The following is a 144179-nucleotide window of genomic DNA, read 5'->3' as shown; positions in this document are numbered from 1 at the left end:
ATGGCAAAAAGCAGTGTCAGCAGCGACCACAGGGAAAACGCCGGTAAGCCCTCGGCGTGTGAGTGTCCCAGGCAATACAGTCATCTCGTTACAATTCTAAAAAACATAAAAATATATACAAATTCATAAAAGCATTTGATTCGCTACAGTTTTTCCTACTATGTAAACAGTATTGGCAGATGGCCTTAGTGCCGAGACAGTACCTCACAACATATAAACTGCTCGTGTATGTTTCCACAGCTTCTAGACATTTGTAATTTTCCTCACTCTCAAAACACTTTTCAGGAAACCCATCATCGTTGCAATGCAATAGTAACTATCCAGCATCTGTAGATACAGTAGAGCTGGACGACATTGTCTCCAGCCAGCCTTTTTTAATAAGGGTTTAATCCATCTATGTCTTTTGTTTGCATAGAATTTGCAGAATAGGATTACATGGATCGTAGTTTGTGAAGAAATGTTGTCACATGGACACAGGCCTAGATCCCTTGACCAGTTGTTCTTGTCAGGGTAACTGACAAGCCGGTGAAAAGACCCAAAGCGTGTTAACACCTATCTATCATAGCCCCCATACAGCACAATAGATACGGTTGAATAGTACATGTTATTGTAATTATTAAGTGTTGGACTACCGTGGGTTTGTTCATTTCCAGGGCTAACTTGTTGTCCTCCAAGACATTCATGCATTTACATTTTCAAGAGCAACTTTATGGGCATAGTGACTGACCATAGTGATCATGTCATCAACAAACTTGTGAGCAATACACTATACAATTGTTATATCTATACGTTGCTGAATAGCCTCTAGCATGTCTAGAATGTATGATCCATTATGGGAGGAGGTTGTCAAGAAGTACCTTTGTGACCCTAACTCCCTAAAATCATGTACCACTCCAAATCCATATTGGCTGTCTGGATAGATTTGTTATCACTATGGAGATCAAGAGATATTGAAATCAGTTGTACTCGGTGTGATGGAATTACATTTTTCTTCTCTCACTAGGGCTTCTATTACCTTCAGTGATGCCTCTTGTGGTATACTTGTGTATGAGGCCTCTACTTTGAGTGTAATGAAAATGTCAGTTCATTCATTGAATCTAATGTCATGGAGTAATATCAAAATGTTTTTAGTGTCCTTCCAGTAAAAGGGCATCTTTTGTACCAATGGTCTTAGGAAATGGTCTTAGAATTTCGATTAGGGTTCCAGGATGGATCCGATACCCAAGACAATTGGTGTACCCTGTGGTTGGTTTATGTTCTTATGTATCTTCGTGAGAATATAGAAATAAGGTGTACGTGGATTCTCCTCTTTCAGAAAATCCACTTCCTGTACTGTAATCCTGTCTCTCTCCTTTGCTACATATACCAAGGTTCAAATATCTTTTGTAATATTTTTTGTGGGGTCCCTCTTTAAAACTTTGTTATAACAGGGATCAGTGAGGAGTTCTTACATTCACTGCAGTACATCTCCAGCGGCATAACCATTGTGGCTTCCCCTTTATCTGTTGGTTTTATTATGTTTTTCATGTTGTCAATCTCTTGGGTTGCCTTGTGTTCTCCTCGTGTAAGGTTGTTGAATCTATGTCTGCTGTCATCCCTCAGCTTGTCAACCTCCAGGGTCACAGCCTTCTTGAATGCTTATAAGGCTGGTGATATTGTGTGGGTCAGTGGGTTAAAGTTTATTTTCTCTTCAAGCTGTGTTCTTTTCTACCTCGTCTTTGGGCATTGTACTCTTGTCTGTAAAGAAGATGGATAGCCAAAGTCTTCTTAAGAACTCCGCTATTTCAATCCTCAAGTTTTTCAAGATTCTGATTGTGAGTGACACCGTATGAAGGTGGTTTGAAGCAAGCTCACTCACTACATAGATCCCTTACTCAACACCTGGAACTCCAAGTATCTGGACCTAGAGTATATATATTTTTCACGTAATAACAAAGGAATCCACAATTCTATAACATTAGATATGTAGCCATATCCAAAATTACTGCACTTTCACCGGGGAGCACTAAAAGAAAATGTTGAGTTTGCAATTGTAACAGAAAGGAAAGTGATTGTCAGATTGGAAGTTTAGTGACTACTGTTCCTTGTAAGTCCAATAAGACGGTGCCTCATTAGAGATGATTTGAGACACAAGAATAAAGTCAATATGGATGATGACTTGAGAGTCACCTCTTTTTTTTGTTTCATGACCCTTCTGTCTTACAGAAAATGCTCTGAAGCTAAAATCAAGACAGGTGAGAGCACTAGGCCTCACGAGTGTGCATGATGTGCTTGTACAAGAAAGAGCAGGGATACATAATACACAACCCTGAGGAAGGCCCCAGACTCGATTGAGCTCCTAGAGAGGGACGAAACATTTTGGCACAGACAAAAAGGGTACAATTGGACAATTAGATTCAATAAAACCCAATAAACTCACAATTGTATCCGTACCCCAGGTACCCTACTAATAAATAAAACTCTTTGGGTATGCCTCGAGGTGTTTTCAAACAATCACTCTTTGGATCCCTGCTTATCCAGTTTGGTTTTATCTAAGAGCTCCCATTCCATCTATGGTTGAGTCCGCCCAGGTAGTACCTCCTCACCAGGGTGTGGATATACGCCGATGATGAAGCATGTGAATAAGGTGTCTATTCGAATAGCTTTGGATAACCTTTGTTTTTTGGGGATACAGCAGAGGCAAAATCAGACATCCTGATCCTGACACAATAGGGAATCTTATGTTTCCCTGTTGAAATCCATGACTAATCAGTTGCTCGTGTGTGTGAACGTCTGTATAGATTGTCACACTCAAATCTTTGTGCACAGCTCAACCAGCTGTTAACATGCTCTGATTGCTACTTCTCTGGGCAACTGTATTGCCTCTTCCCACTTCTCTTCTTCAAGTTCCAAAATGTCTGCCTCTAAGGCCACTTTCAGCTTTAATATAGGGTTGGGGGCATTATTTGTAACCGTGGGCGGCCAGCTACGCTCCGTCTGCGGAGTGTGCGTAGTTCCGCCTACTCCGCATTTTGCGGAGCTGGCGGAGCCAGGCGGCACTACGCACGCTCCGCAGACGGAGCGTAGCTGGCCGCCACCCGCCTCCCTCCCGCCCTCCCTGAATACTTTAAAATAAAAGAACGCAATAATTTTAAAAGCACTTACCTTGCCGCCGCTGGCCGCCGCGTTCCCCGGGGCTCCTTCTCTTCCGTCTTCCGTATTTTGCAGTAATGCGCATGCGCGGACGGCCGCGCATGCGCATTTTCACGAGAAAATGCGCATGCGCGGCCGCCCGCGCATGCGCATTACTGCAAAATACGGAAGACGGAAGAGAACGAGCCCCGGGGAACGCGGCGGCCAGCGGCGGCAAGGTAAGTGCTTTTAAAATTATTGCGTTCTTTTATTTTAAAGTATTCAGGGAGGGCGGGAGGGAGGCGGGTTGCGGGGCTGCCGGCCAGTAGTTTTGCGGAGTGGGGCTACGCGGAGTGCGGAGGTGGGCGTAGTTTCTCGCCCACTTCGCGTAGCTCCGCGAAGCCCCACTCCGCGAACTCCGCCCAGGCCTAATTATTTGTCAGTTTTCAGTATGTGAGTCAGATTGCTTGTTTGTGCAATGGCTCTGACAGTACTCTGTCCTGTAGTGGTGAGGAGTCCTCCAGCTGCTTGGCCCTCTCCACATGTACCAAGAGGGTGTGACGCAGCTTGTGGTATCGAAAGAATTCCTTGGGTGCCATCTCATATTCCTCCAGCACCGCCTCCCAGGACACCGGATCGTACTCACGGTATTTCTTGATAGTGTTTCAAACAAGAACCATCCACAAACACAGTCAAATAATTTTCTCTTTATTGGTGAGTGCAGACTTCACTTGAAGAATCATATCAATACTACCCAACACTAAGCTTCATAATGAGCTAGAGATCCAACATTTAGTGCAAAGGATAACTGGTACAACTCATTCTGCTGGTCATAACTGGAATTTATTGTTTTCCTGTATAGACGTCGTTAGAATAAATCCAGTGGACCCGATTATTTGGTCTGACAATTTTCTTATAAAATTGTCTACAACACTGACTAATTGCCGCCCTGTCAGCCTCATGGCATCTTCTGCCATATTTAGCTCCTGAAAGGATATCAATGTGAGTAATTTTGGTAACATACTTTGGCCTGCCAGATTTGGGTGAGGCAGCCACAAATTCTTCTCTCATTACATTCAAGGGCATAAGTGTCTGTGCTCCATTGAAAATAGTAATTTCTTTAAGATGGTCAGCCTCAGCCAAATGTTAATGCCTGCACTTCAGAGAATGTAAAAGGAAGTGCAAGCAGTTGGAGTAACAGTGGTGCTCCTCTAAAATGAAGGATGGCAGAAATATATTCAAAGGGAGTCTTAAGTATTATCATACAAATGAAGCTGGTTAGATAGCAGTCTTTTGTAAGGAGAACTGAGGAAATAGACTGCTCTTCTAGGGAACTATTCAAAATTGTTAAAGAACTTGCACACTCAGCTGTGGTGGATCTGGCAATATCTTTTAATGATATAATTAAAAAATATACACAGGGTTCACACTAGGCCCTGTGCTGTGTGGATTTATCCTAATGTTGAAATCCCTCATTCGTTATAAATGGGCAGTTGGGGTTCAATTGATCCATTGTCCACTTTGGTGGCTGTAGAGAAAATGGCACATCGTAAATCTGGGTCACATCAGGCTACTGCCAGTATCCCCCCAAAAAAAGGTGCTAATCCAGCAAACATGGCAAACTATCATCCTATCTCCTTTGTCCCCTACCATGCCAATATTTTTTAAAAATTGGTCAATCTCCAGCTTTACTCATTATTAGAAGGGTATTAACTTGAGAAACCTCTACCAAACAGGATTTGGAGCAATCAACTGTACTGGGTCAACACTGTTGGCAGCGTTGGATAATATCAGGCAAAGAGTGGATGTGGGTGAATCATTGAACTAATCCTCTTAGACCATCCTCTGCCTTTGATACAGTTTCCCACTGCTTATTGTTGCAGAGACTATATGAGATTGGACTGCATTCTACCACCCTTGAATGAATTTGCTCTTTCCTGAGTAATCACTCTCACATACCAGTCAGTTAAGCTGCCACCTTTTAAATTGAAGCATGGAGTAGTCAACTGTGGTGTTAACCAGGGTTTGTCCCTGTGTCCTACCAACTTAAATATCTACATGCCTCCTTTTCCTGGCATTGTGAGAGTATGGGAATTGGATATCATTTCACATGCAAATGAAACTCAATTGATGTTTTCATTGAAGAGAACTGTGACACTATTAAGGTTGCCCAATGAAGTATCACATTGGATGCAGTCTAATTGTCTAAAGCTTAATGAGGTAAAAACTGAGATTGTACTATTTGTAAAGGCTAGCAGTATTTGGGATACCTTTCAGTGGCACGTTGTCTTGGACCCTGTTACTAAGCACAAAAAGCAGTGACAAATCTGAACTTTGTGATTGATGACTCCATTTCCATCAAATCCTGGGTTAATGCTGTGTGTGTAATTATTTAGGTATTTGACATCTTCTTATTCTAATTTTTTATTGGAATCTGATTCACTAGTGTTAAACTATAGTCAAGGAACTCATCACAAGTCGGCTTGACTCCAGTAATGCTCTATATGTAGGGATGTCCAATTATCTTGACTGAATGAGGGGAAAACGCAATTAGGGCATTAAAAATTGTTTTTATCATTGGTAGAGGAGTACACCCTGTCCCAGCCGGAACCACATTCCTAGTTAGGGTAAGTCGCAAAACACTCTAAATTATCCAGTGGTCACCCTCTGGTAGCTTGGCACAGAGCAGTCAGACTTAACTTAAAAGACAATTAGTATTTGTGAAACATTTCAAACAGTAAAACAGTGGGAACATCAGAAAAAGACGCAATACCAGGTTAGAATATTAGAGCTTACTATTATAATTAAAATAAGTCTAAAACTTCAAAAATTGAAAAAGTTAATCCTGAGATATGAATTTTTAAAGCATAAACTGTAAAACAGTGGCAATGTGTCAGTTCTGAAGGTGATGCCTCGGTTCCGAACTGCTCTAATTTCGAAGGGAATGGTGCTGGATTTCTCCACTAGTAGAGGTGATGTGAGAATCTTCATGTAATGGTGGTGATGCAGGTATTTACACAGAATATCGAATTGAAAATATCGTTTTATATAAATATATAAATATCGTGTTTTAAATATAGTTTTTTTTCAAAATATTGTGGAAAGTAATATCAAAGGCAAGTATATCAAATGTAGGTGTTTTATTAAATATCAATGTTAAAAATATCGATGTAGAAAATGTCGCTGTTAAAAATATTGTTTTTAATGTAATATACTTTCATTTGCTTAGTTTTATTATTCTTGTATATTAATTTTTTTAGGAGTGGGATGTTGGTTTATAGGGGATAAGGATGGGAGTATTTTTAAATATGTGTATAAAAATTTGAAAAATGCTAAAATGTAAAAAAAAATATAATACTTTTTTATGAGTGGGTTGTTGGGTTCATAGGGGATACGGGTGGGAAGTGTTTTAAAATATGTATATAAAAAGGTAGAAAAAATGTTTTAAAAATATATTTTTAGGAGCAGGATGTTGTCTTTATAGGGGATAAGGGTGGGGAGTATTTTAAAATATGTATATAAAAATGTGAACATTTTCAAAATTATAAAAAAAGGTTTGTAAATTCTTTTTAGGAATGGGATGTTGGGTTTATAGAGGATAAGCATGGAGAGTTTCTTTAAAAATAGGAATACAAATTTGAAAAATTAAAAATAAAAAAAGTTGAATTTTTTTATTTTTTATTAGGGATGTTGTGTTTATAAGGTATAATGGTGGGAGTGTTGTAGAACATTTTAGGATAAAAATGAGAAATTATTATTTAATAAACATTTGTATTTTTACCAAATTGTGTTTTTTAAGGTATAATGTTTGTTGTGTACTTTTTTTAAGTTATGGGAATATTTAGGTATATAAAATTTTTTTTGAAGAAAACATAAAAAAAAGTTTACTAACTTTTTGGGTAATAAAAATATTTTAGTATTGTTATTTTTATATTATTACATTAAAAAGATTTTATAGTATAGTTTTTGTTGTAATTGTTTAAAAAACATATATGTGACATGTTTATTAACTTTTTGAAATTGTTATATATGCTGTAATTATTATTTAAATTTGTTTTAATATATTAGTGCATTGGGGTCCAGCACCTTCACTTATTTAATGTAGTTTTAGAGTGGGAATAGTAAATTAAATATGTTTAGTGTCCAGCACCTTCAATCGGTTAATGTAGTTTGGAGTGGGAATATTAAATTATATATGTTTAGTGTCCAGTACCTTCCCTTAATCAATGCAGTTTGGAGTAGGAATAGTACATTACATATGTTAAGTGTCTATCACCTTCCCTGAGTTAATGTAGTTTGAAGTGAGAATATTATATTTAGGGCTCCCGGTTTTATCATATTTATTTTCCGGACATTTCCGTCTGTATTTATCCATTTTTTTTTTACAAACTTTATCAGTATAAGACAAATGAAGCAAAAAGAGTACATTTCCACATTTATTTAAACAATAGATGAAAACTCTTATCTGAATGTATGCCCGATTTCAATAATATGAAGTCCAAAAGAAGATACATCAATGCACATATATGAAAATATGAACATTTTAGTATCAACCTTTTGCATATTTACTCTAGTTAAAGCCTCATAACAATATTTTCTTTATTTTTAACAGCTTACCTGTAAATCTACACAGCGTATGGCCTGACAAACATGACTTCCAGAATTTAGAATCACTTTAAAAAGAGTCAAATTTCCATTTTTATACATATTTACATATAAATACATACAGGAAAATAAAAGGTTTTCCTCTGCATTTATCTGTAAAAGTCTAAAAACTGAAAAGTGGGAGCCCTAATTATATTATATATGCTTAGGGGGGACATTAGGATGGCGAGTGGACTTTGTCCGTCCCCACCCTATCGGGAAACAGGACCACCCGTCATAAGGGTGGGGGTCCCTTGGTGGCCAATAGGATGCGCCAGCCACAGGTGGGTGTATCCTGCATTCCTGTCATTGTGGTGGGCTTTGCACTCAGCACCGCCCGCCACAATGCCAGGAAGTCATGTTGTGCACTTCCATGCACAACATGGAAGGCACCGCGCAGTGCCTGCCATGTTGTGCATGGAACTGCAGGGGGGTACCATAGGTACCCTGCATGTGCACCCCCCACCCTTCAGAGTACATGGGGGCCCGCAACAGGCTCCCGCAGTCTATTCCCGCATGCCCTTCTGTGGCGGCAATGCCACCACGGAAAGGCATCTTTCGCATCCATGTTAATATGGCTGGTGTGTCTAACAGACACCGCCACCATATTAAACTCTTTCCGTTCGCCGCGGTCCCCCCTGCCATAGTAATATGGTGGAGGGGAAATGGGTGGCGGGCGGGGTCGGATCGCCACCACCCGTGATCCTAATGGGCCCCCTAGTGTACAGCACCTTCCCTATGTGAATGTAGTTTGGAGTGGGAATAGTAAATTGGATCAGTTTAGTGTCCAGAACCTTCCCTGAGTGGGAATAGCAAATCATATATGTTTAGAGTCCAGTACCTTCCCTGAGTTAATGTGGTTTGAAGTGAGAATATTACCTTATTTATGTTTAAAGTCCAGAACCTTTCCTGAGTTAGTTTGGTTTGGAGTGGGAATATACAATTATATGTTTAGCGGCCAGCACCTTCCCTTAGTTAATGTGGTTTGGAGTGGGAATAACAAATTTTATATGTTTAATGTCCAGTCCCTTCCCTGAGTTAATGTGGTTTTGAGTGGGATTAGTAAATTATATTTGTTTAGTGTCCAGCACCTTCCCTGAGTTAATGTTGTTTGGAGTGGTAATAGTAAATTATATATCTTTCGTGTCCAGCACCTTTCCTGACTTTAGGGTCGATTATGATGCCTTCGGAAGGGCTATGAATTGGATTTGGGTTTCCCGAATTCGATTCAGGACCCTTGTTTCCAATCAAATAGTACATAGTTCCCAATGACCGACTATGATGCGCGTAAACCATCAGGGCGGTCGGAATCGGTTCTGAAAGGCAATCAGACAGGTTCAGTCTTTCGGAGCCTTTCGGAGCCAAATCTTACAGCTCTATGGACTCAGTTTCTGAACAAGCGATTACGATGACTGATTTGGACAGATGTTCTGAATCGATTTCTCCAGAATGAATCGGCTAACGAAATCTGACTTTGGCTCTGGGGGTACCCAAGGGACCCCTCTTTCCAATAATGCACAGTGTGGCAGGCACCATCGGGTGCCCGTTATAGAGTGGACGATTTTCCCAAGCTACCCCTTACTTCAATGGGAGCTTGTGTTCTCGTTTGGAACACAGGCTTCCATTGAAGTCAATGGCAGTTCAACCGAATCGTATCCGGAAGCATCCGCATACATCCAAATCGCTAGGTCAAACTCCCCCGATTTGAGTCGTTCAGAAAGCATTCCGTGACCGATTCGTAGGAATGCTTTCCGGGCGAGATTTTAATAAGCCCCTAATGAAGTTTGGAATGGGTATAGTAAATTATATATGTTTAGTGTCCAACACTTTCCCTGAGTTAATGCAGTTTGGAGTGGGAATAGTAAATTACATATGTTTAGTGTCCCGCACTTTCCCCTCTATCCCCTCTTTTTACCTTGCCCCTCCTTTACCTATACTCTGCGTTGGCAACAACCTATTTTGTGACAAAATGTACCGTTTGCCTATTATAAAATGGCAACTACATACGAGTAGATTGTACTCTCTCTCTTTCGATACTCCGCCCTGGATTGGGTGTTTACGGTCCTGCACACATGCCATGCTTTTGGCTGTGCTAAAATACGTGATTTTTTTTATGAAATCATTGGAGCACTACTAACTCCCACGACTCCGATACACTGGTGTCAAATGAATACTATTCGTAAAAATGAATGTGAAAGAGAATTATCGTTTATGAAAACGACTATTGTATCTTACAAAGTTACGTCAGCCCCGGAACACCATTTAATACTAACCCAATATACGCACAAATAAGCTCTCATTTTCCTAGAATAATAGAATGAGCCCTTAATGCTGGCCGGCCTGATATAGGGACATATTAGAACTAATGCCTATTAGAAGATGGCGACCACATAGGAACAGGTTACACTATCCGATTCACGACGTTCCGCATACCGCTACGGGTGTGTATTACCTAAGTCTTCGATTGGCTATAATATCAGGCTGATTCTTGATTGGCGGTGCTTCTTAAGGAAGCGAAAAATCTGCGTTTTTATGCATTTGGACCGTAGACACCAAACTCTACCGCTACGCCGCGATTGAATTGTAAGTTGGGGAAACGATGGGTTGGGCTCTTGTTAATATTGCAAATTGGATTTCTAGCTAGAAGGACTAACTTCGGGTGCATGGTCCCCAGGCACATATACGGGGAAGTGTGCTTGTGGTAGTACTTTTCTGGTATAAGCTTTTCTCTATGGAAGTTATTTTCCCCATGGCGGTCGATTCAATGTTTTGAAAGATGCAACGATAAACCTGTATCCAGTCTCAAACACATGCCCCATTCCCCTGGTATATTTTACCTCATGGGGTCCAGGGGGATTTCTTATATATGCTAAGATTGATGGCGATATAGTTCACAATATGGGAAGACATTTTGAAGCTCAGTCCCTCTTGTTTTATTTATGGGATTTCGCTTTTCCATCAAAGTCCGTATCGAGATAGGGACAATTGGTTACTCTATGCTACCATACTAGCAGTGTAGCACACATGGTATGCTGTTGGGTAGTTATACTTGTATTCTCTTTCTTTTGTAAACAGCTACTTTGTAATGAAGTTTATCTATATTTATGCAGGTCCGGATCCAGGGACAACGCCTGATTTTACACAGAAGAACCTACTTTAGTTCTTCTTTACCATGACAAGGCTGTGTGGTGTGACACTTCCATTGATGATTTAATTGAGAATTATTTTTTAAAAAAAGGTATGGGACCCTTTGAGATTGTACGCCATGACTTAAAACCCTTACTCGTGTACAAGTAGGTTTGGTTGGACGTTTGTCTATACCAACCCTATGTTAGCGATGTCTCATCAAACGCAATGAGAGGGTCATTTTGATCTGCTTTGTATTATTACATAGATCCTACGCATGAGAACCTACTTTAATTCTTCTTTACCATGACAAGGCTATGCGGTGTGAACCTCCGTTGATGATCTAATTGACAATAGTATTAAAAAAGGTATGGGACCCCTTGAGAATGTACGCTACGACTTACAACCCCTACGAACGATGTTTCATCAAATGCAATGAGAGGCTAATTTGGATCTGCTTTGTATTATTACTTAGGTCCTATGCCTTATTATCTATATACAACTACCTTTGGACGATTACTCTTACGGACTCCAACCACCTATTTGAGATTGTCTACAAATATAATTATAGCCATCGGATACACATAGGAGGTTGGTGTCATAGTACAATTTGATTTACCCACACAAGCTTCATGTCCCACTGAGTCAAATGATAAGCAGAGATGCTTCCTACCATTCCTTCTTGCATTGCACTGATGGGCCAGACAAAAAAAGTCCCAATATATTTGGAAACTGTTAAACACGGTGTTCTGAATACTTGTGCCAGCTAAAATATTACAATCGCTTTGTCTCCTTAGCCGACTAATCAAGGTGACAGTGGTCCTTAAATACAATTGCCACTACGCTACTTACAGAGATATTACGGAACCATAATTGGAGACCATCAAAACTATCTGGTAAGCTTGAATATCAATTGAGTTCCGCTAGACCTTGGGGTCCTCGATTGGAGAGAACTACTTCAAATTGTAGGAATATTCGGCAATTCAATAGAATAGACCGCCGTGAGATAGGTGGACTCGAAGATGGATGATGAACACTTTATCCTTCTGAGTAGTCCTACCCCTCTGTACTTATACCTTTTCCATTCCTGTCTTTCTGTTCTCTTTCTTATCTATTTGGGCTGATTTGCCCTTCTTTTTCCCCTTGTTTCCTTGTCAATTCTTGAATATACTATAAAAACTACAGTTGGCCTCCCCCGCTGTGTTGTAACACCCTCTCTCCCCCCTTTTTTTCTCTTTGCCAAATAAAACTGGTCTCTCTTTTTCTATTGATCTGATCACGCTAGCCAGGGAGGGTTGTGGGTTACTTCCTTCATCTACAGGATTCTACCAATAATCAATTGGGTTTTATACATACTATGCTGCTCTTCCTGAGTCTCATTGTAAGTGATGTGGGATTTGAACGTTGGTCTATAGAAATGTTACCACTTATGCCCTAAGCCTAAACAATATGTCCTACATACACATGCACTTTTTATGCTTGTATATATTTTTCGGTGTTCTCTTTTGACAATTTTGTCATGATGATTTTTCTTACCCCCTTCCCTTCTTTTTTCTTCCCCTGTGTAGTATAGTACTAATCTTGTGCCTTTAGTTAAAAATATGATTTATGTAAAATCTGAGTATGTTTTTTAATTGTAAATATTGATATGTGTGCCCATATGCTTGTTTTTTTCAGCCCTGAGGAAGCTCCAGATGTGGGAGAAAAACGCGTTGGCTGATTCTTGTATACCGAAATCTGACTTTGGCTCTGGGGGTACCCAAGGGACCCCTCTTTCCAACAATGCACAGTGTGGCAGGCACCATCGGTTGCCCGTTACAGAGTGGACGATTTTCCCAAGCCACCCCTTACTTTAATGGGAGCCTGTGTTCTCGTTTGGAACACAGGCTTCCATGAAAGTCAATGGCAGTTCAACCGAATCGTATCCGGAAGCATCCACATACATCCAAATCGCTAGGTCAGACTCCCCCGATTTGAGCCATTCAGAAAGCATTCCGTGACCGATTTGTAGGAATGCTTTCCGGGCGAGATTGTAATAAGCCCCTTAATGAAGTTTGGAATGGGTATACTAAATTATATATGTTTAGTGTTCAGCACTTTCCCTGAGTTGATGCAGTTTGGAGTGGGAATAGTAAGTTATATATGTTTAGTGTCCAGCACCTTCCCTGATTTAGGGGCCGATTACGATCTTGCTAGGAAAGCCTTCTGTATGACTCTGATCTGGAGGGTTTTTCTAACGAATTGCGCAGTGCGAGTCTGACCGAACGAGTACAATGCAGCTGTATGCTGATGAACTCGGTTTGCTCAGGACATTCCATTGAACTTCATGGGAGTCTATGTACCGAAGGGTACACAGGCTCCCATAGCAAAAAAAGGGGTGGGTGGGGAAAAGCTTACACCCTGTGGTCGGCCCCCCATGTTGCCCGCCAAACTGTGCATTCTTGGATCGGGGAAATCAGGCCCACCCACTGTGATTGATTTGGAGGGCCCCGGGAGACGGGGGGCCTGCTTCAGCCACCCAAAGTCTGATTCCCATAGTTTTTTCCTCTTGTTAAAACCGAGACGGTACGGCTGTCAGAATCGGGCATCATACTTGTTGTTCAGGAAGCTGGCCCCATTGAGCTGAACGAATAGCTCCGAACGAGTCGGACTGACTGAATCATGTTCAGAACTGATTCGTTTGGCGCAGATGGCTTTTTAACATCGTACTTGGTCATTTGGAACGGGGGATAATTGGTAGGAAACATATGCTCCGAATCAGATTTGCTTCTTCTGAATCCAGTTTGCAGCTCTTCTGAACGACATTGGAATAGACCTCTATGTATGTTGTAATGTTTATTACTATATTTAGTAATTTTTTTAACATGTAATAACAAATATTTTCATCATTTGTTACATTAATATATATTTTCGATACATTTTTTTATCTAAGATTTTTATTTTACATTGAGTTTACTAAGGAATAGGTTTTTTTAAATTTCAATTGGGCGGCCATTTATGTTTTCAGTAACTCATATTTTTTAGTCTATCAATGTTGTTTTTTAGTCATTTCTGAAGGGAGAAGCTCGTGGTTGGTAGCTGTGTTGCATTGGTTAAGGTAAGTTTATTTTAATTACTTTTTAAAGCTAATTTAAGAGTACCGGTAAAGATAGGTACTGTTTGGGGTTTGTACATTGTGTTTTTGGCTGTTGTTGTGTGGTGAACATAGGTAGATTGTTTTATTTCAGGTATGGTTAGTGTGTTGTAAGTTTAGTGTTATGGTTTGTTTTAGAGTGTTACTTATATGTGTAGTAGTATGTGTTAAGTAGATGTAAGTATGTTTTTGTTTGTTTTATACTATTATTATTATTGTATGTTTGTGTGGGAGGGATTTGTGTTATTTTTTGTTCCAGACCTGGCATTGGAAAAATATCTTTTTTTAAGGAAATGTCTATGAGTTTTGAGTAAACTAATCATTATTTTACATGTCCTTTATTTTTCAGGCTTTCATGGTGCGCTTCTTTTTTATAATCTATTTTTCAGGATTTTTATGGTTCTATGTAACGGATATTGTGTCAGAGGATTTAGTTTTGAACTGTTGAATTTTCCATTATTTTGGGTACTTTTTAATGAATTATGGATTTTCGACAACTTTGGATTTTTTCCTTTCTTTGTGGATAGGATTCTTCAGTTACAAAATCGTAAGTAGTTTTAATTTATTTATAGTGGGTAGAAAATGTTAGTTGTACATTTGTCATTGTTAATTATTTATTGAAGTTTTATTTGTTTTCTATTTAGGTAGGATTGTTATATATTTTGCTGTTAGTTGTGCTTTTATATTATATCTATATTTTTAGATTTTTTTCTATAAAATACTATTATGTCAAAATAGAACATATTATTTGACATTGCATTTAGATTTTATATCTTAAAAATAATTTGAGGTTTTGTTAGAAATTTAATTGAGAAATTGGCGGTTTTTATGTAGGTGTGGAAGTTTGGAGTTTGCAATGGTTTCTATATATTCTAGTCCTTTAGTGTTTGGGTAGAGCTTTACTTTAAATTGTAAATGCTCATAAATTGTTCTATTTTTTTGTTAATTTGTGACATAGTTGTGTTACAGATTGCTCTAGTTTTAATTGCTGGAAGCTTTGTTCTTTTTAGATCAATTCTAGCAATTTATGTAGGATGGGTTGGTTTCTTCCCATTGTTGGTTGGAAGGCATTATGCCATACTTTCAATGCATTATGCATTTTTGCTTCTTGGATTAGTGTACTGTTGTACACATTCCACCATGGAATGTGGAATTTTGGCTGTCTTCTATGTCCAGGTCTATGTAGTCTTCCCATCCAAATATGCTCAAAAAAGTCTAGTTGGGGACTTTTTTTGTTCATTAGTTTGGTAATGGGGGCTTTCAATTAATAAACTGCAGTGTTCAGCAATTTCTGTCATTGGGACCTGGGCTAGTGCAATTCCTTTTCTTATTTTATATGCAAAGTTGATGTTAGTTGCATATTCTACACTAAGGGTAGATTTTTGTAGGTGTCTCCATATGTTTTAATTAAAATGGTATTAGCAGCCTTGTATTGCTGTATGAGGGTAATTTTTCAGGATGACTTGTGTCATTGACTGTTCGAAGTCTATGATCATTTTTTGTGGGAAGTAGTTATTAGCTTTTTGCTTTATTTTTGTTGGTAGTTCAACATAGGTAGTGTTTGTTTGTTAGGTAATAGTGCATAAATGAAGGGGATGTTGCTATTGTCCATTGATTGTGCATAATTGGAAAAATGGTTTGGGACATATTTTAAATGTACCCTCCATCATCCATGTTTTGGTCGTTTGAAGTTTTTGTAGGTTTGTGGGAGTTGCAAATATTAAAATTCTTTTGTCATTTGATTTGTTATGAAGAAGGAATTGTTCTCCAATATGAATTAGAGTAAGTTCAGGAGGTTTTTCAACTTCCCTGAATGTTTTTGGGGACAGGTTGGGTGTGAGTAGAAGATTCTTTAGTTCTAGGAATTAACCTTTTTTAAGTTGAATGGACGGTAATAGTGCAGTTACATTTTCAGGAACTCGGGGTATGATTTCCTTTAGTATTTTTGTTGTGGGTTTCTGAGAGCTAGTGCTAGCTTCTTTTAGAGCTTCTAAAACATCTCTTATGTCTATTTCTGCTATGTTAAGGGGTGGCTCTGCTCTTTGACATTTATTACAGTAGGTTCCTTTATTGTTACCCTCCCATAATCAACATTGCTATAGTATTTGGTGCATTTCCAATAATCTTGTAGGCTGTTTGTTTCTCCTGGGTGTAGACATATCCCATATAGCACAGTAAAGGTTTTCCTTTTTGCGGAGTTATGCATTTTCCACCTTCAGTCATTTTGTTATTTGAACTGTCATGAGAAATATATTTAGGAAATGTTAAATATGTTATACATGTTTTCATTGTATTAAAAATAGTTAAAGTTGAAAATATACTTACATGTTTGGTTTTGTAGAAATTGTTGGTTTTTGTGATGATTTCTGTTGGTCTTTGATTTATTTCTTTACCAATGTTGTTTGTATTTTGGGGAGTGGGTACTTAGTGGGGTTTTCCGGTTGGTACTTTTAGTGATTGGGTTACTATTTTTTAAATTTATAGTTACTTTGTTTTGAGTAGTTTTTTGGGATGTTGTTTGTTTGTGGTTAGTTTAGTGTAGTTGCGATATTCTGTAGAGGAGAAATCATTTATAATAGCATTAGGTTATTTGTTCTGTGTTTTGGTTTAGTTTAGTTTTCTTTTGTTACATTGTTAAGTAATTTTCATATTTTACTTACTTTGTGAAGTTGAATTTGAAGTCTTAGGTGTGGCAGTGTGACGATGTAGAAGAAATGCGGCAGAGATGTTGTTTCCTCTCGTATTTTTCTGGTGTAATACGGATTTATGTTGATTTTTCATTGGTTTACATAGTGTTCATTTAATTGTACATATATATATATATCAATCTTTATTTCGGCCGATTTGACCATCAAAGATATACAATAAGAACACATTACAACCATTATAAAATCATCAAGAGTAAACAACAAATACATATTGTACAATGTAAAATCGTTCCATTCTAAGAATTAAGTACTACTAGAGTTAGCACAGATAAAAGACCGTACGGTTAGAATTTGTTAAACTTAAAATTAAGTGGGAGCCTGCGACTTTAGAATACGGGTGCGAGTATGCCAGACATTGGTAAGAAATTTTGCTAGTGCAAACACAATTGGACTCGAAACATCTGTTTTTAAAATTCTATACATCGGGAGATACTCCCTACAACCACGGTTTCTAATAAGTGGGAGGAGCCAGTATTTCCTAGCTGCCTTGTAAGTTGGGCAAAACAAGACCACATGTAACTCGCTTTCCTCAGCACCAGTGCATGCCGGGCATTGCTTGGTAGAGGGCGGTGTTGACCAGGAGCTAGTATAGGATCGCAGAGGCAGTGTGCCGTATCTCCATTGGAGAAATAGCTTCCTGGCCATCACGGGGGACATAGCGTCCAGGACCCTCTCCAGCCTGTATGAGTCCTTGCTTTGCGCAAATACAGATGTTAATGACCCCTCACCCTGACAGTCCAAGGCCATGGCTAGTTTCTGCTCATGGTAAATATTGACCAGAGCTCTCCGTGGGATCTTTAGTGAGGCATTAGCTGGATCGGACCAGAGGTCGGGGAACCCCAGTCTCACACAGGATTTTTGTATATATTTTATCGAGGGGATCTGTAAAGCTTTGGGATGGGTTAAAAACTCCCTCAGTTCCGCCCTATAAGTAGAGAGTTCTTCGCTACTCCATAGCCTTTGCCAGAAGACTTTGGGTCTGAGACCTAGTTCGTCAGCTATTGGTCTCAGTCCCAGATCCATCCTCAGGGGAAGGAGCAAGGTGCTAGGCGGAAGTGCAACTATCTGTCTGATAAAGTTGTTCTCAGATATAGACAGACTGCGGGAAGATATGTGACCCCACAGTTCCGCCCCATACATAATGGCACCCCTAGCCTTTGCCTTATAGATCTGGATGAGCGGCCCCAACGGACGGTATGTGGAGCTTTTCATCATCCGAGCAATGCCCCCAGTGGTCTGTACTAATGTAAGATTAGCCCTAGTCTGATGTGATCCCCAGGACATGGTTTCGTTCAAAGTTACACCAAGATATTCAAAGGTGGAGACTCTCTCTAGCCGTGAGGATCCCAATAGGGGATTCGGGCGCGATTTTTGGGTTGGGTTCAGGACCATAAACTTAGTTTTTGCAGCATTGATTTCTAAGCCCCTATCTGTGCAAAAGTCCACAAATGAGTCAAGGATCCTCTGTATCCCCTTGGGGGTTTTGGACAGCAGCAGGGTGTCATCTGCAAACATGATTGCAGGCACCCTGCTGCCGTTCAACCTTGGGGCGTCATTGTATTCAGTGCCATTTAGGTGAGCGATTACCCCGTTGGCAAAGAGGCAGAACAGGGTCGGTGCCAATACACAACCCTGTCTAACCCCCCTGTCAACGGGGAATCTGTCCGTCAGTTCCCCAAATTTCCCGCACCTGACCCGGGCATAGTTGTTATGGTGCAGTCTCTGTAAAATTATCAGGATATCCGGGGGGACGCCCATCTCGGCCAAAACACTCCAAAGTTTCCCTCTGGGCACCAGGTTGAAGGCGGCCCTCAGATCCACAAATATTGTGTATAAGCTGCCACCTTCGAATATCGCTGCCCTCCAGTAAATAATATTCAAGCGAAAAACCTGATCCACTGTAGAGACTCCCTTTCTGAAGCCCGCCTGATACGGACTAAGGGCACCCGTCTCTTCTGCCCAGTCCTGAAGCCGGTTCAACAGTATCCTACCAAACAGCTTCTGTGACACATCAATTAAACTGATTGGTCTGTAATTGGCAGGTAGCAGGGGCGAGCCCTTTTTAAATATGGGAACCACCTCTGCCCCCAGCCAAGTACTCAGGATTTCCATGCCGCGCAGAACTCCATTAAACAGAACGGCAAGGTAGGGGGCCCAGACGTCGGGCTCCTGCTTAAACAGGTCCCCGGGTAGGCCTTCCAATCCTGGCGCCTTTCCCGATGTCAGTCCTGCTATTGCTGCCTTGACCTCCCCCACTGTTATCAGATCCCCGTTGTACTCAGCCAGTCGATTACCGATGTCATTCATGGTTTCTCCCAGCTCAGAGCTATAAAGAGACTGGAAGTGTGCCTGCCACACCCCTGCTGCAATATTAGGCTCTATTGCCAAGTGGAGACTCCCCGACCCCCGTTAACTACTCTCCAGAACATTCGGAGGTCTCTTATTGCGAGGGAATTAGTTAGCTCCTCCCATTGGTTCTCCTCCCATTCAGTTTTAGCGTGGGCAACTAGTTTTTTGTATGCCCGTCTACTTTCTCTTAGCTTCTCTCCACCTAGGCCCTCCTTGATGCTTCTGAGAAGTTCTCCCTTTGCCTTCCTGCAGGCTGTATTATACCATGAGGATTTGTGTTGCTGCCCCCTCCTCGGATTCTGTACCTTACTAAAGAGTTCGGGGGCCGCTCCCTTTATGAGGTCCTCGTGGGCCTGGTATAATTTATCATGGGAATCTTTGTTGCCCACGCCATTAGCTAAATCTCCCACTCTTTCCAAAATAGGCATTAGCCCGGCGTAGAGCCTCGGGAGTTTCACTTGGCTCGTGGCTAGTTTTTCCCACCTGATTCTTCTCCTGTTGTTACCCAGTAGGAGTTCAGGTTTGTTCTCCTCCTCGGTTGTTATAGAGGCTTGAAGGCCGGGGTGGATGAGATCAAGTTCAAGGGCGTTGTGATCACTATCTAGTCTTTCAGTGACCCTAAAGTCCAGAATAGATGGCCAATTCACTATCTGTACCAAGGCGTAATCCAAGCGAGATTATCTTCCCGCTCTGTTATAGGTGGTTTTGCTTGGTACATCAGACTTAATACGCCCACTACAGGCTCTGATTCCATATTTTAGGGTGAGGGCTGTGATCTGCAGTGCTACAGGAGTCCATGCCTTCGGGGGAGGAGCTACTACCGAAGGTACTGACCACCTGGCCTCTTCTTCCATGCGGAATCCCTCTAGGAGGCCAGGCAGCGGCTCGAAATGGGAATTTAATACCCCTCCCACTACATAGGGTAAATCTCTTGGCATTTCAGCTAAGTAAACTGAAAGCTCATCTATGGTGGAAGATTCCCTAGAAGCTCCCACTGGCCTGGAGTAGATGTTTATCAGGGCAAGTTTTGCTTGGTTCGGCCAGGACAATAGAACCACTAGGATATCATGAGATGGCACCGGTAAACGTGAAGCCTGGCAGCCTAGGTGAGATGCCACCCAGGTTGTGAGTCAACCTGAGGGGCGACCCTTGCCCTCCCACCTAGCCGGGATGGAAAATGACAGGTAGCCCTGGTGCCTATGTTCTTCCCTTGCCCAGGTCTCCTGGAACATGCAAACATCCCCGGAATCAATATAAGTTACCCAGTCTTGAGTGACCAGCTTATTAGCTAGGCCGGCCACATTCCACCAGATTAGTCTCAGGTGCCCAGTAGCAGCAGCAGGGGGGGTTGCAGGGTTGGAAGTGTGGGGGGAGCTAGTGCCAGATGCTACACCAATAACTACGTCAGGAACATTGTCAACGGTAAATCCAGTTGGATCAGAAAGTTCACTGGGACCGTTGTCCGAAGGTCACAAGATTGGGGTCAAGGTTTAGGGACAGTAAATCAACCCCATCCAGTCCTCTCAAACAATTAAAACGATTGTAGTGCAAAAAGGGTGTCTCCGGGGGTCGGTAAACTGGACGTGCAGCATATCCCCTATATCTGGGTCTCCGTTCTACCCTTGTCCAGTTGCCTTGTTGCAGGTCATAGTGCATGCGGATGGGGGGAAAGAAAAAGGAGACTGGCAGAGTCTGTATGGTGGAATCCAGTGATCTGTTTGACCCAGCGCAGATATGTAATACTGTCGCAGGATCTCGGAAAGACACCATAATGCAGTCCTCTATTATTGTTTTCCTCGTCTTCCCCAACCATGGTACCCTTCTCACTATAATGATCTCTTTGTTGAGATGGGCTGATAAGGGTCTGTTCCAATTCAGCCATTTGATGACTTTCCTCTTGAGTGATTGGAAGTTCTCGCTTTCGCCCATTTCGAGAGGGGGGCCACCCGCCAGAACCACCATAAGGCTATTAGCTTCCGGTGGCAAGTCGGGTCTCTGTGGTCTGGGAGCGGGCTTGCCAGGTAGTGGGGGAGAAATACTAGCATTCGGTGGAACCCCAGGGTTTGTACCAGGAGCTAAGCTGTGGGATGCTGGGACTATTATCTGTGGAGGTAAGGTGTTAGAGTTGTTGGGTGGGATTGGAGCTGGGTTGGCCATGAGTGGCTGCAAAGGAGGGGCAGCAACAGCACCCAGAGGGGGTCCCACATTGGTGGGAGGGTTTTGTATAATGGGGAAGGTTCCTATAGGTGGGTTGGGCTTGGTGGTTCTGGTCTGTTTACTGGCCGAGGTTTTCAGGCTGGTTAGGGTTGCCTCTAAGATGGTAAGCCTGATCTCTACTTTCTTCAGACTTTCGCTAATGGGCAACAAGAGTGATCTGAGTAGGAATTCTATGTTCCCCAAAGATGTGATGGGGGGTACTATGTTGAGCGGGTTAGCCCCTTGGTCGCTGGTGGGAACAGCGGTAGTAGTGTTGGTACCCTTAGGGGGAGTAGCATTATGCTCATTTTCTATAGACCTGTCTGAGGTGGGTACAGACTTATGATTTTTTCCAAAATCAGAATGGGATATCTTGGTCTTCCCCTGCCCACCCCTTGTCTTCCTTCTGCGCTTGTTAGGCGGAGGGCCGTGCACCTCTGCTGCAACAATTTGCTTGGGCTTGTTTTTCCTGGTTTTAACTGCGGGGGGCGTTTGGGTGACTAAATCAACTGCCATACTACTAGAAATTGGGGGTGGGATAACCTCCATAGTCTGCTCGGGGAATGGGCCGGGGTTGGGGATGCTATCCCGTAATAGTAGGGGGACGCCTTCTTGGGATGATAGATCCTGACTACCATTAAGGGGGCTTTCCTCTTGGGAGATAGGATAGGGGATTATCTCGCTGAGAGGCCTGTTTTTCATGTGTTCAATAGAGCAGTGACGCTCTGCCCTGCGCTTCTCCAAAGAGCTTTCCTTTCCCCCGTCACCCTTAGCCGATTTAAAGTAATTGTCCAGAGTCCCGGTGTTGCCTCCCCCCGCCCTTACTGGAGTTCCGCCTAGGGCCGGTGAGGGCATGTCCGTAGCCTGTACTGTGGTCCAACTGAAATCTAGGAAGTGCAGGCGAAAGAGAGTGGGCCCAGCCCGGCCTCCTTCGGCCCCTGACGGCCACAGACGGTCCCGCCCTTGTCCCGGGCTTCTTCCGGCGCGCTCCCGCGAAGCGGTGGCACTGGTCACCTTTAAACTCAAATACGGCGGGCTATTGGGCTGCGGGGGGAGGGGTGTGGCCAGCGGGGAGAGCAGCCCAGGTGTGGTAGATTGGGCGCGCAGGGGCTCCTGGACACTGGAGTCCCTGCCTGTGTGCTCGCAGCCCCGCCGGCGCTGTCGCCTGCCCGCTCCTCTCCTACAAACACTCCCACACGACCAGCCGCCTCTGGAAGGCAAGACGCTGCGGGACCCGCGGAGCGGGTCCGGTGAAGTGGTGACAGCTTCCCTCGACGGCTGCCTTGCATGCAGGAATTTGCTGGGCAAAGGTGAGAATCCAGGGGTCAGTTCAGCGCAATGTGGTCCCAAGGAACAGGGGAGAGAGCCGGTATTTCAGACCGTTGGCGGGGGGGCGTGGCCAGCGGGGAGAGCAGCCCAGGTGTGGTGAATTGGGTGCGCAGGGGCTCCTGGACACTGGAGTCCCTGCCTGTGTGCTCGCAGCCCCGCCGGCGCTGTCGCCTGCCCGCTCCTCTCCTACAAACACTCCCACACGACCAGCCGCCTCTGGAAGGCAAGGTGCTGCGGGACCTGCGGAGTGGGTCCGGCGAGGTGGTGACAGCTTCCCTCGACGGCTGCCTTGTATGCAGGAATTTGCTGGGCAAAGGTGAGAATCCAGGGGTCAGTTCAGCGCAATGTGGTCCCAAGGAACAGGGGAGAGAGCCGGTATTTCAGACCGTTGGCGGGGGCGTGGCCAGCGGGGAGAGCAGCCCAGGTGTGGTGGATTGGGCGCGCAGGGGCTCCTGGACACTGGAGTCCCTGCCTGTGTGCTCGCAGCCCCGCCGGCGCTGTCGCCTGCCCGCTCCTCTCCTACAAACACTCCCACACGACCAGCCACCTCTGGAAGGCAAGGCGCTGCGGGACCCACGGAGCGGGTCCGGCGAGGTGGTGACAGCTTCCCTCGACGGCTGCCTTGTATGCAGGAATTTGTTGGGCAAAGGTGAGAATCCAGGGGTCAGTTCAGCGCAATGTGGTCCCAAGGAACAGGGGAGAGAGCCGGTATTTCAGACCGTTGGCGGGGGGGCGTGGCCAGCGGGGAGAGCAGCCCAGGTGTGGTGAATTGGGTGCGCAGGGGCTCCTGGACACTGGAGTCCCTGCCTGTGTGCTCGCAGCCCCGCCGGCGCTGTCGCCTGCCCGCTCCTCTCCTACAAACACTCCCACACGACCAGCCGCCTCTGGAAGGCAAGGTGCTGCGGGACCTGCGGAGTGGGTCCGGCGAGGTGGTGACAGCTTCCCTCGACGGCTGCCTTGTATGCAGGAATTTGCTGGGCAAAGGTGAGAATCCAGGGGTCAGTTCAGCGCAATGTGGTCCCAAGGAACAGGGGAGAGAGCCGGTATTTCAGACCGTTGGCTGGGGCGTGGCCAGCGGGGAGAGCAGCCCAGGTGTGGTGGATTGGGCGCGCAGGGGCTCCTGGACACTGGAGTCCCTGCCTGTGTGCTCGCAGCCCCGCCGGCGCTGTCGCCTGCCCGCTCCTCTCCTACAAACACTCCCACACGACCAGCCACCTCTGGAAGGCAAGGCGCTGCGGGACCCGCGGAGCGGGTCCGGCGAGGTGGTGACAGCTTCCCTCGACGGCTGCCTTGTATGCAGGAATTTGTTGGGCAAAGGTGAGAATCCAGGGGTCAGTTCAGCGCAATGTGGTCCCAAGGAACATTTATTTGTTTTGTAGATGTTTTTCATTGATTTTAGAAGCATGGGTTTAAATTGTTTTGACAGTTGTTTACTTTTTGGTAAACGCTAATTAATGTTAAATTATGATTTTTTAATATTATGTGTATATTTAATTTTATGTTAGTATTTATTTTGTAAAGTCATAATGTAGTAAATATATAAATTATTGTTTTTTAGTTAATTTCTTTGTAAAAATGATTTATTTGATGATGTTAGATTTGTGAAGTATTTTGTAGTGGTGTTTTATTGATATTATTTAACTGTCAATTTGAACCTCTCACTGACCCGAGCAATACCATCCCTAGCAAAGAAGATTCTTATTGGCATCTCCCCGACCAACAAATTCGATCTATTAAAGCTTGGTCGCCACTAGCACTAGAGATTAGCTCAATTACACTAGCCCACTCACTAAGAGCATGTAATGGCAGAACTACATCAGATATTCCGGGGCAGCTAACTTTTAATAGGGCAGGCCAAGAGTCTCTGTTGGACTATATACTGGACGAAACTAGACTGTGGCAAAAGGTCCATGACTTTGGTGTCATAATGAGGCAGGATAGTGATCATAATGCCCTAGCTTTAGAACTTAAGATGCTCTAATACCTATTCTGTGACCATACCTAGGGACAATGGGCTATTAATAACTAATAATAGAAGGAGAGTTAGGTGGCCACACATTAAACAAACACCTGATAAGATGGCCATTGTCTATCAGATGGTAACGCCAATACTTGCAAGAATGGGGGAACTTGAAGGTGGAAAAGGCTTTTCACTAGCCAATGAGAAAGTTGTAAAACTGCACCTAGAATTAACAACAAAACTGGAAGATATATTCCACCCAGTGGCTCCAAGGAGGGCCAAAGCCCACCATAAATGCAAATGGTATAACACTAAATATCGCAATGCAAAATGGGCCATATTGGATTCTGTTAAAGCAAAGGACAGTAACGGGATGAAATTAAAATGAGCATTGTATAAAAAAAATCCAATTGGTAAAAAAGAACCGGGAACTGGAAAGGTGGGAAAACGTTAAAACTGCACGAATTAATAAAGACCTGAAGTCCTTTTGGGCAATAGTCAGTTCAGGTGACAATCAAGGGAGGTTAGCTATTGAACCAAACACAGTATCTGAAGCTTGGGAGAATCACTTCCGCTCTTGGTACAATAGCATGGCACCCACAACCATAAGTGATGACCCATACCACCATCTGTCCGAAGGTATAAATGCCATTAACCAGCTCCTTACTAATAAAGCCCCGGGCCTTGACAACATATCAGGGGATTTTTTTTGGCAGGCACCAAAAGTATGGGGACTGTATCTATGGTCTCGATTTAATGCAATGTTGAATGGGATAGATCCCCCTGACACCTGGCGAGGAGCAAAAATTGTCCTGATATTTAAGAAAGGCTGTCCCCTCCTACCTATTAACTATTGGCCTATTAGCCTAATTGACATATCCTAGAAACATTTTTCCCAAGGGCTTCTTGACCACCTATAGGTGTGGATAGAAGAAGAGATCCTGAGTCCATACCAAGCAGGCTCAAGAAAGAACACTTCCTCCGTTGACCAGCTTTTCAGGCTACAACTCCTGTACTGGAAAACTGTGGCTATAGAGGGTGGCAGCCTCTATTTAATATTTGTAGATCTGAAGTCGGCATTTGTTCTCGTTCCCAGGAGCAAACTCTGGGATGTACTTAGAGACCTGAGGATTCCACCTTACCTCCTTAGTGTCTTCGTAAGGCTTCATGAAGACAATTTTGCCCAAGTAAGGTTTGGGAAACAAAACTAATTGACACCCTGCTTCCCTGTTGGTAAGGGAGTCCGGGAAGGCTGCTTGCTCGCTCCTACCCTGTTCTGCCTTTTCATTAGCAGACTCATCGAGCAGCTCAGGGAGGTGAAGGATAATGATGCCCCTAGGCTAGCTTCAGGCAGGGTCCCTGTGATGATGTTTGCCGATGATACCCTCCTAATTTCAAAGTCACCTATGGGACTACAGCGCATCCTCAACAGCTTTGATGCTTTCTGTAAGATCCGTCCATTGGAGATTAATACATCAACAACCAAATACATGGTCTTTAACCCTGCCAATAAGTCTTGTGCAAACCCACATTTACAAGGTACTCCACTAGAAAGAGTGTCAGTCTTTGACTACCTGTGAGTTACTCTCACAGAGCATCTGAATTGGGGGTCTCAGGTGATTAAAACATCCCGTAAGCTAGTGCAGACAGTGGGAGGGCTTATGAAACGACAGAATCTCCACATTTAAACCTGCAGGGTCAGTGGTTGAAATTTATAAAACACAGGCTAGGGGTGCCAAAATGTATGGGACGGAATTGTGGGGTCATTGCTCTGCACCCAGCTTGAATACAATCGAAAATAACTTCATGAGACAACTGTTTGGTCCCCTAACATGTTGGAGAAGGCTACGGGTGACCCCAGAGCTGGCCACATATTGAGCTGAGCTCAAAGAGATACTGAGCTATCCAGGCTCTGCAGAGTTACCCTGGTTCAAATACATTAAGGTTCTCTGTAGTAACCTGGGTAAAGCAGATCTTTGGACATCACCAGAAGAATCATGCCCTTCAACTACACGATTGGAACTGATAAGATCGTACAGAATGAACAAACCATCAGTCATCCAAAGTTAGCCCTGTGGCCGTTGGACGGCCGACTTTCTCCAAATTAAAGATGACTATCTAATGGAGCCGCTTCTAGATGACATCCAACCTAGCTAGGCTAGAAAACTGTATATGCAGTGCAGAATGGGGATTGTGCTGCCCCGCGGTTTCACAAGTAAATGGTACAAATTAGAGTCTGATGCATGCCCTGCCTGCAGTCACAAGGAGGAGACCAATTTACATGTGCTTTTCTTTTGCCCCGCTTATAGAACAATACATCAGTGCTGGCTTGCTCAATTATACAAGAATGTAGGTTTTACACAATGTACTGTGGCATGCAGAGCCCTAAAATGTGACAATCACCCCCCAGATTGTCTTTGCTGTTTCCTGCTTTTTTAATTCCATGTGGCACGCTTGGCGTACCTTTTAAAATTAGCAATCATGTTGATAATATTTTGTATATACATATTTTTATTTTTTTAACTTGTGATAGCCGCCCAGTTTTATTGGTTTTAATTGCTAATAGAATGTTTTCTTCTGCATTTGCACTTTAATACCGAACAATAATATTGCATGTATTCTACATTACGCTCATTTGTGTTTAAATGTACAGGTTTATTTTTATTATAGTATATTAATCATGAGTTAAATGTATATACCAACTTTTTCTTACAGTGCTATGCACTGTACTTTTATGGTCTTTGAGACCGAAATAAAGTTATTGAATGAATGAATGATAACATTTTTAGCTATTTAGTTTTATTGTGTGTGTTTGTACTTTTAATTATATTATTAATGTTATGTTTTGTGTTATTTTTAACATTTTTGAGCCGCTGATATTTGTGTGTTTACGATAATAATGTGGTCTATATTTTTGGTTCTAATATTTTTGTGATTTGTATGTTTATTTATTGGTTACGATATTATTTTTTACGATATTTCTGTTTTCGAAATTAGATTTATCTATGTTTCTACTGGTGATATTTTTATTTCAATATTAGTGTATTTTATTAAATAAAAAGTAGGATGTCAATATTTTTGTGGTCGTTATTAGTGTGTTGATAATTTTTTTGGTTGATATTAGTAGTGTTGATAATATGTCAGTAATCTGGTGATGCATTGGTTCTGCAGCAGCAGTTCCAAAGGCCATGTGCTGGTTCACGAAGTAATGTATAAGCCCAGGCGTAGCAGGCGGAGTTGATCTACGCAGAGCTCTACGGAGTTGGCCAAAAGCTCCCTAGAGCTCGGCTACGCAGTTCCCACCCTCCCACAATAAATATTTTCTAAATACAATTTACAATTCAAGTAAAATAAAACTGCACTTACCTTATTGCAGCCTCCCTGGCTGCCCTCCTTCTCCTCGCCGTAATCCTATACGTCATGGTAGGACTACGGTTGGGTGCGCAAGCGCAGTCCTACCGTGACGTATGTCTAACATCAGGGATTACGGTGAGGAGGAGGAGAGCCGCCCGGGATGCCGTGATGAGGTAAGTTTGGTTTTATTTTACTTTAATTGTAAATTGTATTTAGAAAATATTTATTGTGGGGCTGAACTCCGGTCCGCTGCGAAGTCAGAAGTTTAGCAGGAACCCTGAGAGTGGAGTATGCAAAATTCCGCAAACTCCGCCAACGGAGCAGAGTTCAGAGCCCAGGGTTAGTAATGTACCAGTCCTGTTCACCACAACACCGGTGCTCGTGCAGCAGAGAAAGGGTCAGTTCCACTGGTGTATAAACCTTAGACCCTGTTCCCAGGGTCCACGACTGAGTTGACACCATGTGACAGGGCAGACTCACAGATTGCAGAGTCCAGGTGTAGAAGTAGTATTGATGGAAGTATGTTATTTTCCTGAGACTTCAAATCAGGATGCAAGCCAACAAGCCCTTGAAGTCACTATGGGTTCAAGTGATGCAGGTCCAGTCCAGTTGCCCAGGCAGGGGAACAGCAGGCATCAGGGAACCACAGCAGAGCAAAGGTACAGCAAAGCAGCTGTTCAACAGGGAAGCAGCCCTTCAGCAGCACATCAGTCCTTCTTCTGTGGAGAGCCTTCACAGGTCCAGAAGTGTAATGAAGTCATGGTATCAGAGGTTCAGGACTTATACTGAGTTGTGCCTTTGAAGTGGGGAGGCTTCAAAGACGTTTCTTTGGAGTACACAGAGGTCCTCCCTTCCTTCCATGACTTCAGACTAATTACAGATGGTTATGAAGATCTTTGTGTGTGGATAGTACACAGCCTATTCAAGTGTAAATGTGAGGCTGTGCCCAGCTCCTCCCTCTGATCTCCCAGGATGGCCTATCAAGTGACGCCTAAGTTCCCTTTGTATGTTGCTGTCTAGAGGGAATACCCAAAGCTCAGCTGTCACCCGACCAAGACTGAAGAGAGACAGGAAGGAAACATCAAATGGCCAAAGTAAAAGATTCCATTTTTCTAAAAGTGGCATTTTCAGAATTTTAGTTTAAAATCCGACTCCACCATCAGTTGTGATTTTAAATTGTGATTCCAGAGACACCAGACGTGGGGGTTTTATCTCTTCCTAAATGGAAATGACACTTATAAAAGGTAATATGGTAATCTCAATGTTATTTTATGGAAGAGATAAATAAATGTTAGCGCATTTCACTACCAGGATATATAAAACTTAAAGGTTTGTGTCCTACTTTATCAATACACTGCACCCTGCCCTTAGGGGTAACATATAGTGTATTAAAAAGGGAGGTTTAGGCCTGGAAAGAGGTTTAACCTTCCAGATTGACTTCCCAGTGGAAAAGTGCCCACACAGGCCCTGCAGAGGCACGCCTGAAACATGGTGAAGGGGATACCTATGTGGGTGGCATAATCAGTGCTGCAGGCTCATTAGTAGTATTTAAGTTACAAGGCCTGTGCACATGTAGTGCACTTTACTAATGACTTTGACTTATAAGCAAAGAAATATGCCAATGGGTATGAGCCAATGTTACTGTGTTTAGAGGAGAGAGCACATGAACTTTAGCACTGGTTAGCAGTGATAAAGTACTCAAAGTCCTAAAGCCAACAAAAACGAAGTCAGAAACAGAGGAGCAGGAAGGCATAGGTTTTGGGTGACCCTTCAGAGAGAGCTATTTTCCAGCAGAGGGTATGACCCATAACAATTCTCTCAGATTGTTCAGTGCAAAGCAAACACCTTTAACCGATTTCAAACAACTAGGAAGAGCTATGGTTACTGGATCTAATGTAGGACAGAAGTAAGCGACAGGATGTTTTACTTAACCATTTTTATTAACACATGCAGCACTATCCCCTTCTTTTTCATAACAAAGGATGTAGAACTCTTTATTGTAATCAGTGATTCCGAGAACAGGTGCGCTACAAAGAATTTTTCCAAGTTTTCAAAGCAGTTGTTGTCAAATGGCATCAGATCTTTTATGTCACTACAAGTAAACCTCAGTAAAGATGTTGTAATCAGGGAAAACTTTGGAATACACTGGCAACAGTAGACAATTATTCTAAAAAATATCCACATTTCCCTTTGAGTAGTCAGAAGATGTATCTTCAGGACTGCAAAAATGCGCTCTTTGGACACTTTCATTGACCACTTCTCAATATCATGAAGAAGATAAATCACTTCTCTTTTACAGAACTGCATATTTGTAGGTGAAACCCTATGGCAATTATCAGCAGGAAAGCTCAGGAGAGTAATTGTATCTAATTTGCAGTCTTCCTTTGTCTTTGATACCACTAACAAATCAGGAAGAATTGCACCAGCGTTGATTTATAGGGCAGCCACAGACTGTGGAAATCTTTTTTTAGAATCTGACTGAAGAGTGAGAGACTTTCTGTATATCCTTACAGGACTCAACACCAAATGAGGACTTTATTGAGGAATCGGAATGGAAAAAGATATTCACTGTACTAATGGAGAGGAATGGAAAAGAACGCTTGTCACAAGTCAATGACTGTGCACCACTTTGCATCTACAATGAAACAAAATAACAGCAGTATTTGGTACCACTGAACAACATGGGACAGCAATTATATTATTTTTTTAAAATTTTTAGCCATCCTTCATTTTCCACTCAGGTTTTAATGCCCATCACGGGGGAGTTGGAATGACTACCAAGCACCTCTCGTAGAATACGTTGCTCTAAAATCTTCTCAATAATGAGCATGATTTCCTCTTCATATTCTCGTGAAAATTTGTATTGTTGAAGTCTATGATCAACAGCATTGTACTTAAATGGTATCCTAACTGGTTTGCAATTCTGATTAATCTAATTTATTTCCATGTAAGCTCCCACAAGTCTTTTTTCCATTGTGTGTTGTAAATCAAGAGGCAGGTCATCTTTTATAAGAAATGGTAACAGATGAACTCTCACCTCTTGAGATTTTATTTTAAAAACGGAATCGTCATCTTGGATTTCAATTGCAACTCCATCTAGTGTGCAAAACATCATAAACATTGTTCTGTAAAGAAAGCCTCTGACAAGTAAATTAACAGGGCTTCAATCACACTATATGATTTGATGACTATTTGCCACTGATCCTGCTTTAACTGGGGCATTGCAAACACAAGGAGATGATGGACAATGTGCTGACACTCACCCCCAGTCACAGATCTGGGTTAAATCCATCATCCTTCTTTAGCTTACTTCGCCACCTCAGTTCAAACCCAGCTATATGCAAATCAGTCTTGACCCAGTGCCTCAAGGGAAAAGTACAGCCTGAACTTACAAGTCAGGTCTTACCTGAACCCGAAACAAGTATCCTGGTACCGGTTTCAGGGTAACACCCCTCATCAGCAAGGCTAGCTTGAATCCAATGGCAAAATGAGCAAGGGACCCATGTCTGGGCATAACCCTGCCAACTTAGGGTGAACAAAGCAAACATAAGGAGGTGAAGTATGGAGTGCTGAAACTTTTCAGACACTCACCTCCAGCCACAGATCTGGGTTGAATCCATCATCGTTCTTTAGCTCACAGGGTATGTGACAAATGAATGACTCCGGAGAGAATAGCAAGTCTGGTTCTTTAAGGAGACATTTGAGGTTTTTTATAATACAAATTCTAGTTTTTTTAAATATATAAATTCTAGGTGTTCAATGTGTTGTGTCAAATCTTCTCTGGAATACAAAATTGAAAAAAATCAAAAAGGCAGAAACTTCCTGAGGGACAGATTAGAATGGCATTTTTCTGTTTTCTTTCCACTTAAAAGCAATGTCCCTCTCTTTATAGAGTGGGGCCTCCTATACCTGAGTTGTGACCGGGTGAGGTGGGGTTTTATCCTTGTACAAAACAGGTGAGCACACCAGCTGAACGAAAGTTGTCTCTGGCAAACATATAGAACTTATAGATATATGTGTCTGTGTGCGAACCCAGAGGTTGCACGGTATGGATGAGAAATTGTCGGAGGGGTTTAGGATCTTTTTTACAGTTTCATTCTGGGTACAAGGTGCTCTATTGTTACAATGTGTTTTTCTGTTACAGGGGTCCGCCTGTACAGAGGAACGATGTCTTATAAGGTTGTATTTATTCTAACTTCATAAAAAGGATTTTTTCACGTATTCACTTAATTATTAATGCAGTAGCAATACAGTTTTCTGTTAGGATCCTGAAGAAAGCCTACGATCAACAGTCAATAAGGCTGAAACATGTTGACCGTATTGTGAGGCAGCCTATTTGTTCAAAGCTGCTTTTTGCACTATTTTTAATCAGAATTAGTAGAGATATTTAGATTAAAAGTGTTTTTCTCTTATAGCTCCTTTTTAAATTCACCTACACGCACTGCACAATATATTCCATCACCAAAAAATTCCATCACTTGGTAATTATGTCCACTACTATGTGATAATTGGTCTCTTCTTTTCTTCCTCCCCTTATGACCTTCATGAGCTGGTTAAAACCTGAACCACATGGTTATCCTCTGTGATATAGAGGTACAGTGAAGGCTACGAAGGATATCCAGATGATGACACTAGCCACCCTGGTAATTGATAGAAATCCTACTTTTCTCAAGGGTCTTTTCTTCTTGCTTTTGGGTTTCTTGTAATACTCTTTTTGTCACTTGGTAATTTAGTCCTGTTTCCCAGTTGTAGACCACCGGACTCTGTTGTTTGTAATAGCGGTGTACAGGGGTATATTTCAGGTTTGATCTTTAAATATTCCCTAGGACCCTCCACCACATTAATCGTTTTAGATAATCTTATTTCTTTCCATGTAAGATCCCACACACTTTTTTTCATTATGTGTTGTAAATCAAGAGGCAGGACATCTTTTATAAGAACTGGTAACAGATGAACTCTCAACTCTTGAGATTTTTAATCAAAAAATTGAATTGTCATCTTGGATTTCAATTGTAACACCATCAAGTGTGCAAAACATCATGAAGATTGTTTTGCAAAGCAAGCCTCTGACAAGTAAATTAACAGGGCTTGAATCACACAATATGAAATGGTGACTATTTGCCACTGACCCTTCTTTAAGTGGGCATTGCAAACACAAGGAGATGATGGACAAAGTGCTGAAACTTTTCAGACACTCACCCCCAGTCACAGATCTGGGTTAAATCCATCATCGTTCTTTAGCTCACTTCGCCACCTCAGTTCAGACCCAGCTATATGCAAATCAGTCTGGACCCTGTGCCTCATTGGAACAGTCCAGCCCGAGTTTACAAGTCAGGTCTTACCTGAACCAGAAACAAGTATCCTGGTACCGGTTTCGGGGTAGCACCCCTCATCAGTCTCAGGCTAGCTTAATTCAATGGCAAAATGAGCAAGGGACCCATGGCTGGGCATAACCCTGCCAACTTATGGTGAAAAAAGCAAACATAAGGAGGTGACGTATGGAGTGCTGAAACTTTTAAAGCACTCACCCCCAGTCACAGATCTGGGTTGAATCCATCATTGGTCTTTTGCTCACTTTGCCAACTCAGTTCAGACCCAGCTATGTGTAAATCAGTCTTGACCCTGTGCCTCATTGAGACAGTCCAGCTGGAACTGCCAAGCCAGGTCTTCCCAGAACTAGAAGAAAGCATCCTGGGACAGGTTTCGGGGTAAGACCCCTCATCAGCCAGGCTATCTTGAATCCAATGGCAAAGTGAGTGAGGGACTCATGTCTGGGCATACCCTGCCAAATTTGGGTAAACAAAAAAAAACACAAGGAGATGATGAGGGAGTGCTTTAACTTTTCAGACACTCACCCCAGTCACCGATGTGGGTTAAGTCCATCATCGTTCTTTAGCTGAGACATTAGCAGAACCTGGGTTAGTCATCTGTGTATTGCTTATTCCTACAACATAGACTTTTCTTCCAGAGATTCGTATGTTTGGAAACTTCATGGAATGAACCGTAGAGTGTTTAGATCCAGTATCAATTAGAAATGATTCAGGATGGCTATTCACCTCACTATTTACATATGGTCCCCTCTGGTCTACCTTTAGTACTGCACCAAGCATGCAAACCTTCTCCTACCTCAGGCACCATCATTGCAAAGTTGTCGCATCTGGTGACAACTGGTGGGGAAAATCATTGCTCATAATTAATGGATTCTGCTGGTACCCTGGATTATATGGCATTTTGTTTCTCATGTCTTGATGCAACACTGAAGCTACGAGCATGTTCAGTCTCTATGCCTACCTTGGGCTAGCAACTGCACCAAATCTCTCCTTTTTCAAGCTCCTTGCATCCCTTGTGCTCCAGAATTCACATTCACATTCAAACCAGAGCCTACAGACATCACAATATCTTCATCTGAATTCTTCACTTGATTCTTATTGTTTCTCTGAATCTGTCTCATCTGCACAATCATCAACTCCTTTTGACCCAGAATCCTTGAAAGTATATTTGAGTATTCCATCAATACTCTTAGTTTGCTAGCACTTTACACACCGCTGAATATGAGAACTAAGCTCAGGTTTCAACCCTGAAATGAAAGCTGATACAAATCTGCTGATGCCTTCTCTTCCTAACTCTTCAGCTTCACTGTGCTTACTATAGATATGCATAACTCTCATTAAACACTTGCACCAACTCCGCTCTTCAGTGGCCCTCTTTTGATTTGCCCGATTTACATCTTTCTCCAGCACCTCTATTTCAAAAGATTATTACCTCCTTATATTGTTCCATCCTACATCAGATGGAGCATTATTAGGTGGAACCCTTGCTGGTTCTTGTATCAGACAGGTGATAGCAGCCTTGTATTCTGACCCCAAATCTTTAATAGCAATAACGTCAAACATCCCAACACACCTTTGAAATTGTCACTAACCTGTGAACTTCTTTATACCATTCATCAGGTTTCTCTATCAAGTTTGGAAAATTTGACGTAGAAGCATAGAGATCACCCTTGGTCTGTGACTGATTCTGCTTCAGGTTCACACATGACCACGTTTGCTTTCTTTCATGTGTCAACATTCTTCTTTTTAGAATCAACTTTCTTTTTCCCCTTTTCCTTGTATTTCAAGTTTCTCCAGTCTTTGTATATATATACTTTTTTATTTATATTATATTTTTCATATTATTATGTTTGTCCTTAAGAGTTTGATATTAGCTCAAAGCCACTAGTACTATGCCCCCAATTTCTGTTTCACTCAGTTTCATTTTGTAATTTTAATGCAGGCTACTATGTGTAAATCCACTCAAAATTCTTCTGCTAAATATTGAAGATAATTATGAGCCTCATTTGTTCATCTTGCCGATTCTTTGCTCATATATTTCAATACCTCTGAATTATATACCATCCTGTTTATATCAATTGTCCATTGCAGAATTTCTCCGAATTACATTTTCAAGTTAGCAATATTAATTTCTCACTTTTCAGAAGGTTTAGTAACCATGCCTTCAAAAACAGTAACTAGTTTGTTCAAAAAGTTAAAACCCCACTAGGACTAGGTAAAGTTGTCAATGTACTCTCAGATGGAGCACTTGCAAATACATTATCAAGTGCTGTTATTTCTTGTATACTCATGCCTGCTTCACCCATATCAAGTACTGCCAGTCTGTGTAAAGAGGGTGTCTAGAATTCAACAGGCTATTTAGGAAAGCATCCTCCTCAAGTGAATCAAATTCCTAATTTCTGTTTTGATTTTCATCATTAGATTAATCAATTTACGTTTGTCTGATTCATCAGCTATTGTGGGAAAAACTCTAAACCCTGCACTGTATCCACTCTCCATGTCTTTTTCTGAATTCCCCACTTAGACTCTAACTAGTGGCTTATTGAAATTTTTAACTTGCCTCTTCTTCTTCGATCTTTTGTTCTCTGTGACTAATTGATCCCATTTATTTAGTGCTTCAAATTGTTTGGGTTTAGCCTACGACTTTCTCTCATACATGGCATACAACTGGAAATTATGCTTTCTAATAATAAAGGTGCTCTCTAAAGGAAATTGCACGTACTTGTCACCAGAACTCTTTTAATCACATACATGTACAAAGACGACTGGCTATCAATATTTTGAAGGCAAGAGAACCTCACGAGGAATCTTTTAACTCTCCATAACAGAAACACTAGGATCTTTTGTTCATTTCAATGTGCCACCCATTATTGTCATTCAAAATAAATCTATAAACTCTCAAAATTATTTCAGCACCGCTATGGCAATGGTCAACCAATCACAACATGGCTACAGAGATAACTATCTAATGACAGTATAATGATTTGTGATGATGTATCACCAATTATAGTGCAGCTCCCAGTTTCAATTAACCGATTGCAGCGGAACGTCTTTGTGAATGTGGAATCAACACAAATGTTTTTAGCCAACACATGCACACAAATAAACAAATTACATCTTGTCTGGCCAACTTAAAGTAGGAGAGACACTAAAAGATAAATGAAACAATCCCACAATCAATAGAACAGTACAGAACAGCGCCTCTATATTATTTCTCAAATTACTTTATGATAGATTCCTCTTTCCAGTAGTAGTGCACCATTAATCAGCAAATTTATCGATGTGCAATAAAAATCAAATAGTATCATTCAAGATGAGACATCTGGACCCTGAAAGAAAATATTTGCTAATTCAGGAAAACACCTAATCAGTGTGAATGCGGGACCTCGCAAATCTTATTACCTTTTGCAGACAAGTTTAACAATATCCCAAGATCTTAGATTAAGACAAATCTGATTACCTTAACAAGCAAGAAAACTATTTTTTTTCTGTCACCTTAACAAATATGACAAAATTGATCAAAATCACAGTAATCAAACCACCAAATGAACCAAGAATCAGCAAGGCAAAATCACCGATCTCACGTGCAGTGTAATTATTCATGACTCAACACAAATTTGTACTTTCACAAAAAAGGTCACAATGCATCTTTAGCACACTAAAACACAGTCAATCAGAAGATCCATTCCACCCTACTAATACAAACAATACTTTTGCTCAGGTATATCACTAGAGCGCTGGGTGTCAGCAATTTGAACACCTGAGAATAGGCAAATACCCTTATCAGGGACAAAGGTCTTGTCAACAGGGTATCATATGTTTTTAACCATCCTCTTCTCTTAGTGATCCATCATCTGCACCCAAACATTGGGTGGTTTTGGGACGGTGTTAACCTCAAAGTCTATGCAGCAATTTGCCCCTAGAGATAAGATTCAAACAGTGTTTCAAAATGCAGTCAGCAAGAAAGGATTGACTCAAACAGGGAGATGGAGATTTTAATTTGAAAAAGCATGAAGGTTTATTACAAAAATTCAATAGTACACTACAAATTTAAATGTGGAGGTTAACTAACTGATTACATAAAAATGTTTGCCATGAAGGCCATCAAAAACAGAATAATACATAAATAGGGAAAAATCTGAGAAATGCTAAGTTCCAAATGTGCAGCAAAATCAATAAGAAATCAGACGGAACCCCAGCAGGCATAGGAATGGCCTCAAAAAGAGTTCTAGCTCACCCCCAAGTTAAATGATTGAAATACAGTTACCTTCATCTACATGTAAAATATGTGTTCTTCAAAGTTGTTAGCAAGGTAACCCATGACAATGCACCTTCTTTCAAAGTACTTGTGATGGTGTGAAGGCACTAGGAACACAACAAAATGTTTCAGATTTGGATGAGAGTCAATAAATTCAAAGGGTAGGTACTATGGATCCTGTTAATAATTATAGTCATTTCTTAATAGTCTTGTTCATTTTTAAATTGCTATTTTTGTTTAAGATTTTGTACTTAGAAGAACCAAATGTTCAATAGTATTCTACATAAGAATAACCTATTTTATATAGCAGTCATATTGTACTTCTGCCATTGCTAGGTGCTGTAAATAATGTTATGGTTACTCCAATTTTATTTGCATTAATTTGACTAACCGCGGACTAATGGAAGGTTTAGTTGGCCTTCTCAGGGTTCAAGTTTGTGACTTGCAGATACCATCCAACTTTATCAATTGTCAAAAAGTCAAGCTCTTGTAAATTTAACAATTTTCATTTGGATTTCAAAAACACTTTTTTATAAATTGAAGATCGTGCAACTCTGCAAAATGGCAGGTTGCAGTAGGAAGTCTCCATAGATGCTGGAGGGTAATTAGCCTTTACCACACATCCATTACCATGCATCATCTTTTAAACCCAGGGCCTGATTCACAAAGGTAAACATACACTTTTGCGTAAGTTAACAGTTTTTTTGCTATTCTAAAACTAGAAGTAATCTGTATGTCTATGACTGTGGATACTCTGGAGACCGCACATAAAAATATAGGTCAGAAGTCATAACAGTCAAAAACTAACTAATAACTCATAGTTTCTAAATAGCAAAAAAAATAGTAAACATACACAAAAGTGTAGGTTTACCTTTGTGAATCATACTCACATTCTTTACCATTTTGAAAATACCTTAAGTACCATGAAGGCTATTTTAGGTGCCTTACAACTCAGGACTTTATTATGCATGTATGTTTTCATCTTTTTGTAAATATAATATATATAATATGTACTATACATATAAATGTACACTCACTGAATAAAACAAAGGTTAAAGTAGTAAAATATTTATATATTGAAAAAAACGCCATTCCTTACTTAAAAACAAAAACAGAAATTCTCAGAAAAAAGTTTAAACAGACATTATAGTTAGGTGACAAATTCACACAAACATAATATTTAAAAAGCAAAAAAAACACTGCTGTGATTTTCTGAGCTAACTATACCTTGCGCCCCACACATCTTATGATGTCACTTATCACATCTCTCAAAGTATGCCAATGACATAATTGATTACATCACTGATGATATGACTAATGAGCCATCAAATGTATGTGACATTTTGCTAAACACTTTTCTAACAGGAAGACATTCCACAAGTTACACCTAGACCCAATTTACTATCACTTCCGTAGTACTATGGGTTGTAACCTTTCTTAAAATCCAGAACCTGAAGCCAATCTGTAAAATCACTCACATTTAGTAAATAATATACTTTGACTGTGGAGCTACTCAGACACACAATAGTCATAATGGCTCTGTAGATATTAGTGAGATCAGCACATTTTTAAAATGTGACTACAGTTTAAAAAGTGTTTTGTCATTATTTTTCTTAATTTTGTGTAACTGTTAAATACCTCATCTGACATAGTATTTGATGTAAATGCCTTCAGATATACGCATTAGTCAATATTACGAAATGTACAAGCAGGCCTTATGGATAACCCTCCATAGTTTGTAAAAAAACACTACCCATATTTCACAAATCAGCAGAATGGCATACACCATTACAACAATGCTTACATTCATAGCGCAAGTTGAACTGTTGGTGATTCACCCATGCATTATACATTCTTCAACAATAAAACATGTCTCACAATTAACCCAAGATCTTAGATTTAACCCACAACCTTTTCCAATCCACCTCTATAGCTCATACTACTTGGCCTCTTTTTTATATCTTACTTAAATAAATTAAGTACTGCTTGCACTTAAAAAGTTCACTAATGTGAAAGTGTGTATCATATAACTTTTACCATACTAAAGGACGTGTGTCTCAAGTACAACGCTGTTTCTATTTCAAACATGGTCTTCACATTTATACAGTAGTTTTAGAAGCAGTAGGTTGGATGATGTCACCAGGTATGCCATCAGAGATGCCATCTTTTGAGATGTTATATTTGATGTAATCAATGATGTCATGTCATATGCCATAAGTAAAGTAATATGTGATGTCATGAGTAGTGCATGTTGAGGCTCGAGTTATAGTTAGCTCAGTAAATTATAGCTGTCACATTTCAGTGCTCCTTTTCTTTAAACGTTACTTAACGGGTGACTTTTCCACCTAATTATAATGTCAGTTTAACCTGTTTTTTAAGTGAATTTACCATTTTTTTTTAAAAAAGGGGCTTTTCAATACTTGACTATAATATCACTTTTTCTAAGCTTTTTATTGGTGAATTTCAGTTATTTCTTTTTTAAAGTAAGTTAAGTCATTCTTTCCATACCAAACTCCAACATCACTTTACCCTTTGTTTTTATGGTGAATTTTGTTTTTTTCGGACTTTTCAAATTCCTCACTTTACACACCCTTCAGCCTCCCACAGTAGGGAGTGTAGGCTGCAGGGCTTGGAATCTGACCAGGCCCTATACCCAACCAGATGGCTAATCTTACACTTTGCACAACCTTTGAATAAAAACAGTCTCCATCTACCTACAATCTGTGGTTGTGTGTAGAAGAGACTGGATGAATATTTGTGTGTATAATGGCATGTGGGACCATAGAGAGTGGGCACGGGAAACAGAAAAGGGAATGAAGGAGACAGCAGAGGACACGTGTAAGCAAATGTACCACAGATGGAAGGTGCACTGAACAGTATCAGCAGAAAGTGCAGTCAATGGTAAGAGAGAGTGGGCATATTTAAAAACATGCAGGACAAGAGACAGGGGTGGATGGACAGGGACGCAAGCTAAGCAGTGACTTCAGTCATAAGGGCAGTGGCAGAAGAGCAAACTATGGAAGGCAGGAGCGACAAGGCTGGAACACAAAGAAAAAAAAATAGGGTAGAGGAAAAGGAGTCAAACGATGGAACAGCACATTGTCCAGAAAAGGTAGTCAGCAGGGGCAGTGGGAGCAAAACAGACCAAATATGGCAGAGAGATGACAGGATCTCAAACCCATATAGAGCAGGGCAAAGAGGACAGTGGTACAGGTAGGGGTAGCAACATAACTAGGAAAACAAGCTGCAGGGCGGCAGCACAACAGAATACAGAGGGCAAGAGCTAGGGGGCAGGGGCATGCACACAAATAAAGAATGACTGGAAGTAAGATCAGGGGCATGCACACAAAGAATGAAGGACAGGACTGGGGGGAAGATGGAGGGGCAGTAAGCTGACCACAAATGCCAAGCAGAAGAGGGCAGATGCATGCAGACATTTACCTGAAGCCAGTGGATAGTGTTTAAAAATATATATGTTTTACTTTCTAATACTTAATAAAGCTGCACCTTTTTTCTTTTTTGTTTTTATTTCTGATGTTTTTGTTCAATATTTGTGGTGATTCTTAAGTGCATTCTCAATGCTTTGGTGAAACTTGTCTGTTAGTCTTGTACGAAAGGACAACATGATAACATGTGTTGCAGTATGCAGATAGCTCTGCATATTGTAGTCCTGCTCCGATGTTGATATCAACATCAACAGTGCTTTTTGTAGTTCAACTGCTGGATGTTCTCTTTAGCTAATTTTGTTTGGATGCATTAATCTGAAGTGATTACATGTGCCCATATTGCCCATGGAGTTGTACCCAGGATGGCTGCAGTGAATTTCTTGATTGCACAATGTGCATGTGACAATTCGGGCATTGGTTTTATTTTTTTTCCTTGGAGAACGCGTGAAATAACACATATTCTTCTTCAGCCTAGTGGATGGCTCCACTGTTAATATCATAGGCATCACAATTATATCTTCATCCTTTAATGATGGTGTAAAATTGATCTCTGTGCTTCCTCTGTTTGATTAGTCGTTGTCCCCAATTTTTTCTTTATTTGTTTTCTATTTTTCATCTGCAATAAAAATCTGTGATACTCCTACCGGACTCATAGAGCCAAAGAGGGAGTGCCGCTTTACTCACAGGGATCGGTTGAAGTACAGCGGAACCCAGAATTTAAAAATATAAATTTAGTTACACTATAAAGGAGTACATATGTTTAAAATTTGAGTCTTGGGATTTCCTTACAGGCTCAAAAATGAAAGATGTGTTGATGCTTTTAATGAAATATCTGCTTTTTAAGGTGTTGTGGTACTGCAGTATTTGAAAACAGTACCACAGAACTTGTGATTGAATGAGTGACTGAGAAACACCATTTCATTGGATAATGTTGTTAGTTTGATCTCTTCACTGGAAATTCCTGCCCTCCTACTGTTATTAGAGAGTGGCACTACTGAGCACACTGACACCCCCTCCAGCCTCTAACAGCTTGTTTGTATTTCAAAATTTGTTTGTAATTGTGCAGAAGAAAAGGAGCCCCAGAAAGACCCACACACCAAATCCTAATCAACTATCTGGAACTTCTTTAAAATTCCACTGGGAGATTCAAATTCACAGCTAAAGTGGGCCCCATAAGATGTGCGATCATCAAATTTTCAGAGGTATTGGAAAACATATTCTTTATCAGCCCACACGCCCTCCCCTCCGAGAACTATATTCTACTGGGAGACCTCAACTTCCACCTGGAAAAGAACAACGACAGCAACACCACCACCCTTCTAGACAACCTCGCCAATCTTGGACTCAAACAAATTGTTAACACCCCCACCCACCATGCAGGGCACACACTCGACCCAATCTTCACCTCCAGCCAGCACATATCCTTCAATCACACCACAGCTCTCCATTGGACGGACCACAGCTGCGTTCACTTCAAATACAATAAGACTACGATTCACAACCACCCACAACCAATTCCCCGCAGAAATTGGAACAAAATTACCACTGACCAGCTCTTCACATCGCTTCACCAAAACCCTCCTGACAAATCATCGGACCCAAACCAAGCAGCCTCCAACCTCACACAATGGATCACCCACAGCGCTGACGAATTAGCACCATTGAAAAACCATCAAACCAAGCAAGGTAGCAAAACAGCCCCCTGGTTCAAAGATGACCTTAAGAAATTCAAGAAGATCTGTCGCACCCTTGAGAAAACCTGGCGAAAAAACCCAACCACTGACAACCTGGCCACCTTCAAGAACGCCACCCGCAAACACCACCAACTGATCCGATCCACCAAGAAATCAGCACTCAAGGATCGACTCGACAACAACGCCCACAACAGAAAGGAACTATTCAACATCGACAAAGAATTTACCAACCCCACCGCCGGCACCAACGACATCACTCCCTCCCAAAACCTCTGCGACTCCCTAGCCTCATTCTTCCACAACAAAATCACTGACATACATAACAGCTTTGAAAACCAGTCTGAAGACCAGTCCACCCCACCCACCTCCGAACTCAAACCCCCCTCCAACAACCTTTGCGCCTGGAACCCAATCACCACTGAAGACACCATCCGCCTGATGAACTCCATCCACTCAGGATCGCCAACCGACCCATGTCCCCACCACATATTCAACAAAGCAGACTCCATTATTGCACCCCATCTCCGAGACGTCATCAACTGCTCCCTCAACTCCGCTACCTTCCCGGAAAGCTGGAAACACGCAGAACTCAGCGCCCTTCTGAAGAAACCCACAGCAGACCCCACAGAACTTAAGAACTACCGCCCCATCTCGCTCCTCCCATTCCCGGCCAAAATCATTGAAAAAGCCGTCAACAGTCAGCTCACCGCCTTCCTTGAATCCAACAAATCCCTTGACCCTTCACAGTCCGGCTTCCGAGCCAAACACAGCACCGAGACCACCCTCATCGCAGCAACAGACTACATTCGAACTCTACTGGACAACGGAGAAACAGCTGCCCTCATCCTACTTGACTTCTCCGCAGCCTTCGACACAGTCTGTCATAGCACCCTTATACAACGACTCAGCAACGTTGCAATACAAGGAAAAGCATTGGACTGGATCATCTTGTTCCTCGCAGGAAGAACACAGAGAGTCCGCCTCCCCCCTTTTAGATCAGAGGCCACCGATGTCATCTGCGGCGTACCACAAGGATCATCACTCAGTCCCACCCTCTTCAACGTATACATGAGTCCCCTCACATCCATCGCGCGCCAACACAACCTCAACATCATCTCCTACGCAGACGACACCCAGCTGATCCTCTCCCTCACCAAAGACCCAAACACCGCCAAAACCAACCTACACGAAGGGATGAAAGAAGTAGCCGAATGGATGAAGAACAGCCATTTAAAACTGAACTCGGACAAAACGGAAGTCCTCATCTTAGGTTCATCCCCCTCCGCCTGGGACGACTCATGGTGGCCACCGGCCGAGGAAACGCACCCATACCAAAGGACCACGCACGTAATCTGGGCTTCATCCTGGACTCCTCCCTCTCGATGACCAGACAAGTCAACGCCGTCTCATCATCATGCTTCAACATCCTACGTATGCTAAAAAAAATCTTCCGTTGGATCCCCACCGAAACAAGAAAGACGGTCACCCACGCACTGGTCACAAGCCGACTGGACTACGGAAACACCCTTTACGCCGGAACCACAGCCAAACTACAGAAAAAACTCATCCAAAACGCCTCAGCCAGACTCATACTAGACATCCCCTGCCAAGCTCACATTTCGGGTCACCTGAAAGAACTCCACTGGCTCCCCGTCAACAAGAGAATAACGTTCCGTCTCCTCACCCACGCACACAAAGCCCTCTACGACCTAGGACCCGAATGCCTCAACACGCGCCTATCCTTTTACACCCCCACCTGCCAACTTTGATCGTCCAATCAAGCCCTTGCCGCAATTCCACGCATCCACAGATCCACCATGGGGGGCCAAAACATGGAATTCTCTCCCCACCCACCTCCACCTCACACAGAACCACCTCTCCTTCAGAAAACAACTAAAAACTTGGATATTCGATAAGTAAAATACCCCCCTCCCTCAAGCGCCTTGAGACCCTCTGGGTGAGTAGTGCGCTATACAAATGTTAAACTTGAACTTGAACTTGAACTGTACTGCATGGACTGTGGTAGATTTGTCTCCTTGAAGGGGAGCTGGTAATGAGAGGCCGCCCCCGCGCCTAGGGGAGGGGGGCCTTTAGTGGCATTTCGGGCGAGAGAGGCTGGGACAGTGCACATCTGGTTAGGGGAGTGGGAGGGGCCGCCATGAAATTTGAGGCAGTAAGGCAGGCACTCAGTGCGTCACTTAGGTGCGCAGGCGACCCCTCCACGGATAAGGATAAGAGCACGGAGCACGAGGGAGAAGCCCTCTTTGTCCTCTTGCCTCGGGCGCCGAGTGGGTCGCAGCCAGAAGCGAAGTTGGAAAATTGCGGCGGGCACTGGGGTGAGGGGGCCTCACAGCGTAGCAAAGGGACCAGGTCTGGCAAGGTGTGTATTTTAGTGCCGTTTTGGCGGTCTCTTTTAGCAATTTATTTTAATAATATAATGAGACGGAGGGTTTGTTTAAGTTTATTTCATGCGGGGACGGAGGAAGTCATTAATCATTTTCGGCGTCAGTGCAGCTGGCCGAGCGGAGGGCTCGATTTAGCCGGGCTGAGAAGTATCGCGGGACTAACCCTTTAAATTCTACTGTGGGTGCTGTTCAATTTTTGTCTGTATGGGACTTATTTGGTGTTAGTCCATGGGAAAGGAGGAAATCGTTAATCATGTTATGCGTGGATACAGTCGGCCAAGAGGTGGGTTTCTCTAGGCGGGCTGAAAAGAATCGCGGGGCTAATCCTTTATTTTATACAGTGGATTGCGGTTCAGTGTTTATCGCGCAAGACACAAGGGCTTAGAAACAATTGCATGGCCCTTTAGAGAGGGGCGATGAAAACGAAGTGGAACGGAGATATTTAACAGTAATGGTGTGAAGTGAATAGCAGGCGGGTTAAGGACTTTTATAGAGTGTGTTTAGGCAGGTTCTCGCTGCCTCGTCGGCTGTGGTCTGTGGAAGAGCACGATCACTACGTGTGTTCAGTGCGAGTCAAAGTGGCAGCTTTACATGGGTCCGGTCTCCTCGTCCAGTGCGGTAGCGGGGGATAGGTGGGACTTATGGGGCAAAAAGCGGCATGACAGAGTCGGCTGGTTTTACACTGTTTCAATTTAGCCTCTGTTCTGATTAATCAGAGGATGTAGCTCAATGGCATTGCACATGCTTTGCATGTATGAGGCTCCGGGATCAATCCCTGGCATCTCCAGTGACTTTCAGATACATTGAACATAGGCTATTTGTTGAAATATACAGATTTCTGGGGCATTTGATTTATTTATTTATTTTTGCTCGACCATTTATAGCTTGAATTTATGCGCAGAATGCATCGGGCCATCAATACATTGGGGGTGCCCCACTTGGGTGGGCTGGTGCAGTGTTTGCCCGGGGTTGCTGTTACAGGGGTGCCGGGGGTGAGCGTGCACAAGATGTTCCTGGTAGGCATAGTGTAAGGTGCTGAAGGATTGATTGCGGCGGTGATGCACATATGGGTGGTGTATGGGGTGCAAAGCCGGCAAGATATGTTGTGAGTAGGTGCAGTACTTGAGCGATGGTGTAATCGTCTCCTTTTTCGTTGCTTTCATGCTGGCGGATTTCGGAGGTGTGCCGTGCTGGGAAGGTGGCGGCAGGGTGTGCAGTGCTGCCGGCGGACGGAAACTCCCGGAAGATCAGGAAGCGGGAACATCACGAGAGCATCAGCAAGCGGCCCAGCCCAACGGAGGTTAACGAAGTGATGGTGATGGTTTCAGGGTCCGGCAAGCTAGGATGTGGTAACATCCTTGTTTGGGAGAAACCTCGGTTGGTTAAAGTTTGAAAATGTGAACGCATGTTGGGTATAAAAAAAATTTTTTTTTTAAAAAGCAGCCACACCTTCGCCGGTGGGAACTGGGGGCAGGCGCAGTTCAGTCAGGAGGTTAATGACCTGAGTGCGCCATGGATAGCGTTACATGGTCTTATTGAACGCTTTGCTACTTTACCACTCCTTGCACAAGGGAAATCCTCGGGTTAGCAATGGGCGGTCCTTAAGGGCTTAAGGGGGTCCAAGAGAGATGGAAATAGGAGGCACCTGGGATAGGTCGGAGGGGTGTTTGTAACGGTTGGCGACCGCTGGGGGCAGGCGCAGATCAGGCTGGAGGTTAATGGCTTGAGGGCGCTAGGGGCAACGTTCCATGGTCCTATCGAGCGTTTTCTACCTTCTCACTTCTGGCACAGGGGAAATCTTTGGGTTAATACCGGGGTGTTCTTAAGGGCATCCCGGGAGGGCTGGGGTAATGGTTAGTGAAAGGAACGCAATTGGGGGCATTGCGTTGGGGGAGCCAGCTTTAACTGGAGTGCTCTGGGGTAAGTGCCTGAGTTAAGGAGTGCTGGGAGAGTGACGGTAAACGGAGTAACTCTGGTTGGGGGAGCGGGTGTAATGGCGTAGAAGCCATGGCGTCACTCCGGTTGAAGGGTACGGGTTCAATTTTGCACACGCCTTTGGTTTCATAAAGGGTAGTAAATCGAACGCAGTGGGGGATGGTGCGCTTGTTGGACACAGATATCTGAGGGGAACCGTGGGTGGTACCGGATTTCCGGCGTGTTTGTAAGGGCAATCCAAGAAGCATGGCGGAGTGGTAAGGGGTGCCTGAGAGTGATGGTATACTGAGTCAATCGGGTCGAAGGGTGCGGGGGCCATTTCCGCATATGCCACTCCCCTTTTTCGAAGCGTGACCATTAGAATGCATTTGGGGGAGTTACGCTCATGGGAGACAGATACTCAAGGTGGGCGCATGGTGAAGTACCTGAGTGGTTACAGAGGTCCTGAGAATGAGTGTAATAGGATGTCTACAAGGTTGGGTGTGGAGCCAAGCATAGATCAGACCAGAGTGTAATTGCTTAAGGGCACGCCCTCATTCACCCATTAAATAATTATGAAGTCTTGCGAAGGGGATGTGACCAGGAAAAGCGTTATTTCTGGTAACCCAGATAATGTTGCCTGGGGGCAGGATACGCTGGAGGATGGGGTTGCCTGCGGTGCTGTTGTGGAAAAAATCGGGGCTTCAAGGACACATATTTGGGGGAACATTGGGTGCTCAGTGTTCAGGAGCTGAATATGGTTTAATGTTCTGCTGGATTACAGGGGCCATAGGTAAACCAACTGCACCATTGGAGACACTGGAAGGGGGGCAGCTACGTATTGCGGCCGATTCAGGCAGGGGTTGGACGGCCCAACATCGGGCCCTCACAGGCAGCAGTGAGGCATGATGGTAGGGGTGGCTACCGTACAGGCAATAGATTTGCCTAGATGTTTTGCAGGCCAATAGGGCTCAGGGAAGGGATGCAGAGGCTACCTAGCAGCATAGGCTGCAGGCTTTCAAGGGGGTGGCTGCAATACAAGCAGTTTTAATGGTCTAGATTGGGCATGCTGGTGGTTGCGATACTCAGCGCGGAGGGAAATTATGTTATCGACACCTCTGGGGTACAGGGCTGGCGGTTACCACAGTAAAATCAGTGCAAGTCAGCGCCGGTGGCCGGTTGACTCAACAATCATAAGAGTACATTTCTGGGGAGCCTGAGGGCGAAGGGTCATTTGTGGAAGGTCATTTCACATCATTCAATGGCTGGAAGAGTATAGGGACAGCGGAGGGCCATATCTACTAGGGGTGAGGCTCTCCCTTTATCCGGTACAGAGTGGCGCTGTTTTAGTGGCAATTAGAGGATCAAATACCAAGCCACTGCAAAACGGTGTGTCTCACCCAGGAGGTGGTAGATGCCGACCACTCGCCACAGACAAGGGACAGAAAGGCATGGCGGATGCCGGCGACAGTGAGGATGCTTCGGTTTCTTAATGGGGGTTCAACGTCTAGATGGGCCCAGGAGGGGCCAGTGGCAACATGTACTATATAACCCTAACCCGGCATTAAGCATGGGCGGAAAATCCGTTTCGCTCGCGGATTTTGCGGATTTTCGGTAAATTCGCAATCCGCGAGATTCGCGAATCTCCCGCAAAATCCGCAAATCCGCGAGCAGCGGATTTTGCTCGCACTGTTCGCACTGTTCGCATGAGTTCGCGCCCCGCGAATAAGTGCAAAATTGCAGAAATACGATCTTAGCAAAACTGAAAGTAACTACTTACCAGGTTCAAAAGTTCAGGCTCATCATTAGTAGCCATTTCCTGTAGTGCTTCCTGAGGGGCCCCTCCAGAGTTCAGTTGCCAGTTGAAACTATTATGTGACCCTGCTCTGAACCTCAGAATAGTTACACATATGCCACAAAGGTCCTGAATTACAGCTAAGGGAGACAAGCAGGAGCCAGGCTGGAAGTTCAAATCCATTAATCAGCCCCTAATGCATTATTGTCAGTTGGGGCAGGGCAGGTGTTGTAACTAATTTTGCAACAATGAAAGCACTTAGCAAGTGCAAAAGATCACTAATCAGGAAGCACTAAGGAAGCAGGTGCCAGCTAAAAAAATATTTTGTGACACATTAATCAGCCCCAAATTAATTCAGGTCACTTGAGGCAGGGAAGGTGTGCTTGCGTTGCCACAATAATGTACACTGACTGGACAACCAGAGGGTGCTGTGATGAAACAGAGGGTGGCATGGGTGGGCCAGAGGGTGGCATGAGTAGTCAGAGAGTGGCAGTGGTGACAGAGAGTGGCAGTGATGAAGAAGAGTGTCCCAAACAGGCTGGACACGTAGAAACAACAAGTTCGCGAAACTTGCGACCCGACAGGTAAGTTCGCAATTTGCGACATTGTAAAAAACCCTCGCGAACTGGCAGAAACCAGCGCAAACACAAAAAAAAAAAAATCCGCAAATTCGCGAGAATTCGCGGATTTTGCGGATTGCGAGTTCGCAAATCCGCAAAATTCGCGAACGCGAGATTCGCAAAATTCGCCCATGCTTACCCGGCATAGATCGACTGGAGTAGAAGATTGCTGGGGGTCGTTTCTTCAGTTTCTTAGAGGCAAGGGGAATACCCAATAAGGGTGTTTTTGACCCAGGAGGGGCCAGTGGCAACATGTACTATTTTACCCTAACCCGGCATAGATCGACTGGAGTAGAAGATTGCTGGGGGGCGTTTCTTCAGTTTCTGAGAGGGAAGGGGAATACCCAACAAGGGTGTTTTTAACTATGGAATGTACCCCATGAGGGGGTATTTTCCATGGGTATGGAGGGTAGAGGGAGAGAGAGCTGGCCTACCAGTGATTCTGGCACTCTACTGCCCTAACCCAACACGGATGGACTGGAGTAGATGGTTGGGGGGGTGTTGCATTTTTCTAGGGGGCAAGGGGGTTGCCAAATAGCTGAAAACCACCGTTATCTGTAGACTCAATTAAGGGGTGGCTCTAAACCAACACTGGTGGGCTGGAGGAGAATATTTGGGGGGAAGGCTGCAGGTGTGCAGGTATCCTTGGGGTGGGGGCAGATGGGGGATGCCGTGCCCGGGGGCTTTAAAGTGGTGCCACTGTTGGCTGTAGACCGTTGGGGCCTGCTGGCGCAATGGACGCAGCAGAGTGGTTACTTGGTAGGCCGTGTCAGCTATGTTCTGGAGTACGACTATGTTCTGGAGTACGACTATGTTCTGGAGTACGACTATGTTCTGGAGTACGACTATGTTCTGAGGTACGGCTAAGTGCTGGAGTACGGCTAAGTGCTGGAGTACGGATAAGTGCTGGGGTGCGGCTAAGTACGGAGGTACGGCTAAGTTCTGGCGTATGGCCAAAGTTCTGGAGTACGGCTAAGTTTGGAAGGACGGTTAAGTTCAAGAGTACAACCAAGGTCAAGAGCAAGGCCAAAATTCAAATATGCGGCCAAGTGCAGGAGTACGGGTCGGCTGCAGAAGAGGTGAAATCTCTTGGCTAAAACTTGCTTGCTACCTTTAATAGGTGGACATTGAAAAAGTGGAGCTGTGATCAGTTGATATACCCAAGGAGGGTTTGCCTACTACGGGGTATTAAAATGGAAGACAAGATGGGGTGCAAAACAAATATTTTTCCCAGGATGGCATTTGTAGTCCTGCGGCACCCAGATCAATTGGTTTGTCGCCCTTAGTTAGTGACTCCAGGGGACAAAGGAGAATGTTAGGTTGGGTTTTATTCAGGTGTTGAAGCAGGGTCACTGCCCATTGAAGCAGTGTCACTGTCCATTAGAGCAACAAAATGATCAAAAGGTGGGCAGGTGGAGGTCATCTAGTTGGGAACGATATGGCGGAATGCAGGTAGGATGATCAGTGGCCGATGGGCAGCAGCAATTTTACAGTGCCTTGTTTCTTTCTTTTCGGTGACATTCATATTGTGGGTGCAAGGCATCGGACGCAAGTATGCGGGGGTGGAGATTTGCATGCGGCAATATTATGATTCCGGTGGGCAGCGGGGGTGAAGGACCCCTTTTTCACTACAGTCACGCCGTTATGCTCCATTAGGCATACCATGATACAGGCCGTGTAATCAGAATTGTACTTGACAGATAGGGTGCAGCTGCCCAAAGCAGGTTTGGAATTATTCATCATGCTACATTGAAGGGCCTTAGCGTTAGATCTGGAAGGCAAGGCTGTTTTTGGGGGGAGGGCGAGAGCGCCAGTAGGCTCCTCGCCCTGTGGCGGGGTCCCGGGCAAGGAAAATGGCGGGGACTCCTGTTTGACGTAGGGCTGGCCGATCCTAGAACGGGGCGGCAGTCAATGGGGCTCCGGGCTGGTGGGAGAGGGGGCCGTCCTGCTGGTGGCTCTGGACTCTCCGGCCCCACCCGAGATGCCGGGGGTTGGAGGAAGCAACCTGGTGAAAGCTGGTGCGCAAGGAAAGGTGCAAAGCAGTGCCCTGGTGGCCGCGTCTAGGAGGTAGACGACAGGTAGTTGCCTAAAATTAAAGCAATGGAGATGGGTTGTGTCCTGCTGGTACAACCCGCATACAGTGAGATGACAGGCAGTTGCCTGAAATGGAAGCAATTGAGATGGGTTGTGGCCTGCTGGTACAACCCGCATACAGTGTGTCTCTGGAGATCCTGAACTGTAAATACAATTGTAACTGTAACCTGTGGTTCAAACGGATACTGTGCAACCCAATGTTTATCAATGTGTGTTGGATTGGTTAATAAAAGTTGGTCTAATGTTGACAGTGCATCTACAAATAAAGATGGCCTTATTTAAGAATTAATAAAGACTACGTAGTGAAGACCAGCCACTGGTTTGGTGCCTTTTTGTGGTGGGAAAAAAGGGGGTAAACGATGGTGGGACGAATCGCACGTTATATGCCTACTATGAGAGGCCGCCCCCGTGCCTAGGGGAGGGGGGCCTTTAGTGGCATTTCGGGCGAGAGAGGCTGAGACAGTGCACATCTGGTTAGGGGAGTGGGAGGGGCCGCCATGAAATTTGAGGCAGTAAGGCAGGCACTCAGTGCGTCACTTAGGTGCGCAGGCGACCCCTCCACGGATAAGGATAAGAGCACGGAGCACGAGGGAGAAGCCCTCTTTGTCCTCTTGCCTCGGGCGCCCAGTGGGTCGCAGCCAGAATCAAAGTTGCCCACCCACCCATCCCTCATTTTAAAGGTAGAGCTGGCGGGGTCCCGGGCAAGGAAAATGGCGGGGACTCCTGTTTGACGTAGGGCTGGCCGATCCTAGAACAGGGCGGCAGTCAATGGGGCTCCGGGCTGGTGGGAGAGGGGGCCATCCTGCTGGTGGCTCTGGACTCTCCGGCCCCACCCAAGATGCCGGGGGTTGGAGGAAGCAACCTGGTGAAAGCTGGTGCGCAAGGAAAGGTGCAAAGCAGTGCCCTGGTGGCCGCGTCTAGGAGGTAGACAACAGGTAGTTGCCTAAAATTAAAGCAATGGAGATGGGTTGTGTCCTGCTGGTACAACCCGCATACAGTGAGACGACAGGCAGTTGCCTGAAATGGAAGCAATTGAGATGGGTTGTGGCCTGCTGGTACAACCAGCATACAGTGTGTCTCTGGAGATCCTGAACTGTAAATACAATTGTAACTGTAACCTGTGGTTCAAACGGATACTGTGCAACCCAATGTTTATCAATGTGTGTTGGATTGGTTAATAAAAGTTGGTCTAATGTTGACAGTGCATCTACAAATAAAGATGGCCTTATTTAAGAATTAATAAAGACTACGCAGTGAAGACCAGCCACTGGTTTGGTGCCTTTTTGTGGTGGGAAAAGAGGGGGTAAACGATGGTGGGACGAATCGCACGTTATATGCCTACTATACTGTGGTACTGCCACTAAAGCCGCTCCCTGAGGTACAGTGAGACCACGCAAGCTTTAGTAAGTTAATCTTGTGATATTGGGTTGCTGCAGCAGTACCGCAGTACCTCACAGGGAGCTTCACTGTGTCCCCCAAAAGTACTGCGCTACCCATGACGCACTTTCTTTTTTTATTTTTTGGACTTAGGTAGGGGGCTTTCTCTGAGTCCCTCAAAAGTGCCAAGTAGTCAGGATACCCCTTTCCCGTTAGCCAAGTCCTTTTGATTTTACTAAAATATGTACATTATACTTACATTTAGGAGCTTTCAGTTACCGCTCTTCTTCCATTGGCCCATTCAGTTGCATTTTGCTTCTGCCCACCACAACACAAAGCATTGGGCAGGGGGTCAGCCTACTTAAGCAACAGGCTAACTTCACTTAACCCTATTTAACCTCTGATCTAACATATATATAAGAATACATGTCATTGCAACATTCAATGAGCGGTAAAGTAACACAGTGTAATCCAAAGTGTTGTAAACATCAACTCATTGTAATACCAATGTGTGTTAAATGCATGCATGGTAAAGTACTAAAGAATAATATTCATACCAGACAATTCTTTCTACCTTCCAGGAGAAGAATACATCGGACATTCAAGGGTAAACGTTAATGAGGCTGTGCTGACAATTTGAGATGTAAATAAGCATGTTGAGCTGGAGTGGAGAATTTGAGGCAAATCTTTAATTTGGATAGACAGCTCACAAGTAGGTTGAATTATACATTTATAAATCATGTAATTCATTATTATGCCATATATCTGGGGTGGCTGCATACGGTAGTTGAGACTATAAAAGAACAAAAGGATGCAAGCTCCGTATTTGATTCTAAACCTGAGCATTCTAAATCTGCTCTGGACATTTGAGACACTATGTGAGCATAATCAGGCTTTACCTATTCATTTGACAGCTATCATTTGCTTTCAGTACTACTTTGGAAAACAGTGGATGTTTGAAATACAGGCTCTCTCTGGTAGAGGGTATTCAATTTCATTTGGGACTGCATGAGGTCATGTGAGACTTTGCATGAACATTCCAAGTTCTGCTAGTGCATCTGAGGCTGTGATTGGGCATTTGAGATGATTGCTTCTCTGCCTCATGAACTCAGTGTGGGCTTTTGGAACTGTGTGTAGGAAATGAAGTATTATGTGGTGATGCTAGTTATGCATCACCATGCAATACTCTCACAGACCCCAAAGATTCACAATAGTAAATCCTTAGCTTAATCCTGGTTGTGTGGCAAAGAGAAGTCAGTTTTTAGTAGAGAAACATGTGTTAAGCATTTCAGAGTACCAACAAGGATGATAAGTAATTGATACAACTCGATAAATATCAGACACCAATTTATGAAAATAGAGCAGATTTTTGTATTAATTTAAATGTGAAAATGAGTGTGATCAGACACATATAACCAGAAATATGGATTTTAGAAGAAAACATAAATCGATGCAATTCAAACCTCCAGAACATTTGCTTTGCAATCAACTGCAAAAAGTGGTAGTGACAAACGGTCACTTTCAGTTGGGAAACAGCGTTTAAAACGCTGTCATTAGATCGCAGTACTATTACAATGCGGTCATTACAACGACCGCGTTGTTAGTACACAATTCATTTAAATTTTAAGTCATTACAACAACTTGCTGTAGGGGGTGCTGAGGGATTGGAAATTAATTCCAACACCTTCCCTACTGTTGCACAAACTGGAGTAGGAATAGTAAATGATACTATTCCTAAGAGTCCAGCACGCCCCCTACTGCAAGTCATTGTAAAGATTTGCGATGTAAATGCATCGCGTACTACAAACGCAGTTTTTGTAACAACCGCGTTGTAAAAGCACGAGATGTAATACATTGAGTTGTAATGTACTACAATCTTTTCAGGTGAGTTGCGCAGAACCAAAGGAGCATTAAGGCGAGGCATGTTCCATGACTAAGACACAACAGTCAGTGCAATTTTACCTGGCCCTTTAGCCCGGCTGCCGAGTGTTCCTGGCTGTTCCCTAATGCTGAATGGGAGCCATGGGAGAGCTGCTTTTACCACTTACACAGTGCTGGGGGAACAAGATGCAAAACCACAACAGCAGGGTCATTCGTGATGTTGGCCAAATGTCCGATGTAGTTCCCTCTAGATGCAACGCGAATTGCAGGGGTCGTTTGCCAGACTGGCGACCAACAAGCCTTGGTAGCGATAAACTTTGTAGAAAGGTACTTTGACGTCCACTGCTCCAGGAGAACACGGTAGCTGCCTGTAACTTCATTGAAGGCAAGACTACAGCTCACAAAACGCACTAGACCATCTGGATTGTGGCACTCCCTTGGAGGGCCAGCTATTCTTTATTGTATTACTTGTAGTTTGCAGTTGACTAGCACCACTAGTACAGGAGAGCCTAAGGGTCTCACCGAGGTCCCTGTGTCTGGGGGAACTGAGAGTTAGTCTAGGATGAGTCTCAATCAGGCAGTTCGAGGAACCTTGCCACAGGTGCAGAGTATCCCTCTTGTTGGTTTATGCAAGTCCTTTTGTCGCAAATACAGGTCTCGTCTTTGTCCTCTTTGATGAAAGTTGATTGAGAACTGATGTTCTGGTGTCAGAGGGGGTCACTTAAATTCTAGATTTAGGGGAGTTAGGGGTGTGGGAGATAGTAGTCAAAGGCTGCTAGTCCCTGCAGCCAGTTCATCCCTGAGGTGACCACATCTGGGGATGTAGGTCACCTTTTCTTCCCAGAACTCACAATTTCCACAACTTTTATAAATTAGCAGAAGTCTTCCTTAAGTGAAAAGATCACGAAGCTCACCCTAGATGTGTAGCAAGCATTCTGGGGGTGTACCCCTCCTCATACCTAATTTCCCACCTGGGTCTGAATATGCCTGGGGCTGGAGGGGGGCTGCTTACTCCTTTGAGAGACAGCCTGGATGCATATCAATAGCAGTGCAACCTTTGTAGCTCACTGCCTTGATGTGCCACTTCACTAGCCACCCTGAGAGGGTGGAAGTGTGACCTCCGTCCTGCTCAGGCTTTTGTTCCTGACTCCTGGGAGTGTTCACACTGCCTGGCAGGTGGTCAGAATCCTGTCTTGATGTCAGTAAGCAATGGCTGCCAGCCAGAGAACAGAGAAGCTGGGGCAACCAAGTGGGAAACCTCTGAGGTAGCCACTCAGGTGCACGCCACGTCACCCTTGACATGCGATTTGTGTCACTGGTGACTAGGCATGTTGTTTGATACCAAAGTCAACATATCTAGGTTGTACCATAATGGACTAGCTAGCTGGGGTCCCCTTTACTACCGATGTTCTGGGTACTACTGGTACCATATACTAGGGACTTATAAGGGGGAAAGTCCTTGTCAATTGGGTTTGCCAATTTACACATAACAGTTTTAATGGAGAGAGCACTGGCACTGTGGCGTGGCTAACAGGCTTCAATGCACTGTCAGAGTCGAACACCAGCATCTTGTAGTCCAAATGGGGCAAAAAGTGGAGGAGACATCTGCAAATAGCACTGTTTTCTTACACTGTGCCTCAGCATATGAGTTTGTAATTGGTAAAAAAAAAAATCATTATAAATGTAAAAGCTGAACCTGAGAAAATATATCGGCAACATTTAAAGTAGATTTTCATTTGCGTTTGTCGTTTTTTATCATTGGATAATTGTGCACTTATTGTGGAGATTTGGTAACCCATTTGATGTCTTCTATTTTTTATGATCAAAGTCAAAGAGTACATGAAGTCCGTTTCAGTGGTGCTATCATGTTGAAAGGTCACGTGATTTAATTCCCCTGTGTTGTCATTGGAGTCAAAGGGCATGCAATGTCACTTCTGCTACCCCTCAGCATTTTGGTGAGTTCGCATTCATGGTGCCAACCTATAGAAAGCCTACTTTACTGATTTATTGTGGGACTCCAGACCCCACAAACCCTAAATAAGGCCATGAGCTTAGCCTTCTCCTCCGAATGGTGAGGAAAAGGCATCTTAAGGAGATCTTTGGCTTACCTTTGTTGGATCTAAACAACAAACATGTTTTAGGTGCTTTGTCATGGCAAAAATTAAAGTGTTTGGAACTCTATGCTCACCTTTACCCAAACAAGCTTCCAGATGGATTTTCAAAAAGACAATATTCATTATTGAAGGTGGTGCAACACAAACTTTGCTAATAAAGGTGTCAGACAAATGGAATTTTAGGTACAGAAAAGAGTAATGCATGCACAGTACAAACAACTAATACCAGAGTTATTAAGTGATGTTCTCTTAAGACAGTAGGTAAGACAGAAATAACTTTACAAAAAATGAAAGCATGGTAAGGTGAAGGAAAGGAGATATTCAATACTAAAATACCATGGGGCAGATTTACAAGAAAGTGACGCATTTGTGAAGATGCGTCACTTTCCCTGCGCCACTTTGAGAAACCCTTGCGCCACTATGGATGCACCGTATTTACAATACTGCACACCATGGCACAAGTATTGACAGATGCGTCAGAAATTCTAACGCAGGTATAATGTGACCTAGAGCTTTACAATGTGGCGCATCTCCCTAGATGCGCCACGTTGTAAATGGGTCGCATTTTTATTTTGCTGCTGCATCACAAAAAGTGACGCAACTGCGGCGCAAAAACGAGGCTTGGGCTTGAGCGTGGGCTTGTAAATCTGCCCACATGAATGTACAGTCATTTCCACTTCCATTGACATTGCAGCAAGCATACAAATCTTGTCCACTGTCAGAAAGATGGTTCCTTCAATAAGCTATCAATTAGTGAATAAAGGCTGTGTACGAAAGATGCTCACATCGATGTCGTCCTTCTAATTAGGGAAGGCAAGCACCTATGCAGAATGAACACTCAATACTCGCAATACAAGTTTTAGAATTCTACTTCAGTCAGCTGGCTCAGAGATCTTCTTCATTCTGTCCCCAAAACTATAACGTCAAAAGTGCCAGAAGGTGAATAAAAATCTGCATTCTAAAATCAGATCCTGAAACCCCATAGTTGATATCTATACTAGCCCAAAGATAAAAAACTATAAAAAAATACCTACTCTTCTAGACATCCAAGATCACCAATTGTCAGCTTTCTGCAACGTGGCTCAAAGCCTACTCGTTCAACCCTGTTGATGGCCCATTCTACTAGAATCAAAATTTATCAAGAAGAATAGAGATGGTAAGCATAGGTAAGTGGTATCTTTAGCAAATGTGAACGACAGGAGGGCCTTGGAGAACATAGGAAATGCTAATGTGCCTGCTCAACCAATGAAACCTTTTGACACGAGGAATATGAGTGTGATTGTAATTGTTGCAAGTAATCATGGTTTGGGTGCTGTTCTAATGCAAAAAAGGGGCAATTGTTGTGAAAATGCTATAGCTTTTTCCTCCAGAGCACTACTAGTGAAATAGTAACTGACAATGAAACAATTAGTTTCCGATGAGATGAGAAGGTTTCTGGGTACCAATTGCATAAAATATTCTAATGCATCCTTGTACCATCTTAGGAGTAAAGAGTTGGTTGAGCACTGCAACCTCACTTTGAAAGACTAACTTCAACTAGCATTGGTGAGCACATTTTATTGGAGATAAGTGGAACAAATGTTGTGGGCGTATAAAACTGCTCCTAATACTGTCGCAGTGATGTAATTATTTCTTTTACTGATAAGGGGCATACCTGGCTTCAAATTGACCAGAGAATGATTGAAATGAAGTGAACAAAAGGATAACAGTTCATCACGAATGAGTAGAAAGTCACAGTGTGGAAATGTAAAGCCAAGAAAGATGTCTAATGATTATGAGTTTGAGGTGGGATGATGTATCAGGATAAAAAAATATGGGATTGCAGAAAAAAGCGTATCCAAGTTTTAATGATCTATCCAAATTGTATGTGTTGAGCACAGTGTGGTTCATGATAGCCATGGGAATGTGGGAATAAGGAAAGGGTAGATTTGACATTGCATGGAAAGGATGAGCTTCTCTGCATGCATATTGAAGAAGATATGTGTGTATCAGTTGAGGAAAAATTACATGATATCCATCCTCAGGACTCTTGACAGATGCCAAAGCAATTGAGATGTTCCTAGTTTTGGTGTCTGAAAGGCTAGATGTTATTAAGGACATGGTGTGAGCATTGTGCTTACTTTTCCTGCTTCATTTTCACTGCAGGAAAGAAGAGAAAAGAACTTTATTACCCAGAAAACTCTTTAAAAGAACTAATACATAACATCATAATAGGGCAACCAATAGACTGTTGAGTACAACAATAATTATCTTGACAGAGTAACAAGCCCTCTTGTTGTACCTGCTACCCAGCCAGTGTGACTGTGGTGACAGAATGTTGGTGAGAGGAATGTTGGTGAGTGTGAGAGTCAGTTGGTGGATGGGCTGAGCAGCAGGAAGGCTGCTCCTGGTGGGGCTCTGCTTTACATCTAATCCTGAATAAATCTACTTAACCAATCACCCTGGAACTGGATCATCATTCTTATTTAGTACATATTTTCGCAACTTTACTGGAAAGAACCTGCTTTGGCCACATGTTTGGACTGCAACCATCAAGCTCAAAGCAACTGTATATCTTTGAAATTGAACTTGAAGAAGCTGACAGCCCTGAGCCCCACCATTGACCTCTACACAGGATGCACTTTGAAGAAGGCACAGACTCCATCGTACGCCGCTCCTACTAATTTGATAAAAGACTGCGGGCGGTCTTACTGTCAGAGGGACTGATATCCCCGATAATTTGTTGGAAACAAGAGCCAGAAGTAATACGCGATAATCGCCTTGGCCGTGTTTTTAGAACCAGTAATGCATCAATATTGTTGGTTTGTCCTGTGAGTGAACTAAAGAAACTTACCTCATTACCCATGAATATGTAAGAGATTAATCAATCCAACGCGACCCACAAGGAGCGTTTGAATGAGTAAAATCGAGGAGGACGTTCGTTATCCCCAATAAGACTTTTCGTTATATGTGGGAAAATATATTTTAATCCTGAGGAAGGTGCTGGCTTTAAATGAAGTTGCCAAAACCGAAACGCGTCGATGCTTTGCTAGAATTGTGACACATAAAGTTATTGTACAAAACAACTTCTCCATCTAAGATATCCATACAATTGGGAGCTTGTTTTCAATTATGTCTAACTATTGTGTCCTTTCTCCCTTTTAATTAGAAATATTTTCTATATTTTGTTCCCACCATGTCTGAATTTTTAATGTGATTATTTTATTGTATTGATTAGAAATATATAACTAATGTACTGTATTAGTTTTTCAATGGCTGTTGAAATAAATTGTATACATTTTCAATTGTAATTACCTGCATCATCTTTGCTCTTGCTGGACTGTATTAATCTAGGTAATTATGTATGTTGTTTTGAGTTTGTAATTAGAGTGTCTGTGACATAAGGTTACCCAAAGGGGACACTTTATTTGACTAATTATCTTTGAAATTGAACTTGAAGAAGCTGGCAGCCCTGATCCCCACCACTGACCTCTACACCGGTCGGCCCCAACTCGGGCGTGGCAGTTCCTGCAGTGTATTCCTGTTCTTGTTTGGAGTGTAGCTGTGGTGTGCTGTGGGGCTGTTGTGTTTATAGCTGCCCCTTATTTGACCATCTACTGTTTTGCCTCAGCTTCTATTTGGAACATCCTGTTGTGTTTCTCTAGATGTGTCACCCTCATTTGAAACGTTGAGAGTACAGCACTGTGTATGGATTTGTACCACTGTTTTACATCCAGTGCGCTGTCTGTGTTCGCACCATGGATGAGACTCATCTTCATCCCTGGAGAGTTTTGCCACTTCTTTGCAGCTGTTTGATAACTTTCCTAGAGCCCGTCTGTGTCATGTTCAAAGGTGCATCTGGTGAGAGGAGTTTCCCGTGTTAGAAGTGTCTCAAGGAGGTGGAGTTTCCTTGTTCCATGTTAGGACGTGCGTCTAGGAGAAGCAGTTCCCTGGGTTAGCTTCTTGTGAAGAAGCAGGGGCGGCCTTAGGCATGTGCAAGCTGTGCACGTGCACAGGGCCACCAAACCCAGGGGGCCTCCACGCCAATATATATCCTTAATATAAAAGTCCTCTGAGGAGGGATACATATCTCTCCGCCCCGCCCGGACCCCCTCGTCTGCGGCCCCCTACCTACATTCCCTGCCCAGGGCCGCCATGAGCCTAGAGCCGCCCCTGGAAGAAGAGCAACGTCAGAGGGGCTGCGAAAAAGGAGGAGTTTTTTTTTTAATCATTCCCACCTACATGTTTTCTCTGAACCGCCTGGTGTTTGGTAACCTCTGCTATGTCTAAATGTTTTACCACTGCGTCTGTTAAGAAAACGGTTGGAATCTGTTGGCTTACCTGCCTTAAACCGCCGTCCCTGATGCCAGCACGAGCTATGTCTTCATCTCTCAGCCTGTCCTACAGTGTTCACGCAGTGGTACATGGAAGTGCCCAGAGCCACTTGTCAATTAGCGTGCCGCCATCTTGTTTGTGGTGAAGCCGGGAAGTGCCTGATACCTCTCTTTAGTGCCCCTGCTTATTCTTCAATACCTGCTAGTTCATGTGCCCCTGGTGATTACTGAAGCGTCATTTCTCTACAGCCAAGAGTTTGGGCATTAAAACTTGTGGAAGTCTACTTTTCCGGTAAGCGTACTGTTGCTCGATTGATAAATGGCTAGGTCTTCTGGTGAGCTATTGAAGTGATAAGTCTCAAGTATATTTTAACCTCTTCAAGTTATGTTTTATAGACAAACAACAGGGGAATACCCAAATGACCCTTCAATACCTGGGTAAAGCACAAAATGTTATACAAACAAGAGATGGTATCAAAGGAAAAAATGCAAAAAAATATATAAGTAAGTCGAGTACCTTTAATTACTCCCTTAAAGATGACTATTTGTTCATCAAGATTATATCTTATACATCAACACAGGCACTGATACCCATCAGCCGTGGAAGAAAACCACTCAATACAAATATTTACACATACATAGAAAAAATGTGAAAATAACAATAGCACATATACCATAAACCACAATGCAACACAAACAAGTGTCCCCCTATCGAATCCAGGAAGAACACTTAGAGGAAATCTGACCAGTGTGCCTTAATGTGCCTATACTATTCAGTAAATCTAACTCTCATATGGCACAAAACTAATCAGTGTATTTATAATTTATGCAGATCCCTCCAATTGAAATGTCGACGTGACCACGTTTAAGCCTTATCCTCTTTGGCCACTTCAGGACAGGGTTATACACATCAATGAGGGGATCACGAAGGAAACCCGATCCCGTCCACACGTTGATGGGTCAAAATGACTAGTGACCCAAGCACTGTCTCCTTCTTTATGTGCGTTGCCTTTCTTTAATAACTTTTTGTATGCCGGGGCCTTTCCGCATATCTAATGTAACCGGGAAAACACCCCACGCCATGGGGAAATTCGCGATAGGTAATGGGAGTCCTCCACTCCATATGTGTCCACCATTTCACAATCGACGTGACACTACACTGCTGGTAAGTTATATTTTAGCCACTTCAGTGCTAGGGTATTCACCCTGTCAATTTTAGCGTTGAGACATTTTCTTGTATCTGCTACCGTGGAACATTTTATCTGAACTTATTTTTAGTCTAGTGTTCCTGCACACTCGATTGAGAGGTCGCTCATCAGAGGTTGTCCCTTGTCCATTCTTAGTGTTATATCTACGTAATTTCTATTCTTTTCAATACCTTTCTCTGCACTGTAGTGCTTGTGATTATTTTCCTTTAATGTCTGTTTGTCTAAGGTTCTTTGCTTTACTGTTGGTTTGCCTTAGGTTTGTCAGAGGTTTTGAGTGTGCTTTGCATGCACAGATTCTGTTGTGTGCTTTGTTTGAGGTGTTCATGAATACACATACCATTATTTCTTTTAACAGTGAGATGAATGTTTGGGATGGTGTATTATTACAACCCACTCTTATGATTGTGTTGGTGTCTTACTTTTATGGGGTTGTGAGTTGGTGCAGAAATACCTCCCATCGGAGTGCATATTATTGAGGAGTGAGTGGTTTTCATATTGATTGTTTAGTTCCTTACTACTTTAGTGGGTGTAGTGATGTGCACATTTATATGTTTCTTGTGAAGCGCCTTTTCACATGTACCACCCTTACTTCGGGTTTGGGTGTAGGGCTGAGTTAAAGCCAGCTTTGTGTAGACTGAGTGTTTTTGCTAGTGATTGTTTTCCCTTATTTCTTGATTGGCAGTAGGGTCGTATATGTTTACATGTTCTGTGTGGATTTTTCTTTCCACACCTACCGCTCTTACTTCAGGTTTGGGTGAAGGACTGAGTTGAAGCCATAATTTTGAAGAGAGAGTATAGTTCCTAGTGAGTGCTGTTTTCCTTTATTACATGTTTGAGTGTAGTTGTGCACCTTTACATGTTCTGTGTGGAGCGTCCTTCCACACGTACCACCCTAACTTCGGGTTTGGGTGAAGGGCTGAGTTGAAGCCATATTTTGAAAGTGAGTGTTTTCCTTGTGATTGCTGTTTCTCTTACATTTTATTGGGTGTTGAGTTGTGCAAGAGCACGTGTTCGTGTGGAGCGCCTTTCCACATGTACCACCCTTACTACGGGTAAGGGTGAACGGCAACGTTTATGCCGTCTGTTTGCTGTGGAATGTATTTTCCATATTTCCTATGGTTTTTTTTTTCTTGCTCTTGTGTGCAGAGTTCCCTACCGTACTTTGTGGTTGGCACCCTATTTACTTTTCTCATGTTTGCCTGGCCAGCCAGCATGTTTTAAGTATCTGTGGTTGTTTGTGGTTTGTGGTGAGGTAGTGCATGGATTTTGCTATACTAGAAAGCGAGATGGTGCATGAGTGTATTCTTATTATAGCACTTGTGTTGCTTTTCCTCTCTCTCTTTTATATTCCTTGTGCATGATATTTTCCATCTATTATCTTCATGCTGATGTTTCAGATCATTGCTATTTGCTTATTTGTGGCAATGGTTCTGATATCATTCTGTTGCATGGTATTGTTCCTATGTCATATTTTGCTTGCCTCAGACTTCATTGTCATTCCATTTAGAGTTCATTTGTAATTAATATAAAGAAAGTAGATGTGTTATACCTGCTGCTCAGCCAGTGTAACTGTGGTGACAGAATGTTGGTGAGTGGAATGTTGGTGAGTGTGTGAGTCAGTTGGTGGATGGGCTGAGCAGCAGGAAGGCTGCTCCTGGTGAGGCTCTGCTTTACATCTAATCCTGAATAAATCTACTTAACCAATCATCCTGGAGCTGGACCATCATTCTTATTTTCTAAAACTTCTTTTCTTGCCAGAATTACTCAAGATTCAGAGAACAAAACAATATAACCAAACATAAGCTTAGAGTCACAGTCACCAAATCCAAAAATATGTACATCAAGGGAAAATCAGCCAAATCCAGAGATGCAGAAGTAGAAGGGAAAATCCACCAGGAGGATCCCAGAGTAGTAGGTGATCCAATTGGGTTAATTGGATGCCGCGGAACTTGTTGAAGGTGCAGCAACTATGGATGAAAAAGACCAGGGAGGGTTAAATAAGGAGTGATGGGATAATGCTCGTCTCTGTGTCATTAATAAAATCTAGCATTTCAGACACCAAGGGTAAGAAAATCTCATTTTTTTTACAAGGACGTAGGCTCATTTTATTCTTTTTAAAAACAATGAAATGAAAGAGTTAGAAGGATGAGCAACTGGTTTACAATAAAACATTCAAAACGTGTTAACATTTGACCAATCTGCAACTCTGAGAATGTCATGCAAACTTGACTCTGCCCAGAAAGCCTTAGCGGCCATAGCCCTTGTGGCTGAACGGCTCCAAAGGAAACTGTGGAAATCCCCACTAAGGATATGAACCATCTTACCCAACGGGAGAAGGTAGGAGCAGAACTGGTCTGTGGGGCTTTTGTAAGGAACTAAGCAGCTGGGAGGAGAAGGAACTTTTGAGATCTGCAGTTTGTGAAACGTAAGATTTCAAATAATTGCCAACACATACATTAGACAGAGAGGGGAAAAAGGGTAGTGAACTGACATCAAATTTGCTTTAGGATGGCTATTAACTTGAAAATAAACTACTGAGGAAGAATATTGGAAAGAAGATACATCTAATGCTGTAACATCAGATACAAGTGTGTGTGAGACTAAACACAAAAGCATAGTCAGCTTGGCAGATAAATATTTAAGAGATAAATTATCAATGACAGGGCATGAAATAAACAAGCCTAGTCCTAAATCAACATCCCACATGACAATATACTTAGGCACAGGGGGCCTCATTTATGAGGCCTTGCGTCAGTTTTGTGCTTCCGATGCAGCACTTTTTGTGACGCATCGGCGGCGTAAAACATTCCTCCTGTTGCGCACTATTTACAAAGTGACGCATCGAAGCAGATGCGTCACTTTGTAAACCCCTGCGCTACATTATACCTGCGTCAGGTATAATGTATGCAGGGGGGCGTTCCCCCACAAAAAGCCTAGGAGAAGTGACGCAGTGAATTCTATGAGATTTCACTGCGTCACTTCTAGGGCGCTGTTGCGTCAAAATCTTGCGCCTGCCTCCGAGCAGGCGCAAGACTGATGCGGGCCCTTTCACATGGGGCTTGCCCCATGTGAAAGGACGCATTGCTGGAGTTGCGTCACTTTTGGGACACACTCCAGCAATGCGTCACTTTTGCGCTTACAGATAAGTCAGAAATACTGACGTATCTGTAACTCCTTGCAACATGATGCGTCATACATTAAATATGACGCATCAGGTATGTCGCAAGGAATGCCCACTGAGAAGTGACGCATCGCTGCTTTCACGCAGCGATGCGTCATCTCTCATAAATGAGGTCCAGTAGGTTTAGCAAAAGGTACCCCCTTTAACAGACGAGAAACCAGAGGATGTTCACCAATAGGTCTTCCCTCAACTCTGACATGTTCTGCAGATTTTGCCGACCTCTATGTCCGGATACTGCGATAGGAATTTCCCTAGGAGGCCAGAGAAGCTAGGAAATTAACCAGGAAGGTTACATTTTCTGAAAGGGGATCGGTATTCCTTGAGCTATGTTTTGCATTGCAGAACTTTTTATTTTTAGATAACTCAAGAATTATCTGTATTTTGTATTGAATTGACTTACCTTTGAACTATAGGTTCAATTATTCTGTTAATTTTCATGGTGTGTGTTTATTCTTATAAAAACAGGTTGCTAAATGGTGTCCACAGGTGGAACATGTATCGGTAGTCGATTGTGCGGTCCATGTGAGTGCAGTTCGATATAACCAACTTAATATAACGGATGGCATTTATTTTGCACCTAAGTAAAAGTTAAGTAAAGAGAAAATGCGGGGAATGAATCAGATCCTGTGTGACTTCATTTAATGGGTATTAGTCGCGGTAAGTAAATGAATATGCAGAATTAATCTGTAGCACAGTAAATCACCTTGCAGGAGTAGAAGAGCATTTGAAAAGCGTTCTATTATAACACGTTCTATTCGTTTGAGAGTAAGGAATGTCTAATTGTCTACAGTGAGTGAAAGTATATCGGCGAAGAAAGTCAGTTGTTCCCTCGTGTTCTGTAGATACACAGTAGCAGGGCAGGCTTTCCCAAAGCAATGTTCCCTGTTCTGTCCCTCGACACAAAAGGAACAAGGCATACGTGCCTGTTCTATCATTTTCCCACAGAAAGAGCGAGCGAGTTATAAGATCTGATTCATCTGCCAAACACAGAGCCCGAACAATGATCTAAGAAATGTTATTATTCTCTTGAGACTGCCTTCGCCTGTCAAACCCTGCACCATGTAGACAGGGAAATTGAAGAGGCATAGCGTGGAAGCACACATTCATTTATATAGCTCAAAATATTTCTTACTCTAAACTACACTGTATCTACTTATTCTTTGAAAATGGCTCAATAATAAAGTATCCTTCAGGTCACAGATACATATTCAGGCAGTGCTGACCCATCCTTTCATCCTTCAGAGGATAAAATGAGGGTCAACAAGTTGAGTGAGAGTACGGCTTGTCATTTATATATGTTCTTTTATTGTGCGCCATCATAAGTGGCCAAAAGGTCAATCTGCAAAGAGCTGGTGAATAATGGGACAGTTCAGGGCATTGTCTCAATGTTCTGGTGACTTAGGGTTTTGTTGCTGTGACTTTGATGAGACCAATACGCTAGTTAGTAAGGCCAATCCAACTGTGGAGAGGAAGGAGTTGTTCCTGAGATGGATAGGCAGTTCAAAAGTGTGCATTTGGACAGGTGAGTCTTCAGAGCCAGTGTTGGAAATTGCCCTTTTTGCAGGGTTATCCCTAAACTTTTAGCATTTTTCCTGACCTGTGTGTGTTGCTTTTAGGACTCTGGGCACTTAACCACTGCTAATCAGTGCTAAACTGCATATGCTCTCTTTGTAAAATGGTAGGCAGACAAAATATCGATTTTTAAATATCGACATACAATAATGTTGATGTTTAAATAGCGAGGGGACATAATATAGAAGGTAAGTAATATTGATATTTTTAATATCGATGGGACAGAATTTCGAAGGTAAGTAATATCAATTTTGTTAAGTTCAATGTTAGTAATATCGATGTTACTAATATCGATGTTAGTAATATCGATGTTACTAATATCGCTTTTTATATGATTTTTATGTATGTTATTACGTATTTAATATGTTTGTTTTTTAAAATGTAATTTAAGTGAATTTAGTATTTTAGTAACGTAGCGGGTTGTGGGTTTATAGGGGAATAGGGTGGGAAGTATTTTAATTATACTAAATTATTATTTGTCAGGAATTATAAAATAATTTTAATTAATTGGTAATTAATTTTTATTAATTGGTTATTAATTGATTAATTGATAATTATGTTCTGTAGTGGGTTATGGGTTTATAGGGGAATAGGGTGGGAAGTCATTTAAATGTAAGTAAGTAATAATGTATTTCAGTTAATTGTTTGTGTTACTTATATAATTGTTAATTAATTATTAATCGGTAATTAATCGATATTAATTGGTAATTAATTTTAATTAACTGATTAATTGATTATTATGTTCTATAGTGGGTTATGGGTTTATAGGGGAGTAGGGTGGGAAGTAATTTAAATGTAATTAAGTAATAATTAATAGTAATATTTGTTTTAGTTAATTATAATATCGTTAATTAAACATTAATTAGTAATTAATTTTTATTAATTGATTAATTGATAATTATGTTTTGTGGTGAGTTATGAGTTTATAGAGGAGTACGGTGGGATGTAATTTAAAGGTAATTAAGTAATACTTTGTTTTAATAATTGTTTTTGTTAATTATATTATTGGTAATTAATTATCAATTGGTAATTAGTCATTATTAATTGGTATTTATTATTTATTTATTTTTAATTAATTATCCATTGGAATTATGTTTTTAGTAATTATGCATTGGTATTTGTAAATAGTTTAGATGTTTTTAATAATTAATTTGTTTTATATTTTAAAATATTAATTTATGTATAAGTATGTTATTTTTAATTTCTACACTATCCAACACTTTCCCTACTGTTGCACTCTCTGGAGTGCCATAGTAATATTTACCCCTATGCTATCCAACACTTTCCCTACTGTTGCACTCTCTGGAGTGGGAATGGAATATTTAGCCCTATGCTATCCAACTCTTTCCCTTCCGTTGCACTCTCTGTAGTGGGAATAGTAATTTTACCCCTACGCTATCCAACATTTTCCCTGCTGATGCACTCTCTGGAGTGGAAATAGTAATTTTTACCCCTATGCTATCCAACACTTTCCCTACTGTTGCACTCTCTGGAGTGGGTATTGTAATTTTTACCCTTACGCTATCCAACACTTTCCATACTGTTGCACTCTTTGGAGTGGGAATAGTAATTTTTACCCCTACGCTATCCAACATTTACTTACTTTTTGAAATTTGTTTAACATTTTTATTAATTTTTGTGTATATTATTATTTTATGTGTATAGATGTATTTGTAATTTATAATATTTTAAAATATTTATAAGTTATTAAAATAATTTTAAAAAGTTAATATTAAGGAAGCATATATTGTGTTTTATATGTATATGTTTAATAATTCGTTTTATTAAATTATATATATTGATGACTAATTGTAAATACTATAACAAATGTTTGACTATGTTTATTACATTTATAAGAAACTGATGAAATTGCTTACAAGATTTCTTTTTAGCTTGTTTCGAATGTTTTAATGATATTCTATGCATTATGTGGTAAAGATGTTGTATAGTATACTTTTATGATTTTTATTAATCGAAATAAAGTGGTTTTGATTTGATTTGATTACATTTATAAGTAATATTTAATTTATTTTACATATTTTTTTTATTTAAAATAATGATATTTTTTATTACAATATTTTTACATCAATATTTTTTTTCTGATATTTTTTTTTACTTACCTTGTTGGAGATAGGATGTCGATATTGTTGATATCGATATTTTTGTTGCAAAATTTTTGTAGGTCGATATTTTGTATATCGACATTTTTTCAGACATACTTGTAAAATGAGTTATGGTTGGTGTTTCCATGATTGGCTCATTTGATTTATGTGTCAGTCCCTAGTAAAGTGCAGTGCGGGTGCCAGGGCCACTAAATCAAATGCTATTGGTGGGCTGCAGCACTGGATTGTGCCACCCACACAAACAGCCCGTAAAGTGTAACTCTGGCCTGCCATCGCATAGCCTATGCACAGCCTGGGGCTGCCATGTCAACTTGGCAAGGGCACACACTTCCAAGTCCCTAAACTTCCCATTTTCTACATATGAGTCACCGCTAAGTTAGGCCCAAGGTACCCCAGTGGGCAGGGTGCATTGTATGTAAAAAGTAGGACATGCCCTGTTGTGTGTGGCATGTGCTGAAAGTGAATTACAGCCTACTTCGTTTTTCACTATTGCAAGGCTACCTGTTCTCCATAGGCCAGAATGGGCAGTTTGATCATTGCATCCTATGATCCTACCTGACTCAGGGAACATGGTAGAAATTCGAGTTTAGTATGCCTGAACTCAGAATGATAAAATAGATCTTTAGTGAAGTTAGTTGTCAACATTCTGTGTTTGAAAATACCACTTTTAGAAAGTAGGTATTTTCTGACCTTACCATCCAGCCTGCCTCTGCTAGCTTGTGTATTAGGTGTCTGGTTTGTGAGTGACAGGGGCTGCGGAGACAGGATGAGTCAGCAGGGCTCAATAGGCACATCCATACATAGATGGGTGGGAGGAGTAGCACCTGGGTCTGAATAGGGCTGGGCTCGCCTTCCACAATGCTGGCTCCACCTCCTGTGGTGCGTCTGAGGACCCTGGCCCACACAAAGAGAGAAGATGCACCCTGGCAGTCAAGTCAAGTCAAGTCAAAAGATTTATATAGCGCACTACATACCCAGAGGGTCTCAAGGCACTTGTAGAAGGGTGGGGAGTTACTTGTCGAATATCCACGTTTTGAGTTGCTTTCTGAATGCTAGGTGGTTTTGAGTAAGGCGAAGGTGAGTGGGAAGTGAGTTCCAAGTTTTAGCTGCTAGGTAGGAGAAGGATCTACCTCCCATGGTGGTTTTGTTGATGCGAGGTACAGTGGCAAGGGCTTGGTTGGAGGATCGTAGCTGGCGGGAGGGGGTGTAGAAGGATAGTCGTGTGTTGAGGCATTCGGATCCGATTTCGTAGAGTGCTTTGTGTGCGTGGGTTAGGAGCCGGAAAGTGATCCTCTTATTGACGGGGAGCCAGTGGAGGTTTTTCAGGTGATCAGAGATGTGTTCTTTACGCGGGATGTCTAATATGAGCCTGGCTGAGGCGTTCTGGATGCGTTGTAGTTTTTTCTGGAGTTTTGCGGTGGTGCCGGCGTAGAGGGTGTTTCCGTAGTCCAGTCGGCTCGTGACCAGAGCGTGGGTGACTGTTTTTCTAGTTTCAGTAGGGATCCATCGAAATGTTTTTTTGAGCATGCGAAGAATGTTGAAGCAAGATGAAGAAACGGCGTTGACTTGTCTGTTCATCGAGAGTGAGGAATCCAGGATGATGCCCAGGTTCCGTGCGTGGTCCGTCGGGATGGGTGCTTTTCCAAGGGCCTCTGGCCACCAAGAGTCGTCCCAGGCGGAGGGGGAGGTACCTAAGATGAGGACTTCTGTTTTGTCTGAGTTCAGTTTCAGACGGCTGTGCTTCATCCATTCGGCTACTTCTTTCATTCCTTCGTGTAGGTTGGTTTTGGCCGTGTTAGGGTCTCTGGTGAGTGATAGGATCAGTTGAGTGTCGTCGGCGTAGGAGATGATGTTGAGGTTATGTTGGCGTGCGATGGCCGTGAGGGGGCTCATGTAAACGTTGAAGAAGGTGGGACTGAGTGAGGACCCTTGAGGTACGCTGCAGATGACTTCAGTGGCCTCTGACTTGAATGGTGGAAGGCGGACTCTCTGGGTTCTTCCGGAGAGGAACGAGGTGATCCATTCCAGTGCTTTTCCTTGGATTCCGATGTTTTTGAGGCGCTGTAGAAGGGTGCTATGGCAGACTGTGTCGAAGGCTGCGGAGAGGTCGAGGAGGATGAGGGCGACTGTGTCTCCAATGTCCAGTAGAGTTCGAATGTCGTCTGTTGCTGCGATGAGGGCGGTTTCGGTGCTGTGCTTGGCTCGGAAGCCGGACTGTGAGGAGTCGAGGGATTTGTTGGTTTCGAGGAATGCAGCGAGCTGGTTGTTGACAGCTTTCTCGATGACTTTGGCCGGGAATGGAAGGAGTGAGATAGGGCGATAGTTTTTGAGTCCGGTGGGGTCAGCTGTGGGTTTCTTCAGGAGGGCGCTGAGTTCGGCATGTTTCCAGCTTTCCGGGAAGGTTGCGGAGTTGAGGGAGCAGTTGATGACGTCTCGGAGGTGCGGTGCAATAATGGAGTCTGCTTTGTTAAAGATGTGGTGAGGACAAGGGTCTGTGGGGGATCCTGAGTGGATAGAGTTCATCAGACGGATGGTGTCCTCAGTGGAGATTGGCTTCCAGTCATTGAGGATGTTCAGGGGGGGTGGGGGTCCTGCAGGGGATTGGGTGGGTTGGTCTTCGGGTTGGTTGTCGAAGCTGTTGTGGATGTCTGCAATTTTGTTGTGGAAGAATGAGGCTAGGGAGTCGCAGAGGGCTTGAGAGGGGGTGATGTCGTTGGAGTTGGCTGAGGGGTTGGTAAATTCCTTGACGATGTTGAATAATTCCTTGCTGTTGTGGGCGTTGTTATCTAGACGGTCCTTGAAGGCTGCTTTCTTGGCATTTCGGATTAGTTGGTGGTGTATGCGGGTGGCGTTTTTGAAGGCGTCCTTGGTGCTGGTGGTTGAGTCTTTTTTCCAGGCCTTCTCGAGGGAGCGACAGAGTTTCTTGGATTTCTTAAGATCATCGTTGAACCAGGAGGCCTTCTTGCTGCCTAGTTTGATTTGTCGTTTTTTCAGTGGTGCTAGGATGTCGGCGCTGTTGGATAACCATTGGGTGAGGTTAATGGCTGCTTGGTCTGGGTTTGAGGAGTGGGCGGGGGGCTTTTGAAGAAGCGATGAGGAGATCTGGTCGATGGTGATTTTGTTCCAGTTTCTTTGCAGAGTGGGTTGGGGGTGGTTGTTGGATGTGGGCTTGTTGTAGGTGAAGTGAACGCAGCTGTGGTCAGTCCAAAGGAGAGCTGTGGTGTGGCTGAAGGAAACATGCTTGCTGGAGGTGAAGATAGGGTCGAGTGTGTGACCTGCGATGTGGGTGGGGGTAGTGACAAGTTGTTTAAGTCCGAGGTTTGCGAGGTTGTCCAAAAGGGTGGTGGTGTTGCGGTCGTTGTTCTTTTCAAGGTGAAAGTTGAGGTCTCCCAAAAGGATGTAGTCCTCGGAGGGGAGCGCGTGTGGAGTGATGAAGTCCGTGATGTCTTCACTAAATTGTGCGCGGGGTCCTGGTGGCCTGTAAAGGAGGGTGCCTCTCAGTGTGGTCTTGGGGTCGATGTGGATCTGGAAGTGAAGGTGTTCAGAGTTGGCGAGATTGACGTCTGAGCTGGTTGAGATGTGGATGGATTTCTTATGGACGATAGCGATGCCTCCTCCTGTGTGGCCGGTACGGTCCTTGCGAATGATCTTCAGAGGACAAAGGAATTACGGGTATAAATATTGGGGCACAGACCCCAAGACTTTAGACCTCGCTGAAATCAAGGAACCTCCCAAGAAGAATAGCTGGAAGAGCTGCCATTAGGAGTACTGCCCCTTTGCTGTATTGTTGCTTTGTTGGGTTTTCCCGCAGCTGCTGGTTCTGCCTTGGGCAGTGAAAGGACTGGACTGAACTTTCTCTACTTGTGTTGAGTATCTCCAAGGGCCTGAAACCGGGCTGGCCTCCCGTTAAGAAGTCTCAGGGTCTGCAAAGACTTCACTAACCTCTGGGTACCGCTCCTGGAACCGTTGTTGCAGTTGCCACAGAGAAGAGGGAACCGCGTCCGACTCCGTCATCCGACTCCATAGCCGGCCTTGTGTCCTAAAGGCATCGAATCAAGCACCGTCTCACCCTGCACCGCACACCTTGGTGTCAGGTAGATCAAGCACTCTTACCTGTGTTCTCACGATCCCTTACCTGTAAGGTGCTTGATTGGTTTTGCAGAGACGCTATGAGCCAAACTCCCAGAAAGCCTACCTTACAACCTGTGGTCTTTTTAATTAACACTAGGGTGATGGATAGCAGTCAGGGAGAGAGGCCGGAAGCGGACGCTATTATGTTCTTGTAGTCGACCTGCGAAGCAACAAGAAACTCCTTAGAACTTAATCCTTTTATTGTTTTACCTTTTAACCACCTTTAACTTTATTCTAATGTCAAGTCTTTAAGCTCCTACCTGCGATCTACTAGACTTGGCTTCGCGTCCTGGAAGTCGTCTTCTTTGGGTAGTCTGGTTGAGGAGATGTTTGTTCTTTTACGTCCGAAGGTGGTTGAACTGTCCGCCCCAGATCTTTATGTCGAGTGTAAGGTTTCTCTGTGTAAAGCAACAGTATAAATCATTTGCACATTCTCTTATATCTGTTAATACAACCATATGAAAGCTACCTTAAAACCTACTCACTTAACATTCTCCTCTTGTTACTCAGACGACTTCTCACTTTGAAATAAACAATTAGTAAGACATTCTAAAACATTGTGGTTCCTAAATTATGCTGAAATGTTACTCCTTAAAACAAGTCTCTAAATGATTCTGTGTCCAAGTACCCTTTTCTCACAAAGAGTGTCCAAAAATTAGTCTTTAGCTAGCGTTGGGCGGCTTTCCAAAAGGAAGTGTTACTTAGCTCTTTTTACTTCTTTGCAGATTACAGATGCATGACGATTTTCAGAAGACCGAAGACTCTGGCTCGAACTTCGTTCCTGGGATCTCCAACGATTATTCCTCTGACGCAATGTTCCTCTGAGGCAACTGGAAGGCTAAGCACCTTCTAGAATCCCGTGTGTGGCTTTTATAGTCCTGCCACACCCCGGGACGTCCTTGTAGCCGTACACGTCAACTTTGCCCTCACGCTGTGTTGAACAGCACACAGCGCAAGAGCATTTCACACGAACACGTGCAACTTTTTCTTTCTGCATTGCCGTTCTTTCCATAGTCTGCACACAATGTCCAGATCATAGTACTAAGTTATTTTCTATAAACTATAGTCAATGGCACGATCACTTCTGCTTAAAACCTGTGTTCTATCAGCAAAATTCGAAATGTAAATATTCAAACAAGCATTGGCAAGCCCTTAATAAAACACAGTTCACAGAATATACAGTTTACACGAACATAACTGGAGTGCTGGATGCATGGGACAGGGGTGGGTTTCATGAAGGAATAAGGTCTTGGATTATTCCTTGTGGGGGGGTTTATTCAGGATTATTTCAATGGAAGGAGCTGCGGATGTTGAATCATGACAGTACCCTCCCCGTAGAATCCCTCCTAATACTGTGGGAACTGGTTTTGGTTTCTCTGTGTATCTGTTATGAAAGGTTCTTAGGCATCGTGGAGAAATGTTTTAATTAGCAAGGGGTTCCCAAGAGCGGTCTTCAGGACCGTATCCTTTCCAGTCTACAAGATAGAACAATATGCCTTTCACTCTTTTGGAATCAAGTATTGCGTTTACTTCATACTCAGGCATACCGTCTACCTCCACTGCCGGGGGATGACTCAGTAATGTGGTTTCTGGGTTACATGGCTTAAACAAAGCGATATGGAATACTGGATTGATTTGATAAGTAGTTGGCAACAACAATTTCATGCTAACAGGATTAATCATATTTTCTATATTAAAGGACCTATGAATCCTGGACGAAAGGTTTTATGGCATTTTAATTTTAGATTTTTCGTAGCTAACCTTACCTTGTCACCTACTGCATAATGTGGTGGTGTAGAACGATGTTTGTCTGCAAATTTCTTTTGAGTTTCCTTTGCATGAGCTAAATGTTGTTGAGCTTTTTCTTGAACTGAAACCAAATGATTTACATAATCAGTGACCGCTGGAGTGACTGTTATGTTTTTTCCTACACCTAACATGTCTTTTGGATGAAAGCCATGAACACAAAAAAAAGAAGACATAGCAATTGAGGAATGATCGGAATTGTTGTATGCAAATTCTGTAGCCCATAGTATGTCAGACCATTCCTGATCACAAGTGGCCAGCAAACAACGCAAGAATTGCTCTATAGTTTGATTTGTGCGTTCTGTTAATCCATCAGTTTGTGGATGATAACTGGATGACAAGCGCACTTCCATGTTTAGGGACTTTCCTAGGTTTTGCCAAAAATGCGACACAAACTGAGATCCCCTGTCCGAGAGTACTACTGAAGGAATTCCATGTAATTTGACAATTTGTGTTACAAAGATGTGGGCCAAATCAAAAGCTGAAGGAAACTTTCTTAGGGGAATAAAATGAGCATATCTAGAAAAGTGATCCACAGGAGTTAGAATGGTGGTGAAGCCAGACCTAGTACGAGGCAACTCTACGATGAAATCAAGTGAAACTGTATGCCATGGTTGTGGTGGTATTGGTAGGGGCAAAAGCAAACCATGTGGGGATCGATGAACTGCTTTGTTTTGACTACAAATAGTACAAGTATATACATATTTTTGGATGTCCTTGAGCATTGTTGGCTACCCAAACCGTCTTTTAATTAGTTGGTACATTTTCGTTACCCCAGGATGGATTGACAGAAACGAATCACGGTAAATTTGTAACACCTTCTCCTGTAACGATTCATTGGGAACAAACACCTGATCATTCATACATAATACATTTTCTTTCCATTGCAATAACGGATAAACCTTGTTCCAATCTTCCTTTGATTGATTTTTTAGAGCTTTTTCAATGTCCGACAAAACTTCAGCATCCATAAGTCCTATTCTAATATGCTCCGCAGGAATTATTGGATGAACAGTTTCTTGTTTAACATTCAAACCATCGCTTAGACCTATTCTGGACAATGCATCAGCTTAGTTATTCTCTTTCCCAGGGCGATACGTGATGATGAAATCATAATCATTAAAGAATAGAGTCCAACGCAATTGACGAGGAGACAAAGCCTTAGCAGATCTAAGTGACTGCAAATTTATGTGATCGGTATAGATGGTCACAGGATAACGAGCCCCCAGCAAGTAGTGTCGCCATTCTTTGAACACAGATTTATGGCCAATAATTCTCTATCGGCTATGGCATAATTTTGTTCAGTGGGAGATAACTTTCTGGAGTAGTATGCGATTGGATGCATTTGCCCAGTATCTTTACTTCTTTGGGACAAAATGCCTCCGACTGCAAATTGAGAGGCATCTGCTTCCACAATGAAAAATTGAGAGGGATCTGGATATTTTAGTATTGGGGCTGTTATGAATTGATTTTTTAAATCTTGAAAAGCCAATTCAGTTTCTGAGGTCCATTCGAATTTCATGTTTTTTCTTAACAACTTAGTGATAGGAGTCACTTTTTGTGAAAAATTGTTTATGAACCGTCTGTAAAAATTTGCAAACCCCAAAAAACTTTGGATTTGTTTCACTGATGTAGGACTGGGCCAATCTATAATTGCTTGAACCTTTTTTGGATCCATTTCAATGCCTGCTGGACTATGGATGTATCCCAAAAAGTCTACAGTGGTCACATGGAACGAGCTCTTCTATAATTTTACGAATAAAGAATTTTGTAAAAGCTGTTGTAGAATGGCTCGTACTTGCTTTACATGCTCAGATTTTTATTTTGAGTAAATGAGAATATCATCAATATAGGCGATACAACAGATATCCAGGAAATCCCTTAACACTTCATTTATGAAAAACTGGAATGTGGCTGGAGCGTTGCAGAGTCTGAAAGGCATAAACTGGTATTCATATAATCTGAATTTCGTATGGAATGCTGTCTTCCACTCATCACCCTCTCGGACTCGCACCAGATGATATGCTCCACGGGCATTGAGGCTTTTGACGGTTGCTTGGCGGCCTTCTCTTCCACCCCAAACTATTTTCTCTACTGATGAGGGAAGTTATCCCAAAACCCGAGCCATGTCTCGGGCGATATCCAAAAACCCGGGACATGTATCGGGTCTAGAGATCATCAGTTCATCAAGTACCTACTTGCACCCACTGGGGTGAACCACTCAAGAACTCCATGTACCAGAGTCCCTAGGGGCGATCCGGAGGAGGGGCTAGCGGTGTGCAGTCCATTGCGATTGTGTCTACAAATTGGCTCCCTTGAGCTTTGAGCTGACGAGCTCCTGGACGACGCACCTGCGTGCCGGTTCAGGCATCAAGGCATTTGATGGTTGCTTGGCGGCCTTCTCTTCCACCCCAAACTATTTTCTCTACTGATGAGGGAAGTTATCCCGAAACCCGAGCCATGTCTCGGGCGATATCCAAAAACCCGGGACATGTATCGGGTCTAGAGATCATCAGTTCAACAAGTACCTACTTGCACCCACTGGGGCGAACCACTCAAGAACTCCATGTACCAGAGTCCCTAGGGGCAACCTGGAGGAGGGGCTAGCGGTGTGCGGTCCATTGCGATTGTGTCTACAAATTGGCTCCCTTGAGCTTTGAGCTGACGAGCTCCTGGATGACGCACCTGCGTGCCGGTTCGGGCATAGAGGCTTTTGACGGTTGCTTGGCGGCCTTCTCTTCCACCCCAAACTATTTCTCTACTGACGAGGGAAGTTATCCCGAAACCCGAGCCATGTCTTGGGCGATATCCAAAAAACCCGGGACATGTATTGGGTCTAGAGATCATCAGTTCAACAAGTACCTACTTGCACCCACTGGGGTGAACCACTCAAGAACTCCATGTACCAGAGTCCCTAGGGGCGATCCGGAGGAGGGGCTAGCGGTGTGCGGTCCATTGCGATTGTGTCTACAAATTGGCTCCCTTGAGCTTTAAGCTGATGAGCTCCTGGACGACGCACCTGCATGCCGGTTCGGGCATCGAGGCTTTTGACGGTTGCTTGGCGGCCTTCTCTTCCACCCCAAACTATTTTCTCTACTGATGAGGGAAGTTATCCCGAAACCCAAGCCATGTCTCGGGTGATATCCAAAAACCCGGGACATGTATCGGGTCTAGAGATCATCAGTTCAACAAGTACCTACTTGCACCCACTGGGATGAACCACTCAAGAACTCCATGTACCAGAGTCCCTAGGGGCGATCCGGAGGAGGGACTAGCGGTGTGCGGTCCATTGCGATTGTGTCTACAAATCCAGTTTAGTATAAATGGTGGCATCTTTGATCTGATCCAGTAATGTTGGAATTAATGGTAATGAATATCGTTTTTTTACTGTCACGTTGTTAATTGCTCGATAGTCAATGCACAAGCGCAATTATCCGGCCTTTTTTGAAATAAAAAAGAGTGGAGAAGAGACCGGAGATTTAGAATGTCTAATAAATCCGTTAGCTAGATATTCATCAAGATAATTACGTAAATGTTCATTTTCTTTTTCTGTTAGCGCATAAATGCCGCTACAAAGTAAAGTCGCCCCAGGAAGTAAATCAATCTGACAATCAAAATCTCTATGGGGAGGCAAGGTGTTGGCCTTCTTTTTATCAAAAACATCCACTAAATCCTAGTATTCGTCAGGAACTCCAGCAACTACCAAGACACTTTTAGAATCCTTTGGAAAGTCATATCCCTGTATTAACAATTCTGAACCTGGGTATTGTTGAAAACACCTGGCATGACAATAACCAGATTTAAACAGTATGGTTCTGTTTGTCCAATCTATGTAAGGATTATGAAGCACTAGGCAAGGAATGCCCAGAATTAAACCAAATTGAGAAGCATCGATTATGTCAAAAGTTATCTCCTCTATATGTTTCTCAGCACAAGTCATTCTCAATTTTTCAGTATGATGTTGAATTGGTCCTGAGGTGAGTTCCTTACCGTCTACTGCTCTAACAATTTCTGGAGAATCTTTTACTACCTTTTGTAAACCTAGTTTTCCGAATAATTGAGTGTTAATAAAATTGCCTGTATCTCCAGAATCTATTAAAGCATCTATAGACCAAGACCGGTTTTTATCCTCTTGTGATTGAAGAAGAATTTGCATACTGAGATGACAATGAGAGGCAGTTGGTGTTAAAGAGGCAAAACTGGTATGTGCACTCGATAGATTGACCTCATTGTCTACCGAGTTTCTTAGTTTACCGACTGCTGTATTGCTGCCACCTCAGAAGTTTTGACTTTTGGTCTTACAGGTCGTGTGGGACAGTCTTTTATGAAATGTCCTGCTTTTCCACAGTACATACATTGGTTTAACTTCCTACGCTTTTCCTTCTCGTCTTTAGAAAGAGGTCCTCTAATAGTCCCTATTTGCATAGGTTCTACTGGGTCTAACTTAGCTGTGGAGGGTTCTATCTTAGAATTTCCCCTTTCTTTAAACATCATCATCCTAAAGTCTGATTTTCCTCTTTCAACCTTTCTTTCAGAAATTCTATGATTGAGTTTAACAACTAGATCGATAAATTCCTCGCAATCAGTTGGTGGATCTAAAATTTGTGTTATCATATCTTTTAAATCATCACGTAAACCGCGATAGAACAGAGATACACGTTTTTCTTCTGGCCATTCCGCTTCTATGACCAGCCTATTGAAGGTGGAAATATAATGTAACAGATCTGACGAACCCTGCTTCAAATTAAGTAGTTCATGATCTGCTGTCTGAACGAAGACATGTTTGGCGAATAATTTTTTCATGGCCCTTTTGAACCGGATCATTTCTATCTACATTTGGTACTGACCACAAAGCGGCATCTCCTCCTTAATATGATAAAATGAAGGCAACCTTGGAGGAATCATCGGGAAAAGTTGTAGGTTTTGCCACAAAATGTAACTGACATTGATTCAAAAATATTGTAAACTTGTTACAATCTCCATAAAATCTCTCTGGGGGTGCTAAAGGTACAGTAACTGGAGTTATGACCTGGATCTGAGTATTAGCGGAAGTATAAGGTGTGGTGTTCCCACTATACAAGGTTTGCATGGTCGGTTGAAAAACTGGAGGTTTTATATAGGATTTTTTATCTGAGGTGAAGGTCCAAGTTGTTGGACTAGGGGGTTGTAATCTACTCTGAATTGCAGTCAAATCCCTTCTCAATTCTGAATTCTCTGATCTTATTTCTAATAACACTGCAGCTATATCCTGCAGAGATATCTGCAAAGTTTCGTCCATAGCGTCTGGGCAAAACTTTTCTGTGGGCTTAGCCTTCTGTCAGGTAGATCAAGCACTCTTACCTGTGTTCTCACGATCCCTTACCTGTAAGGTGCTTGATTGGTTTTGCAGAGACGCTACAAGCCAAACTCCCAGAAACCCTACCTTACAACCTGTGGTCTTTTTAATTAACACTAGGGTGATGGATAGCAGTCAGGGAGAGAGGCCGAATCGGACGCTATTATGTTCTTGTAGTCGACCTGCGAAGCAACAAGAAACTCCTTAGAACTTAATCCTTTTATTGTTTGCTCTTTTAAGCACTTTGCACTTTATTCTAATGTCAAGTCTATAAGCTCCTACCTGCGATCTACTAGACTTGGCTTCGCGTCCTAAAAGTCGTCTTCTTTGGGTAGTCTGGTTGAGGAGATGTTTGTTCTTTTACGTCCGAAGGTGGTTGAACTGTCCACCCCCAGATCTTTATGTCGAATGTAAGGTTTCTCTGTGTAAAACAACAGTATAAATCATTTGCACATTCTCTTATATCTGTTAATTCAACCTTATGAAAGCTACCTTAAAACCTACTCACTTAACATTCTCCTCTTGTTACTCAGACGACTTCTCACTTTGAAATTAAGAATTAGTAAGACATTCTAAAACATCGTGGTTCCTAAATTATGCTGAAATTTTACTCCTTAAAACAAGTCTCTAAATGATTCTGTGTCCAAGTTCCCTTTTCTCACAAAGAGTGTCCAAAAATTAGTCTTTAGCTAGCGTTGGGCGCCTTTCCAAAAAGAAGTGTAACTTAGCTCTTTTTTTCCTTGCAGATAACAGATGAATGACGATTTTCAGAAGACCGAAGACTCTGGCTCGAACTTCGTTCCTGGGATCTCCGACGATTATTCCTCTGACGCGATGTTCCTCTGAGGCAACTGGAAGGCTAAGCACCTTCTAGAATCCCGGGTGTGGCTTTTATAGTCCTGCCAAACCCCGGGACGTCCTTGTAGCCGTACACGTCAACTTTGCCCTCACACTGTGTTGAACAGCACACAGCACAAGAGCATTTCACACGAACGCGTGCAACTTTTAAACGCGTCTCTTTCTTCCTGCATTGCCGTACTTTCCATAGTCTGCACACAATGCCGAGATCATAGTACTAAGTTATTTTCTATAAACTATAGTCAATGGCACGATCCCTTCTGCTTAAAACCTGTGTTCTATCAGCAAAATACGAAATGTAAATATTCAAACAAGCATTGGCAAGCCCTTAATAAAACACAGTTCACAGAATATACAGTTTACACGAACATAACTGGAGTGCTGGATGCACGGGACAGGGGTGGGTTTCATGAAGGGAGAAGGTCTTGGATTATTCCTTCTGGGGGGGTTTATTCAGGATTATTTCAATGGAAGGAGCTGCAGATGTTGAATCATGACACTTGGTCTCACCGATGCGTCTGCACGATTGTCACCAAGCCGCTGCCTGCACCACATCGAGAGGCACCGCAACCTACATCGCCTCGCTTCACTTCGCTGGCCTTGGCTCACCGACACGGTCGCTGCTGGCTCAACATTCGTTACCGCCTCTTAACGCACAGCTGTCCGGCTCGGCCAGCACCAATTTCTGCCAACCGGCTCTATTGCCTGCATCGCAACTTGCTAGCATCGTATTGACCACCTTCTCGCCCTGCACCCCACACCTTGGTCTCACCAACGCCGTCTGGACGATCGCCACAGTGCCGCTGCTCGCACCACATTCAGAGGCACCGCAAAGTGCACCGCTTCCACTTTGCACCCTAGCCACGATGGACGCCACCACCCACTCAGTTTTTCTGCACTGCAACCTGCCAGTACCGCATTGAGTACCGTCTCGCCCTGCACCGTAAGCCGCACCGCATCAAGAGGCACCGCACCGCGCACCGCTTCCACTTCGCATCACAACCGTGACGGATGCCAAGACAGACTCGCACCGCTGTCTGAGTCGCACTAATAAAGGTACTGTGAACGTACCTGTCCTGCTGTTGCTGGCCCATACCGACGCGGTCAGTTAGAATTGTGAGACTCTGTTGTTTTCAGCATCACGGTAGGCTCAGACCAAGCTACTGACTCATAAAAACTGTGTTTTCAATGTAACTTTGCAATTTAAAGACATCTTGCAACACAACCAATGTTAAAGTACAGTACTGTGGATTTTTATCGTATTTGGTCTTGTTAAAGTATATCAAAATATTGGATATTTTTCTAAACTGGTGTGGTGTCCTTTTGTAGTGCTTACAATGTATTACTGTTGGTTATGTGCAAATGCTTTACACACTGCATCTAAGATAAGCCTGACTGCTCGTGCCAAGCTACCAAGGGTGTGAGTGGTTATTTTAGGGGTGTAGCTCCCTTATCCTGACTAGAGTTGTGGTTACTGCCTGGATTCAGTGTGAACCTTAGACAACCAGAAATCCCATTTATAACAGCCAGTCTATGTTAAATGACCAAAAATAAGCATTGTTCTATGTGGATGAATTCAACATGTTACCGAGCAACAAACCCTTATTTTGATTGATGTTTGCACGTGTTCTATGCTTGTAGCTATATTGGATAGAAAGTTTGATATCCTCTCAGGCTAAGTTGTAAGCACAACTATATTTGTGTAGTATCTGTTGTTGTAGGTTTGATAGACCACTAGTCTCGAAGGCCCCCTACAGAAAGCCTAGAAGATGGTCAGCGAAGTACCTTTCTAGGTTGGGGCGATGTGACCCTACTTCTTCAAGTGAAAGGCAAAATCTAACTGTATTATTTTGAATATACAGTAATCTAGCTGAGCTAATACCATAACCATTGGTAAATTCAGCTCAGTGTTCACAGGAGCAGTGGAAACATCATTTGATGAATGCTGTAGTTCTTTAAAATAGCTGTGATCTCTTGAGAGTACACATTAGTCTTCTGTAAGCTGCTAGTGTCTGTGTTCTTGGTTCTGGCTTTGCTTAGCCACATATTTGTCTCTCATATACAACTAGATTTGCTTATGTCTCTGGAAGAGTGATTTTGCCCTGATATTTTGCAATATTTCCCATCATAATGCTGACCTGTTAGTTGTCCACGCAGATTTCAGAATGCATTTGGTTTGTGTGATTATCTTAGCAAAAAGCCACATGTAGAATTTGGTAATTAGGGTGATTAAGTGATGGCACGGTGTTTGCTGATGAACTTTGTTTGCTCCCATACGCTTCTATTTCTTGTGTTGTTTGCTGAGAGGAGGTCCTCTCTGATGTGTCACAGTGGAATTGGTGCCCCTGAGTGGTCTAGATTTCAACAGGGTATCATGGACGATGTTCTGTTATTCAACATGGTCTTGTTGGCAGGTAAACTCACCCCAAACAACTTTCTATCAATCAATTCAGAAATGAATGGTAAATAAGCACTATTTTTATTAGAACAGCCCCCACACGCATCAGGACTAATGGAGACAGCAAGAACCAACTCTGTGTACTAACCAGTTTAGAACAACTAACACAACATGAAAGCAAACATAGAATCATTGCCGCACTAAGCCATGAATGTATTACAATGATACAAATCTTCAGTATTTAATTAAGTAACAATGAAGAAAATAAATAACAATAACAAGCCAAGAAATACAAAGAGTTAAGAGAAATAAATGGCAGGGAACAAGAGAAAAGACTATATGAACTTGTAAGCATTAAAACAATATCAAAGAAGAAGCAAAGAAAACCAAGAGAGAGAGCTAATTATTTCTTACTATGACAAAATTATCTATAGCATATTCAAATAAAAACATTGATGTTAGATGTGCATATTGCTTGAGGAGGATTTTTTCATTGAATATTGGAAACATGTATAAGTGCAGTGAGGCAAGGTTTAATCTTTGAATCTTCCTCAAGGACAATAGAGGAATCCAACAATCATCTTTCATTAAAAGCTCTCTCTGTAGTGCAGTACATTCCCGAACCGTCCATAAAATATGTTAATCTGAAGATAAGACTCTTTCCTTAGACACCCTTGCATTACAAAATGACGGGCCCCTTCAAAACATAGTGGATCTATTCACCAAGGTGTTTTTGATTATGGGAAGCTTTAGTACTGCTTCCCATGCTGACAAATTGTATTCCCAAGTCTTCAGCCAGAAATCTCTACCACTGCAAGGCCTATCTATTATCCCTGAAAATATCTGCCCAAGTGCAGGTCTCCACACAGGGTGGTCTTTGTTCTTGTTGTAAATGTAGAAGAGACTAAGAGGAATGGCTGAAAAAGTAGGAATTTTTACTTTTTTTGGTAAATATTTTTATTGATTTTGTTTATAACAAAAGCTTGTGTACATGTGGTACAGCTCCAACAGTCAGTATCCAGAGTCAAAATGGATAAGCAACAAAGTGCTGAGGGGCGCAATCAAGAACCCAAATACAAGGGAAGGATAAAAACATGTATACTATTATGTAAATGGGATTCCTTGAATGCCTCAGGTGACAAAAGGGGAGACAAGTGTAGCCAGGCCCAACATTACCTCCCACCTTGTGCCATCCCTCTTCTCTGCCTAACATGGATATACAGTGTGGCATTCAATGGAGTGTCATTCATATTCAGGGGCATCCCATCCAGTCATCTAGATGTCACTCAATCAGGGCAAGCAGGTCCTTTCATTTAGTAAGATAGTCATCCCATTGCTCCATGAGGTTAAGCCTCTCATTTCTGCCTTGTGCATCAGTGCGTATTGAGAGCTCCACTGAAGCCTTACGAACCACATCTATTTGCCATGCTGTAAGTGAGGGGGCAGTTGCTGCCTTCCAGGATATGGCAATATGATGCTTTGCAAGGAAAAGTGCTAGACCCTGAAAGCTCATCAATTGCTTTGTTTTGTTGGTCTCCACCACTGACTTAAGGATGAAACGAGCAGGGTCACTGAATAGGATCGAATTTGTGATAGAAGAAATACAAGAGGTTACCGATTACCAGTAATCCAAGATTGCAGGGCATACCCACACCTCATGAATAAAGTCTGCCTGAACCTGTTGGCATCTGGGACATCGGGTTCTTGCACCGGGTTATGTTTTGCCTATTCTCTCTGGGGAGAGGTACATGTGAGGCAGGTAGTTGAATTGTGTAATTGACTTGTTGGACCCAACCATCTCTGCCTGGCAGCATCTGTCAGTTCTGTGGACAATTTGTCTTCCCATCACTCCTTAAGAGGCTGGAAGCAGAGATCAGAAGGGCCCCAGCTCACAGTTTCATAGATAACTGATATAGCTCGTCTCGAGCTTGTTGTGGTCAGCATCAGTTCTAGTGGTACAGCCACCCAAGATAGATCTCTCTTGGGCACCACATTCTACCAGTCACCTCATGGAGGGCTGAATGTAGTAGAAATTGCCCTGGGCCAAGTCTGCCCCCCTCCATCAGGTCCTCAAATGTGTGTAGCCTGTCTTCTACCACCATATTTCACCACTTTACAAATCCTGCTGCAGTCCATGCATTTATTGAGTGAAGAGCTGTCAAAGTCATACAGGGCAGTGGCTCTCATCAGGGCAAACTGGGTACATATGGTACTCCTCTTTGCCCGTGGTGTATATATTTCCTCCAGCACCATACATTCACCTTCACCAGGATATTCGGGGTCGTATGATAAGAGAGATGCACCAAGAGCCACCCATCAGTGAGCCATCTCTGGGATCAAGACCCAGTGTCTCTCTTGTGTGTCGCAGTGTGTCATACAGTCAGCGTAATGGCCACTAACTTTGAGCTGCAATGTAGTAAACCCATAATTGGGGGAACTCAAGCCTCCCACCTCTGACGCTAGCTGCCCTATGTCTCTAAGTACCCCAATCAGGGAGGCAAGCAATTGCCTTAGCTCCAGTAAAAATGGTTACTTCAGCATCATCAGAAGTGCTGCTAAAAAATAAAGGATTCAGGGAAGTATTAACATCTTTGGTATGGAGATTCTACCCATAGACGACAGTCGTAACTATGTCCAAAAGGGCAGCAACTGCCAATTGGAGTAGAGAGCCTTATAGATCCATTAGATCTCATTCGCAGTCGTAAACCTGGACCGCAAGATATTTCAATGTGTCATATGCCCACCGGAGGGGCAAATTTCTCGGGGTGTGTAGTGGTCTGGGTGTCTGCAGCAACGGAAAAAGGCATGATTTCCCCCAATTGATCTGGAGTACGGACATATGGCTGAAGTCGTCTACAACTGACATGACCGCTGGTAAAATCAATGGGTCTGCTTTTAAATAAATCAGGGTATCATTGGCATACATGGAAACTATCTGTGGGTGATCTGAGACCTGATAACCCTATGCGATCGCTCGCTCCCAAAGCAGGCAGGATAACGGTTCCATGGTCAGGGCAAACAATTGGAGAGATAGGGGGTAACCCAGTCTAATTCTGCATTAAATGGGGAAACTGTCTGAAATGATATGTAAATGTAAATGTACATGTATTTATATAGCGCAAATCGCCCACATCGCAGGCATCTATGCGCTTGCTTAGGGAACCCGTCCTGGATTCCCCTGTGAGATACCCCGGCAGGGTATCCACAAGGTGAAAGCCAGGCATCCCGCCGCGAGGGGCCGTTGTGGAGCTTAAGCAAGCTATTGCCCAGAGTCGCTGAGTGTGAACCCGTGAGTCGAGTAGGCACCGGAGCGAGAATTATCGAGTCCGTGGAATTATTGAGCCCAACCCCCGTCGGGGCAGCGAATTGAACCCTGGTCCAGGGCCGATTTCAGCTTCCGGGTCTGCCGCCTCTAACCCCTGAGCCACACTTCTCCACTCATGTGTCCCATGGCCCTGGGGAATCATAAAGGACCTGAATCCACTGCGAAACCCTAGGCCAAATCTCAGCTTCTACAGGACACCCTGTAAGCAGGTGCACCCCAACTTGTCAAATGCTTTCTCTAAGTCTGACAAGGCCTCCCAGCATTGAGAGTCTGTTCTGTGCACCCAGTCCATGATACCAAATAAATGACGGATATTTAGGAACGTATTCATACCCGGAATGAACCCGCGCTGGTCTGGGTGAATCACAGTGTGCACCATTGGGATCAATATATTTGCCAAAACCCTCCCCAACACCTTTTAATCAAGGTTGAGTAGAGAGAGTGGACAATTGGATGCCACCTCGAGCGAGTCCCTTCCAGGCATCGAAAGCACCATGATCAGGGCTTCTCGAAAGCTATCCAAAAGGTTATCACTCACCCTAGCTCGTCCATATAGATACAATAACTGTGGGACTAAAATGGCATATAACTCAAGAGGTAGGTCATCAGTACCAGGCGCCTTACTTCTGGCTATTTACTTAATGGCTAGTGACTCCTCCTCAATAATCAGAGTAGCATCCAATTCTTCCACCAATAATGGATTGAGGAGAAGTGTCCCAAGAGGCCACAGATGAGCAGCAACTGCTTCCATATTACACCAGGAGGAGCTCGGTATAACTCACTGCAATATCTTTCAAATTCTATATTGATATCCAACTAAGTGTTCACTATGTGGCCTGCATGTGTTCGAATAGCTCCGATAGGGGTGCATGGGTGTTCTGATTTCAGCACCAATCCCAGTAAACTACTGGCCGTGTCTCCCAATTCATTTTGCCGTTTGGTGCATTCCACAAAATCAAAGGTGGCTAAACGTCTGGACAGGTCCCTGTATTCAGACCTCATACCCTCCAATCCTGGATATGTGTAGGATTGGATACCCACTCCCTCTCTGCCAATCTCAGTCTACCCTTTAGGCCTAACATCTCCATCTGAAGGGTAAGTTTTATGCGGTGCGGTGTGGTTATAAACGATCCCGGCACCACCACCTTGAACGTGTCCCAATCAATCATTCCATCTGAGACGGAGCCCTCATTTTCTGTGAAATACCTATCTATGTGTTGTCCGGAACAACATATCTGTTAGCGCCTGTGGCTGCAGGCACCAGGTAGGGATCGCTAAGTGCAACCTTCCCTATAGAAAGGTCACCAGTAAGGGGCAGTGGTTGGAAAGTGTCCACCCCAGCTATTCCTCTAGCAAGTTTTTATTCACTAATGTCCCTTTACTGTATACCAGATCGAGAGCTTGTAATGCAGAGTAATGAGAGTATTCCCGATTACACAGGTATAACGTGCACCATACATCTACCACCTGTACATTATGAGTCAACTGCTGCAATTCTTTAGTGGTTTAGTGTGAGTGTGCTCCTGTGATAGGAGGAGTGGGTCTGTCCAGGTCTAAATTTGGAAGACAATTGAAGTCTCCACTCCAGATTGTGGGGGATTGTGTCGAGTGAAACAGAGCTAGTTTCCGTTTGACTAAAATGAGGGGTTGTTCCACATTATGTGCAGATAGCAATGCCAAGGTGAGAGAATTCCCATCCATTGTGCCCTCTGTAATAACGTACTAGCCCTCCAACCCAATTAAAGTGTTTTCTGGAACAAAAGAGACTCCTAGACCCAGGACGCCCTTAGCATCAGCAGAGTAAGTGGTGCCCAGTATGAGGTCCCATCAGCGCTTACACAATTTCGGGAGCTCTCCTGCCATTAAGTGTGTCTTCTGGAGGCAGGAAAAGTGAATGTTATGCCGTTTTAAATAAGAATTGATCTTGTGTCCCTTGTTATAGGTGCACAACAAAAAAAAGAACCCAGCTATACCGAGGAGCCTAACCGTCCACAGGAGAAAACAAAGTGTTCTTGTAAAATCCTCACTCACCTGGGTTACCACTTGGTAGCATGCTTCATCATCAGGTCCATCCCGTTTTGCAACGGAGCGGGCATGATGGCACCTACAGGTTACATGGGAGAACTTGTATGACTATATAATTATAAGGGATATGATATAAAAAAATAGGAGTGGGGGGGGTTTGTGTGCTGGAGTGAATTTTAATAATACCTGGCTAGTCAGTTTATCCTATGTATTCTGACCGCTAGTCGATATGATTAAAAGAAGGGGGCATTTAGGAAAGAAGGGTTTAGTGTACCTGATTCCTAGAAGGTTGGAATGCTTCTAGCTATACCCCTATTGTATTTTAATCAGGACCTAGGGAAATAAATTATGTTATGATATTAACTCCATTTTACCACTACTGCTATATCACACCGGACATATACTTAATGCATGCTATTTAAAGGTGTATATGCTTATATCACCTATCTGGCGAATATTCAGAATATTTATGTGGAGAAACAAAAGGAGAGTTAGACTATACAGCCTTGAGGCTGTATGCATGCTCCTATGCCTTCAAACACACTCGTTTCATCTTAGGGAGCACCCAAACGTGGGGAAAATGTGACCTTAAAAAACATATATTGGTATAGGTGCCTATGCCCCTCACATTCCATGTAACTATGTTATATTCATTTGTGGTCATGTTTTACTTATGTGGTAAGAAGTTCCATGTCTGAACTGTATAGTGAGGAGGAGGCACAGTAGCACGCAGGTAGGGCAAATAAAGAAAAATGGCAATCAATATAGAAGAAAAAAACATCAATACCAGTCCCCGAAAAATTCCGGAATCCAGGCCACACCCTCAATCGATAAAGGCCAGACATTACCATTAAGGATTGAGTAACTAGTACAAAGCCTGCTTGATGATGGTTGGGGTCAATACAGTCATCACTGTTCGGCTCCCCATTGGTAGTACAGGAGAACGAATACCCTTCCTCCCTCACAGTAGTGTGGCAGCTCCAGATTCTTAGTCACCCCCATCTTTCAGGAGGCCCCTGACATGAGAGTAACATTACCACAACGATATATTTTGTACCATCAGGCACCATGCAACAAGTCTGCAGTCATTGGGGTGACTAAGGGGCTACCTTGGAGTTCCTCTGGTAGTGTGGTCTTTTCCATAGCGTCATGTAGTGCCCTTGTCTCTTTATTCAAAGCTCTACACTCTGAGTTGTACAGAGATGCTGCTCCACCCCAACCAGCACGTCTACTCTGCCCAGCTCCGCCTGTACTTTTGATGGTCTGCCACAGATATTCTGAGTGGAATGCCTCCTGTTCCATTGGGTCTTCCAGTCCCTTTCCCAAACCATTTGGGAGGAGCGCAGATAGTAGGCTTGGGATTCTTGCCAGGTCTACAGATCCTTGGGTGTCTGAAAAAAGTCCTGCTGCCTGAAATGACCCTTAGTTTTGTGGGGAATAATAGTGCATATTTAATATCCAGTGTACATAGCCTTTGCCTCACGGAATGAATCTTACGTTTTTCGTATCTCAGCCGTGTTATCTGGGAAGATTGTTACTGTGTTGTTTTCCACAGTCCAAGGCCCTTAGTTCTAGCAAGCTGTAGGATATTGACCACATCCCTGAAGTTAAATATTCTCACCACCATAGGTCGAGGCGGTGGGGGGGGGGGGGGGGGGGGGGGGGGAGGGGGCGACGTGTTGGTACTCTGTGTGCTCTTTCAACAGAAAATAATTTGGAGATCTGTCCTCCTAGTACCTGCTCCGCCTGCCATGTCTCCAGGAATAGGTCCATACATGGGCCTTCCGTGTAAACGGGGTCGCCCACCACTCTAATGTCCAATAAAGGAGCGCCCCTCTGCATCAACAGCCCTGGACCACAGGTGCTCCATTTCCCTCTAAAGCGCTTCTCTCTGTTGTTGGTGTTCCATCAGATAGACGAACTGTTGCCTGTTCTGTATCTGCATCTATCACTCTGTTCTTTAGATTTTTGTGATTCTCATGAAGGAACCCTACTCAAACATTAAAGAGTCCAGTTTGGGCTCCAGGGAGTTATTAACCGCTACCAAGGGCTTCATTTATGAGGCTGTGCGTCACTTTTACGCTGCTGGTGCGTCACGTTTTGTGACTCACCAGTGGCGTAAAAAATGCACCTTGTTGCACCATATTTACAATGTGACGCATCCAGGTAGATGCGTCACTTTGTAAACCCCTGCGCCACATTATTCCTGAGCCAGGTATAATGTATGCAAGGGGGGCGTATTGACGCAAGGAAGGGTCGTAGAAGTGACGCAGTGAAATCTATGAGATTTCACTGCGTCACTTTTAGGACGCCGTTGCATCAAAATCTTGCGCCTGCCTCACAGCAGGCATAAGACTGACGCAGGCCCTTTCACATGGGGCTGCCCCATGTGAAAGGACGCATTGCTGGAGTTGCGTCACTTTGGTGACACACTCCAGCAATGCATCACTTTTGCGCTTACAGATACGTCAGAAATACTGACGCATCTGTAACTCCTTGCGACATGATGCGTCATACATTAAATATGACGCATCAGGAATGTCGCAGCGATGCATCATTTCTCATAAATGAGGCCCCAACAGTTCTGTAAATTTCTCTGTGTGATCTTGCAAGTGGCCGATTGGTGCACAGGATTGCTTGGGTTTGTGGCGGTGAGCACATTAAGCCAATCTCCACACTAACCCATTTTCCCTTAAGACATGTTAAAACAAAACTACGTAGAATATGTCTGCTGGGTATGAACAAAGCAGAGAGGGTATCAGTGACCCAATGGGGGTTTCCCAGCAATGATCAGCACCATGGGGGTGCGTCGCACACTGGGGAGAGTCAGGCAATATTGTGGAGCACACATAGATTAGCACTACATCAGAACCAGCAGCAATGGCAGTGCATTGCTACTCTTAAGAAGGCCCCAACAGCCATCACATGGGCCATCAGACCCGTAAAGAGCATCTGTGAATTACACTGTGTGTGAATTACAGGCAGCAGTGTCTACAGGTTGAAAGTCTGTGTATCTACGACCAGTGCTTAAGTGAATCAACCCAGGCAATCAGACCATACCGCTCACGTCAGTCATAAGGCATCATTATAGGACTGGAGGGAGGAGAGGGGATGCGCAGTATGCATGATGAAATGCTGGGCGTCATTCCCGCAGTGAGGGAATCACCTCTGAAAAAACACCGATTTTCAACTCTCAGAGTGACCTTCTTCCCAAAGAATGCAAGTCCCATAATCTATGCTCAGTGGCGGCAGGTGATTAGGGTCTTGTCATCAGCCTTTTAGTGTGACCTACCAAACATCCAATTGATTCGGTCAATTCTCCCCTGGGTGTTGCCAGATTTACAGTGCCCTCTCTAATGGCACTTCGATTCTACTCTACAGCAAAAATAAGCGAGGGTCCCTGCACACACCTCCCCCTCTGCATGCTGTCTGTCGGATGAGTCTTTGGCAGTGATCAAGCCCTGACGTAGCACCAGCACAAGGATCAGGGCCGAGAGTGTCTTCTAGGTCTCCGCATAGTCTTCTGCATATCGGGGGATTATCCGCTTTTCCCAGCCTAATATGCAGTAATATGCAGTAGTTGTCGCGGTAACTCAGACCGGGGGCAGCTGGTATGGCGCAGGCCTCTCGGCGCCCTCTGGGACGTCAGAGCAGACATTCTGACCTTAGACACTGTTATTCCACTGTTCGGAGACACCGTGGTCTCGCCGAGTGTGACGGATCTCTGAATCCACCACCAGGTTAGGCACCTCCACCAGTGGCACACCCGCATCTGCTAGAGCCTCCCACAGCTCTGGGTTGGGGGAGCACATCATCTCTGGTGAACTGAGATCTACAGTTCATATTTAGACTACTGTCCTGTTCTCCATGTTGGACATGCCCCCCAGGAATGTTTACTGCTTGATAGATGAGATTTAGGAAACATGAAGGAGGGGTTTAGGGAGAAACATGCAAATAATAAAACCTACTCAAAGAGGAGTGATACAATTGCTTTTCATAAAAGTTAGACTTAAATATATGCAGGTAGTGCTACTGACAAAAGAGGCTCAAATCTAATCCAGCCATCACTTTTAAGTGAGCCAAGAACCATACATGGCCAAACACGTTCATAAAAATCAATGGAGACAAGACACTATCATTGCATACAGAAAATAGCAAAATAAAAGAAAATACACATTTTTAAATGTCAACAATATGTAATTGTAATATTTTATATTGCTTATTTATTTTCAATTATTTTAGGTACAGACTTATCCTTTACCCACATCCACTGATACTATCATTTGTTTTAGATCTCTAATCTCCTGTTAACTCCTGCAACGTGGCTGACTTTTCCACTCCACCAAGCATGTATTGAGGTCTGGTGGTGCAGTGGACTAATGTATCCACTGTAGGGGCCTGTGTTTGACCTCATGGTCACAGGTTCAAATCCCGCGCCCACTCATCCATCTGAGGTCGATAAAATGAGTACCATTGAGTTCGGTAACATGTAGATCTGTTATTCAGAGACCCTTGGGTGATAGTGTGCTTTACAAATACTTATGTTATTGAGGCAGTCTATGTCCCTCCTTGTAATGAACAACAGCAAATGTCTGCCCTCCTCCTCAGTGGTATTCCTCTTGATTTCGGCTGCCCGTATCTTTGAATGGGAAGCCAGTCCAAGGCGAAGAGGGCAAAAACAACATTGTGTGCCTTATTTATGTTTCAGGAGTTATTTTGAGGGAGATTTTTGTTTTTTTAGATCATCTCTATGCTACTTCTCTATTCCTTCCCGACTTCCCCGCAGCAGAGGGGAGACCTCCCCAAATAATTATATAGTAGAATCCAACCGGAAATGTACAATATGATCATACTTTTAGCGGTAGGATTCCCTACACCTTGTATAAGGGTGTGGTGGAGAACTTTGTTTCAGCAGCAGAAAAAGGAATTGACACAAACATTGCATTTTTTTTCCCTAGCTCTTACAAATATAAATACAAACTATGCTCACTTATTCAGAGCTAGCATGTATTGTCAAGATAGAAGTGAGAAAAAAAAGTTGTGGAGGAGCTGCCAAACTAGCTTGTTTCAATCTATCAAATGCCTTCTGTTGTTCTCCTTCTAAACAAGTATAACCTCGTTTTAAGCAATGCATGTAAAAGAGTACCTATCATAGCAAACGTCTTCACAAAAGTCAAGGAAAATTCATATAGGCCTAATTGGGTGCACAGACATAATATCGAGTCCAAAATATCGATTGGACATAATATCCAGTTTTTAATATAGACTGGACAAAATATCGACAGGACAGAATATAGACTACAAAAATATTGTTTTTAGGGTAAGTGAAGTAATATCGACTGTTAAAAATATAGATAGTTAAAATATCGATGTATATAATATAGATAGTAAAAAATATCGATTTTTTAATAATATATAATTTTTTATAGTGTATTTTTATGTTATATGTGTGAAAAGTGTGTATTTATGTTATAAATATTTATATTTAATGAATTTTGTTTTAATAATTATTGCGTAATTTTATTCTGTAGCGGGTTGTGGGTTTATAGGGAAATAGGGTGGGAAGTAATTTAATTTTAATTAATTAAATATGTAAATGTAATTATTGATAGTAATTTGTAATTAATTGTTAATTAATTTATATGTGTTAATTAATTTAATTGTATTTGGAAATTAATTATTATTAATTGGTTAATTGGTAATTATGTAAATTTTACTAATTTAAGTCTGTAGCGGGTTGCGGGTTTATAGGGGAATAGGGTGGGAAGTAATGTAATTATAATTAATTAAATATGTAAATGTATTTATTGATAGTAAATAGTAATTAATTGTTAATTAATTAATATTTGTTAATTAATGTAATTAAAATTGTTAATTAATTTATATTATTTGATTAATTGGTAATTATGTAAATTTTACTAATGTAATTCTGTAGCGGGTTGTGGGTTTATAGGGGAATAGGGTGGGAAGTAATTTAATTATAATTAATTAAATATGTAAATGTAATTATTGATAGTAATTTGTAATTAATTGTTAATTAATTTATATGTGTTAATTAATTTAATTGTATTTGGAAATTAATTATTATTAATTGATTAATTGGTAATTATGTAAATTTTACTAATTTAATTCTGTAGCGGGTTGCGGGTTTATAGGGGAATAGGGTGGGAAGTAATGTAATTATAATTAATTAAATATGTAAATGTATTTATTGATAGTAAATAGTAATTAATTGTTAATTAATTAATATTTGTTAATTAATGTAATTAAAATTGTTAATTAATTTATATTATTTGATTAATTGGTAATTATGTAAATTTTACTAATGTAATTCTGTAGCGGGTTGTGGGTTTATAGGGGAATAGGGTGGGAAGTAATTTAATTATAATTAATTAAATATGTAATTTTATTTATTGATAGTAAATGGTACATAATTGTTAAATAATTAATATTTGTTAATTAATTTAATTAAAATTGTTAATTCATTTATATTAATTGATTAATTGGTAATTATGTAAATTTTACGCATTGAATTTCTGTAGCGGGTTGTGGGTTTATAGGGGCATAGGGTGGAAAGTAATTTATTAATAAATAATTAAATAATAAAACTAATTACAAATTATGTATTTGGAAATATTTGTAAAATAATGTTAAATAATAAAATATGTAATTGTTAATGTTTAATAATTTGTATTAATAGGTGAATAATTGACATAATTATTGTTTATTATTTTTTTTTATTAATTATCTATACTACTATTATAAAGAGAGAACACAAACCTTTCGGCAAGGTAAACTCGGGAGCCACAGCACCAATCCACACACCCAATACATTGTTGTAATCCTCAGGGTGTGCAGAAGGACATAGGCTATTAAAAAGAAAAAATATACGTTGTTTAAAAAATTTAGAAATAAAAATAAAGTAGTCCCTTGCAAGTAGTGCCGGCCGCGACGTCTGTGTGATGACATAATTTGCGCTCCCTGGCAACAATTCCTGAAATGGCGGCGAATCGTGCTGCCCGGGGTGTCCGAGGCTGTGCAGCTCTGCGGATCGTGCCCATTGATGGAAGATCGCGACCTGCTGGGAGGACTGCCGCGTCCCTGCTTGCTGCTGGGCGAAGTGGCGGCCTGTGCGGGCGGGGCGCCTGGAGCGGGACCGGACAATCCCTTCCAGCGTGGACGGGGTGAGTCCTGGAGTAACTGGAGCTGCTTCATGCGCGGGGAGCGGGAGGTAGCAACAGAAAGAAAATCGTCTGGAGCGGGACCGGCCGCTGAGGTAAGGCTCAGGCTCTCTGGGACACGGGCGGGAGGGGGCCGTGCCGGGGCCGGGGCGGGAGGTTGGCCCTGAACAACGCCGGCTGAGGTAAGGGTCAGGCTCCGGGACACGGACAATGTCGTGGCGGGCGGAAGCCGGGGCGGGGTGCACGCAAGCCTGAAATGCTGCCCCCAGCCCCCTTCTGCCCCAGGCAACGCTGGGACGGGCTGCTAGTTAATAGATATTCATTTTTAGCTTTTTTAATAATATAGGAATTATTTACTTTCCCTAATGTTGTATTCTCTGGAGTGGGAATAGTAATTGTAACCCCTACGCTATCCAACATTTTCCCTACTGTTGCACCCACTGGAGTGGGAATAGTAATTTTAACCCCTACGCTATCCAACGATTTCTCTACTGTTGCACCCACTAGAGTGGAAATAGTAATTTTAACCCCTACGCTATCCAACGCTTTCCCTACTGTTGCACCCACTGGATTGGGAAGAGTAATTTTAACCCCTACGCTATCCAACGCTTTCCCTACTGTTGCACCCACTGGAGTGGGAATAATAATTTTAACCCCTATGCTATCCAACGCTTTCCCTACTGTTGCACTCACTGGAGTGGGAATAGTAATTTTAACCCCTACACTATCCAACGCTTTCCCTACTGTTGCACCCACTGGAGTGTGAATAGTAATTTTTACCCCTACGCTATCCAAAGTTTTCCCTACTGTTGCACCCACTGGAGTGTGAATAGTAATTTTAACCCCTACGCTATCCAACGCTTTCCCTACTGTTGCACCCACTGGAGTGGGAATAGTAATTTTAACCCCTACGCTATCCAAGGCTTTCCCTACTATTGCACCCACTGGAGTGGGAATAGTAATATAACCCCTACGCTATCCAACGCTTTCCCTACTGTTGCACCCACTGGAGTGGGAATAGTTATTTTTACCCCTACGCTATCCAACCCTTTACCTACTGTTACACTCTTTGGAGTGGGAATAGTAATTTTAACCGCTACGCTATCCAACAGTTTCTCTACTGTTGCATCCACTAGAGTGGAAATAGTCATTTTAACCCCTACGCTATCCAACGCTTTCCCTACTGTTGCACTCTTTGGAGTGGGAATAGTAATTTTTACCCCTACGCTTTCCAACGCTTTCCCTACTGTTGCACCCACTGGAGTGGGAATAGTAATTTTAACCCCTACGCTATCCAACGTTTTCCCCACTGTTGCACCCACTGGAGTGGGAATAGTATTTTTAACCCCTACGCTATCCAACGCTTTCCCTACTGTTGCGCTCTTTGGAGTCGGAATAGTAATTTTAACCCTTACGCTATCCAACGCTTTCCCTACTGTTGCACCCTTTGGAGTGGGAATAGTAATTTTAACCCCTACGCTATCCAACGCTTTCCCTACTGTTGCACCCACTGGAGTGGGAATAGTAATTGTTACTCTTTTGTTATTGTACGTTAATAATATTGGCTATTATTTAATTATTTTTTGTTACTATATATATATATGTTTTAATAAATATGATTTAATTTTTTTTTTTACTTTCATTAATTATTTAATTATTATAAGTTAATTTAAGTATTTTTAAATATATTTTAGTACTTAGTTTTTAATATTAATTTAATTTAATAGTGTTTTTAGTAAAGTCGATATATTTTAAAACTATGTTTTTGTAAACGATATTTTAAACTCGATATTTTTGTACTTACCTGTTTGTAGATAGAAACTCGATATTTTGTCTGTCGATATTTTCTCAACGATATTCTTGCAGGTCGATATTTTGTCTCTCGATATTATTTCAGTGATCCGCCTTAGTGAGAATATATGCGATCTTTGTTTGTCAAATATTAGGGGGGCAACCAACCCATTCGGAAGTATCACAGGAAAATATTTTACAACAGGCAGCAAATGCCCCCTAGAATTCAGCAAAGCAAAGATAGAGGACTACCTCAATTTTCACCTGGCAACGTAACCCACCAGATCTTAATTCTGGTCAGATGTTCGGCCATGTGAAAGTCCTTCAAAGATCATTATTAGTATCATGGAATATTGCTGGCCTAGCAAACTAACCATCAACAGCTGAGTGGGCGAGATTTCTTAAGGGAGCTCAGATAACTTGTGTACAGGAAACATGGATGTTAAATATTTTGATTCCAATGTTTTCATTTCACCATGTACACCTGCCTTAGAATATAGAAAGGGTAGAGCAAAGGTGGTGTAACTGTGCTAATTTCTACAAATGTCCCTTTTTGGATACTTAAAGCCTCTCTTGTCTCACCTTACTATGAGTTTGTCTTATTAAGATGGGGTTAAAATCCAGATATCTTAGTAATAAATTACTATAACAGCACATTCAACAACACATAGTAGAAGATATGGGCAATGCACTGGAGATATCTCTCTCAGACAGGGTGGAGGATGTGTTTTTAATTTGAGCTGGAGATTTCAGTTTACCTAAATGCAATGCAGATTTGAAAAAGGTGTGGTATACTTGATTCCGTCAAAGAAGACATGGAAGGCTTTAGTAAATCCCACTATGTTGCCTCTCTGAACAAGCTAGGTTTTAAATACAACATGACTGTTATCAATACCAAATTGTAGGTTATGTTAATAACCCTCCCACCTTCATTGGGACTAGAGGACAGAGTAAAATGTATCATATGTTGCTGTGTAGAAAATATGAGGGTGATTCAAATTAACCCGACCATGGAAAAATTATATTAGTGAACTTAATCATATAACCCTAACATCAAGGCCCAATGAATGTGCATCCGGCAAACATAGCAAATATTAAACTAGTTGAGAAAAGTACTATAAGGATTAAATGGACAGAAATTACACCTGCCAACTTTATACCAGACCTAATTAAGGAGAATAAAGATCATAGTATCAATCTCATATAAGCACTTACCCCAATTTTTGTTGGACTGGAGTTGGAAAAGTGAATATGACTCCGATAAAAATAGTATTGTTCCCCAAATACATGCTGTGCTGGAGTTAAAATAGTGAATCTGACCCCTCACCAGCATATCCTCTCTCTCAAATGCTTTTCAAACTGCAGCTTGGGAAGTCAATCAGAACCCCACCCCAAATAGTTCCACTTTCTCTAAGTTATGAGGACTACAGGTAAACTAGCGAATGTGACCCCCACCCCCACCCAAAATATGTTCTTTATCCAGTTTATGTTTGGCTGGAAAAATTAAAGTTTACAACTCTCCCTCTCAAATTTATGCACTTCCCCAATGGTTTCTGTGGCTGGAGTTCAAATAATAAACTGGACGTGTTTTAGGTATATGCAAATTCATGTTGGGCTGCAGTTAAAATCTTAAATCTGCCCCCAAAGACATACACTTTGAACTTGCATTGGAATAGTAAAGATAACCCCCTGTCCCCCCAAATAAATGCACTTTCCCTTATGTTTCTGGGGCCAGATTTAGAATAGTCAATCTGACCTCCCCACATATATACACTTTACCCCATTTATGACAAATTGGAGTTAGAATAGGGGATCTGACCCCTTCACTCCCCCCCCCAAAAAATGTTGGAAATGTTTTATTGATTAGTAAATCTCACCGTATTGATGTACGAATTTTCCTCTATGTTAAGTGACTTGCATTTAGAGCAGACAATCTTACCCTACATCAAATTATATATTTTTTCATTTTCATATTATTAGAACATTTATATTTTAGATTTATTACTACATTGACATTCATGTTGTTTATTAAATTATTATTTAAACTTGTAAATTTGAATAGACAATACGAGAGGCTGCCAGGTTTAAGATGCAGCAATGCGTGAAGGGCTGAACAGACTGTGATGTTATGAAAGCTATTTTAAATAATGAAATGCGCAGCACTCAGGCTACGAACAAACTGGAAATAGTAATCTTTCTACTTGGATATATAAACTGCAAGAGCTGTTCATTGCACTGATAATTTTATTTTTTGTCAACAAGTGAATGCAAAACAGAAACATGGTGAAATTTAAAAGAAATACCAGTAACTTGTTTACTCAATTGTCCTCACATCTTGTTGGGGAATGTCTGACTAAATATCGAAATCAAAAATATCGACATACAAAAATATCGGGACAAAAATATCGAAGTCAAAAATATCGGAATCCTATCCCTAACAAGGTAAGTACAAAAATATCGAAAAAATAATATCGTAGTACAAAAATATCGAAATTAAAAATATCGTTTTTTTAAATGTATTAATAATAATGTTAAAATAATTATAAAATACATATAATGTTACAAATATTAAATAAAAATATTAAAACATAATTAAAAAATTACAACTAATACATATACATTTAAAATAAATTAAAAACGTAATAATTTAATGTAATTTTATATTTTGTAATTTCATTTAATTGATTTAATTTAAATTTATTTAATTTTTACCCTGTACGACTGTACCCCAAAAACCCAAAACTGACCCAGAACCCTAAAAATACCCCTTTACCCATGAACTGAAAACTGACCCTGAACCCTAAAAATACCCCTTTACCCAAAAACTGAAAACTGACCCTAAACCCTAAAAATACCCCTTTACCCAAAAACTGAAAACTGACCCTGAACCCTAAAAATACCCCTTTACCCAAAAACTGAAAACTGACCCTGAACCCTAAAAATACCCCTTTACCCATGAACTGAAAACTGACCATGAACCCTAAAAATACCCCTTTACCCATGAACTGAAAACTGACCCTGAACCCTAAAAATACCCCTGTACCCATGAACTGAAAACTGACCCTGAACCCTAAAAATACCCCTTTACCCATGAACTGAAAACTGACCCTGAACCCTAAAAATACCCCTTTACCCATGAACTGAAAACTGACCCTGAACCCTAAAAATACCCCTGTACCCATGAACTGAAAACTGACCCTGAACCCTAAAAATACCCATGTACCCAAAATTAATTAAAATTATTTAATTACCAATTAATTATTAATTAACAATAACAATAAAGTAAATATATTAGCACATTTGCTGTAATTAATTTAATTTAAAAATTAATATTATTTTGCACAATTAATTAATTAAGAATAACAATAAATTATATATAAAAATTACTATAATTAATTTAATTAAATAATTAATAATAATTAATTACCAACTAATTAATCATTATAAATATGAAAAAATTATAATAATTAATTAAGTAATTAATATAAATTAATTACCAATTAATTATTAATTAAAATATGTACAAACATATATCAATTAATTAATTATTATTAAATTACTTCCCACCCTATTCCCCTATAAACCCATAACCCGCTACAGAACATATTTATCAATTAATAAATTAATTAAAAATAATTTAAAATTTATTCTCAATTAATTAATTAATAATTCCTAATAATTAATAATTAATTTAACATAATTAAATTACTTCCCACCCTATTCCCCTATAAACCCACAACCCACTACAGTAGTAAAAGACAATATTTAGTAAAATAACATTAAAAATAAATAATAAAACATAATAAATACAATATAATATACACTAAATATTTAAAAATTGATATTAGTAACGTCAAAGTTATTAATTTCGATATTATTAACATCGATATTTACAACTTCGATATTACTGATATCATACCAATATCGATATTTAGACTGTCGATATTACTTACCTTAGATATTTTTGTATATCGATATTTAAACTTCGATATTTTTGCATATCGATATTTAAAAATCGATATTTTGTCTGTGTACCCTTGTTGGGTTGGGTTTAAATGCGGAGTGAAATGGCACACTCTTTAGGGTGATAACGGCTGTGCGATCAGACAAATGCCTTCCTATTTGCAAGTCCTACTAATAAAATAGAAATTCCCTAAGGGTTTGAGTGAGAGGATGTCAGTGGTATATGGGCGAGTAACTGGGTTTATGAAAGGCAGTATAAGTGTATGATGTGGTATATGAGTGACTGTATGGGTGAGTGGGTGAATGTGATAGTGGCAGCGTGGGTGAGTGTCTGCTTGTGTCAGTGACTGCATAGGCGAGTGAGTATGTGTTAGTATATGTATGAGTGAGTAAGTGACGGGTGCAACTGTATGGGTAGGTAAGTTGTTGTATGAGTGACTGTATGGGTGAGTGATTGGTTGTGTGAGTAGCTCTATGGATGACTGACTCAGTGTGTGAGTGGCTATATGGGTGAATGAGTGGATATGTCAGTGGTAGTTTTAGTGAGTGAGTGGGTGTTTGAGTGTTTGTATGGGTCAGTGAGTTGAGTTGTGTGTAGATCTATGAATTAGTGAGTTGGTGTGTAAGTAATGGTCTAGGTCTGTAATGGGTTTATGAATGATTGTGTGGGAGTGGGTGTATGAAAGGTTCTATGGTGGTGTGAGTAGGTGTGTTAGTGATTTTGTGGATAATTTAATCAGTGATGTCATGTGAGATGTCATCAGTGATGTCACTGACCATGTCATGAGTGATGGAATATGTGGGGTAATAAGCAGTGCATTGTGGGGGCATGAACTATAGTTAGCTTAGCTAACTATAACTGCAGAATTTCACTGGTTTTGTACGAGTGAATCCTGAGCCTAACTATAATGTCCCTGTAATCTTTGTTTTTTCAGTGAATTTCTAAGGTGTTTAAATGCTAATTTCCAACTATAACGCCCCTGTAACCTTTGTTATTTTCAGTGAATTTAAATGTTTTTAAGTAATAATGGTGTTTGTAGAGTGGTGGAGAAAGGGGGCAGGGTCTCTGACATGGGGTAGGTCTTCCGACCAGCTCTCAGGAATCCTGCTGTGTCAGACTTGCAGAAAGTACCAGGAAGGAATCTTGGCCTGAAGGTCCCTCACCATCCAGGAAGATTTAATTCCCCAACCAGTAGTGCGCAAGACGATGCATTTGCAGAGTGGTGGAGAAAGGGGCATGGCCTATGAAGACCTCTAAGCAATCCCACTGTCTGAGACTTACTGGAGGTAATAGGAGCAGTAGTTGGCTCCGACGGAATTGCTGACTTCTTTAAATTTCTTTTTCCAATTTTTAAGGATAGGGTTGGGCCCCAAGCACCCTATCCCTTGGAGCCAATATTTTATGAAAGGGGAGGGGGCCACACGGCCCCCCTTCAAGGGTCAATGTCGGACCTGGGGACTCCATCCATTGGGGCCTGGCCACTACTTAATTTTTGTATTCACTGGCAAAAGAGGGGAGAGGGGCCACCTGGCTCCCTGTAAGTAAAAACAATTCTTCTCTCGCTTACTGGAAGCGGAGCAGTGTTTGCTATGGCTTAGCCATAGCAAACTGCAATGTTACGGGGGTGGGCATCCTAGGACATTGCAGGTGAAATCTCTGGGGGGTGCCACGCCCGAGGCCATCTAGGGCTTGGTGTGGCCCACTTCCATTGAGCTACACAGTCCAAGTTGAGGTGGTGGTCCCCGGAGTTGCGGGGGAAGGACTGCCCCATAATTAAATTTAAATTGTTGCTCCAGGGAGGTGGTGGTCCTCAGGGCTGCTGGGGGCATGCAACCCCCCCAGGGTTAATGCTTTCTTTTGCCCTGAGGAGGTGGTGGTCCCTGTGGCTGTGGGTTAGCCAGTCGGGTCACCCTTTATTGAAATTCACATTTTGCCTTTGGGAGTTGGCAGTCCCCAGGACCTGGCCGACCCAGAGGCCAATTAACAAAGAAGCACTGTGGACTGTGTTCTTTTTTTAGCCAGATCCATCAATCCCATCAAATAGTTTGAAAAAAATCATTTTTTGGGCCGACGGAATCAGGGTGTTTCTACTCTGCCCACTTTTCTTTGTGGGGCTCTGTTAAACCGACTCCCAAGGTGGCTGCCAACATTTTCTGGTTGAAGTTTTGGCAGCCAATTAAATTTCAGTAGGGTTTCAGTGGGTTATTGGGTTCTGTGATATCTATATTTTTTAAACCTAAATATCTCTGAAACTACTGAACAGATTTACACCGAATCACTACTCTTTCTGGACCAACATCTAGATTTTTACCAAATTAGGTGTAATTACGTTCAGTGGTTCGGGCTGTAGTCGTGTTCAAAAATGTAAAAATCCCCACAAACATAACATGTGGAAAATGCGTTTTGGGGCCCTCTTTTATTCTTGCCCCCACTTAATGGATCAACCCAACATTTTCACCACAGCAGCTGAACCAAAAAGGGGAAGCTTTTTAAAAATGTTGGAAAGTTTCGTCAAGCGGCGCCAAAGTTATTTGCAAAACAAAAACCTTTGGTCCTAAGTGTAACTACTTACTGGCAACAGTCAATATGCAAAATATATATCTATTACCAACTGGCGGTCACCAGCAGGAAGTTATAGTTAGGACCTTGTTTCTATTAAAAAAGCATTTTTTCTATTGCCAATATCTTTAGAGCTGTTTGACGAATCTTCGCAAACTTTACAAAAGTAATGAGGCGGTAGGTCAGCTCCAGTGTTGAAAGTTTCGGGGTGATTTGTTAAACAGGGGCTGAGAAAAAGGGGGGTCCCAAAACACGTTTTCTCCATGTTAATTTCCATATGAAACTTTAGACACGGCTACAGCCCGAACTGCTGAATAGAATTACACCAAATTTGGCAAAAAGTTAGTTCTTGGTTCAGAAAGCACTCTTTTTGTTAAATGGTATAAATCCACTCAGCATTTCCTGAGAAATTTAAAGATTTCTCAGATATCTAAATATGGACCCGTAGGATTTGCAAACCCTCCCGATCTGGATGCCAACACTTTAAACCAGTAAGTGTTGGCATAGGCCTGCTGAAGGTATCTCACAGAGACCCCCAGAGCCAAAAAAAGCATTTTGTTCACATTTTCCTCAGTAGTCGCGTTGGGTCCGCAAATCCGGCTGAAAGTTTTTTAAACAACGAAGCTTGGGCTCCCGCACTTTGTTTTCTTCAAGCCCCTGGGTGGGCCAGGTCCCAGGGCAATCGTCAAAATAATGCTAGGGCCCCCCGGGAGCTGATTGTCAGCAGCTTCCTGGGGGTATAACGCCATGCTGCTCCCGCAGGCGGTGGGAGCCAGGAGCCGGCCATGTAAGCGGGGCCTTCAGGCTCCCAGCAGCTCCCAAAAAGCGGGCCATGTCCCAGTGGATGGGGTCCCAGGGCTGAAAATGGCCAGGGAGTAAGCCGCGCAGGGCCCTCCTTCAAATAAAATATTTTTAAAAAGAAATGGTCTGGCCCCAGGGAATGGGGTACTGAGGCCAAAACCAGCCTGGGAGGGGCCCAAGCGGGCCCCCTCCCTAGAAAATTATAAAAAAAATTGACCATGCCCCGGAGGATTGGGTCTTGGATCAAAATTGGCCTCAGGAGGGGGGCCACTTGGCCCTGACCTTTTTTATTTTAAAAAAAATGGGTCAGGCCCTGGGGGATGGGGTCCCTGGGCCCCAAAAAGGATCAAGGGAAGGGGGCTACACAGCACCCCTTCCTAAAATCAAAAAAAGAAGCCAGCAACTCGCCGAAGGCCCGCACCCTCTCTGCATTACTCTGCAAATGTACCTCCTGGCGCGCTCTTGGTTGGGGAATGAAAGTAAGTCCCACATCACTCATGACATTGTAACTGACATCTCAAATGACATCACTGATGGCATCATTCACATAATCTCTGATGCATCTAGTCACACCCCAATATAAACTTTCATACACCAACTTTTTAAAGCACTTTAAATGCACATATAGTTTATATATGATATCTTTACGTATTGTTTCTGGTCAGCCTTTTTAACCCTCTGCTGAGCCAACCTGCCTTCGTAAAAGGGTGGGAACACAGTGATTGCATTACTGACAACTTTGTTACCTGCTACGTTGAGAGTAGACTGATGATGCCAAGGATAATACCCAACCCTGAGCTCAATGCTCCCCCAAAACCTGATAGCTTGATCGTGCCTATTGCTCTTCTTTATCAGACGCATGGATGGACGTTGTGGGCTCTGCAATACATGTAAGCAGAGCTTGAGGTGCAGTGGCAGGTCAGCCGTTCCTTGGACAAAGCTGTAGTGATAGGCCCTGGATCAGGTGCAAGGGAGCACAACCAAATCACTGTGTCAGGCTGGTAGGTCTTTCATTGCCTGTTTACCCACAGGTGACATATGCTTTAGCTGCATGATGCGTGTTTCTCCCAGTTAGCTTTAGAAAGCTGCCTGCCATGGGAGTTCAAATGCAAATTCAAATTTGGTCTAAACTGGGGTGGCATGGTGAGCAAAAGAATAATGGATTTGGCATGGAGAACATGATGGGGTGACATGGTGAGCAAAAGAATGATGGATTTAACCGACATCTCTTGACTGGGTGTGAATGTTTTAATTTGTTCTGCATTCTGTTCATCAATTGTGTGTCTTTTGCTTTCTTGTGATGGGAGCTAAGCAGCAGTGAGCAGCTCACATAAAGTGGATGCATCCGGCTGCAAGGTGCCAGAAATTAGGTGTAATCAAGGCACTCCAGACCTCTCATCTGCCCTTTGGAATGTGGACAGAGCCACATATTTGTGTTAACTTAACACCTGATGGGTGACATTTGGCAGAGCTGCAAGAGGTCTATCCCAATGTGGTGGATTTGTTAGTAGCTCCTTGTCTTTTCAGAAATGTTTCTGTTCCTATCATAATATTCTGTTTATTATGCCAGTATCTGCATTGGGTGCCTGACTCTATACCTGAATTGAGAGCCCTCTTTTTAACTTCTACTTTCTCCTACTTATATTAGTTCTCACCGAGAATTAGAGGTGGGCCCTTATACGCAATGATTTGTAGAGCTTAGTTGTGAAATATTGTCACTTGGGACTTCATCAATAACTGTCTTGTATGTGCCTTGGGGGAATGACAACTAGTTTCTAAAACTGTGAGATGTTTTTCTCTTTATTGGATCATTCTAGTAGTCTTGTTTTGAATGGGGTGCTATTGTGTGCTCAGTCACAAGTTTCATGATATCCTGATGCTAGAGAATGTTGTGAGAAAGTTGGTGAAGATATTAATACATTGAGAGATGTGAACTCAATAGAAGAGAAGACTGATCTTGCTTTTCAGTTACAGGGTTGAGGGAGATTTTAATGACTAGAGCCACTAGGTGCCCAGGTTTGAGCACAATATTGACAGTCAAAATGTGTCTGTCCACAATTGTATTCACTGTGTATCAGCCCAAGTAATAAGAGGATTCTGAGCCTGATTTTGAGGACCGTAAAAATCAGGATTTGGATTTGAAGCTGGAGGAGTGGGAAGGCTGAATGTTCTTTGTCGGATAATGGTGATACTATACCTCTTTACAATTATTCCCACAGTGGTACTCTTCTGGATTGATTCTGGCAATGTTGTTTATGAAGATCTTGAAGTTAATGTCAAGTACTGTTATGTTATGTTAATTTTACTTATAACGCGCATGAAGCACCCTGGGAGGGGTATCTCGGGCAGCTCAAATCTTAGTCAATAAGAGAGTACTTAGACCAGAAATATCCAGTCTTCAGAAGTTTTATGAATCTGAGGTGATCTGTACGTTTCCACATGTGTGAGGGGAACTGATTCCAGGGCAAGGGCACAAAATAAAAGAAGGATCTACCTCTTGAACAAGAGTTCCTGATTCAAGGGACTGTGAGGAGAGTTTTATCAGTAGATCTTAGGAGTCTGCCTGGTTGGTAGGGTATAAGCTTCCACAAAAGATAGTTTGGGCCTTTGTTGTTCAGGGATTTGTGCGTTAAAACAGCAGATTTTAAAAATAATTATTTTGTGAGCAGGTAGCCAATGAAGGTATAACGCCATGCTGCTCCCGCAGGCGGTGGGAGCCAGGAGCCGGCCATGTACGCGGGGCCTTAAGGCTCCCAGCAGCTCCCAAAAAGCTGGCCATGTCCTAGTGGATGGGGTCCCAGGGCTGAAAATGGCCAGGGAGTAAGCCGCGCAGCGCCCTCCTTCAAATAAAATATTTTTAAAAAGAAATGGTCTGGCCCCAGGGAATGGGGTACTGAGGCCAAAACCAGCCTGGGAGGGGCCCAAGCGGGCCCCCTCCCTAGAAAATTATGAAAAAAATTGACCATGCCCCGGAGGATGGGGTCTTGGATCAAAATTGGCCTCAGGAGGGGGGCAACGTGGCCCTGACCTTTTTTATTTTAAAAAAAATGGGTCAGGCCCTGGGGGATGGGGTCCCTGGGGCCCAAAAAGGATCAAGGGAAGGGGGCTACACAGCACCCCTTCCTAAAATAAAAAAAAGAAGCCAGCAACTCGCAGAAGGCCCGCACCCTCTCTGCACTACTCTGCAAATGTACCTCCTGGCGCGCTCTTGGGGAATGAAAGTAAGTCCCACATCACTCATGACATTGTAACTGACATCTCAAATGACATCACTGATGGCATCATTCACATAATCTCTTATGCATCTACTCACACAAGAAGAATCCTACTCAGAGTGTACACCTCAGAGGTGGGGGACACCCAGTGTTGTGTTAAATACCCCTCACACACCAACAGGCCCCTTGGTGTCATGCTTCATCATCGGGGTCTTCGCACCCCGCTAGAGGGATGCGGCGTGCTACGACCAGCGACTGCGCGGGAGCACTAGAGTGGTTGACTATGTGTGGTGTGTGTTGTGTGCATGTGCTGGGGTATTTGGGAGAATGTGAGTGAAGGGTGTGGTGAGGATTAAAAAGACACCTGGCCAGTAGGTTGTGAGAAAAAACTTTATTCGAAAACTCTGGCTGGTGCTATTAAAAAAGGTGCAAGGCGAGGTTAGTAGTCTTGATTATGGACTCTACCTCTGGTGTGCGTCAACATGTTTCGGAACTCAGTGTTCCTTCTTCAGGACGGGTGCACAACTTCCCAACCCTACTCACGTGTTTTTTAATGAAAAATGTTGTTGTTTTCTAAACTTTAGAAAAAAGTGAAAATTATTTACAGTGATAAACAAGGCTATAGTGTGCCTACAGCGGTTTGACGGGATCATGCGGTTGCATGTCCTGAAAAGAAAAGGAAACATTTTTGAGTTTGGTTGCCACTCGGGAATGGCTCAAACAAGTGCAGTCACTTGGAGCCCCAAACGGTTAAATAAACCTGTAAAAGAAACACATACACAAAATACATAAAAGACACATTTTTAGTTTCTAATAGTTCTGAATTCATACTCATTTAGACTGTCATGTTTTGCCTCACGAGCATGTCCAGAAAGCCAGGGTAGGTAGATGGACTCCTAATCTGTAAAAGGTTTGAAAAGAAGGATTCAGTCCTTTCCTCACTGTTCTCAATATGTTCAGTGGGTTTTGTCGAAAAGGAAGTTTTCTACTCATACTCACAAAGTCCGCCAAAGTAGGCCTCTTTCCTCCCCGCAATACTCCGCTGGTAATGCTTAGCGTGCAGGGTTGTGGTATATATGGGGCCTATGGCGTTCTATGATTCGTTAATTAACGGATGTGATTTAAAGCCCATATATGGGACATCCGCCTCTGTGCCTATCATGATCTTTGACCTGTTGGAGGGATACCATGTGTCGTTCTGAGCATGTAGAATGAGTTAGTGACTCTCTTTCTAAGTGCGCATGCGCATGGTAGGTTGTCTAGATGGATTTAACTGCTATGCGCATGCGTAGAAGATTAAGTATGTTTAGGTACACTACTCCTTTGTTTACATAGATCTGGCACGGTTCATGATCTGAAAATACAGCATGTTAAACAAAACCTACTGAATATTTTCAAAAAACCAATTTTGCTTGATAGAGTGGAGGAGGTGTGAGCCTGGCTACCATTATTTTGCGGATTAAGAAGGTAAGTTCTGGTACTTTCCATTGTTCTATCCAGACAATTGACCCCAAGGGATGTCGTCATTTAGGCCGTCCAGATGAGTGCCCAAACGGAAAACCCAGCGCTGTTCTTTCTGAAGTAGGCTAGTTTCCGAGGGCAAGCGTTCGATTACGGTCCAATGTAGATCGTTGACACAGTGTTGTTTGTCTAAAAAGTGAGATGCCATTTTTGTGGTTGTTTTCTTGCATCGGATGTTACTCTTGTGTTCTCCAATCCTTACTTTCACTGGTCGGGATGTCATGCCGATGTATTCTAGAACATAACAAGAGAGAAATTGCCAGTACTGATAACACCACAGTAACATAAATTCAAAACACAGTGCTTGAGAAAAAATTCAAGACTGGATGCTAGTTAATAGCTTTTTATTCTTATTTCTGATTTTATCAAAAGGTACTTTTTCATTATGTGAAGACAAACATATAAAAAACAATTCAATGACCAAACTCAAAACTAAAGGTAATCATTCATCATATCACTCATATCACAACCAAACGATAAACAATCATTCAAGGGGAGAAGGGGAACACTGAATAGAAGAGCTACAAAGTTTATCAAAACATACAATATTTACAATATAATACAATACTATACATGAGACAGGAGAAGCCAAGTGTCTGCAAAAACACTTAAATAAATTCTTTCAATAAACAATCACTTTTAACGTACATTCCTATAGCTAAATGTATGAAAGTACTTCTTGGGTCTTTAGAAAAAGGATAATGTACGAAGATTAGTGATAAGCAACAGTTGTTGTAGCATTTACGCTTATCACTGGAGCAGACAGTAAGATGGCTGGGGCCTACGCGTTTCGAATCCCAATGATTTATAGGGATTCTCTTCAGGGCCTTTAGGGTTCTCTTCTGTGTTTTGAAGAAATGAGTAATATCAGGTGGGGATTAGTTAACACAGTAGAATAGTGGTGGACCTGGTAAAAAAATGTGGGAAACCGCGTCTATAGAAGCTGTCAAGTTTTCGTCATTGGACGAGTCAATATGCGTTGTTCTACAACGAAATAAAGTAGCACTTGTTCGCGGAAAACGTCTGTCAAAACGGGGCTTTCAATGCGTTGTTCATCGGCATCACAAGTCAGCTACGTGTGACCTCGATGGATAAAGCACACGGTTGTTTCTAGTTTCCAGACGCCTCGAGGCGGCACATCTTTCTTCAACGTAGTCAGCGGTAAATATTTAAATAATTGTAATTGGGGCAAGTTTTCAAACGAGGCGGCGTCCAAGACAGCACTATACGGCGGCTCCTGCGCAGGAGCCGCCGTATAGTGCTGTCTTGGACGCCGCCTCGATTCTTGAACGACTATTCAGCGGAAAGTAATCAATAAGCATTGGAGAATACTGAACTGTGGCCAGCTGAACTTTGAAAAACCGATGTATGCACATCGCAGAGGCAGAAATATCAAAGACATTTTGGTCCACACAAGACCACGCCAAATCCCCACGGGCAGACAAACCAGCATTGGGGTACAAGGACATTTTCCATGCGGAGATTGTAACAGTTGCCACCTGACACAAAAAAGCAAAGAAATACGCTTCAGAAATGGCACATCATGGGAGCAAAGACAATTCTCGAACTGCAACACAAAAAATGTTGTCTATATGATCACCTGCCCTTGTGGCCTAGAATACATCGGCATGACATCCCGACCAGTGAAAGTAAGGATTGGAGAACACAAGAGTAACATCCGATGCAAGAAAACAACCACAAAAATGGCATCTCACTTTTTAGACAAACAACACTGTGTCAACGATCTACATTGGACCGTAATCGAACGCTTGCCCTCGGAAACTAGCCTACTTCAGAAAGAACAGCGCTGGGTTTTCCGTTTGGGCACTCATCTGGACGGCCTAAATGACGATATCCCTTGGGGTCAATTGTCTGGATAGAACAATGGAAAGTACCAGAACTTACCTTCTTAATCCGCAAAATAATGGTAGCCAGGCTCACACCTCCTCCACTCTATCAAGCAAAATTGGTTTTTTGAAAATATTCAGTAGGTTTTGTTTAACATGCTGTATTTTCAGATCATGAACCGTGCCAGATCTATGTAAACAAAGGAGTAGTGTACCTAAACATACTTAATCTTCTACGCATGCGCATAGCAGTTAAATCCATCTAGACAACCTACCATGCGCATGCGCGCTTAGAAAGAGAGTCACTAACTCATTCTACATGCTCAGAACGACACATGGTATCCCTCCAACAGGTCAAAGATCATGATAGGCACAGAGGCGGATGTCCCATATATGGGCTTTAAATCACATCCGTTAATTAACGAATCATAGAACGCCATAGGCCCCATATATACCACAACCCTGCACGCTAAGCATTACCAGCGGAGTATTGCGGGGAGGAAAGAGGCCTACTTTGGCGGACTTTGTGAGTATGAGTAGAAAACTTCCTTTTCGACAAAACCCACTGAACATATTGAGAACAGTGAGAAAAGGACTGAATCCTTCTTTTCAAACCTTTTACAGATTAGGAGTCCATCTACCTACCCTGGCTTTCTGGACATGCTCGTGAGGCAAAACATGACAGTCTAAATGAGTATGAATTCAGAACTATTAGAAACTAAAAATGTGTCTTTTATGTATTTTGTGTATGTGTTTCTTTTACAGGTTTATTTAACCGTTTGGGGCTCCAAGTGACTGCACTTGTTTGAGCCATTCCCGAGTGGCAACCAAACTCAAAAATTTTTCCTTTTCTTTTCAGGACATGCAACCGCATGATCCCGTCAAACCGCTGTAGGCACACTATAGCCTTGTTTATCACTGTAAATAATTTTCACTTTTTTCTAAAGTTTAGAAAACAACAACATTTTTCATTAAAAAACACGTGAGTAGGGTTGGGAAGTTGTGCACCCGTCCTGAAGAAGGAACACTGAGTTCCGAAACATGTTGACGCACACCAGAGGTAGAGTCCATAATCAAGACTACTAACCTCGCCTTGCACCTTTTTTAATAGCACCAGCCAGAGTTTTCGAATAAAGTTTTTTCTCACAACCTACTGGCCAGGTGTCTTTTTAATCCTCACCACACCCTTCACTCACATTCTCCCAAATACCCCAGCACATGCACACAACACACACCACACATAGTCAACCACTCTAGTGCTCCCGCGCAGTCGCTGGTCGTAGCACGCCGCATCCCTCTAGCAGGGTGCGAAGACCCCGATGATGAAGCATGACACCAAGGGGCCTGTTGGTGTGTGAGGGGTATTTAACACAACACTGGGTGTCCCCCACCTCTGAGGTGTACACTCTGAGTAGGATTCTTCTTGTTTAATTATCAGTGCCCGTGGAGTGAGAATCCTATCTCAATACTCTACCTCCCTCTGTTGATACTTGTTGCATCTACTCACACCCCAATATAAACTTTCATACACCAACTTTTTAAAAAACTTTAAATGCACATATAGTTTATATATGATATCTTTACGTATTGTTTCTGGTCAGCCTTTTTAACCCTCTGCTGAGCCAACCTGCCTTCGTAAAAGGGTGGGAACACAGTGATTGCATTACTGGCAACTTTGTTACCTGCTACGTTGAGAGTAGACTGATGATGCCAAGGATAATACCCAACTCTGAGCTTAATGCTCCCCCAAAACCTGATAGCTTGATCGTGCCTATTGCTCTTCTTTATCAGAAGCATGGATGGACGTTGTGGGCTCTGCAATACATGTAAGCAGAGCTTGAGGTGCAGTGGCAGGTCAGCCGTTCCTTGGACAAAGCTGTAGTGATAGGCCCTGGATCAGGTGCAAGGGAGCACAACCAAATCACTGTGTCAGCCTGGTAGGTCTTTCATTGCCTGTTTACCCACAGGTGACATATGCTTTAGCTGCATGATGCGCGTTTCTCCCAGTTAGCTTTAGAAAGCTGCCTGCCATGGGAGTTCAAATGCAAATTCAAATTTGGTCTAAACTGGGGTGGCATGGTGAGCAAAAGAATAATGGATTTGGCATGGAGAACATGATAGGGTGGCATGGTGAGCAAAAGAATGATGGATTTAACCGTCATCTCTTGACTGGGTGTGAATGTTTTGATTTGTTCTGCATTCTGTTCATCAATTGTGTGTCTTTTGCTTTCTTGTGATGGGAGCTCAGCAGCAGTGAGCAGCTCACATAAAGTGGATGCGTCCGGCTGCAAGGTGACAGAAATTAGGTGTAATCAAGGCACTCCAGACCTCTCATCTGCCCTTTGGAATGTGGACAAAGCCACATATTTGTGTTAACTTAACACCTGATGGGTGACATTTGGCAGAGCTGCAAGAGGTCTATCCCAATGTGGTGGATGTGTTAGTAGCTCCTTGTCTTTTCAGAAATGTTTCTGTTCCTATCATAATATTCTGGTTATTATGCCAGTATCTGCATTGGGTGCCTGACTCTATACCTGAATTGAGAGCCCTCTTTTTAACTTCTACTTTCTCCTACTTATATTAGTTCTCACGGAGAATTAGAGGTGGGCCCTTATACGCAATGATTTGTAGAGCTTAGTTGTGAAATATTGTCACTTGGGACTTCATCAATAACTGTCTTGTATGTGCTTTGGGGGAATGACAACTAGTTTCTAAAACTGTGAGATGTTTTTCTCTTTATTGGATCATTCTAGTAGTCTTGTTTTGAATGGGGTGCTATTGTGTGCTCAGTCACAAGTTTCATGATATCCTGATGCTAGAGAACGTTGTGAGAAAGTTGGTGAAGATATTAATACATTGAGAGATGTGAACTCAATAGAAGAGAAGACTGATCTTGCTTTTCAGTTACAGGGTTGAGGGAGATTTTAATGACTAAAGCCACTAGGTGCTCAGGTTTGAGCACAATATTGACAGTCAAAATGTGTCTGTCCACAATTGTATTCACTGTGTATCAGCCCAAGTAATAAGAGGATTCTGAGCCTGATTTTGAGGACCGTAAAAATCAGGATTTGGATTTAAAGCTGGAGGAGTGGGAAGGCTGAATGTTCTTTGTCGGATAATGGTGATACTATACCTCTTTACATTTATTCCAACAGTGGTACTCTTCTGGATTGATTCTGGCAATGTTGTTTATGAAGATCTTGAAGTTAATGTCAAGTACTGTTATGTTATGTTAATTTTACTTATAACGCGCATGAAGCACCCTGGGAGGGGTATCTCGGGCAGCTCAAATCTTAGTCAATAAGAGAGTACTAAGACCAGAAATATCCAGTCTTCAGAAGTTTTATGAATCAGAGGTGATCTGTACATTTCCACATGTGTGAGGGGAACTGATTCCAGGGCAAGGGCACAAAATAAAAGAAGGATCTACCTCTTGAACAAGAGTTCCTGATTCAAGGGACTGTGAGGAGAGTTTTATCAGTAGATCTTAGGAGTCTGCCTGGTTGGTAGGGTATAAGCTTCCACAAAAGATAGTTTGGGCCTTTGTCATTCAGGGATTTGTGCGTTAAAACAGCAGATTTTAAAAATAATTATTTTGCGAGCAGGTAGCCAATGAAGCTAATGCAAAAGGGAAGAAGAAGCAGTCCGGGATGGGAGATTTTTAATGAGCAACGGTATTGAATTTTGGAAAAACTGAAGTTTAATTAATAGTGTTACATTAGTAGAAGCTAAGAGGACATTACAATAGTCCAGACAGCTAATAACCTACACTTGAACCAGAGTTTTCCTCACAAAAGGAGGAAGTAGAGGAAAAACTCATCTCAGCAAGCGCATCAAAAAAAAGCAAGTACCAGTGGTCACCAAAGCCTGTTCTTTCAATGTCAGTGACTGATAAAGGCGAACACCCAAGTTTTTTATTGCCATTGTATGACCTGGTGCTGAGCCTAATTCAGAAGGCCACCAGTCCAAGGTCCAGAGCTGTTGAACCCTGACAAACAGCATAATCTTGGTTTTGCTGGAATTCCGCTGGAGACCGATTTCTGTCATCCAGGCTGCAATGGCTTTCATCCCGGCTGCAAAATGTACTTTCGTTTTATTCAGACCTTTGTTGAAACAGATTATAAGCTTTGTGTCATCAGCATACAAAGGAGTTGTGAATCCAAATGCTCTGACAATTTTTACAAGGGGGACACATAGATATTAAAAAGCAACCTACAATGAGACACAGTAGGAAATGCTGCAGAAAAGTCCAACAGCACAAGCAATGATGGCTTATTTTCATCAAGAGAACATCTTATATGATCAGTAAATGCAATAAAAATTGTTTCAGTTCTGTGCATAAATCTAAACGCAGATTGTGGTTGTGATGGGTCCAGGATCATGTTTGGTTCTAAGTACTCCATAAGTTGAGTGTTTATTTGCCCTTCTAGCAGCTTGCTCACTAACTGAAGCAGAGAGATAGGTCGATATTTGGAGAGGTCCAATATATGATAGATTGGCCTTCTTTTTAATAGGTATGACCTGAGCTGCTTTCCAAGCTAAGGGAATGTTCCCAGATCTTAATGACAGGTTAAGTAGAGAACAAATTGCAGGAATGAGCTGATAGGACAGTGCTGCAGAGATCATATCAGGAGCGATGTCTAAGGGAGACCCTGATTTGGCAGAAGCCAGTACTTTCTAAATAGAATCAGGCCTAAATAGTTTGATTTGCCTAAGGAGGAGGCACTGTTGGCCGGCAACAGACTAAGATTAGGCTCCTGCTTCTTTTGGTTATCTGGTCTTGGAAAATGTTTGCAAATCACAATTATTTTCTCTACAAAGTGGTCAGCAAGATAATCACATAGAGCTTGTGAGGGTTGTATTTCAGAGGAACAAGCATGAGGGTTCATGAAAGTATTAAGGACTTTGAATAACTCCTTCGAGTATTTACCCGTCTGTCTGAGCTGAAGAGAAATATGTGACTTTCAAGCTTTTCGAATATTATGATGGCGCATCTTTAAAGATACTTTGTAAACCTCTTTATCATTCGAGTTATAGGACTGGCAATATCATCTCTCAAGTTTTTTGCATAAGGCCTTCTCATTGCTCAAATCTCGTGTATCTCAGGGTGCGTGAGTACCATGTTTAGATATGGCACAGTTTTCAAAGGGTAACTAATCAATGTTTAAAGCTGAATGATAGTCTGGTAAAGCTTATCCATGTTAGTATCATCTGTCGTAACATAAAGTCAAATTCTTTAGTGAAGGCGTCCTCGACAACTTTAAAGCAGTGTCTCACCAGTTTATTCATATCCTTCTTAGTGTATTCAGGCACAGGCATCATTGAGATCAGCAAACTGATCAAGGAATATCAGTCCAAAGTACAGGTAGAGGGGCGTCACAAGATAAGAAAGAAGAGTTCATACAAATTATGTTGAGGGTGTGGCCCTCAATATGTATAGGACATCTAATTTTCTGATGTAGGCCAAGCGTAGTAAGATCAGAAATAAGTTGAGTGACCTCCATATGTGAGAGATTTTCACCATGAAAGGTAAAATCGCCCAATAAAAGGAAATGTTTGGATGTCAAAACATGTGTGGCAATGAATTCAGTGAGCTGTTGACTGAAATCTCCTTGTGGTCCAGGGGGTGATATACAAGAGCGCGTCTGAAGCAATCATGAGGGGAGAGTTCCACTTTAAAAACATGTATCTCCACCTAGTATTCTAGTAAAGTCTCTATAAACGAGACTTTTAGTGTGTTTTTAAAGATGATGGTGAAACCACCACCTGCCCTCCATGTCCAGTCTCCACATGTGATAGTTATCAGGGAATGTTAACGCAATGGCAGGTGAGGTAATAAAGTTCCACTAGGTTTCCATTAAGAGGCCAGTCTCAGTAGCTACTGAGGATGAGCCCCAGAATTCAATAGAATGTTTTGGTAATGACCTTACATTACATAGAAAACCCTTCAGATACCTAGAAGTCAATAGGGGAGAAGAGCTTGGAACTTCCCAAGAAGAATTCAACCTAAGGTGATTTTGATTGTCATAAAATTATCCTGGAAACGGTGAAAGTGACATTTTAAGCATGTTGCTGAAATTTCTAATTGGGACGGAAAGTAGACCGCGCAGTAAGTACCCAAAGACATTGAATCGGTATATAGGTTGACTATATTACATAGTTCATCAGCAGAATATATAATTCTGGGAAAAGTACCTGTTATCTTCAGTGAGAGGAGCAGGTTCCTGGCTCCTGGTCCTGGCTGTATGTGTGCCAGCTGCATGTGCCTGCTGCGCGTCAGCGCTGTCATCAGTTTAAATGTGGAGCCGGGATTAAGCAACTATACTGCTGACACCCCCATAGCATCCACCAGGAAGTTTGTAAAACACCAGCTGTCGCTGCACAAACAATACAAATGACAGAGTAACAGAGAGCTGTATCAGGGTAGATTAAAGCCAGTAAAATGCCTTTCAGACCAGCAAAGGTTGGGGTAGTCCACTTGCATGACAGCTAGTGCCACAGCATCGTCACCGGTTTAAATAGTGTACTGAGATTCAGCAACTAGACTTCTGAACCCCAACCCATATCATCCGCTAGCAAGTGTGTTAAATACCAGCTCTCTCTACATAAATGGCACAAATCAAAATGGAACTGAGAGCAGTATCGGCACAGACTAAAACCAGTAAAATTTCATTCAGAGCAGCAAGTGTATCTGGGCAAATTAAAACAATAAGTTGCCTTTCAGAGCAGCAAAGGTCAGGGTAGGCCTCTTGCCTGAGAGCTAGTGCCCTGGATGTGTACTGGATAGAGAGTCCGGATACAGGGTACTGGATAGAGATAATAATAATCCACATTTGTAAAGCGCACAATCACCCGTAAGGGTCTCTAGGCGCTGGGGGCCGTTGGGAAGATTAAGCAAACTATTGCCCAGAGTCACATGGTGCTGGGCTAATCTGCCGCCGGCCCCGGGGATCGAACCGTGATCCCCAGATTCCAGAGTCAGTCGCCCTAGCCGCGGCGCCACACCTAGGGCGAGGTCTGTTGAGTGCCTTCCTGGTAGCCCAAGGGACATTCCACCACAATTGATTCGAGAATATTATGCTGACAGAATTTTTGGGGCAAACTACAGAGGGTCAAAGTATCATGAGGTTACGTATGTATAGGTAAGTATAGGGGTACTGTAGTTCATTCAATATCTCTAAACCTTGACGATATTTATATTGTCAATTTACATATATGTGGAGTTACGAATAGTAAATCTATCCTTGGCTATATGCACATACATTCTAATATGTTGGTCTTTGTTGGAAGTAGATTCTGGAGACGCAGGGATCTTGTGGAAGTTCGGAAAGACATCTTGGGTGGCTTACAATGGGCACCAAGAACGGTATAAAGAAGCACATCTATCATAGAAAAGTGCATAGAGACAGGATCTGCTCTTATTTTCGTTAGGAACATACCGCGCAAAGTAGTATATGTGCTGCAGAAGTCAGTACTTTTCAGTTTCCACTCAAAAGCAAATATTTGCCTTGTTGGGTTTCATCATTTACAGCTGTTTCTAACCAAAAACCAGAAATTGTATACATACAGAACTTTGGACTGGGACTCACTCAAAAATTATCCTGTTAATTATACTGTTCATGAAAAATGCACGCTTAACAGCACACTAGAGAATTAGAGGCCATATAATCAAGCAAGTATGATACATTATCGCCGCTTTTTCGGCAGGAAACTGCCTCTAAAACGGCGATAATTGGCTTGATAATAGGTCCTTGTAAATTCCCATAGAAGCCCAGGTTAACACCATAACCTGGGCTTCTATGCGAATTCACAAGGGCATATTATCAAGCCCATTATTGCCGCTTTAGCGGCAGTTTACTGCCGATAAAAGCAGCGTTAATGTATCGGCCTTGCTTGATAATATGGCCCAAGGTCGTCCAGAGCACCAGAAGCTTTTCTGGCCAGACCTCTCAAACAATATGTTGTGCCAAGCAATGGGGAGCCTTGGGGTTTCAAACTACTGGGGATAATATTTTGTTCTACAAGGAGAGCATCAACATCAATGGGAACTTGAACGCTTAATAAAGGTCATGACCCTACAATTTCCTCAATGCATAGGACCGCTGTGGCAAGTTGTCAGCATTAAGGAGACACTAAAGAGAATAAGAATCATTAGGTCAAGAACAAGAGCTTCCCAGATTGGAATACTCAATGGAAAGCTATAGAATTTAGGAATGCATTGAGAATGTCTTGGAGGCAAGGACCTGAATAGTGGTTTGTCAAGCCTGTGGCATTGGCTGGTGGGCAATTTGCAAAATGTTGAGTTTCACTTCTAATCAATCAAAGTATAGCTGCACTTCTAATTTGTATGATGCCTATTTACAAGTGCCTCCAGATGACTTTCATATCTTTCTTATCAATGTTGCATGTTCACAGTGCAAAGCAATGGAGAACTGTGTTACAAATATCTTCAACCAGGTTGAGGTTCTTCGGTTTCTGACTTCTTCCCGTATTCAGCCGCCATTTTGTGTCTCGTCGCCATTTTGTGTTGCCCTCACTCAGGTAGCACGGCGAACGTAGTGTTTTTGCTTTTCTCAGCTGCTACGTGTCCCTTCTGGTAAAGAGTAACCGCCTGCCCTTGTTTACGAAACCGATGTCAGGGTCTGGCCGAGTTCGTTAATCCATGTCTGAGTTGATTGATCCCTGTCTCGACAGACTATTTGTCTTCTCCTATTCTTTCCTTATATTATCTTATCCGATTTGCCTTCGCTATTCTCTCCTTGTATTCTCTTGTTACACAACTATCATTTGAGGCACACAAATACGTCCTGCCACCTGCAAATTGGATTGTCGGTACTAGCACTGATTAATTTGTTGGGAGGGGTAACACACGGGGTCTGAGAGAGGGGCGTATTTGAGACACCTGATAGCTTGTTTTCCAACTTTTCCTATTGGCTTGTTTTGTATGTGTAGGGAGTAAACTTTGTAAATATGTTTGCTATAAAAGACTGTGCGCCACGGATTGAAGTGGCAGTCTCCTTAGAATTTACATTTCATGTGTACTTCTAGGACAACTGTGCTTGGCAGCAGCTAATAAACCTGGTTTTCCGCGCTCAACAGAGTGTCTCGTGTCTCTGATCGAAAAGGCAGGTGAACTCGGGGATTTAAGGCATGTCCTGCACCACCAGGCCCTTAAGGCCCGGTTCTCCAACTGGCGCCCAACGTGGGGCGGCTTCACAGGTAGCGGTTCAGCCCGAGGGTCGTGAGAAGCCCCGCAAGAAAATTTTGGAGGACTTGCGAGCCACGTCAAGCGACCGCTGTATGTCGAAGTGGACCGAAGGTCTTTTGCAGCGTGACTACTCCTTTCCGAAGGCTGCTGACGACTGCTGCCCTCACTGCCACCCTACATTGGACCCTCTGGTGATGACTGGTATTGCGAGACGTTAGACAGACCTCTGTTGGCATGAGAAGACCATTTAGTTAAGTATTCGTGGGTAGCGCCCATTTCTTTGTTTTGTTTTTGCATTGTCTTATTTGACCATTGCAATATCCGAAGCCAAGGAGTGAGTACATTTGTACTGTGTTCTTTGTTTTCACTCCTTGAAGTTGGTAAACTGACCAGTGAACTTAAGATCCCTGGTTTTAGCGGATTTAGGACGTTTTGTTGTTTTGGTTGTAATAGGGATTCCCGGCTCGAGGACTAATGTCCGATTCCTCCGGTTCGAAATCCCACTCATGAGCTCTATTCTAAACATGGTGTTGGTCCCATTGCCTTTAATGAGGCATGGATCCGATACACGAAGAAAGATGATGTTTTACGGTGGCCACGACATGGTAGCTTTGAGCCTGATATATTAGAAAATTTGGAAGCAATTTTGTTCAAAAGAAAAGCCCGGCCGGCAATGTTTGACTCTTTCCGCCTTTGACGTAAGGAAGCCAAACAGAGAGAAATTAAGCAGGCAAAAAGAGATAGAAAAGCAAGGGATATGACGATCATACAGGCTGCCCAGCAGTTTAAGGACAATGAGACTGATCGAGCAAATGAAGTCTCAGACAGACAACATCGTAAGGCAATAGATAGATGCTACCTTGTGTTGCCTAATTCTCCGCAGAGTAAGGATCTTGACGAAGATCCCTTGATGTCCAATTTGTTGAGATTGTCTCCGCCTTATGTACCAGGAGCTAATGCGCCTGTATTGTTGCCACCTGTTCAGCAACCTGTTGTTCAGCCAGCTGGTCCGGCTCTTCCACAATTGCCCCTTCCTGCATTGCTACCTGCACCTCCTTTGCCACCAACTTCTGTACCTCAGCCCCCTTCACCTTTGGTCCCTCTTGTGACGGCTAGTCCTTCTCTTCCTTTACTTAATACAGCATCTCCAGTTTTATTGTCTGCTTCTTCCCTAACTCGTAATCGGTTGGTCGATACTGTTTCTGGCCTTTTCTCCCCTCTTTTTGGGTCTTTTAATAAGACTCCTGTTTTTTCTCGAAGGCAATTCCGTAGTCAAATTCCAGATGCTGCCGAACGAGTTGCATTGGACTCTCTTGCTCACAAATGGTTAATGAGTGGTCCACCTTTCAGTGTACCTTTCTCCAGTGGAATGCGCCACCAGAGATATGTTTTTAATGTCATGTGTGACGCTCTTGTCAAAGGATGGGAGGATATGGAGTTGGATTTAGCCTCTCAGGGACTGCTAGATATACAGGATAGGTTTGATAAAGGACTTATTGTGGGTTCCGAAGTCGAGGACGCTGTAAAGACACTTGTCACTTTCAGGTCTTTATTCTCCTCTCAGACTATTCTTAAACCTGATCCTGCAGTTAAACAGAAAATGAAACAGTACCCTATGAGAGCAGTTCCTCCAGTATGGAGAGAAGAGGTTCTGCAAGCGGGTGCTGTTCAGGCTATCCCTGCTCATTTCCAGCGTATATGGGTACATGTCCCCTGGAAACGATCCGAAGTTCTGGCACTCAAACAGTCTCTATCGGACCCTGGTAAAAATCCTGCTGGGTATTATAAGGAGCTATCCCATACTGTTGATGCGTGTAATATGAATTTTGCCGATATTGACATGCTGATGGGGAATGTAGTTCCACAAGCGTTGTGGGCTCAGATTCATAGGGAAGACCATGATCAAGCCTTAGGTGGTAATTGGGCAGCTATAGCTGCCGCAGATGCAGCACAAGTGGATGGTGCTAAGCCAGATGATTTGATTACACAATTGCCTGGTAGAATCATCGTTTTAATGAAGACGATGATGCCTACCTTACGTGTTAACTGGGAAAAGTTAGCCGCGTGTAAGCAGAAGAAAGATGAGAGTGTCTCCGATTTCTTTACTCATTTTGAGGAGACGTTTATCGATCACAGTGTTCAAGATATGAGTACTGAAGGTAGACAGCGATTATTTGTGGACAAATTTTTATTTCATTTACTTCCTGAATTATCGCATAAATTGAAAGACTCCGAACGTTCATGGGCTGTTCCTTCGTCTGCACAGATATTAGCCACTGCTTAGTATTATGAAAATAGGGATAAAGAAGAGAAAGATAAGATCGAGAAGAAGACGAAATAATTAAAAACGAAGGTTCTTTTGCAACAGGCTTATCCCCCTCGTTCTACTCAGCGCCAGTTTCAACAGCCTCCCCAGCTTCAGAGGTTGTTACAGAAACCTGACCCTTTGGTTCCGCGACCTTTGCTTGGTCCTAATTAATGTGCTATTGTAAAGAGGAAGGCTATTTTAAGGATAGCTGTCCGGTTTTATTGCAGCGTAATTGTGGATTTTTAGGGCCACGAGGTCGTGGTGGTTTTCAATCAGCACCTAGGGGTAGAGGGCGAGGTGTGATGCCTCAAGGACAGCGTCCCTTTCCCCCTCAGAATTCTTTAAATTATTTTGATCAGCAGAATACTCAGTCTGCACAATATTATAATGAAGATTATTGTGTTGAGGGTGAGGTTCAGGATTTTCATTCTAGTTAGGACAGCAATGGACAAAGTAAGGGAGTTGTATCAGTTCCATTGGATCAGAATGGGCCTTATGTTGAAGTTGTTGCATTCGGTGTTGCAGAGCCATTTCTTTTGGATACTGGTGCGATGAGAAGTTCTATCCTTCATTCCAAACTCCCTGGGGCACCTTTGTCTGGCTTAACAAATGTTTCTGTAGGATTTTCTGGCGCCCCAGTTGCTAACCCGGTTTCTTGTCCTTTGCCTCTTTCGATTGGTCCTTACGATTTGGAAGCGCCGCTTATTTTGACGATTGGTTGCGGAGAGAACTTGTTGGGTTTGGACTTGTTGAAACGTCTTCATGCAACGTTGTATTGTTCCCCTTCTGGTGTGCATCTCACCTTGGGTGAGAAATTGGTTTCTCCTATGTATTTATCTAAAGATCGATTTCCGCCTGAATTGCAGTCTCTTCCTGCTACGCATTGGACTACGGGTCCGAATGATGTTGGTCTGCTCCAGATTCCGCCTTACGTGGTTACTATTAAGCCTAACGCTAAATTACCACGCATTCCTCAGTATAAGATTTCCAATGATGGTGAACGTGCTTTGTTGGCTATTATCTATGATCTGGTTTAGAAGGGTGTGGTTAAAGAGACGAGAGGTAATGTTTGCAACAGGCCTGTTCTACCTGTTCTTAAACGCACTGATCCTTCTCAACCTCCTGTATATCGCTTTGTGATCGATCTTCGGGAAGTCAACAAGATTGTTGTCCCCCAGTTTCCTGTTGTCCCAGATATCACTGCCTTGCTTACTATGATACGCGCTTCAGCGGCATGGTTCTCGGTTATTGACCTCAAAAATGCTTTCTTTAACATTCCTATTGCTGAGGAAAGTAGGGATATTTTTGATTTTTCTCTTGGAGGCCGAAGTTTCCGATTCAACCGTGCACCTCAAGGCTATTGTGAGAGACCCTCCATTTACAGTCAGGCTTTGAAAGCTCAGCTTGACGCTTTCATTTTGCCCCCAGGTGCCACTCTTATTCAGTATGTGACGGTTTGTTAGTTGCTGCTGATTCGGAGGAAGTTTGTAAGGATGTGACTGTTTCACTGTTACGTCATTTGTCTGACCTGCATCACAAGGTGTCCCCCTCTAAGTTGCAATATTGCCGCCGAGAAGTTACCTATTTAGGTCATCTCTTGTCGAAGGAGGGAAGACGATTGACCCCAGAACGAATTCAAGCAATTGCGCAAATGACTGTGCCATCCACACAAAGGGAGGTGCGTGCCTTTCTGGGCATTACCTCTTAGACAGTGGATTCCAAATTTTTGTTTGTTGGCTAAACCTCTGCTGACACTTACTCTGAAAGACACACCCAACCTCTTTCCTGGACTGATAAATGTCAGAAGAGTTTTTCTGACTTACATACTGCCTTGTGTTCTGCCCCTGTGTTAGGTACTCCAGATTACAGTAAGCCTTTCACACTCTACATTCACGAAAGAGAGGGTTGCGCGTTGTCAGTTTTAACGCAACAATTTGGAGACAGACAACGGCCATGTGCCTATTTTTCAGCTACGTTGGATCCAGTAGCCAACGCATTGCCTAGTTGTCTCAGAGCTACAGCAGCTGCAGCGATCTCTATTCGTCAATCTGCTGGATTGGTATTAGATAACACTCTTGTTGTTATGGTACCACATACAGTGGATACTCTTTTGAACAGAACGAAAACACAACACCTCACGAGTGCTCGCTTGTCTGAATATGAGCCGACGCTCTTGGCTAGCCATATAAACATCAGGCGGTGTAATACTTTGAATCCAGCAACATTGTTTTCCATTCATGATGAGAAAGGCATTCAAGAACAGCATGATTGTTTTCTCCGAACAGAGGAGGAAACGAAAGGCAGAATAGACTTAAAAGACACACCACTTGTGGACCCGGATGGGATCCTATGGGTGGATGGGTCTTGTTTCAAACTTCCATATGGCGAGACGACTGCAGCTTATGCTGTTACCACCTTGTATACGGTAGTGGAGACAGCACGCATTGCACAGAATTCAGCCCAAGCAGCTGAACTAATTGCCCTAACGAGAGCATCTGTGTTGGCTAAGGGAAAGAGAGTGGATGTTCACACTGATAGCCAATACGCCTTTGGTGTCGCTCATAGCTTCGGTCGTTTGTGGAAGGAAAGAGGATTCTTTACTTTCCATGGGACTAAGATACAGCATGGTCAGTTGGTGACTGACCTTCTCGAATCACTTGTTTTGCCTACCCAAATAGCAATAGTTAAGTGTAGTGCTTATAAGAAGATTGCTGATGATGTGGGTCGCTGGAATGCTTTTGCAGATGAAGTTGCAAAAGAAACGGTGAAAGATGCTACGAGTTGCATGTGTGTTGCGGGCCCTGCAAGATGGGTCAGAGAGAGAGGAATGTGTGAGGACACAATAGAAAGTGTGAGAACGATTCAAGAAGAGGCTACTGAGAAGGAATTGAGTAAGTGGAAAGAAAGTACGGGAATGTTGGACGCGACAGGGTGTTGGACGGAATTGTCAGAGCATCAGCGTTGGCTGTTACCAGACGCCTATGTACTACCTGTAGTTACTATGGAGCATGGTCCAGCCCACATTAGTGAAAAAGGCATATGTAAACTTCTAGCTCCAGTATGGGAGAATGAAGGAATTCCTAAATGTGCGGAAAATGTGGTGAAGCATTGCATTGTTTGTTTAATGCATAATCCAGGAAAAGGAACCCCAACTCCAGCAGGTCATTTTGCTCCCCCTACGTACCGTTTCAAGATATTACAAATTGATTACATTCATATGGATCATTGTTATAACCTCAAGTATGTTCTGGTGGTGGTGTGTGCCTTTTCAAGATGGATAGAGGCCTACCCCCTAAAGGACGATACTGCTTTGTCTACTGCCAAAGTCCTTTTGAAGGAGTTTTTCCCGAGGTTCGGTTTGCAGCGAATTGTCTGGAGTGACAATGGGAGTGAATTCGTAGGCCAAATCATGCAGAAAGTGTGTACAGGTCTTGGTATTAGGCAGAAATTCCATGCGGCAAACCACCCTCAGTCAGCAAGTTTGGTAGAGTGCTATAATGGCACTCTCAAGCTTAAATAGGCAAAGATTCAGGCCAGCGCAGGTCTTGCTTGGCCTGATGCCTTACCTTTGGCACTTTTATCCACGAGAACTACTGTGCATTCTCGTTTAGGACTCAGCCCATATGAGGTCATTTTTGGGGGCCCAGCCAATGTCTGGGGAGTCCCTCGACCTAAAAAGTATTCTGACATCCCATACCCAATGTTGATTGATTACTTGCATGATCTTACCACTAAATTACGTGTTATTCATCAACAGGTTCAAAACGTTCTGCCGGAGGCGGCTGTGGATCCAGTTCACTCCATCCAACCCGGTGACTGGGTCTGTCTGAAGAATTTCCAGCGGAAAAAGAATTTGGAACCTTGTTGGGGCCCGCCTCGGCAAGTTTTGTTAGCAACACACACAGCAGTAAAGGTTGTCTGGAAAAAGAACTGGGTCCGTGGCGTGCACTGTAAGAGGGTACCTTTGCCTCTACCTTTTGACAAGTGGGTTCGCAAGGGTATAAACGACAGTGAAGGCGAAAGGGACCCTCGATTTGTACCTTTTCGTAGTGCACACCTGGATCAAACGAACCCTGAGAAAGAAGACGACGACGTGTTGCAAGAAGCTGTACCATCACATCTGCGATTGAACACAGTGAATCCAGAAACTTTGTTTAAGGAGCAAACGATCCCTAATAAGACTCAGTACAATTTAAGACCAAGATTAACAAAAAACAATTGAATTTTTTCTTTTTCCATTTTCTGCTTACGTTTTTGAGAGACATTTCTTTTTTTCCACTGTCCATCAAGTTGCAAGGTCACGGTAGGAGTCTTAAGCTGTGACCTGAGTAGTGACAGTAGGTCTGCAGGACTTGCAGTGTCATAGGACGGCTAATAATCACAGTTAAGTGATCTAGGAAGATTGCCGTAAGCAACGCTTTAGAGTATGGATACTAAAGTGGAAATCAATGATAAGAACGAACAACTGAAAAGTAAATGTAAGAAACTATTGGTTAGTCCATGTCGCATAATCTTATGCATTTTAATATGTTCATGTATTTTATTGGAGTGTGTAAGTTGGGTTGTTTACACTATGCAGCAAGCACCTGTTCCAACTTCTGTTTTCTTGTCTTTCTCTACCACTGCCTCCCCACATCTGTTTCATACACTCCCAGAACATGAGCAGATTAGAAGAACAGAATACTTTAATAATTCATTTATTCAGTTATTGCATCAGCATCAACTGGTATTGAACACCACTGATTGTTGGGTCTGTGGGCTTATGCCATATTTAGTCCTTCTGTTTTCCTATGAAGCCTCCGCTTGGGCCTATTTGGCCATGTTTTGTAATGTATATCAGAACCAACTTTGATATCCTCCTGGTAGTCCATATGATGGTGGAGCAGATTTTAGTCACATTTCTTTGATAAAGGGAATAGTGGCCCTGGCTAGAATTGCTGAGATTAGTAAGATTCCTGTGGATGAGAAAAGAGCCTATGATGGCTGGAATGTAACTCGTATGTTACTAGCCTTACAGATAAGGCTAGGCGAAGAAGATCCCCACCAATTTGGACTGTACCTCATCGAGGTAATTTCTGTCTACAGATTAATAGTCAGAATGTTAAAAATCAACAGGAGAAGAGTGTCTGTTCCCATACTTATGTCTATTCACCTCAGATTTCTTCACTGTTAGTGCCATCACAAGGCACATATTTTGTCTGCCTTGATAGAGCCTATACGTGGCTTCCTACCTACTTTTCAGGAATTTAATATGTGGCTTTTCTTCTTCCTCCAAAATATACTGCTCCTTCAGGTCATCATAGAAAGAGATATGGCAGAGGGGTTATTGATTTGAAAGACACAGCAGGACAAGAAGGAGGTGACTTTATTAAAGGGTTACTTCCTTTCTGAGGCCCAATGGCCAATAGCAGAGACATCAGACAACTAGTTTGTGTTGTTGAGGCTACCATAAATGTAACTTCTGGAGCCTTGAGTAATCTGACAGCCGAACTTCAGGCGGATCGCCTCATGACTTTGCAGAACCGAATGGTTCTAGATATTGTCCTTGGAGATCGTGGAGGAGTCTGTAAATTGATCGGGTCTATTTGCTGCATTTACATTCCTGATAATACCCCTACAGTATACCAAGCCATCTCCAAGTTGCATATCATCTCCAAGTCTATACACCAGGACACAGGAGATTGGTCTGTGATGGGATGGTTTTGGGGACTACTGTCCACATGGGGATGGAAGATACTAACTTTCCTTGGAATAGTCTTGGCCATCATTTTCTCTTGTTGTCTCTGTGTACAGTGTGGCCCTGCCATCTGTGGTCTTTGAGCCACTATGTGTGTCCCAAAGCCTGTGTCACAGAAAACAGAGAATATTAGAATGATGTTACAGCAACAGTTCAATGACCTCATGGCCATTGACATCGACTCAGACTAACTTGAGTCCTTTGTGTCTTGCCTGAGTAATGGCAAAGGGAGGGTCTGAGGTTCTTCGGTTTCTGACTTTGTCCCGTATTCAGCCGCCATTTTGTGTCTCGTCGCCATTTTGTTTTGCCATCACTCAGGCAGCACGGCGAACGTAGTGTTTTTGCTTTTCTCAGCTGCTACGTGTCTCTTCTGTTAAAGAGTAACCCCCTTCCCTTGTTTACGAAACCGATGTCAGGGTCTGGCCGAGTTCGTTAATCCATGTCTGGTTTGATTGATCCCTGTCTCGACTGACTATTTGCCTTCTCCTATTCTTTCCTTACATTATCTTAATCGATTGCCCTTCGCTATTCTCTCCTTGTATTCTCTTGTTACACATCTATTCTTTGAGGCACACAAATACGTCCTGCCACCTGAAAATTGGATTGTCAGTACTAGCACTGATTAATTTGTCGGGAGGGGTAACACACGGGGTCTGAGAGAGGGGAGTATTTGAGACACCTGATAGCTTGTTTTCCAACTTTTCCTATTGGCTTGTTTTGTATGTGTAGAGAGTAAACTTTGTAAATATGTTTGCTATAAAAGACTGTGTGGCACGGATTGAAGTGGCAGTCTACTTAGAATTTACATTTTGTGTGTACTTCTAGGACAACTGTGCTTGGCTGCAGCTAATAAACCTGGTTTTCCGCGCTCAACAGAGTGTCTCGTGTCTCTGTTAGACAAGGCAGGTGAACTCGGGGATTTAAGGCGTGCCCTGCGCTGCCAGGACCATAAGGCCCGGTTCTCCAAGGTCTCTCATCGCCAGACATGCTCTTAAAATCTTAGGTATTCGCTGCAACTCCAATATTCTTTGGCCAAATGAGCTACACAGAAAATGCAGTTCAAATGTAAGAAGAAGGCTTCTGATTTAAGCTCACTTTTTCCCACATCACCCACTATCATGACTCTTTGTCTTTCAGGAACCAGGATTCACAAAGCGAGAGAGAAGTGAGATGTGTTTTATTTGAAAAGTAGGAAATTAAGAAAGCGCATCTCAGTGTAGTGACCACTGCAGTGTCAGTCTACAAATGTCTGCCTAATCATGGGTGGCAAGTGCACACTATTAGTGAAAACATTTATTTTATGGAACATTTAATCATAGGTAAAACTTTCAGTTGTGGAAATAATTTATGTAGCTCACTTAGGAATTGCTATGAAATACTAAACCCTATGTAAAGATGTTCTGGCTGTTCCATTCCCTCTACTTCTGTTTACATAGTGCACAAGCTTCAAATCTATCTGAGGCTAATATTGGACATTGTGTTGGGTCTGATGGGCCCAGAATGAAACAAGCAGTGGCAAAACCAATAGGTGTGGTGTTGCTTGCTAGCCTTCTGGTTATTCTTGATTTGTTTTGTCATGGTGTTTGTAAAACGTTTTGTTCAGGAAGTGGCAGGCCTGCATCAATATAAAAAAATCATTGGGTAAAGGCAATAAAATCTTTGGTCTCAAATACGAATTCATTAGCAATTGTACTCCCTGGCACTGAAGAAAAATACTTTGTTTGTGGATGTTCTCCTTGTGAAAGGGAAGCATGCCCTAAATCATAGTAAAGTCAGCCAATGAGTGAAAATGGCTGATGCATTTCTCCTTAATGCATACATGAGTAACTGGAAGAAAAATGTTAATGACTCAACAACAGATTAAAGGATGCAATCTGGCTGAAAACCCTTATAAGTAAGAATGATAATCACATAATTTGAGTAAAATCCAAAGGTCTTGACTAAGAGAGTCCTAACCTATGGCTTCCTGCCTATTGCCTTAGAGAAGGAAGGCATGAAAGGAAGAAGGCATGAAAGAAGCCAAGAAAGAAACAAATAAACAAAGCAAGGAAGGAGGCATAGACAAAAGGAAGTAGGCATGAAAGAAAAAAGAAGGCAGGAGAGGAAGAAAGCAGGAAAGAAACAAAGAATGAAAGAAGAAAATAAGAAATAAAATAAAGAAAATAGACCAGAAAGAAAGAAACAAAGAAACAAAAAAAAGAAACAAAGAAACAAATACAGAAATAAAAGAAAAAAATGAAAGAAGGAACAAAGATGGAAAAAAGGAGAGAAGGAAAATAGGGAAATAAGGAAAAAAGAAAGTAGGAAGACAGAAGAAAAGAAAAAAAGCATATGAATAAAAAAGAAGGATATAGAAAGAAAGAAGGAAAACAGAAAGGAAAGAAAAGGATGAATGAATGAAAAAATAAGGAATAAGGGAAAAGGGAAAGAAGGAAAAAAGAAGGAAATGAGGGACAAAGAAAGAAAGAAAAAGAAGGAAAGAAAGGGAGGAAAGAAAGAGAGGAAAGAAGGAAATAATGAAAAAGGAAAAAGAAAGAAAAAAGACAAAAAGCAGGAAAAAAGAGGGAAGAAAGAAGAAAGAAGGAACGAAAGAAAGAAGAAATGGAGGAAGGAAAATTAGAAGCAAAGAAAGAAAGAAGGCAGGAGATAAGGAAGAAAGGAAAGGAGGAAGGGATGAAAGAAAGAAAAAAGATGAAGAGAAGGATAGAAAGAAGGCAAGAAAAGACATAGAAAAAATATAGCGTTGCAAATATAGATAGAACACACTGATTAGCTATTATTTGGATTTCATATGAACTGGTGTGAAATAGCAGCAGTCAGATAAAGCCACTCCAAATGAATTTACAATAGCATTGCAGCAGATGGGATCTCATAAAGATGGAATGTGCCTTTTGGTCACATCAAAAGTATGCTGCTATCAAATTTGATCTGAATACAAAGACCAAATTAATGTAATGATAAACTAAAAAAAAAAAACACTGATACTGATACTGAAAGAAACTACCTTGTGTGTGGGTGTGCTCCTTGTGAAAGGGCAAAATGCAATAACTGAAAGTGAATTTAACCAGTAGCTTAAGTAGGCTGACCCATTACCATTTGCTGCATGCTGTAGTTGGCAGAAGCAAAATGTGAATGGCACAACAACAGATCAATGGATGAAGAGTGGTGGCTAAAAGCTCCTTTAGGTAAGTACATTATACATAAAATTTTAGTTAGAATCAAACGGTCTTGGCTAACGATAGACCTAAAAATGTTTACTAAAATGGTAGCAAGGTAATCAAAACAAACTGCTTCAAAGATATAACCATATCAACATTGGGACCAAAGATTCTTTAGGGAGTTGTATGAAAGAAATCCAACTAAACAGCTGCTGGGGAATGCTATGTTAAATACAATCACCTCCTCACTCAGTTGACTGATTGACAGGTATTACCCTTTTGTCATTCTACTTTGTTTCATTCCCTTCATCATAAGGGTGTGTCATTGACAGCGAAGAAGGTACTGTAAAAAGTTGGGTTACTGGTTGACTGGGGTGTGAGCCCTGGTCAAGCAGCAACCACCAGCCATGTCAGTGTAAGACACAAGCAAACCTTAAATTAACCTGTGCTCAAATTTCCTGGTAGCTTGGCAGAGAGAAGTCAGGCTTAACTCAGAGGCAATGTGTAAAGTATTTGTGCAACACTTCAAACTTCAAAACAGTGGAAACACCACACAAAAAGGATCGCACACCAGGTTAGAACAGTAGTGCTTAATCTAATAAATAAAACAAGATCAAAATGACAAAACCATAGACATCCAGTTTTAACTATTTTTGTAAAAATAGTTCCAAAAGGAGTAAAGTGCCAATCGTGGATATCCGGTCAAGGTGGACAGGGAAGAAGTCACAAGTTCAAGTCAGCCGAGATAAAGGGCGGACAGCTACTGGGACCCAGTAAGGCCTGCTGAGTAAAGTACCTTCAATCCTGGTTTGCGGAATACTGTGAGGATCCTCATCAAAGATGCGCTGTGCAGTCGAAGCGATGTGTCGGCTCCACATGTGGCAAGACTGCGGTGCAAGGAGCTGCATCATTGTTGAGGATTCCGTCAACGGGGCATGCGCTGCGCAGCCTGAAGTCAAGCATATGGTGTGCAGTTGGTACAATGCATCAGTTCCAAAGAGCTGCGAGGCTATGATGCGGAGTCCAGCGTCATAATCCAGATTGCTGCCTACGAGATATGCAAGGGCCTACACAGAAGAGGAGTCATGCAGCGGTGGTTCCGAAAGTTCTGCGGCAGTGATGCAGGTCTTTGAGACCGGTCCAATCTACACAGCAGTAGAGAAGCATCTGCTCGTATTGGAGTTGTGCCATGCAGCAAAGGAGATGCATTGGTTCCACTGGATCCACAGAGGCTGAAAAAGCACTTTAAACCCACTTCCAAGAGTTCAGGACTGGGATGACACCACTTTACAGAGTTAACTCACAGATGGTAGAGTCAAGGTGCAACTACAAGGTTTTCGAAAGCCTGTTCTGTCCCTGAGGCTTCAGATCAGGAGGCCAGAAGCAGGGTGGCAGCCCTTCAGAAGCACAGTCCCTCTTTTTGGCAGAGTATCCATAGGTCCAGAAGTGTTCTGAAGAGTTGGTGTCTGAGATCCAGTATTTATACCCAGTTGCACCTTTGTAATGGGAGAGAAGTTTCTAGAGATTCCCATTGATGTCCCCAGGCATCCTGCCTTCTCTGCCATGGTCCAGACTAACTACAGGGGGTATGCATTATTTTGTGTGGAAGCAGGACACAGCCTATTCAGGTGTCAGTGGAGCTGTGGCCATCTCCTCCCTACCATCCTGCCAGTGATGGCCCATCTAGGCACGCCTAAGCTCCCTATTGTGTGGCTCTCTATTAGGAAAACATAAATTCAAACTGCCAGCTACACCTAATGACAAAACGTGGAAGGTAAAGGCAAAACATTTGGGGGTGCCCCTGCAGAGAGGGCCAGGTCCACCAGACACCCACACTCTCCTTGCAAATTTGACTGACTTACTTGTATTTATTTTAATATTGTTTTATCTGTATGGATGTTGCACTGATTAAAAATTTGAAGAAGAAGAAGAAAACCAGGACAGAAGGTGTTATTTAAAGATTGGTGGTAATCTATTTTGGGAATGAACCATCAGGCTACCTCTCTGTCACTTCACCTCAGATTAGAGTGGAATCAGCTGTGTTTCTGAAGGCAGACAATAGCAGTCTCTGTTGAAGGAAACACACAGCTAAGGACACCACTGCTGGCTTACAAGACATATTTAGTTACTTCCAACTGAGGGTAGACATTCTAAGGCCAAATTAGCCACTTTCTTTCCTTTTTGGGACTGCTATGCTGTTCACTGGGATACTAAACAGCAAAAACATGTACTGTCCCCTACTTTCTGCATATAGGAGACATTGACTTTTCCGTTTTCAAATTCAAACTCCTGTTTTATGTTTTTATCTTTGGAAAAATGAATACATCTAAACAGGTTTGTCATGTCACTATTACATCATGGATCACCATGGCTGCAGGAGCAGTTTCAACAAAAATACCTGCCAGGCCCTGTGAAAAAATTCATTTTTGTTTCAATGTCCTGCCATTATGAGAATATGGCTAAAGGTATACAGATTCATCCTGATATTGTCTTCTGCTGCTGTGTTGCATTTCACGGCAAAATTATCTACCTATGCTTGTTCTTTCCTCACAAGAAAGAAATGCACTGGAACAGAGAACTGCTGCAGAGAACACAAAGATAAAGTAGCTTGCCCAACTCCTACACAAATTCGAAAGGAGCACAGAAGTCTCTGTAATGCTTTCAAATAAATTGCTTTTCAGAAATCGTGATTACTAGACCTTACGCCTTCCAAATAAATACAAGACATCCAGTAATCACTAACCCAACATTTTAGAAAACAACATAAAGACAACGAAATAAAAGCTTTACGAAAATGCGCAGACCTTGTTTGTGGCATGCCTACATGTAGCAATTCACCCTCTAAGTCCCAACAGTTGCATTCATTCATACTGAAACCGACACATCCAAATGACCAATTGGCTCTTGTTGGTCAAGAAGTTTCTTAACTACCATATAGCAATACAGTTTGCTGTAACCACAGATTAAAACGCCTATATTATGCAGTTTAAGTGATCAGTAGGCGTTTCCACTGTGATGATGGAGAGCGGGAAAATGCCCAGATCAGACTGCTATAAAATCTTAATTAGTCCATTGCTTCCTTGACATTCCGAAACAAATAAAATGACAACTTAACACTGGACTGAAAAAAAGGAGCAGAGAAAACTCTGAACATACACCACGTTTCAAACAGAAAATCCTTTTTACGACAACCGTTGTCATTTGACTAAAGAAAAGAGGATCAGGATAGTTTTTTAAATGCCCACTATTGATGCTTTATAGGCTGAAAAAAATCTAAAAGCGATGCAAAAGCATCTTAAGCCATACCATCTGTGGCACATGGTTGGAGCTGATTGTTGGACAGAAGACAGTGATTAGTAGAAACAAAATAGAGAGGGGGAGAAAGAAATAACAATAGGATTATGAAAGAGCAAATTCAAGGAAAAGTTAAAAAGAAGGGATAAAGAGCTGGAAAAAAGGAATGACTAACAGTAGGAACGAATGAGGGGAGGAAGGAAATTAAAGCAGAGGGCCTTATTAGCAAGAACCTCGTTAAAATCATCGCTGTTTTAGCGGCAGGAAACTGCCGCTAAAACGGCGATAATGTGCTTGCTAATATGCGTTACAGAATTCCAATAGAAGCCCAAGTTAGATGTCCTGCACATCTAACCTGGGCTTCTACTGGAATTCTATAATGCATATTAGCAAGCCCATTATCGCAGTTTTAGCGGCAGTTTCCTGTTGCTAAAACGGCGATGATTTTAACAAGGTTCTTGCTAATATGCCCCCAAAAAAATTCTAAGCACTGAAAAAAACAGCAATCCGGTGAATTTCTGAACCACAAAAAAAATAACCACAAATTTTTGCACATTTTGCAAAGTCTGCAAAACACCAAAACCCACAAGGAATGACAGCAAATAGAATCAGGAAAGGCAATGTATGAAAGAGAAGTCAGTCACCAGCTTCAGAAATATGTCTTGCAGTCAAAACATTTAGATCCCAGCTCAAACATTAGGGATACAGAAAGGAACACTGACTTGCATTAACATGTGTTGCTGTAATGCCCATTGGCCAGAACACATATAAAGTTGTGTATCTTTATTCCGTTATAACCCTGTTTTCCCACCATGGGCCTTATTGATGATTCACGGAAAACAAGTAATAGTACTTGAGACAATGTGCACGTGTACAAATGACAGTTGTCACTTCAAATGTTTTGCTGAAATTACTTCAGTTCTTCAATTTCACATATATTATAATCATTTGACGTATCACAATGAATTCCGTGGTATATTGCATGTGACTTTTAGACCCTACATATATCGGAATGTACAGAATTCAAATTTAACACCCACTAATGCTTTCTTGCGACATCTACGTTTTCATATTCTTATTGCCCGCCCTGTGAAACTGTGGGTATTTTGTGGGGGCCTGTTTCCAGTCTGTAGTGTGAGTGCCATAAGGGAAAGGGGCAAGGATATTTCCCAGAATTGTACAACCACTCTGGGCACTGAATGATAAGCAGTGACACAGAACTTCTCCTTTGAGTGGGAATAATTCCCTCCTAATGCCTCTCCTGGGTCATCAGAATCAAGTGGTGTCAAAAGGTAGGAAGTGCAAAGTTCTGGGGCAGTGGGTGTGAACAAAGTCTGCTACAATTAATGTCATAGTAAGTGTATTCTCACTCCCAGCATCCATTAACTCTTCCTTTTGTTGGTAGCCTTTATTCATGACCTACTGGGTGTCTCCCACTTACTGTCTACCAAGAAACTACAGGACCAGGGCCATGGTGTGGCCACAATCAATGATGGCCGCTTGAGCCGGGAGCTCCACGCAGCGACGGGCCCCATACAGCAGTGGCTTATCTGACACAGCTGGGGTGGCACGATTTGCTCCCCTAGTCTGCCTGAAGTGAGGGTCCTCCACCTGCAATCTCCAGAGGCTGCTGTTGATCCTGTTGCGACGACTGCTCATCCTGGCCCGGAGGATCGGGAGGAATTAGATGGGGCAGCAAGCCAAGAAGGCGAGAAGGCTAGTGGCAGAACATCGGCCACACAGGGATGTAGTGAGGGAGCAGAGGCATGAATTTGGACAATGGATGGCAAGGAAAAGGGAGGCAGGAGCAGCAAGCTTGGTGAGGGCAGCACAATGCAAGGCCAGGCCCTGCTTCCAACCCCCCACCATCCATTGTGATAGACATCTTACTTAACGTTAAAAAAACCTAGAAATTCAATAAAAAAACAAAGATTACAGGGATGTTATAGTTAGACTCAGATTTCACTCGTACAAAACCAGTGAAATTCAGCTGTTATAGTTACCTGAGCTACTTATAACGTACGCCCCCGCAATGCACTGCTTATGACCTCAGACATTACATAATTCATGACAACGTCAGTCATCTTACTCATGCCATCACTCATGACATCTCAAATGAGTTGTGAGTAGAATGGAACTATAATTGCCAGAACTTTATATAGGGATAGTGTGTATATGTGCTACATTACCATCTGTATGCAGCGAAGATGCACAAGTGTCAACTGAGTGCAAACCATGCAATGCCTTCACTCCTTCATCATGACTGTGTGCAGGAAGTATCACATTTAATTACTTGGATTCTACACAATGACTGGATGTACAGTAACTACTTGTGATGTTAAATGCAGTGCAGAATGGAAAACAACATGATAATAACAATACACTTATACAACAATGTGCATACATGATGGCATACCATGGGCTGAGTAAGGTTTGTTAGCATACCCAAACATAGGATTCATCATACAGCTGGGATTACGTCCGGTCACATGTTTGTTGTGCTGAAACAACAACATCAATCAAAATTATAGGCCACTATTGTGCTTAGTCACGTGGGAAATAGGCACACATCTACAAGGCCTGGAAAAGTGCATGTAATGTTAATCCCATGTACACGTGTACATGGTGTACTTGCACACAGATCAATGTGTATGTGTGTAATTGCATGTTGCTTGCAGTTGTTGTCACAATGCACATATCAAAGAAGCTGACACACTGACACATCTAAGGGTGCCAGTACATCTGTGAATGATGAATAAACAAATGATAGGCCATGTGTGTATTAGGGAGGTCAAACTTCTCTAAAAGGCCACTTAAATTCCACAATTGTTTGAATACATATGGCGGATATTTGCTTTTTTTTGTGTGTGACGCATTATTCTGCTGGCACATCTGTGAATACTCAGATGTTCACATTCACCATTGTACCAAAGTCCCCCATAAAAGCACAATCACATACATCTACACAATGCAAACATATTTGCAATATGGGACAAGTCTGCATGTATTTGGCAAATGCCATCTCAATGTGACACCACAAACAAGGGAGCACATGTGTGTTACACATGCAGTGGAAGAGTGTGCTTCACATGTGAAGCACTTAGCCAGAGACTGTTGTATGAATCAGGTAGCCTCATGGGAAGCAACATAAGCCAATGTTGAAAATACCACTGACTCTCATGTAATCTCTGTACTGTGTTGAAATATGCAACATACGCTGAGAATCTGGTCTATTGCCTTTCCCTTGTAGGTGGTCCACCACCATACACAAGGGATGAGGTGGAGTCCTTCAAGAATCCTAAGGCCACTGGTGAGTGTGAAATCATTACTATCTTTGTCTGCATGCTTACAATGTCTCCTCATGCATGCCTTGTATGCAGACAGTCCAAAAGCATCATTCTTGCATGCAGCATGTTTACACATCACATGTGCATGGAAGTGTCAAGGACTCAATGGCACTATGTGGAAATGCATAAAGTCAAAGATAAGGGTCACATGTATGAGATGTTACAGTGTGCAAGGGACACAGTAACACTTCTTGTGCTGCTGTAAGTATCTACCACATAAAATGAGACCACAATCAAACAATACATCTATACCTTCATAGAGCACCATACTCAGGTGTGAGGGTCTCAAGGCACTGAAGGGAGGGGGTGTGCTGCTACTGATGAAATAGGCAGGTCTTTAGTTCTTTAGTGAAAGTAAGATTGTCCTGGTCAGTCGTAGTTGTGCGCCAAGGGAGTTTCATGTCTTGGTCGCCAGGTAGGAGGATGATCTACCTCCAGTGGTGGATCAGTAAATCCTTGGGATGGTGGCTAGTGGGAGGCTGGTGGAGCGGAGGTGGCCGGTAGGATCTGAGAACGAGAGGCGGTTGAGGAGTCATTCTGGGCCCATGTAATGTAGCTGTGTGTGTGTGGGTGGGGAGCTTGAACGTGATCCTTGTGTTGACGGTGACCCAGTGTTGGTCAATAAGGCCGGTAGAAATGCTGCTGTGGTGAGGGCTGTCGAGGATGAGTTGTGCCGTTGCATTTACTATGGGTAGTAGTTCTAACTGAAGTCTGGCAGTGGTTCCTGTGTATAGGGCATTCCCGTAGTACAGTTGGCTGTTGATGAGGGCCTGGGTGACCGTCTCACACGTTCCGGTGGTGATCCACCAGAATATCTATCGGAGCATGCGCAGGGTGTAGAATCATAAGGATGAGATGACATCCACTTGTTTGTTCGTTGTGAGTGAGTAGACCTGGATGAATCCCAAGTGGGGTGTATGCTCCGTGGGTGTTGTTGCAGTGACCATTGTTGTGGACCAATAGGCGTCGTCCCTGGTGGATGTTGATTTGCCAAGGATGATAACCTCTGTATTGTGTGACTTCAGTTTCTGCTGACTGAGCTTCTTCCATTCTGCAGCGTCTTTCTTTCCTTCATGGAGGTTGTTTTTGGTTGGGGCTGGGTCTTGGGTGAGGGAGAGTACCAGATGGGTGTCATTGGCATAGGAGATTATGTTGTTGTGGTGTGTGCATGCAATGGCGACAAGGGTGCTCATGGAGATGTCGAAGAGTGTTGTGCTGAGCAAGGAGCCTTGGGCTACGTGACAGTCAGTGTATTTATACCATGCCTACATGACACATACTAATTGTAGTACAACATAGATATACCTCCTACATGTAGGATTTCCTTGTGCCCCACGTGTGTCAGTACTTGCCATTGTTAGAGGGATGCAACAGTGCTGCAAGTCCATCATTAATTAGCACAACATTCATGCAGTTACCTATGCAACTAAAAGGGTCACCGGCAGAATTCCCTATTGACATCAGTACTTCATATGCAATGATGTACATGTGTTTAAATGGTCATTGCATCATTTACCATGCATAGTCAATCCACATACCAGGCCTTAATGCTGGGCATGATATCACGTCCCCTGTCAAGATGCGTCTACCATGAAAGTGTTGTGCAGTGTGTGTTGCGTTGCGTGAAAACGCAGCACGTATTTACTCCCAAGCAGCACCCCATGTACAAGTGTAAAATGATAGGAGGCGGTGCCCAAATCAATAGCAGTGCACACCTGTGTTTTTCCTTGCAACACAATCCTAATTTGCCCATGTTTCGTTTCCATGGTGCATTTTACATGTGTGTTGCCTTGTGCAGCATACAGGGATGATGGCCCATATACCTTTCTTTGTATCTGCGTATGAAGTGTCAACTTACAATGCCCATACAAACCTTGCCTGCACACAGATACACTGGCATCATGTTGAAAAGGGGTCTGCATATGTGAATGGCGAGCATTGGGTTCATGGCCAGGACAAAATCATTGGAATGCACCATCTCATATGTATTGAGGCCCTACATGTCATCTACATTATTTATCATGTTAGGTATTACGCAACATCACTTAGCATCCCTGTGTGTGACCATCGATGATGATGCCGCCATGCTTTGAACTTGATGCCCTGTTAACGATAGGCCCTTGACAAAATGTGCCGAAGATTGCATTACTGTGCATATGTACAGTTGTCAATGTGTAAGTGCAGACTGATGTGGATGTCATTGCTCCATTGCAGAAAACATGTCACAAGATGAGGAGAGGCAGTATTGCATACGTCTCAAAAGATACCGCTACATCCGGAATGTTGGACGTTCATTCAGGCAGATGGGACGCCGACATGAGCAGTCACGTGCTGCTGGAGCCTGGACATCACCAACTCCCACTCCCCCATGCAACACGCGGAGCCGGAAGCAAAAGCAAAAAACATCACACATGGACTCCGGACCAGCAACTGGATCATGTCAAGAACAAGATCCCCAAATGGAAACTGCATCTCCAACACAGAATGGACCCTCAGGCCTACAGACCTCATCACCATCAACATCTGGTTTGGTCGCACCCCCATCTAGTCTTGGTTCCGGATCTTCAACTGATTCCACTTCTGGACATCCCTCTGATCTGACCCCTGTGACAACCACTGCTCCAACATCTGGACCCACCACTGCACAGCCCCTTGCAACTAAGACAGATGAAGCTGCAGTAGCGCCACCTGAACTGGCTTGTGCGGAAGTCAGACATACAGCAAAAGGGCATGCAGCAGCTCCCCCAGAGATCGATGTTGTGCTCCTGATGGGCAAAATTGACAATATTGAAAAGGCCCAAAAGGAACTGACTTTGAAGATTGTGGGCATGCAACTGCAGCTGGCCACCCTGTTGTCCATGGTTGCTGACATGAATGCCACCATTCTCCAAATGGACGAGCAGCAATAAACACTGAGTGAACAACGCCATCACTACTGTGGTCGTTGTCCATGACATGGTATTTCACATGTCAAGTTACTGACCTTGTTATTGTTTACCTTTTTAATTGTTAGATAGCTTTTAGGATAGTTGCAGTACTTAGGAATAGTATTAGGATAAGTGTTAAGTTATTAGGAGTGGATGGGGGGTTGATGTATAGTGTATGTTAAATGTATTTTAAGATGTATTACAAAAAAATATATCATTGTTTAGTTAGGTAGGTTAATTAGTATGTGTTTAGATTAAGTGTATGTATGCCTGATGTGTGATTGTTGAATAGGGGGGTGGGGGGTCATCTGTGTGTTGTGTAGTATGTGTGAGGTAGGTATAGGAACAGTAAGACAAGATAAGTGTAGATGTTAGTGCCTTAGATTAGCTTAGTGTAGGGTTTTAATTCAAATTTTAATAAGTGTAGTGGAGCTTTTTATTTGTGTGAACAATTTTTGTAAATAAAATATGTTTTTCTTTTACAATAAGTCGGACTTGTAGGCATATGAAGTTGTGAAATCAGCTTAGGGTGAGCCTTACACTTGCTGGCCAAGGAATGTCAACAATGATCTCATATCTGAGATTAACGTTACATGTTAGGTATTGTAAACCAAATGTTCATTACACTATCACTAATTCATACAGGCCAATACTCACCCTTGAGGGACTTAAGGTATTGCGTGTCAGGTGAGCCCATGTGATCAACAATCATGTGTAAAGATTGTGGGAACTCTTTCATGACGTTTTGCCGTAGTGAAGCACAGCAGGCCTTCCTGTTACGTTACCCTTTTGCAGGATGAAGGGCAGGACCGTGCCGTATCTGCAAGATACTGTGCAGTAAGCATGGGCGGAAAATCCGTTTCGCTCGCGGATTTTGCGGATTTTCGGTAAATTCGCAATCCGCGAGATTCGCGAATCTCCCGCAAAATCGGCAAATCCGCGAGCAGCGGATTTTATGGCTTGCTCGCACTGTTCGCGTGAGTTCGCGGCTTCCCAGTACAACTTCGCGCCCCGCGAATAAGCGCTAAATTGCAGAAATACGATCTTAGCAAAACTGAAACTACTTACCAGGTTCAAAAGTTCAGGCTCATCATTAGTAGCCATTTCCTGTAGTGCTTCCTGAGGGGCCCCTCCAGAGTTCAGTTGCCAGTTGCAACTATTATGTGACCCTGCTCTGAACCTCAGAATAGTTACACATATGCCACAAAGGTCCTGAATTACAGCTAAGGGAGACAAGCAGGAGCCAGGCTGGAAGTTCAAATCCATTAATCAGCCCCTAATTCATTATTGTCAGTTGGGGCAGGGCAGGTGTTGTAACTAATTTTGCAACAATGAAAGCACTTAGCAAGTGCAAAAGATCACTAATCAGGAAGCACTAAGGAAGCAGGTGCCAGCTAAAAAAATATTCTGTGACACATTAATCAGCCCCAAATTAATTCAGGTCACTTGAGGCAGGGAAGGTGTGCTTTGCTTTGCCACAATAATGTACACTGACTGGACAACCAGAGGGTGCTGTGATGAAACAGAGGGTGGCATGGGTGGGCCAGAGGGTGGCATGAGTAGTCAGAGAGTGGCAGTGGTGACAGAGAGTGGCAGTGATGAAGAAGAGTGTCCCAAACAGGCTGGACACGTAGAAACAACAAGTTCGCAAAACTTGCGACCCGACAGGTAAGTTCGCGTTTGCGAAATTGTACAAAACCCTCGCGAACTGGCAGAAACCAGTGCGAACACAAAAAAAATAAAATCCGCAAATTCGCGAGAATTCGCGGATTTTGCGGATTGCGAGTTCGCAAATCCGCAAAATTCGCGAATGCGAGATTCGCAAAATTCGCCCATGCTTACTGTGCAGTCCTGTTGTTCTCACCAGCACTGGTGCACAATGTCCTGTTCAGCGCTAACGCAGTCACCTTTGCACAATGGGGCAATTGTGGCTGCCTTGCGAGGAACATCATACTTGTACAGCAACGGACACCTCTCAGTTAATCAATCATCACAACGGCCTCTTCCTCTTACTATATGTGCTGCATTGTGAGAAAAAGGGAAGACAAGGAGAATTTATCATATTTCTCAACATTGTGCCTTCCTCAAGCCTGCCCTGGGTCTGTGTAATTTCTCGACAGTGCCTCACATTTCATGTTCCTATTATATCTGGGGCAGTGTCAAAAGCCAATGGATGTTGCTGGGAAGGCACCCAGCAACACCCATTGC

General features: G+C 42.6%; 1 protein-coding gene across 1 annotated transcript; it reads left to right on the top strand.

The window, feature by feature from the left end:
• Positions 1-50032: 50032 nt before the first annotated feature.
• Positions 50033-141953, top strand: LOC147711585 (uncharacterized). Its single transcript, XM_086919507.1, has 4 exons — positions 50033-50229; positions 112852-112883; positions 138948-139007; positions 141259-141953. The coding sequence occupies exons 1-4, from the start codon at positions 50033-50035 to the stop codon at positions 141951-141953; spliced, it is 984 nt and encodes a 327-aa protein (XP_086775633.1).
• The last annotated feature ends 2226 nt before the right edge of the window (positions 141954-144179 follow it).

The sequence above is a fragment of the Lissotriton vulgaris genome, chromosome 5 (assembly GCF_964263255.1).
Source record: "Lissotriton vulgaris chromosome 5, aLisVul1.2, whole genome shotgun sequence".
In the NCBI taxonomy this organism is placed as follows: domain Eukaryota; kingdom Metazoa; phylum Chordata; class Amphibia; order Caudata; family Salamandridae; genus Lissotriton; species Lissotriton vulgaris.
This window is presented reverse-complemented; position numbering and strand designations above follow the sequence as displayed.

Coding starts and splice junctions, on each gene's coding strand:
- LOC147711585 (XM_086919507.1), top strand. CDS start 50,033: ATGGGGGATGCCGTGCCCGGGGGCTTTAAAGTGGTGCCACTGTTGGCT. Junction 112,884..138,947: donor CATGATCCCGTCAAACCGCT/GTAGGCACACTA, acceptor TTTCCCTTGTAG/GTGGTCCACCACCATACACA. Junction 139,008..141,258: donor CAAGAATCCTAAGGCCACTG/GTGAGTGTGAAA, acceptor GCTCCATTGCAG/AAAACATGTCACAAGATGAG.